This window comes from Ceratotherium simum, chromosome 3 (assembly GCF_057802395.1).
Source record: "Ceratotherium simum simum isolate JZ-2026a chromosome 3, ASM5780239v1, whole genome shotgun sequence".
NCBI lineage: Eukaryota > Metazoa > Chordata > Mammalia > Perissodactyla > Rhinocerotidae > Ceratotherium > Ceratotherium simum.
Genome location: NC_141902.1, coordinates 46,799,506 through 46,935,662, shown reverse-complemented (window position 1 = coordinate 46,935,662; position 136,157 = coordinate 46,799,506). Strand labels below are relative to the sequence as shown.

General features: G+C 45.0%; 1 protein-coding gene across 1 annotated transcript; it reads right to left on the bottom strand.

Annotated features, from left to right (window-relative positions):
* Nucleotides 1-15,543: 15,543 nt before the first annotated feature.
* Nucleotides 15,544-73,925, bottom strand: GLDN (gliomedin). Its single transcript, XM_004421578.3, has 10 exons — nucleotides 73,560-73,925; nucleotides 46,620-46,671; nucleotides 38,717-38,734; nucleotides 38,237-38,344; nucleotides 27,583-27,720; nucleotides 24,791-24,928; nucleotides 21,970-22,053; nucleotides 21,753-21,878; nucleotides 20,588-20,738; nucleotides 15,544-18,079 (listed from the first exon to the last, which is right to left on the bottom strand). The coding sequence occupies exons 1-10, from the start codon at nucleotides 73,908-73,910 to the stop codon at nucleotides 17,611-17,613; spliced, it is 1,635 nt and encodes a 544-aa protein (XP_004421635.2). The 5' UTR covers nucleotides 73,911-73,925; the 3' UTR covers nucleotides 15,544-17,610.
* Between the last annotated feature and the right edge of the window lie 62,232 nt (nucleotides 73,926-136,157).

Here is a 136,157-nt window from a genome sequence, read left to right as displayed (position 1 = left end):
TAAATTCAATGAACTCAAGCACAGGAACCATGGAGGAAATTACATCAAGTCACATCATAATTAAATGACAAAGCCAGTGATAAAGAGAAAATCTTAAGTGCAGCGAGAGAAAAGACACACATTACATACTGGGAACAAAAATAAGGAACATAGCAGATTTCCTCAAGAAACAAAACAAATCAAAAGATAGTTGAGCAACATTTTCAAAGTCCTAAAAGAAAAAACGATCAACCTAAGATTCTTCACCCAGTGAAAATATCTTTCAAAAATGAAGGTTAAATATCCTTCTCAAACTCTCCCAAAAAATAGAAGAGGAGGGAACACTTCCAAACTCATTTTATGAGGCCAGCATTACCCTGAGACCAAAGCCAGACAAGGACACTACAAGAAAAGAAAATGACAGACCAATATTTCTGATGAACACAGATGCAAAAATCCTCAACAGAATATTAGCAAATGGCATCCAACAATACAACAAAAGGATCATACACCATGATTAAATGAGATTTATTCCAGGGTGTGCAGGGATGGTTCAACACCCACAAAACAATGTCATATGCCACATTAACAAAATGAAGGATAAAATTATATGACCATCTCAATAGATGTAGAAAAAGCATTTGACAAAATTAAACATTGATTTCTGATAAAAACTCTCAATAAACTGGGTATAAAGGGAATGTACCCCAACATAATAAAGGCCATGTATGACAAGCCCACAGCTAACATCATACTCAATGGTGAAAAGCTGAAAGTATTTTCTTTAAGATCAGGAACAAAAGAAGGAAGCTCATTCTCACCACTTTTATTCAACATAGTACTGGAAGTCCTAGCCAGAGCAATTAGGCAGGAAAAAAAAGTCATCTGAATCAGAAAGGAAGAAGTAAAATTATCACTATTTGCAGCTGACATATTATATATAGAAAACCCTAAAGACTCCACCAAAAAACTGTTAGAACTAAAAAATTAAGTAAAGTTTCAGGATACAAAATCAATATACAAAAACCTGTTACATTTCTGTACAGTAATAAAGAACTATCAGAAAGAGAAATTAAGAAAACAATCCCATCTACAATTGCGTCAAAAAGAATAAATACTTAGTAATAAATTGAACCAAGGAGGTGAAAGATCTGTACACTGAAAACTATAAAACAATGATGAAAGAAATTGAAGATACAAATATATTTTGTGCTTATGGATTGGAAGAATTAATATTGTTAAAATGTCCATACTACCCAAAGCAATCTATAGATTCAATGCAATGCCTATAAAAATTCCAATTGCATTTTTCATAGAAATGGAACAATCCTAAAATTTTTATGGAACCAAAAAAGACCTCGAATAGCCAAAGCAATCTTAAGAAAGAAGAACAAAGCTTCAGGCGTCGTGATCCCTGATTTCAAACTATATTACAAAGCTACAGTAATCAAAACAGTATGGTATTGGCATAACACAGACATATAGATCAATGGAACAGAATAGAGAGCCCAGAAATAAACCCATGCATATATGGTCAATTAATTTGTGACAAAGGAGCCAAGAATATGCAATAGGAAAAGGATAGTCTCTTCAATAAATGGTACTGGGAAAACTCAAAAGCCACATGCAAAAGAATGATACTGGATAAGGTCATCATCATGGCAGCATGAGAGGATCCTTTTATCTCTCCTTTTCAATTTAAAGTGAGTAAAACATCCGTAACCCAACAAAGCCTACATTGCACAACACACCAGGACACCAGAAACATCCACATACCGGTACATACAAAGGTCAGTGAATTGGAGCACACAGAGGAGGCTAAGAGAGGGAACAGCAGAGGCAGAGCCCAGGACCCTGGATCCCCAGCCATGGTGGCTGAGCAGCTGCTCCTAGCCCCAGAGAAGTGGGTGGGTGGCAGCAGAGGTGCAGGCGTGAGTCCAGCCAGCAAGCTGCGGTGGCATCTGTGGCCATGGGAAGCGGGGCAGCAACGGAGCCAGAGGCCCATAATCCCGGGCCCCCTGGCCTCAGATGAGAGCCTAGTAGCAGTGGCAAATCTGTGCACAGTGCTCCTATAACCAAACTGCAGCGGTGTCTGTGGCCATGAAGTAACAAGCAACAGCTGAGATGGTGTCCCACATACCAGGCTCCTGCCCCAACCTCCTCCTCCCACCACTGCAGTTGCAGAACTTCACCCAGGTGATCCTGGGCACAGCTGAGTCATTAGTCATCCCTACGTCCCCAGTGGCAAAGCCAGTGACCATACCAGCAACAGCAAGGCATTAGTGACCCCCAGAAGCACAGGCAGTGATGATGAGAGTACTGGTGATGCTCCAAATAGAGACATGGAGGGTGCAATGTGCAGATCCTCAAATATAGCCAGAGGCAGCTCGGGTAAGAAACCAAAAACTGGTGCTATAGCGCCACCTACTGAAAAACAAAAGAAAGTCTTCTAATCTCCAAGCAGTTGAAAAATTTGAATCATAGCAAAGCTATACCCAAATAAAAAAGGTGTTTGCTACAACAAATGTGCTGGCAGAGGAATAACTCAGCAAGCACCACAAAAAGCCATGGTACCATGGCATTATAAAAAGAAAACAATTCTCCAGAAACCAAACATAAAGTCATGGAAAATTGTGATCTAACTGATAAAGAATTCAAAATAGCTGTCATAAAGTAGTTCAACAAGCCACAAGAAAATTCAGAAAAGCAGTTCAATGAGCTTAGGAATAAAATCAATGAACAGAAGGAATACTTTATGAAAGAGATTGAAACTCTAAAACAGAACCAAACAGAAATTCGGGAGCTGAAGAACTCAATAAATGAGATGAAGAATGCATTAGAAAGCATTGGAAATAGAGCAGATCATACAGAAGAGAAAATTAGTGAGCTCAAAGATAAAAACCTAGAAATGATGCAGGTAGAAGAAGAGAGAGAACTAAGACTTTTAAAAAAGGCAGAAATTCTATGAGAAATATTTGACTCCATTAGATAGGGCAACATAAAGGTAATGGGTATCCCAGAAGGAGAAGGGAGAAAGAAGGGAGCAGAGAGTTTATTTACAGAAATAATAGTTGAGAACTCTCCAAATGTGGGGAAGGAACTTGATATACAAATCCATGAAGCTAATAGAACATAAAAAGACCTTCTCCAAGACAGCTGATAATAAAACTGTCAAAAACAAGGACAAAGAAAGGATACTAAGGCAGCCAGGGAGAAAAAGGAAGAAACCTACAAGGGAATCCCCAGTAGGCTATCAGCAGATTTCTCAGCAGAAACCCTACAGGCCAGGAGAGAGTGGAAAGATATATTCAAAATATTGAAAGATAAAAACTTTCAGCCAAGAATACTCTATATAGCAAAGTTATCTTTCAGATATGAAGGAAAAATAAAGGCTTTCCCAGACAAACAAAAGCTAAGGGAGTTCACCACCACGAGACCTGCCTTACAAGAAATGTTGAAAGGAGCCCTTCTACCTGAAACAAAAAGGCAAAGGTCTACAAAGCTCTGAGCAAGGTAATAAACAGAATCAGAAAATTGCAAATCTGTTTCTGAGTAGGTTAGTATACACTTAATTATAACATAAAGGTTAAAGGGAAAAGAAACATTATAAATAACTATAACCAATTCAATTTGGTAACCAACTGACAATACAAAAAGGGATAATTTGTGACAACAAACACATAGAAAGGGAAGAGGAAAAGGATGGAAGCTGCATAGGTGAAAGAAGAGAAGAGGCTATCAGCAGAAAAAGGACTATCTTATCTATGAGACCTTTTATACAAACCACATGGTAACCATAAAACAAAAATTCACAACAAAGTCACAAAACATGAAAAAAGAGAAAACAGAAACACATCACAGAAAACCACCAAACAGAAATTGCAGACAGAAAATGAGGAAAAACAAACAGCGGAAATATAGAGCAACCAGAAAACAAAAGATAAAATGGCAGTATTCAGTCCTTGTATATCAATAATCACCCTAAATGTAAATGGATTAAATTCACCAAAAGACACAGAGTTGTTGGATACATTAAAAAACAAGACCCTTGGGGCCAGCCCCGTGGCCTAGTGGTTAAGTTCAGTGTGCTCTGCTTCAGCAACCTGGGTTCAGATCCCAGGTGTGGACCTATACCACTCAGCCATGCTGTGGCAGTGACCCACATACAAAATAGAGGAATATTGGCACAGATGTTAGTTCAGGGTTATGTTTCCTCAAGCAAAAAAAAAAACAAAAACAGAAGACTGGCAACAGATGTTAGCTCACAGAAAATCTTCCCCACCAAAAAAAAAAAAGACAACATACCAAAAAATGCAGTAAAAGCAGTACTAAGAGGGAAATTTATAGCAATACAGGCCTACATTAAGAAACAAGAAAAATCTAAAATAAATATTGTAACATTACACATAAAGGAACTAGAAAAAAAAGAACAAATGAAGGCCAAATCAGTAGAAGGAAGGAAATAATAAAAACCAGAGTGGAAATAAATGAAATAGAGACTAAAAAAATAATAGAAAGAATCAATGAAACTAAGAGCTGATTCTTTTAAAAGATAAACCTTTAGCTAGACTCGCTAAGAAAAAAATAAAATCAGAAACGAAAGAGGAGAAATTACAATAGATACCACAGAAATACAAAGGATTAAGAGAATACTAAGAAAAGCTACATACCAACAAATTGGATAACATAGAAGAAACGGATAAATTCTTAGAACCATGCAACCTTCCAAAGCTGAATCAAGAAGAGATAAAGTCTAAATACACCAACCACTTGTAAGGATATCAAACAGTAATGAATAACCTCCCCAAAAGCAAAAGTCCAGGACCAGATGGCTTCTCTGGTGAATTCTATCAAACACTCAAAGAAGATTTAATACCTATCCTTCTCAAACTCTTCCAAAAAAGTGAAGAGAAGGGGACATTTCTTAATTCATTTTTGAGGCCATTTTAATACCATCAGGTATTACCCTGATACCAAAACCAAACAAGGATGACACAAAAAAAGAAATTTACAGGCCAATATCACTGATGAACATAGATGCAAAAATTCTCAACAAAATATTAGCAAATCAAATACAGCATAACAGTAAAAGGATCATACACCACAATCAATTAGGATTTATTCCAGGGATGCAAGGATGGTTCAATTTCTGCAAATCAATCAACATGATACACCACAACAAAATGAATAAAAATCACATGATCATCCCAATAGATGCAGAGAAGGCATTTAATAAGATTCAGTATCCATTTATGATAAAAACTCCGAATAAAATGGGTATAGAAGGAAAATACTTCAACATAATAAAGACCATATATGAGAAACCCACAGCTAACACCATACTCAATGGTGAAAAACTGAAATCTATCCCTCTAAGAACAGGATCAAGACAAGGATGCCCACTCTCACCACTCTTATTCAACATAGTATTGGAAGTCCTAGCCAGAGAAATTAAGCAAGAAAAAGAAATAAAAGGGACACAAATTGGAAAAGAAGAAGTAAAATTGTCACTATTTGTAGATGACATGATTTTATATATAGAAAACCATAAAGAATCCACCAAAAAACTATTAGAATAAACAAATGAAGTAAAGTTGCAGGGTACAAAATCCACATACAAAAGTCAGTGGCCTTTCTATACATCAACAACAAACTAACAGGAAGAGAAATCAAGGATACCATCCCCTTTACAATTGCAGCAAAAAGAATAAAATACCTAGAAATAAACTTTTAACCAAGGAGGTAAAAGACCTGTACACTGAAAACTATAAAAGACATTGTTGAAAGAAATTGAAGAAGATAAAAATAAATGGAAAGATATTCTATGCTCATGGATTGGAAGAATTAATATAGTTAAAATGTCCATATTACCTAAAGAAATCTACAGATTCAATGCAATCCCTATCAAAATCCCAAAAATGACATTTTTCATGGAAATAGAACAAAGAATCCAAAAACTTATATGGAAAAATAGAAGACCCCCAAAGCCAAAGCAATCCTGAGAAAAAAGAACAAGGCTGGAGGTATCACACTCCCTGATTTCGAAATATACTACAAAGCTATAATAATCAAAACAGCATGGTGCTGGCAGCAAGACAGACACACAGATTAATGGAACAGAATTGAAAGCCCAGAAATTAACCCACACATTTATGGATAGCTAGTTTTCAACAAAGGAGCTAAGAACATACAAAGGAGAAAGGAAAGTCTCTTAATAAATGGTGTTGGAAAACTGGACAGCCACATGCAAAAGGATAAAAGTAGACCACTGTCTTACACCATACACAAAAATTAGCTCAAAATGGATTAAAGACTTGAATGCAAGAACTGAGACCATAAAATTTCTAGAAGAAAACATAGGCAGTATGCTTTTTGACATTGGTCTTAGCAGTATCTTTTTGAATATGTCTCCTCAAGTAAGGGAAACAAAAGAAAAAATAAACGAGACTGTATCAAACTAAAAAGCTTCTGTACAGCAAAGAAAACCATCAACAAAATGAAAAAAAGATAACCTACTGATTGGGAGAAGATATTTGCAAATCATATATCTGATAAGGGGTTAATATCCAAAATATATAAAGAACTCATATAACTCAACAACAGCAAAAACAAAAAACAACCCAATTAAAAAAGGGCAGAGGATCTGAACAGACATTTTTCCAAAGAAGATATACAGATGGCCAATAGGAACATGAAAAGATGTTCAACATCATTAATTATTAGGGAAATGCAAATCAAAACTGCGAGGAGATATCACCCCATGCCCATCAGAATGGCTATTAAAAAGATAAGAAATAGCAAGTGTTGGAGAGGATGGGGAGGAAAGGGAAGCCTCATACACAGCTGGTGGGAATGTAAACTGGTGCAGCCACTATGGAAAACAGTATGGAGATTCCTCAAAAAATTAAAAATAGAATTACCATATGATCCAGCTATTCCACTTCCAAGTATTTATCCAAAGAACACGTAAACACTAATTTGAAAAGATATATGCACCCTTATGTTCATTGCAGCATTATTCACAATAGCCAAGACTTGGAAACAATTTAAGTGCCCATCAATGGATGAACTGATAAAGAAGATGTGGTGTATATAAATAACGGAATACTATTTAGCCATAAAAAGATGAAATATTGCCATTTGCAACAACATGGGTATTACACTAAGTGAAATAAGTCATGTGGAGAAAAAAATACCGTATGATTTCACTCATATGTGGAAGGTAAAACAGCAACAACAATAACAACAACAACCAAACATATAGAAACAGAGAGTAGATTTGTGGTTGCCAGCGGTGTGTGTCGGGGGGTGAGTTGCAGGTAGCAGGTGGGTGAATTGGTGACGGAGGTCAAAAGGAACAAACTTCCAGCTATAAAATAAATAAGTGGTGGGAATGTAATGTACAGCATGGTGGTTAAAGTTATCATACTGTATTGCATATTTGAAAGTTGCTAAGAGAGTAGATCTTAAAAGTTTTCATCACACAAAAAACCACTTTTTTGTAACTAAACACGGTGACAGATGTTAACTAGACTTATTGTGGTGATCATTTAGCAACATATACAAATACTGAATCATTACGTTGTACACCTGAAACTAATATGTTATATGTCACTTACACCTCAATTTTTTTTTTTTTTGTAAGGAAGGTCAGCCCTGAGCTAACATCCCTGCTAATCTTCCTCTTTTTGCTGGGGAAGACCGGCTCTGAGCTAACATCTTCTAGTTGCTGTATGTGGGACACGGCCTCAGCACGGCCTGAGAAGCGGTGCGTCGGTGCGTGCCAAGGATCCGAACCCAGGCCGCCAGCAGCGGAGCACACGCATTTAACCGCTAAGCCACGGGGCCGGCCCGACACCTCAACTTTTAAAAAATTGGGGGAAACAAAATCCCAATGACACTTTTCACAGAAATAGAAAAACCAATACTAAAATTTATATGAAACCACAAAAGACCCCGAATAGCCAAACAATCTTGAGAAAGAAGAATAAAGCTGGAGGTATCACACTTCCTGATTTCAGACTATATTACAAAGCTAGAGTAATCAAAACATACGGTACTGGCATAAAAACAGACACATAGATCACCGGAACAGAATAGAGAGCCCAGATATAAACTCATGCATATATGGTCAACTTATGACAAAGGAGCCAAGAACATACAATGGGGAAAGGATAGTCTCTTCAACAAGTGGTGCTGGGAAAACTGGACAGCAACATGCAAAGAAATGAAACTGAACCTCTGTCTTACACAAAAAAGTCAACTCAAATTGGGTTAAAGACTTGAACATAAGACCTGAAACCATAAAACTTCTAGAAGAAAACACAGAGGGTAAGCTCCTCAGTCTTGTTAGTGGCAATGATTATTTTTGATTTGACACCTGACCCCAAAAGCAAAGACAACAAAAGCAAAAATAAATAAGTAGGACTATATTAAATTAAAAACTTCTGCACAGCAAAGGAAAGCATCAACAAAATGAAAAGACAACCTACAGAATAGGAAAAATATTTGCAAATCATATATCTGATAAGGGGTTAATATCCAAAATATATAAAGAACCCATACAACTAAATAGAAAGAAACCAAACCACCTGATTAAAAAATGGGCAGAGGATTTGGATAGACATTTTCCCAAAGAAGACATACAAATAGCAAGCAGGTAGATGAAAAGTGCTCAACATCACTGATCATGGGCCGGCCCTGTGGCTTAGCTTAGTAAGTGCGCGCGCACCGCTGCTGGCGGTCCGGGTTTGGATCCTGGGTGCGCACCGACGCACCGCTTCTCTGGCCATGCTGAGGCCACGTCCCACATACAGCAACTAGAAGGATGTGCAGCTATGACATACAATTATCTACTGGGGCTTTGGGGGAAAAAAATAAAATAAATAAAATTGAAAAGGACCATCTCTAATCATGAAATAAAAGGCTTGTTGCCTGTTAAAATCATTGCCAAAAAAAAATCACTGATCATTAGGGAAATGCAAATCTAAACCACAATGAGATATCACCTCATACCTGTTAGAATGGGTATCATCAAAAGACAAGAGATAGCAAGTGTTGGCAAAGATGTGGAGAAAAGGGAACTCTTGTGCAGTGTTGGTGAGAATGTAAATCAGTGCAGCCACTGTGTAAAACAGCATGGATGTTCCTCAAAAAATTAAAACTAGAACTACCATACGAACCAGCAATTCCACTTCAGGGTATATATCCAAAGGAAATGAAATCACTATGTCCAAAAGATATCTGTACCCCCATGTTCTTTGCAGCATTATTTACAATAGCCAAGACAATCTAAGCTGGAAACAATCCAAGTGTCCATCAATGGGTGCATGGATAAAGAAAATATCATTTCTATATACAATGGAATATCATTCAGCCATTTAAAAACAGCAAATCCCGCCATTTGTGACAACAGGGATGGACCATGAGGGTATTATACTAAGTGAAATAAGTTAGGAAAAGACAAATATTGTATGATATCACTTATATGTGGAATCTAAAGAAACCAAATTCACAGACACAGAAAACAAATTGGTGGTTGTCAGAGGCTGGGGCGTGGGGGTTGGGGGTGGGAGAAATGGGTGAAGGTAGTCAAAGGTAAAAACTTACAGTTATAAGGTAAAAAAGTCCTGGGAATGTAATGTACAGCATGGTGATTATAGTTAACAATACTGTATTGTATATTTGAAGGTTGCTAGGAGAGATCCTAAAGTCCTCATCACAAGAAAAAAAATATTTGTAACCATGTGAGGTGATGGATATTAACTAAACTTATTGTAGTAATCATTTTGCAATATATACATGTATCATTACATTGTACAGCTAAAACGAATTCAATGTTATATATCAATTACATCTCAAAACTGGAGGGAAAATAAACAACAAATAAACAACTGATTGCCTGACCAAAAAGAAAAAAAAGTGAAATAAAGACCTAAACATGCAAAAAGTGAAAGAATTCATCACCAGCAAATCTGCACTACAAGAAACGTGAAATGAATGTAAAGGAAGTCAGTCCTTCAAGCCACAGGAAAATGATACCGGATGGATGTCTGTATCTGCACAAAGGAAAGATGAGCAGAAGTAGTGGTAACTACATAGGCAAATTATATGAAGACTTTTTTCCTCATTTTTTAAGTCTCTTTAGAAGACAACCGACTGCTTGAATCAAAAATAATAAAAATGTATTGCTGGGTTTATAACATATGTACAGGTAAAATGTATGACAACAATAACACCAAGGCCTGGAGAGGAGAATGGAAGTATGTTTTTGTAAGGTTCTTACACTGTAAGTGAAGTGTATCACTTGAAGGTGGATTGTGATAAAGATACACACTAAAAACTCTAGAGTAAAATAACACAACAATAAGTTGTAACTAATAAGCCAAGAAAGGCAATAAGGTGAAATTATAAAAAATATTAAATTAGTCCAGAAGACAGCAGAAAAAGAGGAAAAAGGGAAGAAGGGTGAGACAATAGTAAGATGGTAGATTAAACCAACCATATCAATCATTACATTAAGTGTAAATGGTCTAAACCAAAGTTCAGCGTACCTTTTCTTAAAGGGCCGGATCATGAATATTTTATGTTTGTGGGCTATAAAGTTTCTGTTGCAAGTACATACCTGCTGTTATAGCACAAAATCAGCCACAGACAGTACATAAAGGGATAGATGTGGTCTCATTCCAATAAAACATTATTTACAAAAACAGGCAGCCCACCAGGCCATAGTTTACTAGTCTCTGATTTAAATATCTCAATTAAAAGGCAGAAATAGTCAGATTGGGGAAAAAAGCAAGACCCAAATACATGCTGTCTACAAATACTTTAATATGATACCCATAGATTAAAAGTAAAAGGATGAAAAAAATATATCATGCTCGTATGAACCAAAAGAAAGCTGGAGTGCATATGTTAATATTGGTCAATGTAGGTTCAAGGGGAGTTAATAAGGTCTTTTCTGCCTTCAGTTGTCAATTAATTGCTCTCAGCTTTTTCTTATCTTTTTTCGGAGGGGCATTCAAGCTGAGTGATAGCCACCTGATTTCATTATCTGTTTAGCCCCCATTTATCTGTAATTCTCAAACATCTGATACATAACATTAGCTAATGTATTCCTTTCCAATAGTATTCCATTCCAGTTTACCACCAATGAAAGTATTAACAATTGGACCACCTTGTTGTCCCACTGGCTATTGATGCTCAATCTATTACCAGTGGTGGGGTCCTCATTGCAAACAGGGTGGTGAATGATCCAGCTCCAAAACCCCATCTCAGTGGCTTCCTTCTTGGACCACATCTGGTTAGCTTTGCCAGATTTATCAAATATAAATACAGGACTCCCAGTTAAATTTGAATTTCAGATAAACAAATAATTTTTTTTTTTGGTGAGGAAGATTGGCCCTGAGCTAACATCTGTGCCCATCTTCCTCTATTTTGTATGTGGGACGCCTCCACAGCATGGCTTGATGGGTAGTGTGTAGGTCCCCACCTGGGATCCGACCCATTGAACCCCAGGCCGCCAAAGCGGAGAGCACGAACATAACCACCACGCCACCAGGCTGGTCCGAAATGATTTTTTTAATATAAGTATATCCAATGCCATATCTGGGATACACTTATACTAAAAAATGTTGTTGTTGTTCTTTATTTGACACTGAAATTTAGCTGGGCATCCTGTATTTTATCTGGCAACTCTACAATAGGTTGGGTTCTGCAGGAAGCAGACTCTGAGATGGAGTTCAGCCAGCAGGATGTCATTAAAATTGCCCTTGGAAGGAAGGAGAAAGAGGCAGCAAGGGCAGAAAGAAAAGTCAGTCTGTAATGCAGGCCTGGTGACAGAATTGGCTGAACTGTGGGGAGCTGTGGCACTAGAATGTACCAAGTTGGGCTGAGCTGTCCACGCCTATATACTCATGCATTGATCAGTTGTTGGATGAGCGAGTGTGTCCTGGGTGAAGCGGGTCTCTGCAGTCGAGGCAAGGCCTGAAGGGGCTGACAGCTGAAGGCTATTTGCTGACAGCACTCCCAGCACCAGGAGCAAAAAGTCTTTCCTGAAGTGGAATCCAAGTAGTGAGTGCATCACAGTGTCCACTACATTTATAGAGAGGATGAAAACATTGACCAGAGAGAATAGATGATATTTAAGGACTTTTCCACTTGAGCATCTGTGATTAAGAGAAATAACGTGTACAAATTGCCTTGAAGAGACTATGACAAATAGACGGTAAGCGCCAAGTAGCAGCTACTTTGATGTCTTCAAAACTTTGGGCCAGTAAGAGTTGTCCAGTGGTGGTGGTAGTTTTTAGAGTAACAAGTGGTGCTGGACTTTGGCATGTGTATCCACTGCCCAGAAGGTGATGACTGCCATCACTGGGTTGAGAACTTCTTTGCTGGGGAGAATTCTCTGCCTGACTAAGCTGAGTTTGGCATATTCCTCTAGATAAAGTTTTATAAAAAGGAATGCCTTTTTAAAAAAATGTCCAAAGTTAATTATTTTCATTTTCCAATTATAAAGACCAGATCCTTCCTTTGGAAGTGACAGAGTGAGGTGGAAAACATGATCATAAAGTCAGGAAACAGTGTCTCCTCTTGACTCAGGCACTTAAGCTGTGATGTTGGGTGAGTTATCTTCTCCGGCCTCACTTTCCTAGACTTTAACTTTTATTTATTTTTATTTTTTTCCCCCAAAGCCCCAGTAGATAGTTGTATGTCATAGCTGCACGTCCTTCTAGTTGCTGTATGTGGGACGCGGCCTCGGCATGACCAGAGAAGCAGTGCGTCGGTGCGCGCCCGGGATCTGAACCCGGTCCGCCAGCAGTGGAGCGCGCGCACTTCACCGCTAAGCCACGGGGCCGGCCCTCCTAGACTTTAAAATGAGAGAGTTGGACTGGGTGGTCTGTAAAGGTCCCATCTAGTGTTTTATAATCCTGTGATCGTGTATGTGGCCCTTTGGCAAATGAGTTTGGGACACTGACAATGCCAGATTGCTAGACACAAGAATCTGGCAATTTTAGAATTAGTTTGTTAGATTTTTAGAAGTAGTTTAACCACCACTTCTTAACTAGCTCAGTTTTTGAGGCTGATTATAGCAGATTGCTTGGAGGGAAAAGTAGTGAGATAGATTGTTTATTCTTATTTTAAATCTTACAGTGAATGGCTATAAGATTAGATATCTTAAAATCACATGCCAATGTCTGAATGATCCAGTTAAAGGGCAAGACGACTTTTTTCTTCATGGACTTTTCTTTTTGCTTTGTAATATTTTAATTACAGAAGTCATCAGCAGTACATGCCTGGGCCGCCCAGTAACAGAGACACTTCTAGGGAAGTTTATAAAGAAGCTGTATTGGGCAAGGCAACAGGTTCTTGAACTATTTCTCATTATTTTCATTATTGGGGGCAGTTTTATTGTAAATGTGTGGTATAACTAAGGGACCGTTTTTTGGTAGTGTGAAGTGTTACCTACCTAATTAGACAGACCAGCAGACAGAAACTGTTGACGCTGTGTCCCTAAAGGCTATCAGAACAACAGGGTCACTCTAGTTCCCTGAAGGGATGAACTATAAAGGTAACAGCAATAATGTATCAAGAATCATACCATTTCCAGAGCATTTCTCGTTTAATATAGAAAAGTCAAAGGAAGTCAGTAATCCTATTATCCACATTTTACAGATGAAACAGAGGCTCTGAGGGATGAAGAAGATACTTGCCCAAATTCTCACAAATCTAGTTTTTAAAATTTGTTCTTTTTTGGGCTGGCTCGGTGGTATAGTGGTTAAGTTCAGCGCACTCAGCTTCAGCAGCTTGGGTTCGTGTGTTCAGATCCTGGGCGTGGACCCGTACCACTCATCAAGCCATGCTGTGGTGGCATCCCACATACAAAATAGAGGAAGATGGGCACAGATGTTAGCTCAGGGCGACTCTTCCTCAATCAAAAAGAGGAAGACTGGCAACAAGTGTTAGCTCAGGGGCAATCTTCCTCACCAAAAAAAAAAAAAAAAAAAAATTCTTCTTTTTTGTTTTTAGTCCAAAATGTTATGTCCTTTTCAGTTACCTTGCCTATGCCAATACATTTGCAGATCTTCACTACACTTATGTTGTGTATATCTAATTCTATGTACTAGTTTTACATTTTTCATGATTTCCTATAGAGAAAACATGATCCACACCAATGATTTTTCAGTATTCAGAAGGCACGAGCAAATTGTGAAAGTTTCAACAGAGGAGCAACCAGTATAATTCTACCACAATATTGTTCTCAGTTGTTTTTTTTTCTTTTAGATGTTACATGTAAATTAACAAGAGGTAAAAATAACAATACACTTGCTTCAATATGTGATTGTGTTCAGCAACGATTATTTTATTGACTAATTAGATTAAAGTTAAATAAATTACAACCAAAAAAGAGACATTCACCATTATTCATCTGTAGTTCAGAATTGTTCAGAATCTGTGGTTACAGATTGGAAATGATGGTTTTTTTTTTTTTTTTTAAAGATTTTATTTATTTATTTTTTCCCCCCAAAGCCCCAGTAGATAGTTGTGTGTCGTAGCTGCACATCCTTCCAGTTGCTGTATGTGGGACGCGGCCTCAGCGTGGCCGGAGAAGCAGCGCGTCGGTGCGAGCCCGGGATCCGAACCCGGGTCTCCAGCAGTGGAGCGCGCTCACTTAACCACCAAGCCACGGGGCCGGCCCGAAATGATGGTTTTTAATGATGTGATACACCAGGTCCCAGCAGCTGGATGAAAACTGAAAAGCTCAATCATGCCCTTCTCCTTCAGATGGCTGGACCTTGAGTAGTCATAGCCCAGGCATACTCTATGCAGGTGGAAAGGACCCCTGGCTCTTGAAGACTCATGGTGTCTCATCTGACTTTTCACCCTGCACCTTGAAGGTCATGAGACTGGGAGGGTGCCTACGATCAGAACTCCTCATTTTAAAACTTTCACCCCAGAACTCGTCCTCTGTCATCACACCCGTGCCTGGTGACACTTTGAGACCATAACCACCTGCACAGCTGCAACAGGACACATTATCAGTCTGAAAGAAAATGCTTTGAAATAGGGTCCAGCCCACCTTTGAGGTTGGGAGGGATGGTTTTATTTACTTTCCAGCGGGAAGCTATCTACTTTAGATTAAAGAAGAATTAGAGAATTATCTGCTTTGATTCTGACATCAGAAGTGCAGATATTTGGAAAGTGCTTTGAAGCAACTTTGGTTCTAAGTGAGACTGTAAACTGCTCAAGTGATATCGCGACTAAAAACATTCTATTTTAGCAGTGAGCCCAAACCTATTTTTTTTAATAAAGTCCTATTTGCAGGAAAGAATGAGTAAAATCTTAATCATTTTCACTCTGTAAAGACAAACTTGCAACCGTATTATAAAATTACCCATTAAGCCTTGGTCAAACTCGGTTGTCCTTTTATTATTCTGCCATAGCAAAAAAAAAAAAAAAAAAAAAAAAAAAAAAATCCCAGTATGAGCTTCTCTAGTACTGAGTTCATGCTTTCTTACCTGTAATTAAAGGAGCCAAGATAACTCAGCTCTCAAGACTGGGGTTTCTAAAACTTTTTTCTAAAAGGAATACATGCTAATTCAATAACTAACCTCTTTTGGTTGCTACCATATATATATATAATTAGTATTGTACATATTACTATTACTAATATGACTATTACTATGAAATTATATTCATATCCAGGTCCCCTGTGTCCAGAAACAGCAACACATAAAATACTTTAAAAGAAGCCTAGTGTTCATTAGACATGTTGATCTTGAACATGAAACTCTATTTTACTTTGTTATAAAACATGAATCTGAAAAGAGTATTTTTCAAAAGCTGTGATGACATGACACAACCAATCTCATTAAAAAGTGGGGAAAAACTTTCAAATACTCATTATTTTGAGAACACAAAAACAAAAAATCTGTAATAGCTGCCTAGGTATTTTCAGGGGGTGGGGAGATTTAAATATTTAAATCTCTATATCCCCTAGGTTTTAAAATGCTTCTATTAATAAGGTATAAAACCAAGACTAAGGGCCACTGAGAATGGATTTGGGCACAGTGAAAATGTTTCAGAAGCTTCCCTTCAACACACACATGAATTCAATGAGGGTGAATTGATGAAAAATCTTTCCATAACATTTTCCCCTAGGTCGCCTTCCTGGCTGCAGGACCCCAAGAAATTTCCAGATTCTTTTCTCCTCTCAGGGGCCCTGCTTGGACCTCAGTGCCTGGCTGAAGATGTTTGAAGAACTGAGTTGGCAAAAAATATATGTATTTAAGGGCATTTAGGAGCAAGTTAAACTGGATTTTCTCCTGGCATCCAAGGGGACCAGAGCACGTCCTTCCACACTATATTAGGGGAAGAACAGTTCACTAACTGCTTTTTGGGAGGGCCACTTAATTTTATGCTATCACCCTTCCCATTTACCAAAAACTCAAACCATCTAAATGATCACTTATTAGTCTAGAACAAAACAAAACATAAGAAGCAGGTTCTGGTGAATAAGCCCTTCCAAGAATCCAGCTCACTTTATGTTCTAGATCAGCGGTCGGCAAACTTTTGCTGAAAAGGGCCAGAGGGTAACTGTTTTAGGCTTTGCGGGCCACTGCTCAACTTTCTTGCAATGACTCAACTCTGCCATTGTTGAGCAAAAGTAGGCACAAACTATAATACATAAACAAATGCATGTGACTGTGTTCCAATAAAACTTTATTTACAAAAACTGGTGATGGGCTGGCTTTGGACCAAGGGCCATAATTTGCCCATCCCTGTTCTAGACAATAACCACAAATGGTGAGTCTTTTCTGAAAACTTCCAGATTAACGCCCACTCACACAATATTTAGCACTCTGACCCATAGCTGTGGTAGAAGAAGCCAGTGTGACCTGAGGATCCGATGTTTATGACCCACAGCTGCATATCAGCATGATCAGAAATTAATAGGAACCTGGAAGGGCCTGTTTCTGTTTCATTAGGAAACTTGAGCAGGTAGCTGTTCCTGGATTTTGCTAATCTCTGGCAGCAGTCAGGAGCTGAGGATAACGGCTCTTCTGGCACTGTGGCAGCAGGTGCGGGTACAGGCGCAGATGCAGAGAAAGGTAATATATTATGGGTAATATGGTACCTCAGTGGCCTAAGGCACCAAATATAAGTCAGCACTAAGGAATTCATTGCTTGAGCAATTAGGCTTCTCAACTCAGAGGTGAATTTGTTCAGCACGTGGCTAAAAACCATAAACATAAAAGTTGTGGGAGTAGCCACAGCCAAGAATCACAGAATTCCCTACAGGGAGAAGAAAGCTTACCATCCTCTCAGCCAGCCTTTCCATATCACCAGCGGGGAAAACAAGGCCCAAAGAGGAAGAGGTAACTTGCTCCGCTAGTTTGTGGAGGAATTACCAAATCTCAGCCATTTTGACTTCCAATCTGTTGCTCTTTTCCCCTAAGGAATCTGAATTTAAAGGGGATTCACTGACCATATAAACATTCATGTCATGAGATACGACAGCTGAGTACCTGGCTACCCTGAAAGACAAGTTTTCTGTTGGGATATAAACGGTGCTGGAGAACATCTGAAACTTACTGAGGGGAAGGAAAAGAAAGCACTCCATCACTGGTTTTATGTAGCTGACAAAAACTGCACAGGATAAAGCATTAAATGGCCATCTTCCCACGAATACAAATGCTGGTCTCTCATATTGTATGATAACATGGCAAGAACAGACTGGGAAGTTCTTAAATCAAAGTTTGCATTGATCTGTTTCCCTCCTAATAAATCAAAGGCAAAGGTTATCCTCATATCTTTGGTGTCTGTGACATAGAGAATCCCTCGGGCAATGAAGGCGTTCCCAGCCTTGGATTTGGGGTACGTGGTATTGATGTGTTGCATCACAGAGAATGTCCTCTCGTCCAGTTGTGCTACAAGAATGCTCGAGCCATCTATACTTGAAGCATAGATAATCCAAAGACCCTTCTCATCTACAGCTAAATTGAAGTAGGTCTTGGAATTTGCAAAGAGGTATTTTCGATCAAAATACAAGGCATCTTCAAGCTTCAGGGTTTGGGACGTTTCTTTGCCAAATTCAAATCTGAAATGTGAAAAAAAGTAGATATGAGTCACCATTTTTGTGAACAAGGGTGGTTTTTTGGGCTCCTCTGTTAATCTGGGGTGGGGCCTGGGATTCTGTATTTCTAGTAAGTTCCCAGGTGATGCCCATTCTATTGGTCTGCCCACAATGTTTTGAGTAGCAAGGATGTAAAGGAAGGTGACTACATCTAAGTGTCTTCCTAGCCATGTGACCCAGGAAAATTTGTCAACCTCACGAATCCTCAGGTGTTGGGTGACCTCCTGAAATGCCCTCTCAAAGATTCTTAGAGCTGCAAGGGGCCTTAAAAGACGATCTAGCCCAGTCCTTTCATTTTACAAATAAAAAAGAAGTGACTGGCCCAGGAATAAGAGTAAGTAGCAGAGCCAGAGTTTGAATTTAGGTTTTCTAACTTCAAGTTTGGAGGTTCTTCCTCTACTTCACACTGAGGTTTTAAGACAAACATTTCATGCATTCTAAAGGAAGAAGAAAGTCACGAGCTGATAAGAGATGTAGCAAAGTCATGGCTGTGAAGTCAATTTTCTCGTCAGGTAAGTGACTGGATAGACTAAGTTACGGTATGGAACCCCATGCCTCTGAGCTCCTGGAGGCTGTCTGATTTGGCAGACTCCAATCTAGACCGTATCAAAAAGTGGATTACAATTCAAAGGTACCTAACTCCAGGAATGAAAATTCAGGGACATTAGGCTCAAAGAGAAGAAAGACACTAGAGGGTGCCATTGAGCAGCAGAAGAAATGCGAAATGTGTGAGTCGGTGGATACGCGTTGGAGCATAGCCAAACTTGAAGCCGATTAAGAAACCCTGAGGTAAGTTTGAAAAGAAACCCGAGGAGTGAGGGCTTGGGAAGGCCCTGCCTGCCCATCTCAGCTCACAGGGTTCTCCTTCCTCTGAATGCCTGGGATTCAGTCCTGCCGTTTGGTTCCTGTCTGGTACTGGCACCTAGCAGCTGCATCCTTGATGAGGCTTGTCTCTCCCAGCAAGAAAGGGTCTAATTCCAGCCTGCCTCTCCCTGCACTCCCAGCATGTGCCCTGGCATAGAGCAGGGCCTCAGCACAGGTCTCCTAACCAGTGCATCACGCAAGCTTAGCTTCATTAGAAGACACTCTTTCTTAGAGTGGCCATCTGGGGCTGTCCTCGAGTCTCCTTCTGGGGCTCATTCACCCCAGAATTCCCCCAAACCCCCACCCTGAGGTAACAACAGCCCTATGTAAATGGCAGCAGGAAGCTACAGGATTAATGAGGAGGAATGTCAGAGGAAGGAGCGTATCTGGGAAGGGATGACTTCTGAACAGGAGGGGGGACAGTTGTCCTCTTCTATGAGCACAAGGCTCTGCCCAAATGAGGTGGCTGGGGAGATGGTGAGATGATGGGGGAGTCCATAGAGAGGGAGGAGAGGCAAAGGAGGGGACACTTCCAGCCATGGCCGCCATATGTGTCTCATGTGGCTGGTTTAATTGCACGTTATACTAGGAAAGCTGTCCCCATCCTAACCCAGCACTCCAGTGCTAATAAGGTTGTTGAGGCTGTCCTCACTGAGGGGAGGAGGAGGGTGAGGGAGAGAGAGAAGAGACCCAGGCCTCCCTCCAGGTCCTTGTCTCCAGTTTTGAATGACTAGGATCATGGCTTTCATACAACTGGACTTGTTTTTCAGATAGGGGTACAGCTGGAGGGCTGCGGAGTCTCTCGTCCATCTTTTCATTTTTATTGAGGACATGGAGACCACAGGATGTGGTGTCTCTTCTCCAAGGCCATGGAGGGAGTAGGCAGAAGAGTTGGAACCTGACTGAGTTCACCGCTCTCTTGATTTGCCCAAGATGACCTGCTTCTGCCTCTAAAGCCAGAACTTGATTTCTTTTTGAGCTATGAAGACAAAACTTCAGCAATTCTTGTGAGGAGCCAAGAAGACTTGACTGCTGCCCTGGGCACAGTCTACACAGGTGACCACCTCCCTTCCCCTTGGGAAAACAGAGAGGGGAGGAGAGGTGGCCTGGCGGGGGCTCCATCAGGGTGACAGATTAATCTGAAGGCAGAGCCCCCTGACTTTGCATTGCAGTCGCTCGTCTTCAATGATCTCAGCTGTGACGGGAAATTCTTCACACTCAAAGTTTTTCAGAACAAAACCGATTTCAGGGTGTGACACCTGCTAGAGGAAGCTCTGGGTTCCAGCTCCTTCCTTTCTCAAAGGATGAGAGAGCTGCAGCCCTTGGCACTCCAGGTCTACTTCTCTCTGGCTCTGACCTTACCCTTGGCATCCAGACCAGCAATAAATGCAGACCCCCAGGGGCTGGCCATGGGGCTCACTCGTTGTGTCCTGTGGTTCATACAGTCAGCAAACCCTGACTGACTTCTGACTGCGTGCCAGGCCCTGGGGACATAAAGATGATGAACCACAGTCCCTACCCTTAAGCAGCTCATGGATAACTAAGCGTCACACAGTAGATGCAGTCTGGGATGCATGAGAAGGTGCTGCGGGGCCCCGGGGGACTCACCTCACTATGGTTTTGGAGCCTCCTTTGTGGTAGTAGAGAGAGTTGTTGTAAACGGCATGCCCACAGCCATGGAAAAAATACGGGAGTTGGATAAGCGAGTAACTGCCGTTCAGCAGTGAGGGCTGGTCTTTGAACTCCTTCACCCTGATGCCTGCAGGAGAGAAGCCAGGGACAGGCTGTTACCTGCCCTCAGGACTGGCAATCATAGCTTGGGAGTGAGTCGGGGGAGGAAGTAAAGGAGGGCTGTTGAGAGTGAGGTTCTGTAAGGGTCCTTGTCCAGTTCTTCAAACTCAGACTCCCAAATTCAAAGTCCAGTTCTCTTCTATGGATTCCTGAATTGTCTTTTGAATGTAGTAGCCACAGAGTCTGCTTTGCTCCTCCTGGGAAAACTGTATCACCCCCTCCCCACACCACTCTAGATTGTTCATAAAATTCTCTACCAGGCTGACATCGGTCTATACCAGGAATAGCAAATATATGGGAATTGTTCAGACACCTCCTGCCTCCCCCTGCACCCACAGCAGCCATGAATTCACATTATTCCTCTTTCCTTTTGAGCCACAAAATCCTTCTCAGCTGGTAGTCTGTGCAGTCATCACCAGCTGATCAGTTAGCCTTGATGAGATGAAGAAGCATATCTCAGTTACTGCTCTGACCAGTGGGTATGCCCAGACCCCTTCTGGAAGAAGGCTACTGCTAATGACTAGGGGCATACTCAGATGCAGTGTACCTGCAAGATGGCACTTCACCTTCTCCCCTGGGCTCTCTGTCTAACAGATATCTGAGAAAGATAAGAGGGTGCCAACCTCAGAGACAGATGGACAGTGCAAAAGACTGTCTCTGACATTGCTTTCACACTATGGTTTTGGGGTTTATGAGGCCATCAGTCATCATGCTATTTATTTCCTTCTGGATACTTTGCCTAAAATTGGATAAGCTACTTGGGGGTGCCCTGGTCATGTCCCTGTGACCTGAACTGCAAGGCTTGTCATCAGTGTGCTCAAACACACTCTGCCCACTCATTTGTGCTTCCTAAAATAAAGGGCAGTTCTGTTACACCAATTAGCAGGGATTTCAGACACAGAATAGAATAAGCCTGAAGGTAGGCAACAGATGAAAGATACAATTACAACACAGATATAGATCACCTGCCAAGTGACAGTACCTGAGAAATGTTCAGTCACCCAGATCCGTTCATCACTCTTGTTAGCAGACTCTCGTATCCAAGTCCCAAATGTCTCTGTCACTTTTAATACTTGTGTTGGATTTCCAATGGAAGCAATCATGGATTCTACCAGAAGAGGAGAAAGTTACTGCCTGCCAGTTATGACTTTAAGACATCCAATTTCTGAATTTCAAAATAGGATGTTTGGTTTCTCTACCTGCTTGTGGGGAATGGTGTTCACTGACTTGCTCGTCAGCTTTTCCAACCAAGGTATCATCATTTGGTATAGCACATGTCTCCCCTGAAACAACAGCAATAATCAGAGCAAGTGTAGTTGGCACAGCGGGATTTGTATAACTCGACAAGTGGTGGTCCCCCACCTTGTTCCAGACTCTAGTCCCATAAGCATCCCTTATAATAGGCCCACCAAAGTTTTTGGTGGCTTGCTTTTAAGCAACATCAACTCATTCACTTCAAATTTCTTCCCCTGCTTGGTGAGCTCCCAATAAGCTTTCCATGACCACAGTTGCTCACATAATACAATCCAAAGAGGATGTCAGTACGAGGGAAAAGATGGTCTGAGCCAGTCCGTTCCAAGCCCTTGGCAATCTGAGGGAAAGAGAGGCTTCCTGACACCTTCTTGGCGTCTCGGGGCAGGCGGTATCACTACCACAGCTGCATTTTTCAGGAAGGATTTTCACTTCCAGGGAAGCTGATGGGGAGGAGTGAGGGAGCAGCCTCGTGATGGGACAGCTCACTTTACCCTGTCTTCCTGGGCTGCCAGAGGAGGAATCACCGAGGAAGAGGGAGCCTGGAGGCAGCCTGGCCCGAGACGTTGGGCTCCCCGCCACCGTTTCCCACCTGTCTCTGCTTGAAGGCCTATGGGACACAGGGCGCCTGATCCACCGTTGTTTGAGGCTACACCTGAGCTGGAATTCATCCTCCTCAGCTTGTCATTGTTCCCCTTAACAAATGGGCTTAATTCAGACCTTTGGTGAAGAGGTGGCTCAGGGTGGCAGCAAGAGGACAGGAGGAGGGAAGGAACATGGCAGTGTGAAGATGAGAAGGAGTGGATGGCTGGGGTAAGGACCCTGGTCTGGGGCAGTTTGGGGCAAATCGAGCTTTCTGCAAAGGCCAGGCCAGGCCCACTTGCCTAGACAAATTCTGAGGGGTTTGAATCACCCTGTGGTTGCTAGATAGAAAGGAGCACCTCGCTTGTCACTAAGGAAGCTCACAGAACAATCTGGAGAGGTTTCTTTATCAGTGAAATAAGGGGGTGGGACGCTTCATGATCGCTAAGCTTCTTTCTAGCTGGGTGAACCTGTGTTTCTCTGAAGTCCTTCTGTCACCCATGAGAGCCGTCTCAGGGACCTGTTTTGATTCCCTCACAAGCAATCTTGCTACCTCTGAGTTTCATATGGAGTTTCCCCTTAGGAACTTGGGCTTTGCAAAGAAAGGGACAGAGAGACCCTCCTGTTCTTAGTCTGAAGAAAGGCTCTCACTCTCTTTAATTCCTGTTGCACCCACCTGCTTCTAAAGCTATGGGGGTGGGAGAGGGTTAAAGAAATGGAATTGGAGCAGGAGAGAGGGCCAAGTTCAGATGCAGGATGCCTGGCAAGCGAGGCAGACTGGAAGATAATGGCATCTTGTTTAGAGCAGTTTTCACAGCTCTGGGGCCCAAGCCGTGCTGACCAGCCTCTTGGTGGATAGGCGAGGCGGAGGAGAGGGCTTCTCCAGGCGCACACTGTCACTGGCTGACAGATCCTCTGGCAAGCTAGAATTCTGCAAAAGCTAGGGTCAGCTCTCCCCTCTTCTCAGGTGAGGGTTCCCGCTCAGCTCGCTCTCCAAGGAAGCGGAGCAAAGGGCTGATGCTAATGGAGGGGGCGGCGCTGATCGCCATCGAGGGAGCCACTCTGCTGTGACTTAGCATCGGTGCTAACCGCTGGGCAGAATTATAATCGGGCTCCTTTATGGGGCGGGGTGACATCTTTGAAAGTACAGATTTGCCCACTCTGAAAGCTGTGTGCCCCTCAAATGTCCTCCAGAAAGAACAGAGCACCAGCCAGAACTAAAGTCTGTTTGGGAAGGTGGCAGAGAATCCACAGCAAGTGTGAGTGAAACTCCAGTCAGGCCCCTCCTCTCTGTTGCCACTGCAGCCACGGCATCAAGTTGTACCTCTTCGTGGCCCAAGTAGGTGAGTGGGTCCACTCCTTTTGGGAAGAAGTTCCAGCCTTACTGTAGTTTTTTCCATTAATATGGCTCTTGATTTCTGATTAGCTTTCAATCCTGCGGCCACCCCTGTCACAAACTGGCCAAGAACAAGCCCTCTTGGCCTGCCAGAGATCAGGTGTTCCTCGCGCTCGGTTGGCTTAGTCTCAAGTGTGAATTTCCACCTCCAAAAGGAAGATGCTCTAAGAGCAGGGCCTTTACGGTCAAGCACATCTGGACATCTGGGTTTGAATCCCAGCTCTGTCACTTATTAACTGAGTGACCTTGGGCAAGCTACTTAGCAACTTGGGGTTTAGTTTTGTATCTGTAAATTGGTGACAATAACGATTCCTGTATCATAGGATTGTTGTGAGAATTAAATGAATTAAGCACTTAGCACTGTGCCTGGCATGTTGTTAGCACTCAAACTTAGTGGTGGTGATGGTAGTACTGTAGTATTTGTGCGGAGTTAACCAATCTGAACTTCCCCATCGTCTCCTCGAGCATCAGTCAAGCCCTCACACTCCAAAAGTGAACAGCTTAGCCCTTGAGACTATTTTAGGGGAGAGGGATGGTGGATTTGGCAAAGAAGAGGAATCGTCGGGTGATAAATGAGAGAGTTGAGGGAAGGGGGAGGGAACCTGCCTCCAGTCCTCATCCCCGGGGCAGCCTGCTCAGGCCTCCTGTGAACATGTTGCAAGTGGGAACTCGCCCTTTGGACAAAACCTCTTCCCTCTGTTTAAAAAATCTGATCATAAAGCTTGGGTGAAGTCCTAGAGTTTGGAATTATTAGCAAAAGAGGCGGTTTCCCTGAGGCAGGGGTTGGTGACCTGGGCACTGGCCATTGAAGATGTTTGGCTGCCGAGGGCCTTTGGATCTTCTGCTTCCAGGGGGTCCTGGGGGACCTGGAGGGCCCGGGGGCCCAGATGGGCCGGGTGGGCCAGGTGGGCCTTGGTCACCTTTGGCACCTGGAGAGAGAGAGAGAGAAAGAAGGGTGGGGGAAGAGCTTGATTAAGCAGCCATGATCAGAGACTGGGTGTCACACGGGGAAAAGGAGAATGAGCAGCCCCAGGGAGGCTTGCTGGGCGCCCCCTCCCAGAGCTCACTGTGCTCCAGCACTTGTCCACGCAAGGAAGCAGCCATAGTAGGTGTTGAGTTCCAACTATGTGCCAGGAACTGCGCTAAGAATTTTAAGAATCTCCTCCCAGTCGTTCTTCCCAACCACTCTGTGAGGTAGTAGCAGCCTCAGTGGCCTGAGTCTTAGGGAAGTTCAGTGCTTTGCCCAAGGTCACAACCTGAATAGGGTTGGAACTCAACCTCAGGGGTGTCTCACTCCAAAGCTCACCCTTTCTTCATTGGCCAATGTTGGAGGATCTCAGCCCCGACTGCTTATGAGAATCCCCTAAGGAGGTTTATTACAATTCTAGTGCCTGGGCCCCATCCCAGACCAACTAGATCAGCATGGTGGGGAAGTGGGTCATTGTATTTTTCTAAAGCCTCCTAATATGCAGCCAGGTATGAGAAGCGCTGCTCTGTGTGGTAGAAGAAATCAGGAGCTCCTGACCAGCTTTGTGACCTGGAGCAGGCAGCTTAACCCTTCTGAACCTGTTGCTTCATCTCCAAAGCCAGTCTCATACTCCCTGCCCTGCCCTGTGAGAATCCTCTGAGTCACCGGGGTGAGCATGCCGACAGCTGGAATCCCTACACACCTGTGGGTAGCCATTCCTCTAACTTCAGGTGGCCAATGTGGGTGCAGCCCTTTGCAGGGGCCATTGTTTCTGGAGCTTTCATAAAGATGCCACCAGGCTAGGCTCTTCAGCCCTTTGGTTCTACTCTCCAGTCCAGGGCTGAGACTGGTGATCTAAGGTCTCTTTAGCTGCCTTTTCCCAGTTAGAACAAATAAACAGTTTCAGTCTCTCTAGAGTGGACAAGCAGGGGACACAGAGGCTAGAGGTGAGTCTATGCCCACTCTGGAAGAGGCAGAGATCTGTAGGCAGGGCAGACATGATCCAACACTCCTTTGCCTTCTCTGCTGTCTGACAAAGGACACATTCAGCTCTGGCCTGATCTCCTGAACTGGAGTGCACTCAGGGATGTTGCTTTTCTCTCTCTCTCTCTTTTTTTTTTTTTTTTTTGCTGAGGAAGATTGGCCCTGGGCTAATATCCGTGCCCACCTTCCCCTACTTTATATGTGGGACACTGCCACAGCATGGCTTGACAAGTGGTGCATAGGTCCGTGCCCGGGATCCAAAACCATGAACCCCGGGCTGCCAAAGTGGAGTGTGCGAACTTAACTGCTACGCCACCAGGCTGACCCCCAAGGGATGTTGCTTTTCTGAACGGTCTGTCATCACCTCTTGCTTGTTGAGCAGTATAGAGGAATGCAGTATTCTGGATGTATAGATTTCCCATATAACAGGAGTGTAACATGATCTTAAAAATTTTCAAAGTATATTCACATGTATTACCCTGTCTAAACACTACTTTCATCTTATGTATCTTGCATAGCAACCTCCCCTGTTTACGAAATGAAGCATGCTAAACATAATTTGATCTTTCCTTGATGCTTTGGTCTTAGCACAGTGGCTGGCAAATAGCAGTGCTCAGTAAATTTTGATTTACTGAGTCGATTTGGGGTCCTTAATCAGACCGTCTACCATCTTAGCTTCTTGAGGACAGATGTCATGTCTTACTCATTTTCATATTCATATTCTCAGCTATTAGCAAAGTCCCTAATTCATAAATGGTGCTCCCCGATATTCAATAAATGTTTATTGAATACATTAATAGGATAGTTATGTTTTTATGGTATAAGTGTTCTCCCAAGTACTGTGCTTTTAAAATTCTTCTACCTCATCCTCCTCCATGACCATCAGATGTCACCTATTGTGTCTTTCCACCATGTGATTGTCTTTCTGTGGTTCACTGTGCAGCCACCTCCTCCGCCCAAGACACTAAGTTCAGCAACCATGTTTGCCCCAATTCTTTATGTCAAAAGGCTTAGGATAAGGGCCTGAGTGTGGCCCTACCTTGACTGTGAAGAAAATGGCTGTGCTTTCTCTCAGTTGTCCTCTAAGGTATCTTTTTTTTTTTTTGCGGAGGATGATTCACCCTGAGCTAACATCTGTGCCAATCTTCCTCTATTTTGTATGTGGGTCACCACCAGAGCACGGCTGCCGATGAGTGGTGTAGGTCCACGCCCGGGAACTGAACCTGGGCCACCGAAGTGGAGCACTCTGAACTTAACCACTAGGCCACGGGGCCAGCCCCGCTCTGAGGTATCTTAAATTGCTTGCTTACTTGTCTTGTTCTAGATTGTGCTGGATTGAATAGCTATTTGGAAAAAGGAAGCTGCCTTCATCCTAATTCAATCCAACCATGACGTTTAGACCTGAATTATCTAAACTACTTCTGCTTGGATCCCAGATCTGGTCTTGCCAACACTGGGGTAACATGCACAGTTTTCTCCTTTTCGAAAGCACGGATCTCTAGAACATGCTGTAAAACATATGGACACATAAGGCAAATGAGGAGAGAAGACCCAGAGCAGCCCTTGTGCGAAGATCCAGGCAGGTCTCTGGGCCCATTCACCCTGGGAGAGGCCAGAGCACCAGCCTCTTACCTGCGGGGAGCACATCGTTGGACACGTCCCCTTTGTCCCCCTTTTCACCCTTCTGTCCTGCAGGACCTTCGTTTCCAGTCAAGCCCAGTTCACCAGGGTCTCCCTTTTCCCCTGGATTTCCTGTGGCTCCAGGTAGCCCTGAGAAAAAAACGATTTATTAGCCTATTGTGCAAGAAATTCTGGTACACTACTTTGTAATATCATACTTTTAACTTTTAAAGCGAAGCAGCTTCAAAAACCAAATACGTAACACTTTATAACCATTTTAGGATAGCAGTGTGGCCATAAATTCCTTAAGGAATAGTATTTCCAGGTTGCTCTGCTGGAATATTTTTAGAAACATTTGGCTGGGACAACAGGTTGGAGAAAGGAGTAAACCACAAGAGGGACAGTCACAGGAAAAACAGAAAGAAGGTAAGGCCTGAGAGAAGTCTGGCCCCACCCCCACGCAGGATGGATGGAGCACTCAGAGGAGTCGGCTTGGTGCTGTAACGGGGGGTGTTGGCATCTGCATTATTTGGTTTTGTTTTTTCCTTGCATCACATTGGAGTGGAGGCTGGGCGGTTATCCTTATTTTCTAGAAGTTGGAACTAAGGCCTACAGTGGTTATAACTGATGCTGCTAAGTGAGCAAGCAGAAAACATCTTCTGATTCCATCGCCAATGCCCTGCTGTGTGACACTCCAAGGCAAAATGCTTTTAATCAAAATAGCAAAACAGGTCAAGTTGATTTAGGAGAGGCATTAAGAAGGATGGTGATAGTGTGAACAAATCGCGGTGGGTAAGATTTCTGCCTTTGCTCATGGGGAGCCATCACTACAGGAATTGCAGTCCTGTCACACACAGCTAGAAATAGTCAACATCTATGCAATGACCCATCTCAGCACTGGACTATGAGCAGCACAGGATTCTGATCCCTGGGAGAAAGGAAGCAAACTAGGCTCATAATATGATTGCCCCAGCTTACTGCTGGCAGGTAGTTGGGACTGGAGAGGCGGGGATCCGAAGGACGGTTTTTCCTCCCGCTGCTAACGGAACTGCTTAGGCAGAGCTTGGAGGGGGAGCGAGCCCTCGCCCCGGAGGCGGGGCTTGGGAACGCGTCGCGCACCCTGGCGGCTAGGGTTTAGTAATCCGGGCGCGCCAGGTGGGTGGAGCCGAGTGGGACGGGGTGGGACTAACGGGGTGGGACAGCAGTACAGGGAAGGAGAACCCAACAGAGCCTGGCAATTTTGCTGAGGTGAGGAGAAAAAAACCAGAGTTTGGGGAGATGGAGGTAGCCAGAATTTGGGAGACAGAATGTGAGAGAGGAGATGGTTGTGTAGAAAGAGCTCTGGAGAACTTCAGGGGGGTTTCCTTGAGTTTTTGGCCAAAGAATGACCTGTACTGGGTGAAACTCTACAAGGCAGGGAAAAGAATGAACAGAAAGCAGTTTACTACACAACTCTCAGAGCTTGCACAGGGAAAGTTCTCATTCCAGGACACCAGTCCAGGCAGAGAGATCTGAGAAAATGATGGGATACTGGGTAGAGTCCTTGGAAAAGTCTTGTCTTAGCCGTGGGGCTAAATTAGCCCAAGAGTCAAGTCTGCTGTGGATCCATCGTAACAAGGCTTAAAAAAAGCTAAGGGATTAAACTGATCTGCAAGTAGTTTAAGTGCATGCCAGAATAGAGTCCAAAACTTGAACCATTCAGTCAATGTAATGTAGCAAATTAACAATTTAAGCAAGAAAAAAATCATACGATCATCTCAATAGATGCAGAAAAGGCATTTGATTAAATTCAACACCCATTCTTAATGAAATTTCTCATCAAACTAGGAGTAGAAGGAAACTTCCTCAATTTGAAAAAGGGCATCTATGAAAAACCTACAGCTAACATCATCATTAATGGTGCAAGACTAAAAGCAGGATCCTCTAAGATCAGGAACAAGACAAGGTATCTACTCCCATCACTTTTATTGCACACTCTACTGGAGGTCCTAGCCAGTGCAAAAAAAGCAAGGAAAAAGAAATAAAAGGAATACAGATAGGAAAGGATGAATTAAAATTGTCTTTATTTGCAGATGACAGGATTGTTTATGTAGAAACATCTCAAGGAATCTGTAAAAGAGCTACTAGCACTCATGAGCACCTTGGGGCCCTGAGAGGGAAAGTGATTGCCTAATATTGTACAAAGGAATTGCCAGATATGCATCAACTAACATGATACTCTATCACAGGGATCACTTACTCATTTTGACAACAGCCTCCTGGAGATATTACTCAATAGAAATATTGCTCAAGATGGCAGAGATTTCAGGCAACAGGGAAGAGCCAGAGGCATGTTTTAGTGTAAGCAAACCTTTAGTTCCTCTCAGTGTCTACAACCAAGAGGGCTTAGGATCCATTGCCTTTTCTAATTACCTTGCCAGTCCCATGCCCTTCTTATAGGCTCCGGCTAAGTCACTGCCCATTCACCCCACTCTATGTCCCATCAACTTGACCAACCCTCATTCTGCAGTTGTCATCCTTCTGGCATTGCCATTGTCCTCTCTCCAGATTTAAAACCAAATCTGGACTGCCCCCACCCTCACTTCCTGCCAGCACCATAGGATTCAATTTAACCATCCCAAGAGAATCGTAGAATTCTGGATTAGATGGTACCTTAGAGGTCATTTAGATCAACCTCTCACCCAACCCGAAAAGCCTCTCTACACCACCCGATTGGCTCTTCTCAAGCCCTTCTCGCAATGGGGAGGTTATTACATCGCATCATACCAGATGGTACTCGAATACTCTGCCTCAAAGGCAATTATTCCCTCAAACACAAATCTGGGTCTCTTAGTACCTTTTCCTTTATGCCGGAGGAGTGATAAATACTCAAAATGGTTTCTACTCTTCCATTTTCAAGGGACCCTACACACACCATTCCAAGGAAGACAGCGGTGTACGAAAGAATCTTCAAGTGTTGATCACTGTTAGAAAACGCAGTGAACAATTTGCTAGATTTCAGCCAACCATTAAAAAACACTTCAGTGAAAACCATGAAATTCAACTGTAGCTGGGAGTCAGAGGCCCCAGGTTCCCTGCCTCTGCCAGTGGTGACCTGGGGCAGGCACATACACTGATAGAGGAGCAGGGACACAGGGAAGAGGATGTGAAGGAGAGCAGGGAGGCCCCTCCACTTTTGGCACTGGCTCTGCCGTGGATTCAGTAACATGGGGGCAAATCATGCTGGGGCTGGGTGGGCGTGGGCGTGGGGGTCATGGCTCATAATGCCTCTCTCACAGCAGCACCGAAAACTCATCGGTCTGGGTCATCCCTGCCCATAGTCATCAGGATATCTTGCTGGAAAATGGTTCACTTAAGAGAAGCCCTTAATCGGGGACCTCTATATGAGAAGACACTCTTTTGTCAGTATTTAAATAGGCAATTTGTCACATTATCTGCAGGACACAAAAGACGAGAACGTTGCCATGGCGTCCAGCTGGCACAATGCACCAGGCATAACTGACACCTTTGCTAAATGCCCCGATTTAGCAAAGCTTAGGGAAATGGTATCTTCTAGTTACTTCAGGGTTTTCTTTTTCAGGCATTTATTCTAGTCACAAAGAGCCTTTCTGCATCATCATCCTATTTCCCCTTCTTTTCTTTTATTCCTTCCTCTTATGTCTTTTATTTTCTTTCCCAGAAAGGCCATGTGTGAAATAGGAAAATGTTCACACTGTAATGCAGCTGATGAAGGCAGCCCCCACAGGGACGGGTGTGTAAAACTCAAGATATTACAGACCTTTGCTTAAGAGTGTATTTTGACTCCTAGCTGGGTGTGTATGATCATTTTTAAGCTTTCATTAAGAAAGGGTGGGGACGTTTTGTCTATGTACAGTCTGTCTTTGCCCTATTGTAGCCATCACCTCCGATAACTCCCCTCTTCTTTGTTGGTGAAATCGCCTTGGCCATGCACTGCTGTTGAGTACAGCGCCACCTAAGCGCGTTCACCATCGGAGGACCCGTGTGTGGCACTTTCTACCCTGCCCTGACTCAGCCATGCCCAGTGACCCTATTACACTTTGTGGCCTAGACCCTGGCATTGTTTGTCCAGTGACTCCTGGCAGGCTTTGAGTCAGCATTTTCTGCCAGAGAAGAAAGGCCTGATTCTGCTCGCTTAACTTGTGTGCTAGAAGTGGCTCTCTGCTATTTTTCTTCCCTGGTAGCGCCCACTCAAAACAAACCATTTTACCAGCGTTAGAGTTTGAGGTTGTGTGATGTTGCTGGGGTCAATTCTATCAACTTCTCAGCAGGGGGTGAAGGAGGACGTCTTATTTTTGGCAGGACCATCTGTCACAGGCTCAGGCAGGGAGAAAGGGGACAGGAGGGTGTTGCACAAAACCCAGTCCCAAGACTAGGATGAATAAGGAGGGGGGCGTTTATTTCTGTTTTTATGGGGATTTGGTTTTTAGAGAAGACGACGCAGCATTAACTCTTCAGTGAGAGACAGATGGAGGGAAAGAAAATGCTTGGTTTTGAGGCAATAGAATGTCAAACTTCATAGAAGATGCTCGTTCTGACATCATTTCCACCCATTTTAAGTCCGATTCTTCTCTCCAAATTTAAGTCAGTGTTTTCAGATGAACACAGGTGTTTCCACTTAGATTTCCTTTTGGTCTAAAACCAAGCTTCTCCTTCCCCATTTTTGGAAGCTAACACTAATAGAGCGCTTCCTAGGTGTCAGGATCTATTCCAAGCGCTTTATATATATTACCTCATTTCATCCTCCTAACAAAACTATGAGGTGATATTTTATTGTCCCCATTATACAGATGAGGAAAGGTGACACAGAGCGGTTAAGTGACTTGCCCAAGGGCTCACATCTAGTAAGTGGAGGAGCCAGGACTCAACCCAAGCCTTCAGGCTTTGGCTCCATGCGATGATTCCACCATGGTTCTTAGCATTCCTCAGGTCAGAAACTGAGGCTTATCTTTCATACTTCAAACTCCTGTTAGGCTAGAGCTCTTCAACTCTCATTTTATCAGGTTAGTCTTCTTCTCAAGAGCCCACAGGGGGTCCGGCTGCTCGTGCAGACATGGAGCTGAAGCCGCTGGCGCCACCCTTGTCTAGCCTGGGCAGCCTCACTAACAGTTCCCTCAGGCGAGTCCTTTCCGTCCTCCCCCTGCAATGCCCTCCCCACTTCCCCTCTACTTGTTTCCAAGATGTCCATCATACTTCTCTCTCCTGTCCTTTACACTTAGCTCTATTGCACAGTCCATCCTCTACGCAGGGCCCTCCTGTTCATTATCTGCACAGCAAAGTCTAGCTTTTTCTTCTGGCAGTATTACCTACTGGGCACTGTAAAGCAGTCTTCAAAGCAGAATAACCAATTATTGAGTACATGCTGTGTGTAAGATCACCCTCCCTTTCAACTGGACCGTAAGCCTTAGGGACAGAAACTGTGTTCTATTCTTCCCGTTCATGCACGCATTCATGCATTCATTCTTCATTCTTCAAGCATTTATTGGGCCTCAACTGGGGCCTGGCTGAGAGCTGTGCCAAATAATAGAATATAGAAGACATGGTCTCTCCTTCATAGACAAACACTGCAGAACACTATTTAAAAACTAGAACCATGTTAGAATTGTTGGAACCCAGCCTGTGCAGTCTGCAGATGAGGACCGAGGCCCAATGGTGGAGTGACTAGCCCAAGGCCTCAGAGTGGTTGGGGATGGAGGCAGGTGCTCCCCTCTGCCTCGAATATAGGGAAAAAGAGGCACAAAATCAACTCTGCCTGGCAGGTAATTACTCATTGAACTGTGGGTTCTTGCACACGTCCTGCAGGCCTCTGTGAAGGGCTGCCACCCTCCCAGCCCTCCCAGTAAGACCTAACGTCAGCTCAGGTTGCAGGGCGTCTGCAGCCCCACACCCTTCAACAGTTAACGGTACCAGCTCCGGAGGCCCAGGCTTCTTTCCCGCCTGCACCTGCTCTGCGGCACCTCCAATAACATGCTCTCACAACTCGGGCCCAATCTCCTCAAGCCTGGAAGTTCAGTGCAGTCGTGGTTAAGAGCAGGGATCTAGGAGTCAGAACCTGGATTCAAGTCCTCCACTTATTAGCTTTTTGACATCAGTAAAGCTATGTCCATTTGTTCTACAATGACGTTATTGCCCTCCTTCACTGGGTGTTCCAGGCACTGGAGTGCAAGACACACGGCCTGGCTCTCATGGCCCTCATATTCTCCCTACGGAGTCAGACCATCAGCATATCAACAAGCAAACACAAGGAGAGAATTTCAGGGTGGGATACGTGTTTTGAAAGAGAGCAAGAAATGTGACTGAATGGGCGAGGCAGGGGCCAGACACAGAGGTCAGGGACAATCGAAGAGGAGATGACATGTGACCTGAGACCTGCCCCATGGGAAGGACCAGCTGCAGGAAGGGCAGGGAGAAGGCATTCCAGGCAGTGGGCACAGCAGTGCAAAGGCCCTGGGGCAAGGATGGGCTTGGCCTGTTTAAGAAACAGAAAGATAAGGCTTCTTCATGTGGAAAAAATATGGCTAATAAAAATATCCATCTCCTTAGGGTTGTTATGAAGTCTACATGAGATGGGTAGGGCCTGACAATAAACGTTAGCTATTTACTGCTAGAGTGCACAGTCCTATCTCTGTGGAACACAGTTGTTTTTCCTGTGTTTGGAAATGGCTCTTCTTGTTCCCTCTTTCTGGAATGCACTCCTACTCCTCCCCTCTCCTACTTCTGCCCTGCAAACCACTCGTGATCCTTGAACTCTCAGCTTCAATAAAGACTGGTCAATCTCTACAGTCATGACCCTGACTCAGCAGGTCATGTCCCGTGTGAGACCCTGCAGTGCCTTCCTGGGAGCAGACACGGAGACCCAGAGCACTAATCTGAAGGCTCTGGAAGGGCCTGGCCCCTGCCTCCAGCCTCATCTTGCTGTACACCCCACCTCCCCCAGCTGCACTGCCACAGCCTTTGCAGGTGTCCTGCATTCCACCTGGGCCACTCTGTCCCTCGCTGCCATCCTTTAGGTCTGACCTCAGACGTTACCTCCCTAACCCTCCCTCTCTGTACTGTATCTCATAACACCCTGTTCTTTCCTTCAAATGTGCATCTCACATTGTGATTACAGATGTATTTGATTATTGACTTAATGTCTGCCTTCCTACCACAGATGGAAAGTTCCAGAATAGGGGCTGCATCTGTTTTGTTTCCCCACTAGAACCTGGAACCCACCCAATAAATGTTTGCTGACTAACATCCCCGACATCCCCACCCTGTCTGGTGTCCCTCCCGCTGCTCAGTCCCATGCTCAGCCTCCTTTGCCAGCTCATCCTCTCCTATTTGGCCACTAGATGTTGTTGCTTCTCAGGGCTTGACCCAGGCTGTCCTCTCCCAGTAGCTCCCTCCCTAAGTGACCACACCCCTGCCCACATGCCCATGGCCTCAGATGACGCCCTAATATATACCTCTAGCCCCATGGTCTCCTCTGACCTCAGACCCGCATGCCCAAGGCCCCATGATGTCTGCTCCTGGACGTCTCAAGGCATCTGAATCTCAGCATATCCCACCTGAGCCCGTGACTGTCCCCTCGAACCTGAGTCAGTGCGGGGCTCCCCAGCTCACGGAAGAGCAGGCCGGCAGGACAGAGCCTCGTAGTGGGTCTCGGTGCCTCCCTCCACCTTTCTGCTTATATCCACCCACCACCAAGTACTGCTGACTTCACCCCCAAACATCACTCAGCTCCGTCGGTCTTTCCACACCCCTCCTGCCATCCCTGCTGCCTGCACACTGAGTAGCTTCTGAACTGTCTCCTTGCCTCCACTGGCCACTCTTGCTCCACTTGTGAGCTCATTCCAACGTGTTCTCCACGCAGCAGCCGCAGTGGCATTTTAGAAAGGCAGATATGATCATGTCACTGTCTCCTCCTTGAAACCCCTCAGCAGCTTCTCGTTGCTCTCAGAATAAAGCCATTTCCCCTCTGTGGCCTGGCAGCTCTGGTCCCCCCTCCCACTCCCTGCAATAAGGTTGAGTGCTGGGTAGGGTAGGAATCCATCCTAGGGTTCTGGAAGGGGGTAGGGAGGGAAAGCACAGCCCCAGGGCCTTTGGCAGGGTGACCGGGGACACCACAGGCCTTGCTCTAGGGTCTGATGGGTGCAGGCCAGAGTCTGAGCTGGCCCAGGGCTGAGCAATGCTTCCAACAAGCTCTTTCCACAGAGCCAGGCTCTTCAAATAGCCTTTGTCTTTATCTATCTAGAATGGTGGTTAGTCTTCCCTTCCCCTGGCCTTGGGGCAAGAACTCTCTGCTGGGGCCCTTGGTGACTCAAGTTCTATCCTCAACCTCAGTGGAAGCTTCTGGTTCTGACACCGCTGACCCCAGGAGGCCTCCCTCACTGAAAGACTGCCACAGAGGAGGGTCTGCATCTTTGCTGCAGTTCCCATGGGATCTCCAGGAAACCGAGGATTTGGTCAACCTCCATGGACAAACAGAATCTGGCAACTTCTCACCTGTCCACTGCTGTCTCCTGCTGCAAGCCCCCTCCTTTCCCTCCCGCAGCCTCCCTCAGCACAGCTGCTGGGTGATCCTTTCGCCGATGTAGCAGGGCAGGTCTCTGCTCTGCTGCAAATCCTCCCCATCACACTCTGTGTAAGAACCACAGTTCTTCAAACGCCCAGGGCCAACCTGAGTTGGCCTTCTTCCTTCTCTGGTCTCAGCTCCACCATGCTCACCTCTCATCCTCTCTGTCTGGCCGCCCTGGCCTCCTTGGGGATCCTCAGACTCTGCAGGCATGCCGGACTCACACGCTCTGCTGGAACCCCCTGCCCCAGAGCCCCAGGACTCCTTCTCCATCTCCTCCAGGCGTTTGCCTCCAGGTCCCTGGCCTCCCGATCTGCAATCACACCCCCACCCACAACCACTTCCCAGCCCCCTCCTTGCTCTATTTTTTTCTTTCGCACTTAGCACCATGTAACAGACGATATATTCTACTTATTTATCTGCTTATTGTCCACCTGCCCAGACTAGAATGTAAGCTGCATGAAGGCAGGCGTTTTGTCGGCTTTTTCGTTTCTGGATCTCCAGTATCTAGAACAGTACCCTCCAAGTAAATATGTGTTATATAAATGAATGAACTCTTTCTTTTCTGCCCTCACTGGGTTGTGGGCTGCATGCTAAGCACATCTCTTCAAAGCCAGGTTTCTGTCTCAAAAATCTTTTTGAAAATCACCCCCTTCCCACCTGCCCCATGCCCGGTGCTAGTATGGCGGCCCCCTCCCCCTCACAGTTGGCCCTCAAAATACTCATTGCTGAATGCTGAGGACTGGATCATATTTTTGGGGTCTTCCCAGGTTAAACCAAATGCCTGCACACTGATGGTCATCATTATTCGACACTGATGTTCATTTATAATTATAATTATTATCCGACAAGTAACGATCCACGACTGCTCTGTAATTCTGGCTGTGATTGCTGGCCTCCCGAGGGCTGAGCTGACTTGGGCCGTGTGTGCCTATTTTCAGAGGTTGCCCCCTGGGAACAGGAGTATGTAGGCTTTGCCAAGTGGCCGAGGCCCTCAACAATTTTCTCCCTCTCCACCGGTCTTCACTTAAATTGCTTATGGGAATAAGAGCAGAGGTGCTGGAAGGGGTTACTGTGCTGTCTGGAAGAATCTTCGAGTAGTTCTTCTAGCCCAGGGCCTGTCCAAGTGAGTTGGGGTGAGTAGAGCCAAGAGGGTGAAAATCAACAAGAGAATATGGTGCAGCCTCCAGCCCCCACAGTGTCTAAGAGCCGGGCCTCCCTGGCAGCTTCTTGAGCAGACTTGACCCCTGCACTCGAGCCTCCACCATGCCACGCGCCAGCTTTCTTCAGTGAATCTGCCCAGTCCTTCTCCACGGACCCCCAGGATTGGCGCTCAGAGCCCTCCAGAACTTGCCCCACCATGTGCCCAGCCTCCTGCCAGGCCCTGCATGCGCCCCTGCTTCTCACTGCTCCCTGGACACATCTGACACCGTAGTGCTTCTGGGCCTTTGCCTGGCTGATGGCAAGGCTGCCACTCACAGCAGGGCAGAGCAAGTCCCTCGGAGATGCCAGCCACATCTTTGCAACTGTCCTATGACCCCTGGACAGGACACCGTGACAGCTGGGGCCATATGACCTGAGTGCCCTGATGCCTGGATGCTGCCATTTTATGCAAATTGTTCTAGTTATTCCTCTAGCCAGGAAAACCAGGGGCCAACATGGTTAATTGATTTCAATCAAACACAAAGATTTTCTGGGGAGGAGGAGGCAGTGAGAGGGCAAGACAGGAACTGACCCTCGAAAGAACTTGGGGCATTACACATACAGCCACCACACAGCCCATGGAGTGCCCCTCCCCAGGGCTGCCCTCTCCTGCCCCTTCCATCTGTGGGTCTGCATCAGAGCAAGGAGAAGGGTGGGAATCAGCTCCCACGGAGACTGCTTCTCTAGTTGGAGATAAACCTTTGTCAGAGCTGAACCAAAAAGAATGCCCTTGGCACGGCAGAGCACAGGCGCTTCCAGGCAGGAGTTAAGCCAGCCTTCCACGCAGAGACACAATACTTCATGTCCAGTGCACACAGCTTTAGCCCAGCCAAAATGCAGTAGGGACACAAGCAACAAGAAAATTAATTAGAAGAGTTGCCAAAATACCCATTTTTCCTCTTTTTCCATTTGCTCCTTTTTCGCCTTTCGGGCCCTGGGGACCAGGCTGTCCATCTGACCCGTTGTGTCCTGGTAACCCGCCAATTCCCGGAGGTCCTGTGTGAAAACACAGAAATAGGTACATTTAAAAAAATCTTCACTGAAGTTAACGTGATTTCTTTTAGCCAATGAAACTGGGTAGGCATCAATGCATTTTCCAGATTCCCTCCTGCTTCTTCCCTTCCTTCTCCACCTTTACTGCCTGCACCTGAAGCAGTGACAGGTGGGAGGGGAATGGTGATGGCAGGTTCTCAGGTGGGAGGAGGCAGGAGAGCTCGTCACTGGGATAGAGGGAAGGACAGGCAAATAGTCGTAATTGGGCTGCCTCCAGACTCTTCCCCCTTCCCCACCTCAGTCCCTTCTGAGGGATCCTGGGGAGCCAGCCACCCATATCCTCCCTGCGAACTAAGAAAGTCCATGCGCTCTTACCTGGTGGGCCAGGTGGTCCTACAACAGAAAAAGAAATTTAGATGATAAACCCCGGGTGGAAGAAAACAAAGCCAGCACCCCAAAAGCCAAGAGCACCTTCCCCTCTCAAAATGTACTAACCATCTACTGGCCCTAAGAAGCCACCCCATGCCTTTTATTTATAACTTGGTATATCTGCCCCAAAGATCCTTTTGCAAATCAAAGAGCCATCTGCCAATCAAAACCACTTTTGCTTAAGTTTCAACGGACCAAGAATAATTTATGAGCTGCCTTCACTATAGATTCATAAATCAGTCAGCTCTCAAGCAATCAACTTAATTAAATGAGGCTTGGTGACAATGAGGGTGGGCACCAGTGCAGCCCTGGCACAGGGAACTCTCGGCAAATGGTAAGCACTGTCATTACGGGGCTGAGATCTGGCTGTCACAAGAGCAGTCCCAAGAGATCTCATCCAGCTGGCTTGTCTTCTCTAGGACACTGAGGAGAATTGAGAGCAGAAGCTGGGTCTCTGTTTTGTTGCATGAAATAGCCTGAGAAAAACTGAGGGCCCAGATCAGGTAACAAATACCTTCCTTACTGTGTAATTACCCAAGGATTTCAGGGGTTCAGATGAACCATTTACACATAATCCAACAAAACAATTTTGCTTCTGCAAATAGGAGAGTCTTATCATCAACGATTCTATTTCAGCACTCAGACAAGCCACTGAGGTTGTAATATGAGCAGATGAGTTGCTTTTGTTTTTCCAGACCACATATAATGATTGTCCATATAGAGTGGAAAGGTCTTTCCATAAATCCAAGCTTGTGACCTTTGATAAAAATCATCATTTACTAAGCAACTAAGTGCACCAAAATCTACCAAGAAGCAGAAATCTTGGCCCCTGTGTCTGTTGTGTTTACAACCTACCTGGGAAAGGTAGACACTTTGAAACCACAATGAAATGTGAGGGAGCTACAGAGAAGCCACCCCCAAAGCGGTGCTGGGGCAGTGTGGGCACACAGCAGTCTAAGGCCTCCAGAGACGGTGTGCCGTGAGCTGGGGCACTAAGGAAACAAGGGCCTGAGGTGGCTGCGGGGGTGAGGGCTGGGCATCCCAGGAGGGCACCAGCGGGAGCAAAGGCGAGCACATGCACGATTCAGGGTGAGAGAAAGGAAGAAGACCGGCCAAGCCGGTGTGCATAGAGATAAGACTGAGAAAGCACTTGATGCGGTGGATGTGGGGCAGAAGCACTGGAATGCCAAGCAGAGAGGTGTAGACGGTATCTGCGAGGCAGTAGGGAGCTATGGTAGATTCTTAAGCAGGGGGATGACACCGTGAAATCAGTGTGCATCTGAGATCCTCTCTGTAGATGGAAGTTGAACAGAACTAGGAAATGAGATGGGAGAGAGACAGAGGGTGCGGGAGAGGGGCCGTGGGGAGAAAATACCCAGAGAATCTTTGTAGTTAAAATTAGGGACAAGTTTGTGGATAAGTGTGGTTGGTGACTGTAGAGTTGTAGAGACAGCTAGAATTTCAAGAGGTATTTCAGCTGAAGAATGAGCAGACTCCACATCTGATTGGGTAGGAGGCGAAGAAGGAGGCCTCTCAGGTGGCTGGGAGCCTAGGATACTGACAGAGAGAGGCTACTTGACAGACACGGGGACTCTCAGGAGAACGTGTATTTGGGGATATGCTTTCAGTACATACAGTCCTACTTTGGGCAAACATGATTTGCTGAAAATGGCACCATATTTTCTAGGGTTGGTGTAGCCTGTAGCAACATGACTTCATTACCGGATGGCACGCATGCGTGCACACACACACACACACTGGTCAGGGGGTGATGTGGACAGTTGACAGAAGTCAGAAGAAATCAATCAATCATCATCCCCAACTCCAGATGGAGCCAAATTCAGATGTGCTGATTGGCCGATAAAAAGGCAAACGAGCAAGACTCACTGTATATGGAAGGTTTTGAGCGTTCTCAAGACAGTCCAATAACCATTTCTGTGCAGCAGGACTATTGGAGAGAGGTCCTGGCTGGCACTGTATATTTGGGACACATTAGCCATGGCCAAGGGTGTCCCTATAGTGAGGTGTGTAGATGAGAGTTTCCTGGCATTGACCTGAGGTCCACAGACAGGCTATGGCTACAGTTCTTAGTCACTTGATTCCATAGAATTATCTGGAATGCTTGTTAAAATGCAGATACCTGGGCCCCATCTGGAGATTCTAATTCAGTTTGGATTTAGAGTGAGGCCCAGGAACCTGCATTTTTACCAAACACCACAGATGATTGGGATGTAGATGGTCCTGGGTTCCCCTGACCTGATGTGAAAATTTTCTGGGGAAAGAATAAGTCACTATCAGCAGATCTTTAAAGGGGACCCTAAGAATGTTGAGAACTCCTAGTCTTGAGGCAAGAGTAAAATGTCTGGGCCAAATTTTGGGATGGAGAGAGAGAAGGGATATACCCCATTTGGAGGGAGGCACGCGATAGAAGAGGCACCAGGAAAGAGAGAGTGATCCGAAGACGTAGGAGGGAAGCCAGCAGGCCCTGCGTCCTGAAGCTAATGGAAAAGAGAATTTCAGAAGAGTTGACAGATGACAAAGGGTTTCAAAGAGCTCTAGAGTAATATAGCGATGCCAAGCCTCTGTTCCAATGTCCTCTCAGGATGCCAACTGAGCTGCCCAAGGGCCCCTTGTACTCGGAAGAAGCCTCAAATATGCATCATTGTAATAATGTCAAAGGTCAAATAGTATGTGCCAACGAGGTGTTTAGAAAACCGTATTTCAGCATATTTTCTCAGCTCCTGACCTTTCTTCTCTTCTTGAATAACAGACCCTCTAGGAATACGCATGGACTGTCATGTTCTTAGTAACACTGCATGCAGGGCTGCTTTCCTGGGCCTGCCACCAGTGCAGCTGACAGGACCCCACACTCAGAAATGGCTCCACACTTGGGTTTAATGCTCTGGGGTTACCTTCTAGAATTTCTTAATAATATTATGGTTGAATCTGTGTTTTGTAAATGAAGTCCAATGGGATGATGGAGCATGTTCCAGGAGGCTTGGAGCCTTGGTTCCTATGTGGTCCCGCCTCCAGTGCCTCCACTGCCTCCCCAGGACAGGTTTTCTGCCACCTGCTCCCTGCCCCCTGATGTGTCCTCCCCACCCCCTACCCCATCAGTGACCGCCGCCACCTTCCACCCCAGTGGGGGCCCAGGCGCAAGTGCAGGGAAGGCTATGGTTGGGTGCGTGCCCTGCGTGCCTGAGTCACAGGGTGAGGCCCCCTGTGCCTGAGAGGGTCTGTACTTGCTGGGTTAGTATCCCACACCTCGGGGAGTATGACATTAAATAGCAAACAAGAAGCCCACCATAGCAGGTGAAGAGCGAGACCTTGGAGGAAAGGAAAAAGCATTTTTCCTGCATTTTCATTGTGCACTGGGCCCTGCAAATGATGTTAGCTGGTTCTGTCTATCCCCACCCCACACTCCTAGCCAGAGTCGATTACAATTAGCTGGATGCTTGATAGGAGCTGAGCCACTTAGACTTTTTTCTTCTCCTTGAAATCTAAAATTGACCCACGATGCCCTAGTTATGTAAACTAGAGGTCTGCGGACGGCCATGCACAGTTAACAAACGCCAGCCTGCAGAGAGAAGGGAACAAAGTTGAGAGAAGCAGAGATGAGAGACAGGGTGTCCTCAGAGGGTCAGAAAGTCTCGGAGGGGAGGCGTGTGGGTTCCTGGGGGCTTTCCAGTTCCCGGTTCCAGCCCCCTGGGGTCCAGCTGCTGTCCCTGCCCTCTTGGTCTGTCTTGAGATACCCTTATGGTGAGGCAAGCTTTGTGTTCACCAAAGCCAGTTTTGTTGTCCCCTTCCTGGACTGACAGAAAGACTACATTTCCTAGCCTTCCTTGTGGTTAGGTCGGCTTCCTTGTGGTTAGGTTAGGGCAGTGTGAATGTCTGGGTTCTGCCAGTGGGATCCGCTGGGGAGATGGGAGATATTTCCAGGCCTGGCCTTTTAAAGCACCCCGTGCCATCCTTTGGACCTCTTTTCCCCTTGGGGGCAGCCTTGGTGCCTGGTGTTGAGATGATGGAGCCACAAGATGGCAGTAGCTTGGATCTTTTAGGCATCTATACTTCACTGGAATTTGTGGAGTGAGAAACAAGCCTTTGCTGTGTTAAGCCACTGAGATTTTATGGTTTAATTATTATCAGAGCATAAGCTTAACCTATGTTGACAAATACCTTCCTCTATCCTCATAATAATTTGTAACCCCCCGCTTCCCTTTTTTTTCTCAAATAGCTCTAGTGGGTTCCTGCTACCAGCAAACAGAAGAACCTTAAATGAGACAGGAAATACAGGCACTACAGTCACGGGAAATGAATAATAAAGAAGTATAAGGCTCACCTCCTGTCTTCAAGGGTGGGCACTGGCCAGTGGCTAACACTACAGGCCTCTGGAAAGCCTGGCTCCTCCCACCACCATTCTAGATCACAGGGGAAGACCATGTCTCTAATTTCCCTTTAGTCACCTCCCTTTTCACTCTGGGCTGGTGTCAGAACTGGTGTTGCCTGACCCAAGGCACCTGCTTAGAAGAGCAATGACTACACGGGAAGTGGCCATACATTTCCCAAAGTCTTGCTGATAGAGGGAAAAAAGAAGCCAAAAAACCCAAACAGAAACATTTCAGAAAGTGAAGTCTGGTTCTGCTGCATTAGAAAGAGCTAGTGAAAGATGAAACTTCATAAAGCCCATACTGCCATGCCTGAAGCACCTCCGAGGTCTGTAGTCCTGGATTCGCTCCCACTCCTACCCCTGCAAGGACTGCCTGGGGCTCTGGACTCATGCCCCCGGCCTCAGCTTCAGTGCCAGGCAGGAGCCCTGGCCAAAGAGGGTGTGGTCTCCCTTTCCCCTGGGAGTCAGGCATGCCTGGCTCTCCTTCAGGGATGGCCTGAGAGGGCCCAAGCTCTCAAACTTGGAGCCGGAATCTACCAGCACTAAAACAACTGGCTAGTTTGCTCAGCGACGCGAGTTGAGTGAAAACTGAAGAGCGGCCCTAGCTGTTTCTGAGAAGGGCCTGTCCATTGGTTTACCAAAGCTTGCACTGGCTATAGCTTTGAGGCCCCAGTTCCCACCCTATGTTTGCTGGTACATCCTCTGCAGCCGCCCCTGCCACTGAGCTATTGGGCCCGACCCAGGGCACCTGACTTGGAAAGGTATCTTTCCTCACATGGCCCCATTAAACTGCAGCTTTGGTCCAATCCCATTTATTTGGTGCATTTCAACTTTGGACTATGGCCATGGCAATCTTAAAAAAAGAGAGTAGGGATGGCAAATAGGTTTTATTTCAACTGCCAATTCTAATGAATTAGGACAGCTTTCTGGAACACCAGAAAAGAATGACATGAGGCCATGCTCAGCAGCAACTGTGATTCATTACTGATGTCTGCCTGGGTTTGAGATAAGGAGCAGTGACAAGTGCCCTCACTGGGTTGGAGTCACTGGGCTGCAAGGAGAGTGGGCACTGTGGCTTTGAAGTGCGTCTGCCGGAAAGCAGTTCAGCAACGTGATGCTTTAGAGATTTTCCAACAAGCCTGTATGCGGAGGCCTCTGGAAGTGAATACCCCAAGAACCTACCTTCTTCAAGACACCTGCTCTTCCAGAAGATATGCTTTTGGGGTCCCAAGGAAATCTGGGCTCAGGGGTAAGATGCATCCAGAAAACCATATGTTATTTGACAAACTCTGCACGAGCAAAACCTCCTACCTACTCTGGCTGGTGAATTGCCTTCACTATTTGCCTGAGATGTCACAGCCTGCACAAAACTACACAGCATCTGTCCTTGTCTCCATAGCAACCACAACTGAGTCCCGGAAAAGGAACGGGAATGGAGTCTCATGGTCACAGCTGGACTAGCCTCAAGTAACAAGTGCCAGCTTTTTCAAAGTGTGAAGCTAGATCTTGTTCTCAGGCCCCAAGCCCAGGGTCTGCCCTGGCAGCCCCTCCTGCAGGCATCTTCTTGGGGCTCTGGACCAAGGCTCTCTGTACCTCCCTCTGAAGTTGCTAATTCAGTCCCTGTCCTGTGCCCTCCCCTTCCCCAATACAGGCAGCCTGGTCTATCCCAAGGCACCACCTCACTTTGCAACTTGTACTTTTCCCACCTAAGTTTTAATTGAAGAGCTTTCTGTGTAAAAGGAGGCCCAATTTCAAGCTAGCATGAGAAGGTGCTGGCTTTTAAAAAGCATTTTGAGGTGCCAAAGAATAACCTCTTCAACCCATTTCCAGCTTGGATGCAATCCCCCGCCCCCCGTCAATCTCCCCTAAGTTGTCTCAATAGCTCCATCCTGCATTCACTGAACAGCCTGGCTCTCTTCCTATTACTATAAAAATCAAAAAGGAAGAGGTTTTTCCTGTGCCTCTCAACAGGGCTTTTGTGCCTCTAATTCCATCCATCTGAGCATTTCTCTAGCACTTATTACTGTCACATGCGGGAACTCTGAAAAGGGACCTCCAGAGATGGAAGAAAGATGCTTAAGCCACAAGAGTTTCAGAATAAAAGACTAAGCTGATCTGAAGATATTTAATTTCTCGTGAAGGCCGAAATGTGACTTGAGTAATTCAATCAGCATTTCCCAAGAAGCCACAGAATTACAGCTTTTCTCTCTGAGGCCAAATAAAGTGAACAAGAGTCAGACTTGGACTCAGGGTTCCTCAGGGAAGTGTCTTCCTTACCAGCCCAGCAGCCCTGTTTAATCACTTACATAAACCACAAGTTTAGTCATTCAACAAACTCACATTGTGCTCCTAATGCACAGCAGATAACGAGAGGCAGAGAAGGGTGAGGTTTCCTAGACTCGATACACACTGTGCAGGTTTCTCAACCTCCACCAGGGCAGCCCTGTCAAGCGAGACCTGGACCTCTCCAGAACCTGGGGCATAGACTGAGGAGGCCCAGCAAAAGCTTCAGATGGCTTCCAAGTCTGTGGTTATTTTTTAAAGCCCATGAGAGCTGTGTATTTACTCTATAATAAACTTTTAATGTAAAAATAATTTCTCCCCGTTTCCTCAGAACGCTACGCCCTTTTTGGAGAGGCAGGAAATGCAGTGTCTGAAATCAGGCTGTGTAGGCCCATCCTTGGGCCTGACTAGAGCCTGGGTGGTTGGGGGGAGCAATGAATTGGGAGACTGCTCTGGGGTCTGTGTTTTCCCTTGCCCCAGCTTCCGAAGGCTGGCCCCCCTTTCCTCAGGCGAGAGGCGGGACTCTGTCAGACTCAGGTATAGATAATCATATCAAAACCACTCCCCTCCTTCCCTGCCCCATCCATCAGCCCGCCTTGTCCCAAGGCTTCATGTGCCTCCTGGTTGATCCCCTCCCTCCTGTCATTTGTCCTCCATTCATTGTGTGGACGGGGGCAGAGTGTGACCAACCTCCATTCCCCCCCCAGCACATAGTAGGCACCACACAGAGCACTCTTCATAAAAAGTGTTTTCTTGACTAATTAGTGGTCTGCTTCTAGAGTTTCCCATTCATGCTGTATGCATGATGTAGGGAAATAATTACTTCTGGTAAGAGAACTCTACCACTTAGCAAGGTCTTTTTCCTTTCTTTGTTTTCCTTTTTAAAAACTAAAGGGAATAAGGAAAACATGTATGGCCCTGGTTCAAGGAACCACACGGTTCTACTTACCCAAGACCTAGTCATTTTCCATGGCTATATTTCTATGGCAATACTGAAAATACTATTTTTCATAATTATATTACAATTTATTTTTAGCCCATTAAAAACATCTGGTAAAAGTAAACCAACATGCATTTTTATAACCTAAAGTGTTCCTAAGTGTTCATTCTGCTCTGGCTCTTGGGCCAGCACACGTGTTGGGGCTGTGAGCAGCCCTTGGTCAGTGCAGGACAGCCTACCTGTCAGGCAGATACCCTTGGTGCTGTTGCACAGGTCCACCATCACTCGGATCTGCGTGGAGAGAGGATGGTTAATAGCTACACAATAGGCAGAGGGCCCTGAACTTGCCCTTTATTCAGACAAACAGAAAGCCAGTGTGAAAATTCACAAAGTAACTTCAGGAGAATATGCAAAAGTCCCAGGAAAAGTTTACGTAAAACTGAAAAGAAACTCTTAAAAGATCTAAAGATATATGTGTGTGTGTGTGTGTGTGTGTGTGCGCGCGCGTTTGTGTGAGGAAGATTGGCCCTGAGCTAACATCTGTTGCCAATCTTCCTCTTTTTGCTTTAGGAAGACTGTCCCTGAGCTAACATCCAAGCAAATCTTCCTCCACTTTGTATGTGGGACGCTGCCCCAGCATGGCTTGGTGAGCAATGTGTAGGTCCGTGCCAGGGATCCGAACCCACAAACACCGGGCCACCGAAGCGGAACACGTGAACTTAACCACTGTGCCACCAGGCCAACCCCCTAAGGATTTTTGATATTAGCAGCTCATCGATCAACCTCATCAGCAGAATCTCCTTGATTGCTATCAAACTCTGAGGAGGCAGAGGATGGGGGAGGAATCGCCAAATCCAAATTACAAGGTTGTAATGAGCCGGCCCCCCAGTGTCTGAAGGGCTCAATCTGTGGGTCTGAATAAAGAGGGTCGGTGCACTTAGTGGTCAGGAGCAAGCACTTACTAGCTGGGTGAGCGCAGGCAAGCTACTTAACCACTCAACACTTTGGTTTCCTCTGAAAATGGAGATATAGGCACCTGCCTGAGGGTTGAGCCAGCTTCATGTCTGGCACATGGAAACTGCCCCTAGAGGGTAGTGATTCTCATGCCGTCTGGACACTGCCTACTCACCACCGGATGGCCACCTGCAGTGGGTGGTCACTGCACCATGCTAGCAGCCTGATACCTGCTTCCCACACACCTACTTTACACCCTTCTCCCATCCATTCTCCACCCTGCTCCTAATGAGCTTCACAAAGACCAAGTCTGATGGGGTCAGCCCTGATTCAAACATTCTTGTGATTTCTTGTTGGTCTAAAGATAGAGCAAAATTCCTCCTTCTCTGGCCTCATTTCGTACCACTCTCCCCTCACTTTCTGTCCTCCACTTACACTCTGCCTCGGTTTGCTCATCTGTAAAATGGAGATATCAATAGTGCTTACTTTTGGGGATTGTTGTAAAGGGTAAGTGAAATTATTATATGTGAAGTTCTTAGAACAGTGCCTGGCATGGAGGAAGCAAGCACACACAACAGTGTTTTCCATTTTGTGGAGGCAGCAGAGAGTGTGGATGGAAGCATGGATTCTGAAGTCAAACTGCCCGTGTTCAAATCCTGGCTTTGCCATTCACAAGCAGTGTGACCTTGGGGGAATTACTGAACTTCTCTGTGCTTCAGTGTCCTCGTCTGTAGATGGAGCTAATAGCACCTACCTAATAGCGTGGGTATGTGGATTAAATGAGCAAATACATGCAACACACCTAGAATGGGGCCTGGCACATGATAAGCATGCTCTATTTATGCTATTGTTTTGATGGTTCCTTGAATGCTTCAGGAATGCCTTAGTTAATTTACTGATTTACCATCCAAGAAGCAGTTTTTAGACCCAAATAATATGGCATTTCAAAAGTGTGGAAGGAAAACATTATTGAGACAGCTGGAAGACATCTGGGGAAAAAACAAAAATCTGGAGCCCTACTTCACTCCTTACAGTAAACAAGTTAATAGTGACAGGGATCAACAATTTAAAAGTTAAAAACAAACTAGTACAAGTACTAGAGGAAAACTTGGGAAAAATGTTTATAATGGCATTAGAGCAGGAAAGATTTTTCTAAGAAAGAAACAGCCCCTATACTATAAATAAGAAGAATGTGATAAATTCGACTATCTAATAATTTAAAATTTCTGCAAGAGGTAAAATGCTACAAGCAATAACAAGGGAGAAACACAAACTTAGGAAAATAATTGCAAAGGGCTAGTATTTTAAGAGCTGTTATGAAGCACTAAGTAAAGGAACAAGAAGCCAAAAAGAAAAAAAAAAAACAAACAGGAAAAAAGGGCAATGGACCCAAACAGAAAGTTCAGAGAAAGACAAGAGTGACTCATCTTCACTTCTTGTTAAAGAAATAAACTCAAATGATGAAATACTGTTTTCACCTCTTGGGTTTGTCAGTAAAAAGGCTAACAGTCCATTTCACAAGGGTGTCAGGAAAGCAGCACGTTCATATCCTGTCCATGGAAGTGTATAGGGATACTGTCTCTTAGGAATGCATTTTGGCAATATCTACTAAAATTTAAATAGATCTACCTTTTGAGCCACCAATTACACTTTGGGTTTTATGCTACAGATACACTCATATATGTGTGAGAAGACATAAGTACAAAGATGTTTGTTGCAGAAGTGTGGGTGATGGGTTTCAGGGCAGGCCCCCCCAAGATGTGCCACTCTGGTGTGTGGATTATTTCAAGCTGAAGACAATAAAGGCTCAGAAGACTCTGAAAGAAACCTTGACCTCCCCCTCAACTAACTCCCTAAAAGGATTTAAGACAGAAGGCCTGTCCCCAGGACAGGCCATCACCATAGATAATTCTGGGTATCGATAGACTGGGAGGGTCCTTGCTAAGCCTATTGTTATCAAAGTTCTGTTTACCAAACATTTACATTTGTAAGGGAAATCTCCATTTGCAAAGATATCTCCCTCTCTGTACTGGGAAGAAGGGGGGATGACTTCATCTCTAGAAAATTATCAGTGCAGAAGGCGAGGCCTTAAATCTGCATAATAACCTTACTCTTGTTTACTGAGCTTTTCTGGTAATCTCCCACAACTGACTCCCCCTACCCCCAACATCCTCCTTTGTCTTTAGCTGAAGATAGTACTTAAGATGAGAACCTCTGCCATTTTGTCAAGTTACCCAGTTTTTCTAGGTCTGTCACTTGTATACATGTTATAAAGCTTTGTTTGATTTTCTCCTGCTATTCAATCTCATGTCAATTTAATTTGCAGCCCAGCCAGAAAGGACCCAGAGTGGGTAGAGGATAGTCTTACTCCCCTTCACGGGCAAGAGCAAAAACGAGAAACAACCTAAATATTTATCAGTGAGGTCTGGTTAGATAAAGTGTAGCATAGCCATACAATGAAATACTACAAAAAAGAATGAATTTAAATCCCTAAGGCTGACATTGAAAGATCTCCAGAATAAATGAAAAAAGACAAAGTACAGAGCAGCATGTATAAGGTACTTCCATTTAGGTATAAGGTACTTCCATTTATGTAAAAAAGCCGTGCACACACAAATGCTTCCATAGGCTTCTCTCTTGCTCCTTTCAAGATTCTCTCTTTGTCTTTGGCTCTATGGAATGTTTCTGGAGAGAAACCTAAAAAACCTCAAGTAAGGGGGAGTGGAGGGCCAGGGTGGGAGGGAGCGTACTAAGCACGATACGCCCTTTTGTTTTATTCAAAAATTGCACCAATTACTCTTTCAATTAAACTCTTTTTGAAAAGGACGTGTTTTGATTTGAGGGGAAAAATTGTTTTGTCTTCTATCTAGGTTTATTCTGTTTGCTAGGAGATCCAGAGGAAAACTTACACTGTATTTAGTTTTTGTCAAGTCTGTCAACAGGTAATTATTAACTGCTTTAGAAATTTATTGTGAAATATATCATATAGATCACAAATATATAAGATGTGTACAGACAATTAAAGATGAATGATAAAACAAACACGTATATACCACTCCCCAGTCAAAGAACTGGAAACTCAGCAACGCCTTGGAACATCCCAGGTGCCCCTCCCCATAACACACCGGTCCCTCCCCGCCCCAACAACTCTGAGCCTAAGGGTATTGGACAGCCGTGCCCTCCACTTCATAGAGATAAGAACTTAGAGGCTTAGGGTGGTGACGTCATTTACTGAAGATCACACGCTTGCTCATAGAAGAGCCAGGCTCGACTCCAGGATCCTAGATTCCAGGTCTACTGCACTTTCTATTATGGCTCTGGTGATGATCTTAATGTAACCAGACAGAAAAAATTTTGATTTACTGTTTTTAGTCATTTTCTTAAATGAATGTAATCAGCTTCACTACAGACAAAATTTATTGTCTTAAGAAATGTATAATTGCCCATTGAGAGGACCATTACGGACTTGACAATACTTCATTTGTTGCCTGGGGAATCACAGCAGAAAGCGTAGTTTGAAACAACAGAAGCATCAATAGGAAAATTAGCCTTTCTCTTTCATACTCATCACTGGTCTGGGGTAGGCACAGATTCTGTAGAAAACAGTGAAGAAGGAGTTTTCATTTCCTGATCTTTTGGCTGCAGTTATAGGCTAAAAGTCAATTTAGATATTTACCAGTAAGTTGTATTGATCTTCACTTGGCAATATTCTTTTAACAAACTTGGGCTATATAAGATTGTTATCAAGGTGAAACATACGGTATGAAAAGGTGTGGCCATAACAAAGTCAGAAACTTTTTTTTTCCTAATAATAATGATTAAGAATTTGGATGAAAAGAAGAAAATTCAAAATTGAAAATCACAAAATCGAGATTGTTAAATTAAGGAGTCACATTTGGCATAGAGGGCTTTCTAAATCTTGATTTAAGATGTGAGAACGTTGAAGACGCTTTAGAGCTCATTGTCCTGGGGGTGTCAGGATGGATCCATCCATGACGTGGCCTTTCCCCCTCAAGGCCACCTTCCACCCCTCTCTCCCGTCACTCTGCTCCAGTCATGCTGGCCGTCATCACAGGTCTTTGCTGAGCATTTTTGGTGTACCTACATCTTCACTGAGGCCTCAGCTCAAATGTCACCTCATCAGGAAGGCTTTCTGACTCCCCAGCTGAAAGTAGTCACCTCACCTGGCATTTTTGTCTTTGTGACACTTATCATTATCCAATGTTATCTTGCTTATGTATGCATTTATTTATTACCTGCCCCCGCTTCCCAAAGAATGGAAGCATTTTGAGAGCAGAACTTGCTCTCTATTTTGTCTGTATCCACCGTGCATAGAACAGTGCCTGGTTCCAGGCCTGGAACTTCTGCACCGGGAGATAGGGTTCAAGCCAGAAAGCATATCAATGCTCTCCATCGGAGAGCTGGGCTCAAGAGAAGGAGACAACAAATTGCTAACCTGGGTTTATGATACGAGAACCCAATGGTGTTGAGAAGACAGTGGGTGAGGCACAGGAAGAAGTCTTCAGCTGTGGTGGGAAGTCCCTCCCAACGCAGCCACACTAGCTTGGAGGACACATTTCGTGGCAAAAATGACCTGAGAGCAACATAAATAATGGTGCCCCCGAGAGCTCAGATTTAGTGCACCCTTGGTCAACATGTCACGGGGGAGGCGGAGTCATCTCCCCAGAAGAAACACTAATCTCCCCAGGGAGCAGGTCAATGCAGCAATGGACAGGGACACAGCACATTGCATGGGGAGTTGTTTTCACATTGACAATACACAGTAGAGAGGGGAGAAAAGCCGGCCAAAATGGGTCCTGCTCTAGTGGCCTGCCCAGACATTCCAGTTTTCTCTTTGGACAGAGACTGCGTCTCACTGAATTAGTATAACTCGTGGATCTTGGGCAATTCAGGTACAAGGACAGGACCCCTGGAGAAAAATAACAGACTTTTTGCTAACCTGGCATCAGACGGCGTGAGCCGGTTTTAAATTCAACTAAAAGAGATGGGACATAATTTGGCAGTATCCATTAGAAAATGCAGTGAATTAGGAATCTTACTTGTAGGAGGAGTATACAAAGATCTCTGGACAAGAATGGTCATTGCAACATTGTTTGTGATGGCAAAAGCATGCAAGCAACCTAAACATCCATTAAGAAGGCACATGTTAGACAGATGAAAAAGAATGAGGTAGATCTATATCTAATTTAGATCTAATCTGGAAAGACGGCCAAGGTGCAGCCCAAGCCACGTAACACAATGCAGCTTTTTGGTTGAAAAACAAAATCTAGATAAGTCTGGATAAGCACAAAGAAAAGTTGGGAGGGTCATAAACCAAACAATTTTTTTTTCTCCTGGAGATGGAGACTAAGGGATGAAAAGGGGATTTTCACTTCTTAGTTTATATAGTTTTAAGAGATATGTTGAGATAAGGGGTGATTTTTACTTTGCTGTGATTTTAGTAATTCAGAGAGAGAGAGAGAAATGAGCGTGCAAGCATTATGTGAACCCAAAAGATGGGTCTAATTTGGGAATCCAAATATCGTGCCTTCACTTACCCCCATCACTTGGAATAACTGGGACATATCTCTGTTGCTTCTAGACAAATGAACATAGAATGAACTAGAACAGTTGTCTAGTCCAGTGATTTCCAAATTGTTCATTAGCCATAAGATCTTTCTTCTTCCCACATAAATTGCCAAACCCCAATATATAAAACAAATAAAAATGGAGCTGCTCTGGGTAAACTGGGGTGGGGTTGGCCTTAGTTACTTATCTGTAAAAGGAGAGGGCTGGACTAGACAGATTGATACCTTCTCAAGACAAGGTTGACATAAGGGAAGCCATATTGTAGAAAGAAACCCTACTGTAACTTTGAATGACCTCTGATAAACTAACCTAGCTGGATATGCACCCTCCAGGACATCTAACTGCTCTGTAGATTTTACAACCCCTGCTTGTGTGTGTACCTCCTAGCTGCGATAAGATGAGAACTTTGTTCTTTTGAGTTCCTTAGAAATGTGATGACTCCCGAACAGAGAGTCTATGCTGATAGCTGTTATCAATGAAAAGTGAAAGATCTGGTCTGGTACTCCCAGTCTGTAACATCAGAAGGTCAACATTCCTAACCATCTCCCCTATAGCCCACTGGCCTATATAACTGCTGTAAGATTTTGTGCCCCTTAAGATGGTTCTTTGAGACATTAGTCGGCCATCTTCCCCCTTGCTAGCAAGCTATAATAAACCGTCCTTTCTTTTCCACCATCTTGCCCCTTCACGACTGGCTTTTGTCTCGCAGCGAGCAGATCATGCCCTTGGTGCAGTAACAAGATGATTTCAAACTCTGCTCCCACCAGGGGAATGAGGGCAGGGGTAGGAGGTGGGGAGGGACACCCAGAGACCTGGAGTCAGGGGAGGAGGGATGAGAAAGCTGAGGTCCAGAGGAAGCCAGTGGAGTAGCTGGACCCAGGCTCACCCAGCCGGCTTCCAGAGCTGAGTACTGTTTTCCCCCACAACTACTTTTTCATGCTATTTTAGCCTTCGCAAAAGGAATGGTCTGAATTCAACTCGAAATGCAAATTTTTGCTTTAGTTTACTTTGAATATGAACAGGATATTAGATTTCTACTCATTAAAAATGCATCAATTCAAGAAATCTTTTCTGTGCAAAAGTGAAAGGTTTAATCAAAAGAGTTCTTTTCTAATCAGAATGAATAGAGCTGAATGCGGCGATCTGCCCCTGCTCATCTGAACACAAAACTCTCGGTGGTTGGCTGGCTGCCCTCCTAAACTCCCTTCCTCTCACCTTTCACTCTCAGGACTGATTCGTGAGAAAGGAAAAGAGCAAACCTGCCCGTCAGCACCAGCTGCTCTGGTTTGCATGATGCTGAAACAATATGTCCTGTCATGGCTTCTCTGAAGTTCCCCAAGTACAGGCTCCCGTTTGCTAGCTGGAACACTGTGTAAATTCTAAGGCACCTTTCAGATCTGACCTATTTTACAACTTAAATTCCTTTTTTCTTAGACAATTGAATACTCTTCACGACTCTCCCTAATTATGCAAATTGATGTTATTATGTTCATTTGAATGATCCCTTAGAAACAGCTCCAGGGAGCTGATAATCAGCCTGCCATTGACTGAGATTCCTTAGACTACAGAGACACAGCCAGCTGCTTGTACTTGAAGGTTAAACTACAGGTGTTGGAAGAATCCCTCATGGGGGGGTCTGAAGATGAGGTCAGCCACCCTGGACTCATCCCTGTGAAAGGCAGGAATTCACATTGGGGCCAAGATGCGGTGGTGACAATCTGCAAACCCCAATGGGAAGATGGGGTTTGTCCTGTACCAGAGTGGGGTGGTGGTGGGGAATTCTGGGGCATGACCTTCTTCCTGCAGCCCCACAGGAAGATCAGCCAAAGGTCTAGGCACTCGTCAGTTGAAGGGAGCAAGCCCTGGCCAACCCACATCAGTGGCCTAGGGGCTGAGTGCTCCTGTCTGTTCATCCTGCCTGGGATCCTCAGAGCCCAGCTGAATCTTGCCCAGCCTTCCCCAAAGACCCCAATTCCCATGGACGGCCCTTCCTGAGCCCGCAGCATCACCATGTGGCTGCCTGTTGGCACGCTTTTTTGTGTTACTCTAGCTTCTAACCAGATAGGCTCTTATCATAGAGACTGTTTCATCCTCTTTCTGTTTGCCCCATTCACTCATCCATTCCCTATCCAGCGTTAGAATTCGGTACATGCGTGTGGTGATGGGTTGTAATTAGTATTTTGGTGGTGAACATGATGTAATCTATGCAGAAATAGAAGTACAATGATGTACACCTGAAATTTTTACAATGTTATAAACCAATGTCACTGCAATAAACAAAAAATTAAAAAAAAAAAAAAAAGAATGGCATCGAGCACATGGTAGGTACCTCATAACTACTTCATTATAATTACTTGCTCAACTGGGAGGGGAATAAGCTCCTCAACCAATGATATTATTCCTTTCTGACCGGCGGGAACATTGTGTATGGGAGCTGAGCATCTAGCACGTGATTACCTGTTTCTCTGTGCCTGCTTGCTTAGGATAACTTTATTTTGGCAGACATTCCACTAATCTTAGAAAACAGGAGCTTGGAGATGCTAGGGTTATCCTATTAGGGTCCCTGAGCCGTGGCTGTCCCCCTCCAGCCCACATCAACATCACTGCAAAACCAGAAACAACTGATGTGCCCTGGTCCATAGGGAAATGACATAAACCTTCCAGGCTCTCGGGAGTAGAGGCACCTGCATGAGCTCTGCTCCCAGGGCTGGTTAGGGCTGGGTCAGCCAGGCAGAGACTGGGGTGCTGGCGTGTAAGGGAGTCTCAGACATCAATGAAGATGAAATGCCATGGGGAAAACATGGTGGTATTCACTAGCTCCTCTTGCTTTCCTAAGTGGATCCGGATGGTGATGGAGGCCTGCCTGCCCTCCAGGGAACTGGGGTTGGACTACTTATCCCTAAGGCATTTCTTTTGCTGAGTACGTTCTGCTGGGCTGCACTGAATTCCTGGAGACAGTGCAGCCTCCTGCAGCCCTCCTCACCCTGCCTCAGTCATTGCCGGGAATGCTGAACAGATAATTAACGAGGGTTGGTCTGGAGGCCACCCACAGTCTTGGCCAGTCCTCTTGCATGCAAAAGCTGGGGAATCACAGAAGCTGAAGTAGCTGGGGCTGGGCCCAGGACTCCTCAACAATCCCAGTTGGAAGGGGGTGATTCCAGCAAACACCCTGACCCAATGTCTCTGGCAAAATTACTTTCAGCTGGGATCAGGTCGTTGGGGAACACCCCAGTGTAACATTTGTTACCACTGGGGACATCTGAAAATGCATGACAGAAGTCCTCAAAGGATGGGCCGGCCCTGTGGCTTAGTGGTTAAGTGCGCATGCTCCGCTGCTGGCGGCCCAGGTTCGGATCCTGGGTGCGCACCGATGCACCGCTTCTCCGGCCATGCTGAGGCCACGTCCCACCTACAGCAACTAGAAGGATGTGCAACTATGACATACAACTATCTACTGGGGCTTTGGGGGGGAAAAAAATAAAATTAAATTAAAAAAAAAAAAGAAGTCCTCAAAGGAGCATTTCCTCCTCCACGTGTGCTTGGAGACCTTCTTCAGGCTCTGACCCAGGTCAAACAGGGGTTGTGGGGGGTGCGTGGATGGCTGTTTCTTGTTAACTGCACAGGACCCTGCACAAGCTCTCAGCCCCTTAACAAATAGAACCCATGACCATACTTAGCCCAGGGAATGGCTGTGAGGAGTAAATGAAGGAGTCCTTATGAAAACAACTGTGCATGTTCATGCCGGTGTTATACAAACACATTTGGTCATGACTGGAACGTAAGTCAGCTGATTCTGCTTTTGAAAAGTCATCAATTCATACTATTTTAACAAAAGCATTTAACTAAAGTCTAATTACTAGCTTGGTTTATCAACTGAATTCAAAATGTAGTACAGAATAGGATTTACAGAAATAGCCAGATACAAATCAATAAGTGATACAATCAATAAGTCGCCATTCATCATTATAACCCCCTTCCTAAACCTTTCCCTTCTCCCACCAGGAGCCCCTCAGGGGTCAACAACCCCCAGGTTCTCAGCCTTATCCTGTCTGCAGTTCAAGCAGCTGCCTGTCAAGAATGGCCAGTTCTTTTGCTTTTCCTCCTGTTGACGGGTTGGGTGAAGAGTTGCCGGCAGCAAGGACACTTGTGGTACCAACTGGGTGACCCAGCTCTGGAACCAGAAATGCTGGGCCACTCTCAGAGGAGGCTCAGAACATGTTCTCCCAGTATCTTCTGGGCTCAGATCTTTCTTCCTCCAGGTTGGAAATAACACAAACAGAGACAACGTGATGTTCTATCTACTTGATACTGCATCTCATCCTACAGCTCTCCCCTAGTCATATAGAAAAAAAAGTAGCAGCTAAAAATCAAGTTTCTCATCTCAAATCCTTCTCTGTACTTTATTTTTAAAAAGCGTTTTTGTAGTAAATTGCCTATTTTTGAGTCCAGCAATTTTACAAGTTATTCTGATCAATTGTTTCTTAAAGGGGGAAGGCTCTTTTTATCTCTATTTTAAACACATGCAAATGTAATGGAATAGTTTTCAAGCAAAATTATATGTAACTATGAGAAAATACATAGGTGACAATTTGATCTTGAGATCTTGAGGTAAGGAATAACATTCTAAAGATAAATCAAAAAAAGAATCCGTAAATGGGTTACAGATTTGACTACATGACAATGAAAATTTTTCAGTACCCCTCGAAAAAAAACTATAAACGAAATGAAAAGGCAGATAACACCCAAGGTCAAAAAGTGCGATATAAAGAACACAGGCTTTGGAGTCAGACACAGCTCTGTCTGATCCAAATTCCAATTCCATTACTCACTGGCTCTGTGATCTCAAACAGGATGATTAACCTCTCTAAGCCTCAGTGACCTGTCTGTAAAATTGGAATAATAATGACAATAATCATAGTAACTACCTCATTGGATTGTTATCAGGCTAAGGACGTTTTTGACATACATACCTAAAGCCCTTTGCGTAGCGCCTGGCAGGTTGTATGTTCTCAATAAACGTTATAATCACTATCGAGGGAAAACTATTGCAGTGTGTATAATACACAAAAAGCTAATAACTTTCCTATGTAAAGGGTATTTGTAAATTAATAAGAAAAAGATTAAAAAACAATTGAAAAATGAACTAAAGCATGAATGAACAAATCTCACACAATGAAAAACTGTCAGATCACCAATAAACATATGAAAAAATTATTCACTCTCACCATAATTGAACACCTGCAGCCCCCTCCCTGGTGTTAGGGATCCAACCTGTCCTGGGTCAGGCCCTCCTCTTTTAAACCTCAAACTACCAAGCCTCTAATCCCTTCTCCCACCCAATCTGGCTTAATTCTAGGCTCGTGATTCACCAGTTTAGGGTGTATTAGAATCACCTGGAGAGCAATTTACATACAGATTCCCAGGCTCAACCTCCATCAATTCTGACTCAGGAGATCCAGTGTGGAGCCCAGACATCAACATTTTAAACAGATGCTCCCAGGTCCTTTTGATGCAGATGGTCTCTACCACACTTTGAGAAGTTCTACCCTGTACCATCAAAAACAAGGGCTTGGGGCCGGCCCGGTAGTGTAGTGGTTAAGGTCACATGCTCTGCTTCGGTGGTCTGGGGTTTGCAGGTTCGGATCCCAGGTGTGGACCTATGCACTCCTTATTAAGCCATGCTGTGGCAGGCGTCCTGCATATAAAGTATAGGAAGATGGGCACGGATGTTAGCCCAAGGCCGATCATCCTCAGCAAAAAGAGGAGGATTGGCATTGGATGTTAGTTCAGGGCTAATCTTCCTCACCAAAAAAAAAAAAAAAAACACCAAAAAAACCCACCAAAGGTTTATGCCAGCGTCTTCCAGGTTCTGCAATTTCTCTCTCTCTCTCTTTTTCCCTTTCCCAGAAAACTCCCTGTGAGCTCTTGAAACCACAGCAATAGAGCCCTGACTAAAGAAGTAAAGATCTTTTTGTTCTTTTAGTGATGATTCTTTAGCAGTTTAAAAAAAAAAACAACAAAACAAAAAGGATCACAGGGTAACTTCTCCATAAATCACTAAGCTACATTAAACTCGCAAAATAAAGCAATTTCAAAGTTACAGTCTTTATATCTTTCTGTATTTCCCAACTTACTATAATGGACACATTAACAATCAGCAAAAAGTTACAAAACTCCTAGTCATTCTCTTCCATCACATATCATCCTGGTTGTAGCTTAGGTATCACTTTCCCAGAAAGTCTTTCCTCCCATCTCAGGTCGGAGATGTTCCTATGTGGTCCCACAGCATCCCACACTTCTCCCGTCAGGGCACATACAACATTGCCTGGTTACTTGTTTGTTCCCCACTAACTGTAAGCACCTGAGGGCAGGAGAAGTACATATCTTGTTTATTTTTTTATTTTTTATTTTTGATGAGGAAGATTGGCCCTGAGCTAACATCTGTTGCCAATCTTCCTCTTTTTGCTTGAGGAAGATTGTCCCTAAGCTAACACCTGTGCCAATCTTCCTCCACTTTGTATGTGGGATGCTGCCACAGCATGGCTTGATGAGCCACGTAGGTCCACACCTGGGATCCAAACCCACAAACCCTGGGCCACTGAAGAGCACATGAACTCAACCACTATGCCACCAGGCCAGCCCCTCTTATTTATTTTTATAACCCCAACACATAGCCCAGAGCTTTCCAAATCGTAATCTGTGAATGAGTGCATTCTTCACCCCTCAGCAGAAAAGAGAAATGGCCACTTTCCCTTCCTGAGCATCCTGGTTTCAAACTGGATTTATCTTTTGTTCTTTTTGTGTTTTCTTTAATTTCAATTTAATTATTTGAGTGCTAAACAGACAGTAGGACCTTTTTGGTATGAGGTTGGAATGTATAGTTCCTGGGATGGTCGGCTATGTGGAACTTATCCAAGGCTGTGTGTTTCTTCCCCTTGATAATTAAAGAGTGCCTAATTGAGCTATAGCATCAAACAAGGTAAAATTCATAATGTCTAGCATCCAATAAAAAATTACCAGGCCTGCAAAGAAGCAGGAAAACACAACCCATAATGAGGAAAAAAAATCAATAAATTGAATCTCACCTGGAAATGACATAAATGAAGGAATTAGTAAAGACAATAAAACAGTTATCTTAACTGTATTCCAAATGTTCAAGAAGCTAGAGGCAAGACTGAACATGTTAAATGGAAACACAAAATAAAAAAATAAAGAACACCCAATTCAAATTTCTGGAAATGAAAATGACAACACCTGAGATGAAAACACACTGAATGGGACTAAGAGCAGATTAGCTACAGCAGAAGAAGGATTAGTGAACTTGAAGACACAGCAATAGAAACTGGCCCAAACGAAACACATGGGGAAAAAAGGCTTAAAAAGTGAACAGATCATCAGTGAGCCGTGGAACAACTTCAAGTAGCCCAATCGTGTGTAATCAGAGTCCCTGGCTGGCAGACGGGGCAGAAAAATATTTGAAGAAATAACGGCAGGTAATTTTCCAAATTTTAATTAGAGCTCTAAATCCATATTTCCAACAAGCTCAATGAAATGCAAGCAAAAGAAACACGAAGAAAACGAAACTAAGGCATATCATAATCAAACTGCTTAAAACACGCAATAAAGAGAAAGTCTTAGGAGCAGCCAGAGGAAGAAAAGACACAATCCCTGCAGAGAAACAAAGACAGGGATAACAGTAGGCTTCTCATTGGAAACAATGCAAGTGAGAAGACAGTGGGGTAACATCTTTAAAGTACTGAAAGGAAAACATCTTCAATTCTATACCCAAAATAATTTTCAAGAACGAAGGCAAAGACTTTTCAGATATTTTTACATCTACCTATATCATGCTCAAACCAAAACGAACAATCTGCTGTTCAAGGGCCTTCTTCCCTTCCCTCTCCTTCTGAAGTCTTGCCCATACCTCAAGTCTTGGCTCAAATGCCACCTCCTTCTTGAAACCTTTCCTGATCGCCCACTGGATTTTATTCTTACTTCTCTTAGGGCTCTATTATCCCTCGCTTTGTGTTATCACTGTTTGAGGACTTGTCTTTTCCCTCCCACTAGCCAGTAAATTCCTTGGGGGCTCCTTTCTTGTTCTTCCTCATCGCCCACAGTGTGCACCCACACTGCCCAGAACAGGCACCTAGTTAGCATTTGTTATACTGACTTACATATTACTCAGTTGCTAAAAGGTTTCTTTAAAACTTCCCCCCAACATATTTCTGGCTGACTTAGAAGTACCTATCTATTTATCAGGAAACACTTGATAAGCTGGGTCCCGTGCTCATAAAAGTAAGACAAGATCTCTGGGTGCAAAAGGCTCACAATACAGTTCATTGATTTAATTTGATTGCTTATAAAAGAGCTTCATTTTATTTATTTATTTTTTTTGGTGAGGAAGATTTGCCCTGAACTAACATCTGTGCCCATCTTCCTCTATTTTGTATGTGAGATGCCTGCCTGCCACAGCATGGCTTGATGAGTGGTGTAGGTCCACACCCGGGATCCGAACTTGTGAACCCCAGGCTGCCGATGTGGAGCATGCCGAACTTAGCCACTACACCACCAGGCTGGTCCTAAAAAAGCTTTAAAAAAAAGTCTGGATTTACTAAGGAGTAGATTGACTCTTGGTTAGAGCCTTCCTGTGTCCAGATAATGAATATTCTCATGCTCAGTATCTCCACTATTTACTGAGCACACCTTCCACTGGGACCCACTCCCAGACTCTGGCACACAGCTGCCTCCTCGACATCATCACCTCGACATCTAATGGAAATCTCATGTTAACATACCCCAAACAGAACTCCTGAATTTCCCTCAGACCTGTTCTGTCTGCAGTTCTGCCATCTCAGTTAATGGCAATTCTGTCTTTCCATTGCTTGGCCACTAATCTTGAAATCATTTAACTCCTTTTTTTCCCCTCACATCTCATACTCAAGCTGTCAGCAAATTCCATCAGCTCGACCACCAGACATATCTAGACACCATCCACTTCTTGTCAGCTCTACTGCTACCACGCTGGCCCAAGCCACTCTCTTCTTTCTCTTGGGTTATTGCAATAGCTGTATAAATGGCCTTACTGCTCTCACTGCCCACTCTGCCCACAGAGTCTCATCATAGTGATTCTTTGAAAAGGCAGGTCAGATCATGTCACTCCTCTGCCTAAAACCCTCCAAAGACTCCCCATAAAGGCCATTGTCCTTACAACAGCCTGCAAGGCCCTACATCAACTGGTCCCCTTGTTCCTCCTCCCCCCAGTTATCTTTCTGACCTCCTTTCTTCCTACTCCCCCCCACTCACTCTGCTGCAGTCTCCTTGCTGGTCCTTGAGCTCTCCAGACACTCTCCCACCTCAGGGCCTTTGCACTTGCTGTTCCCTCTGCCTGAACAGCCCTTCCCCAGATATCCACATAGCTCACTTCCTCCTCCTTCAAGTTTTTGCTCAAATGTCCCCTTCTCAGTGAGGCCTTCCCCACCCACATGACTTATAATTGCATCTTCTCCTCCCCTCTCCCTAATCCTCACCCCTGCTTTATTGTTCTCCATAGCATTTATCACCTTCTAATCTTTTAGATAATTTACTTTGGGTTGTGTCTGCCTCTCCCCAACAGAACAAAGTCGAAGAGGACAGAGATTTTATGTTTTGTTTATACTGATTCTTGCATCCCCGCAATAAGCCTGGGACACAGTAGGAGCTCAGTAACTACCTGTCGAATGAATGAATGAATCTCTGACAGGTAGAGCAGGTCTCTAAGTCAGTCTTAGGAATACCTGACACCATCTCCTATTTGGTGGGTAGCATGAGTTCTGAAGAAGGAATTTAAAAAATACTCTAAGGCTCATCTTCCAAACTCTTAGCTTGGCAAGAAACCAGATTCAGAAACTGGCAGACGTCTTAGTTTATATTTGTACTTGTTGAGTTGTGGATGAATTCATCAGGGAAGAGGTATTCAGCAAACACCTCACTAGAGGCTTAGCAAAGAACAGTGAGATATATTTAAAGAGACAAGGTGACTAAAGGTGACGAATTAGAGACCAAGACTATAAACAAGCAAAGTTTTAGTTGTGTGATACAGACAAATAAGTGCAGAAGAAGTGAGGGGAGGAAGAGATGAGTGTTTTGAAGTGAGCTGAAAATCACTTGTCTCTCCCAGGCCTCTAATGGAGTTTTCTGAAGCAGGAGTGCTGTGGGAATAATCCTTCACTAACTGTTAATAACATTATTTTGTGCTCACGTTGTTTCCTTCAACAAGCATCTTCAGATAATTTCTGATTTTTACCTAAGCATTCTTATCCCCACCTTATAGTCAGAAAAGTATACAGAAACCATAGTGAAGTAACTTGTCAGATGTTAGGGGAATGGACAAAGAATTAAACTATTATCCCCAAACTCTGCCCTGTGGCATTCTTTGTACAAAACAAAAACATTTGTGAAGATGTTTTGTCAATCTACTCCTTGCTCTGCCCCCTCCTCCCCAGGCACAGGGAATAGCTACAAGTGGATTCTCCGGAAAACATTTAGAGGAGGTCCTTAGGGGTCCAGTGAGATGCTCACCCACAAAACAATTGTTGATGCTGTTAGCATCAGAACACTGGCTAGATGGGACCGTTGATCTCACAAATGTGCCATTCCTATGTGATTCTTAAAGATTTGGTTACTGAAAGAATCAATGCATGGGTTCACATTGAACATGAATAAAAATATTTGCAAATTATGCTTAGTATAATTAACTTCCCTAAATCCAATACCCAAAATATATTTTTCCTTTTGGATCCGTTAACTAGAAAAAACACTATTTGGGAAAGAGGATTCTTTCTAGAGATCTGTGTGTTGTCCTAATCACCAGGATTCCAAATTTTACAGTCAACCTAGAATCTGCCCTGCCCTTTCTCTGGCAAGTTCTGTTGATTCTATTGCCATTCTTCTTATCATAAGGCTTCAAAATTCCCTGAAGCACAGAAAGAAAGCATTTGAGAAATGCTAAAATATCAGTAACAATAAGCTAACACATATTGAGTTCTAGGCACCATGCTAAGGACTTTACATGGATTATTGAATGGAATCCTTGTGATAACACCTAAGGAGGATACTGCTATCATCGCCTTCTTAAGGATGAGAGAACTGAGACACTGAGAGGTTGAGTGGCCTGTCAAAGCTCACACTGCTAATAGGGGAGCCAGGAGTAAACATACAGTATGATTCTATTGCTCATTATAAAGGCTTTGGGGTCTGTCTTCTACTTTAGACTTGTAAAGACCTCTCTCATGGAGAAGACAGAGTTCTTCTTGGAAGCAAGATGCTCTCCTTTCCTTGAATACTTTTTCAGTTTTCCTTCTCTCTTTTTTTCTCTTTTCATCTCATATTTGGTCTCAAAACAAATTCAACATCTCACTTCTAAACTAACCCACTTCAGCGTTTCCTCATTTCTGTCCACAATGCCAACACCATTCATGGTGTCACACAGATCTGGACCACATGGCTTCTTTCTCTTTCTTATATCCAATTAGTCATCAAGTTCAATTCATTCCTCTCTCTTGATATTTCTAGGCTATATAGCTTCTTCTCCGTTTCTGATGCCATCACCTTAGCCAGACATGAATCATTTCTCGCCTTGGCTAGTGCAATAATTTCCTAACTTTCTTCTTGCCTCTGGTCTCTTCCCTATCCAGTCTTGCCTGCATTGCACCACTAGATCAGTCCTATAAAACCACTTTCTTCATGACTCTCCCCAGTAGAGAGCTTACAATGGCTCCCAATTGCCCATCAGATTCAGTCTCAACTTATTGAAAGTCGAAATGCAAGGCTCTCTCTCACCTAGCCAACCTTAGTTCCCCTCCCGCCAGCCCAAACGCCTCAGTGCAGGAAGGTCTGCTTGGCTTCTGGCTCTTCCAGCCTTGTGCCATTTTCATTCCAGTCCCTAGACCTTGGCTCAAGTTTATTACCTACACTTGGAATGATTCGCCCTCCTTGCCTGCCCAAATCTCACCAACCCTAAATTGCCCATTTCAAGTTCTATCTCCTCCATGAAACCTTCCTTCATCACTTTAGTGAAGCTTGATTTTCTCTCTTTTTGACTGCCCTGATGCTCATCACACAACTCACCGTAAAGATTTTCCTCTAAAGGTCTTCCTGTTCAGAGGGATTGATTCCACGGTCCTCAAGTGTTGCCTAGAGAGAGAGGGCACTTCCCACCCTCTAGTGAAAAGGATTCCAGACTCCAGTGCTCATCCACTAAGTTCCTGAAAAACTGGGGAATTATTTTGCAGTTGCCAGCTCATCATTTTACCTTTACAGTTATCCTCAACACATTTCCAAGTACTTCATAGTTTTTACATACAGCCCAGGCAGGGCTTCCAAAGTTCCCAGCACTTTGGTAAGCATGAGAAACTTGTTTCCGAGTGACAGATGAAGCGGTTACTCTATCTATTGCATTCAGAACAAACTCCACAAATTGCATTTTAAATGATCTTTAGTTGGCCTTGTTGTTTTAATTCTACCTTTCAGTAAAGAAAATTGTGTCTTGAACTTTAAACTAGAAATAAATTATATCTACTTAAAATATAGAGTTGTTAAAACTCAAAGAGCTACATAAAAGCAACTGATGGGCTGAAAAATGCTCCCTTTGTAGCAGAATCACAATCTAAAAGCTTCAGTTTGTTTCACACAACATGACCTTTAGTCTGTAGATAAAATGCATGTAAATTAAGCTTGAATGTCAACTAGATTTGGCCAAGGATTTCTTTTTTTGGTAGGAAGGGGAGGGGAGTTTGAGGAATGTAGAGAACAAAAAGAATGTCTTTTTTTTTTCAGATAAGTGTGTTTTATCAGATCTGAAAGCTGTTCTGATAGTTCTCACATAGGTAACCATATGCTGGAGATCATGAGACTCCTAAGAAGTAAATGTTCTCCTTCCTTATAAGTTTTTGCTCTACCTTCCACTCACATTTTCTCAATTTTCCCAATGAAAGCATCCAAAAGTTTTTCAGGACCATCACCAACAGGAATCAACAGACGTTAATAATAGCTGAGCCAGTCAGAAAGGGGGTGAAGATGATTCCTCTTAGTGGGTGTCAAACCTCATCAGTGGCCATGCAGGAGGGCTGGGGACCTAGGAGATCCTGAACCACTGCAGAAGTCCTGTTGCCGTATCAAGGCTGACTCTATTTTGTTGTCAATGACAAGATGATTTAGGTTGGTGTGATGCCAATCTAGGCTTCAAGAGGCCAAATATCGTCCTGAAGCAGTAGCTGATCAAAGCACTGATGAACAGAATTGGCAATTCCAAAGGAAGTAGAGATAAAGAGTAAACACAGAAACAAGATGCCGGGGGCATGGGGAGGAAGGGCTAACGATAAAGTCACAGTGATTAATCTTAATAACAGCAACAATGAACACTCACTGGGAACCTGACTATACCAGGCACTGCACTTTACCTGTATCATCTCCATTAAACCTCCTAACAACCCCATGAGGTAGGTACTATTATCTCAGTCTTACAGACAAGGAAACTGAGGCTTGGAGAAGTTAAAAGACTTGCCCAAGGTCACTCAGCTACCGAGCTGTGGGCCCAGGATGTGAATCCATCTGACTCCCAGGTCCACACTGCTTACCACCACCACATACCTCAGGGAAGCATCAGGGAGAGAGAATTTGGCTGGAAACCTAACAGGGAAGAAGGAATTCAGGTTGCTCAAGTTAAGGGCAGGCACACAAGGGCTGAAGGCAGCAGGAGCACCATGGGAGGTGACCCAGGAAAGCCACAGAGAGATTCTGGAACAAGAGCACAGGGGAGGATGAACCACCTCTTGGCAGCGGAGGATTTGTGATCTGAAAAGTTTTTCTGGAACTCACCCAGATAGGGCCCTCTACCTGAGGATCTCCCAGCCTGTGGTCCAGTGGGCAGTCTGGGGGCTTCTGCTGTCTCCCCAGAGTGGAGTGGCACTTTTCCAGGGGGGCACATGGCTTTGAGTTCCAAAGGGAAAAATCCATTTTATCCCTGGCATACTGGCAGTGAAGGTTGAAGGAAAGGCAGAGAAACAGCAGACAAAGATGACAGTGGACAATTCCCCAGGCCCCAGAAGGTCCATTCTGCTCAGGCCATAAAGGCTCAGCAGGCTTGTTCCTGCAGCCCTCAGCTCTGCTGCTTTGGCTAGAAAGAGCCTAGGGGCTTTTTAGTAGCTCCAGGATCTGAGAACAGGACCAAATGGTTTACCGCCCTTCATGTGGTCAACACAACTGCCCTGTTCTCATGGGTCCAGATGCTCTGTCTTGACCCACTAGTTTCTTACATATGTCCTTAGAGAATCATGACAGCTCTATACCGACATTGAATGGTCTATTTGCATGTATGCAAAATATGTGTTGATGAAGAAAGTATCTAAAGGATGTAGCTAAGAGGCCAGCTCTCCCCTGTTTTCCTCAACGTACCATTATGACCTGATATATGTGTTAGGTCTATGCATGTGTTCACAGTACAAATATCAGACACAGTCTTAGCAGAGATGTAGCTTCAAGTTCTCTCCCATTCTTAACTGACATCTGGAAATGGCTTCTGACATGCAAACCAACAACACAGGGTCAGGTGTGACATCCCAAGTGCCCATGTGCACACGCTGCTGTGAGGAAGGCCACGGAAACCCACCTCCCAGGCTCTGTAGGTGGGTTTATGACTTCGGCTGCCCTGTCTTTTTTTGTCCTGCTGTATCAGGCCTCAGATCTCTCAGTAGAGCCCACTCCACATGTCAGGACCTAACCGAGTATAAGTCTCTCCCCTTCAACTGAAGAGAATAGATGGGGTTTGAAACAGGCTTAGATATAAGGTAAATGTTGTCCAAACATTGGCTGCTCTTGACATGGGAAGCCAGCCCAGAGAGAGCAAGCCTTGAGGGCCTGGCCCAGCCCTGCATATACCTTCTCTCTCGAGTGGAACCACACTATCACGTTGGCTCTGTCCTGGATTCAGTCTCCTTGGGTAAGGTCTTCTAATCCAGAGTTAACCCAATGCTAGAACAATCCTGATTTAGTACCCTGGGTTCTCCAAAGGAACAACCCTAGTGCCCCTTTGCTCCAGTGGACCACCGACTATTTGAGGGGTTGGCAAGCCTTTTCTATAAAGGACCAGGCAGAAAGCATTTTAGGCCATATGGTCTCTGTTACAGTTGCTCAACCTATAGTTGTAGCGCAAAAGTAGCCACAAACAATATGGAAAAAATGGGCATGTTTGTATTCTAGTAAAACTTTATTTACAGTTATTGAAATTCAAATTTCATATAATGTTCATGTGCCATGAAATATTATTCTTCATTTGATTTATTTCCTAACCATTTATCAATGTAAAAATCATCCTTACTTCGTGGGCTGTACAAAACAAGTAGCAGGCTGGATTTGGCCCATAGGCCATAGTTGGCCAACCCTGGTCTAAAACCTCAACTTTTACATCATCTGGAAGTACTCAGTCTAAGGGGTGGGAAATAAAAGTAAATCCTGGCACAGCCAACTTGGGGCCTTCAAGGAAATATAGCATCCATGCAAACAGGAGCTGTGACTATAGCTAATATAATTTTTTCCCCTATAAACAAGACAATTTATAGATCCATATAAGAGTACCCCATAGCAGTGCTCATGAAAAGCTCTATGATTCTTACAACGATGCATTACTGCTTAACACAGTTGGAGAACTACCCTTGGGAACTACCCTCAGAATTGGAGCACATGCTTTTGAAAAGCCACAGTGATGGAAATCTCCATCAACCAAAAGTGGAGTTTTTAGAAACAGCCAAAAAACAAAACAAAACAAAACCCAAACCAAACCAAATGCAAAAAACATCTCCACTCAACCAACAATAACAATAACCATGGCACAATTACTACTATCCTTTCAGAATCAGACTGGGAAATAACTGGCTGGGGAGGGGGGCGGGCGGTTGTGGTTGAGCTAAATAAAACCATTTTTGTTTAAAACCACTCATGATTATATGATGAGACTGCTGTAAACCAAGCTTGGAATTCATAACACAGCCCCTAACAACGTGAGTGTTGTTTGGCCAACACACTGTCAGCCAATTAAAAAAAATTTTTGGAATTTTTGTCAATATTTAAAAGCCAAGCGACTTCACATAAAAAGTCAGATTTTTACTTCTCTTGAAAAAAAATCATAAGATGAGGCACACTGGGCTCTGGTTCTTGTACAGCAACAAATCAGCAAGAGCATCTCCTTGAGACAGAGTACATGAACCTCAGGCTGGCACAGTCCCTACCATGCCTTATCACCCCCCATCCTGATGGCAGCTGCCATGTAACCTTATGGCCTTTTCACGCACAACAAAAGTAACACAATCACCTGGTTCAAAAGTCAAAATAATATACAAAGCTACACAGTGAAAGGCTCATTCCCACCTTATCCCCACCCTCCCTAAGTAAGCACTTTTATTAGTTTCTTCGTTTGTTTTTCCCCTTCTTCCTTACACAAGGCAATACAGTATATATTTTCCTCTGCCTTGCTCTCTTCACTTAAAATATCTTCTGGGGATTGTTTCAATAGCAATACATACAGAATTTCCTCATTCTTTTTTTTACAGCTACCTAGTATCCCAGCGGATGTATAGGTCAGTTTATTTAACTAATCCTGTATTGATGGACATGTGCTGTTAATAATCTTTTGCTTTTACAAATATTCTGTAATAAACGACTACGTGCATATGTCATTTCATATGTGATCAAGTCTGTTGAGCAGGATAACTTCCCACAAGTGAGATTGCTGGGTCAGAGGGGAAATGTATTTGTAATCTTTTTAGGTATTGCCAAATTGCCTTCCACATGGGTTGTCATTTTGCACTCCAAACAGCAAACAGTGATGCAAGAGCATGTCTGTTTCCTTCAGCTACCCCAACGGAATATATGGTCAAACCTGCAGTTTTGGCATTCTGACAGATGAAAATTTCAGAGCAGCTGTAATTTGTGTTTTTAAATCAAGGGATCTTTTCTCACACGTTTAAGAGATATTTGCGTTTCTTTTCCTGAGAACTGTCCATTCCATTTTTCTATTGGATTCCTATTGCTGTCGCTGATTTTCCTATTAAATTCTTGTTTTTTCTCTTATTGACTTCTAGGAATGCTATATATATTCAGATTAACCCTGTATCTATGATATGAGCCAAACGTTTTTTTCCAGTTTGGCATTTATCTTTTGCCTTTGTTTATGGTGCGTGTGTTTGTTTTTATCATTGTTTGTCATGCAGAAGTTTTGTTGCTGTTGTGTGTGCTTTTTAAATGTAGTTAAATTTATTTATTTATTATTTGCTTCTGGCTTTTGAGTTATAGTTTGAAAGAAAGGTCTTTCTCATTCCAAGGTTAAAAATGTATTTACTCATATTTTCTTCTAGTAATTTTAGAGTTTCATTTTTTAAAAATGTAAACCTTTGATCCATTTAGAGCTTGTTAAGGTGCACATTATGAGAATTAAAAGTTTTTCCTACTGGGTGCTCGACGCTAGATTTCGGGCAGGACAAGGAAGCTACCAGAACATCAATAAAGGGGAGACCTGAAGAATGGGATGAGAGAGAACAGCTCTCATCCCATCTGGTGGGAGATGGAAGAAGAGGGGTGGGGCAGCGGCAGAGACTAAACAGAAGTAGCATTTCCCGTAGGAGTTCCTGGCAGATGAGTTCCCATTCCTGGTCTAGCTCCGTGGTCTCCGTGGTACCCAGGGCCCTTTTTATTACTTTTCTTCCAAGTACCCACTTACTTTTAAAGATTTAATGTGTTTGACTGTACCAAACTAACAGTACTTAATAATTAGGTATGTTGCCCTTTTTAACAAAGTCATTTACAGCTGCCCACCAGTTTCTGGTCAGAATGTGCTAACCAGAATTACCATGCTGAGTTGATGTACTTTCAGCCAAAAGCACAGAACTTTGAAGTGTCAGCTTGAGGAGGCTCATCTTGGATAAATGAGCCATTTCACAAGACTTTTTGAAATGCTGACATTAGTTTGCATACAGTTCATGTCTTTGTTCCTAGATCTCTAAGGACATGGGACCTCAGTGGGGGAACCTCTGATCTCACCCTCATTCAAGACCTACTGGTGTTGTAGAAAAGGTCGAGGGGAGGCGAAGACTGCAACCGTGAGAAGTGGGCATGCTGACCTCCATGCTCTATACTAAATAGTTCCCCCAGCAACTTTTCTACTAGGGGTGCCCCGTGAAAGTTCTTTTTTAAAAATTGTTTCCTCATGTGAATAATTCTCTGTTCTGAGAAAAAACAGAGTAAAGATGAGAAAAACTTGCAAAGGCGAATGGTGAGAATAATTGCTAATATATAATATAATATAAAGTAAAAGGCTTTTCAGCAATAAAGTTGGTACCTCTGCCCGAAGCAAAGGCCTCAAGGGTTGACAGTGAGATGCTTAACCCAGCTGACAGTCATCAGGAAGGCATGCCATTGTCCTTCCAGCTGGTGAGTGGGTGCCCACCCCCAGGCTGCACCCCTAACAATTAATTCAGAATCTCTGGGGGTGGGACCTAGGCATCAGTCATGTTTAGAACTCCCCATACGATTTCACTGTGCAACCACTGCTGTGGAACTGTGCTACTCAAACTGTGGTCCCCAGACCAGCAGCATTGGTATCAGTGGGAGCTTGTTAGAAATGCAGACTCTCAGGCCCCAAATTAGACCTTCTGAATCAGAATCTGCATTTTAACAAGATCCGCAAGATGTTCATATGCACATTAAAGTTAGAGAAGTAGTGGTCTAGAGTAGCGTTTCTCAAAGTGTGGCCACGGGACCACCTGCATCAAACTCACCAAGGGGGTGGGAGGGTGGGGGAATGCGGGTCAGAGGACTTCTTAAGAAAGTCGATTCTGGAGATTATATATGATTGTACAAGTCTGAGGGTGGGGCCCTGGAATCTGCATTTTTAATGTGTTCCCAGGCGATCTCTAAGTCTACTGTTTGAGAACTGCTCCTAAGAGGAAAGCCAGCAATGTGATGGTTACTTTCTCCTGGCCTGCATGGAAATTCCCACAGTGACTCTAGAAGGTCAAACATCGCCATTGCAAGTGAGGGAGGAGTTGGTGATAATTTACAAATGCTTCTCAGCCTGACAAATGTGATGTTTCTGCTCTCCAACCTGTGAGAGAGCAGGTGGTGGCAGTTAAATCTAGCTTTCAGATTGACACAGAAATGAGTCTCTCCACTCTGTTGGGTTAGTGACTGAAGAGGCTGTAATTTAGATATATAAGCCTCTACCTTAAAAGCAGGATTAAAAATATAAAACGTTGATGCTCAGATGCATCCGTTCTTGGAGGGTTTCAAAAAACCCTCAAAATGCACAGTAGAGCCAAGAGAAAGAGCGAATTCCCCTAAGATGATTTCTTCATTACAGAGGGTTTTTGAAATTTTTGCTTGGGCCCAAGTTTTTAAATAATATGAGTGAAAAATGAAGCCAGGAATGGAAAATTTATCTCTATCAAAAGATGTGTTTGAAGTGGATAGTACTTCCATATAGTTTTTAAAGTACTTAAGCTATTTGAAAGCTTCTATGAAAACAGAAGCTTTAAGTGGTTTTATCTTCTAATACCTAGGATTCCAAAGCATGGCTCACACTCGACTGGAGGTGATACAACTGAAATCCTTGTAACTACGGAGTGAAATAAGACCACAGCCGTTGAAATGGATAGTGAAATGGAATGGAGAACTGCAATGTGATCTACAGGTTTTTTAATAGTTAGATAATTACTGAGTTAAAATCAGCAAAAGCAAGGAAACTTAAAACTGGAAAAAAAGATATTTGAGGCTGTGCTTTAAAGATTTTCTTCAGAGCAGTGTTTCTTCAGCTTTTCCGGAGCAGGGCAATGGAGCCCCTTTGAAAATCTCAGGAAAAGCTATGGACTCTTTCTAGATGCACTCGCCGCCAGCACACAACCTGGCGATTTCTGGAATCCCACCGACTCGCTGGAGCCTGTATTAAGAACCTCAGCTTTGACACTGCATTTTAAGCAAGTCGCTCTGTATTGATTTCTCCCGTTTGGAACGGCTTTAGACCCAAGAGCAGCTTTTGCCGCATTAGGGCCGCAGGCGGTTGGTAAAATTAGGGCTGATTGTCTTCATTTAAAGCAAGATTATTAGGCAATCTGGTGGGGATGGGCCGAGGCCAGGTGAAAAGCCAGATCACTAGATTATGCCAGGGAAGGAGTCCGGCGCTCTTTCAGAAATGCCGCCTCCGTGCTCTCTGGGGGTCCCGACGAGTTGCACAGGCAGAGCCCGGAGGCCGCTGTGGCTCCCTTCACACTGGAAAGTGAAAGCTTTGGTCCAAAGTTAAGAGGGAAAGTAGGCTCTTAAAAACACTGCCTACACACCTCATTTGCCCGCAGACTCAATGACGTCAGTGGTGGAAGATGTACAGTGGTGAAGACTTACCCCTTCACCCCCTCCCCCACTTAACAGATGGAGAAACTGACCCCAGAGGGCTAGGGTGCTGGCCAAGGTGACATCCCCAGCCAGGCTCACACCCAAGGCCCTCTCTGCACAGCACCTCGCCATCTGGCCAGGGGAGGAGAGGGCGTTCGGGGCTCTCTCCCCACACTGCCCGCCGCCCACCCGGCGGGGGCGCCATGGGGAGCCGAGCCCCCGCCTACCGGCACCATGGAGTAGGTCATCATCATCAGCATGTCGTGGCTCTCGGCGCGGATGTGCGGCGCCTGTTCCCCGCCGTGGCTGCGCTTGTTGCGCGCGGCGCTCCCGGGGTCGGGGGACAGCGGGGGCGCCGGGCTCAGCTCGGCCAGGAAGGCGCGCAGGGCGCTGTCCTCGCGCTGCTCCCGGCCCCGCTGCGCCTCCAGCGCCCGCAGCGCCGCGCTCAGCCCGCGCCACTGGCACAGCGCGAACACCGTGCCCGCAGCATTGAGCGCCGAGAGCAGCGCCACCGCGGCCAGGGCGCCGCGCAGCCCCCAGCCCGCGCCCCCGCGGCCTCGCTCCGTGCCTCGGGCCATGCTCTGTGCGCCTCGGGCCGGGCCGGGCAGGGCTCGGCCGCCTCCCGCCCGGGCATCCTTTATACGCTGCGGGCAAGCCGTGGGCTGGTGGCAGGGCCGTGAGTCACGCTGCCATTTGGCACGGCTTGTGGGGCGGGTTGGGGACAGTAGCAGTGGCGCTCGAGCAGCCCGGAGGGACAGAGGGGGGGAGAGGAGTGAGTGGAGACAGCCCGCGCAGGAGGGGCGGGCAGGGCTCAGGCTCCCCGTGCCCGGCCAAGCAAACCAGCAAACTCGCCTCTGCCTCCTTTTCTCGCCGCTCTGCCCGTGGGTATTGCTGTGGCCCAGACAGGCAGAGGGAGGGTCAGACTGAGGGGGAGGGCAGGAATTCTTATGGCTTGAGAAGTCACCGGATTCCACCCCCTACTTCCCCCACACGGCCCTCTGGAAAATAGGATCAGCATGCCTAGATGCCAAGGCTGGTGCCCACTGTCCCTGGGAGGTCTACTGCTGGGCTGGCTCCCAGGCTGCCTGTCACTCCTTCCCACATCACCGGGCCCCACGTGGCCACCTAACACCCCACTCCATCTTTCCCGGGAAGGGGATGGATAGAGACAGGGAGACAGTTGGCATTGGAGAGTTAAAAAGGCCTCCGGTCAGAAGCAGAAAAGCCCAGCCCTGCCGGGCAAGCAGGAGTCATCTGTGAAGGGAGATTTCTAGGATTCGACAGGCAAAGAACTCTCTCATGAGATCCATCCTTGGGAGGCAGCAGGTGATGAGAAAAAAAAACTCCAGAGCGGAAACCAGGAGACCTGGTTCTTTTTTTTTCTTTTTTTCTTTTTTTGTGAGGAAGATCAGCCTTCAGCTAACATCCATGCTAATCCTCCTCTTTTTGCTGAGGAAGACCAGCTCTGAGCTAACATCTGTTGCCAATCCTCCTCCTTTTTTCCCCCAAAGCCCCAGTAGATAGTTGTATGTAGTAGTTGCACATCCTTCTAGTTGCTGCATGTGGGACGTGGCCTCAGCATGGCGGGAGAAGCGGTGTGTCGTGTCGTGTGCGCCTGAGAAACAGACGCCGGCCGCCAGCAACAGAACGTGCGCACTTAACCGCTAAGCCATGGGGCTGGCCCAGGAGACCTGGTTCTAACCCCACTCTGCCACTACCCTGCTGGGGGACTTTGAGCAAGCGCCAAGACAAGTCTGGACTGATTCTGAGGTGCTTTCCAGCTGAAGTGTTGGGACTCTGGCCAGGCCCCTCTGGACTTTACTTAGCCTGCCTTTCTTGAGAGGGCCTCATGTCTCCTAGTTACCCATTCACAGCACCCTCCCATTCCAGTCAGCTCAGATGCCTGCTGTGCCTCAAGGGCCACTGTCCTCCAAATGCAAAGTCACTTCTCAGTCTCCTCAGAGGTCCTCTTCACTTTCTTTCTCAGCTTTCCCCAGAATAGTTCTACGTCTCCAGGACCCCAGGGCCTACAGAAGGCCCTAGTGGTGTGGGAAGACCCAGAACCAGAAGCCAAGATGGCTGTTTCTACAGCCCATTGTCTCAGAAGAGGAGGTGGCTCCCTGACATGGAGCCAGCTGGAGCTGTCAAGGAGAAAGGACTTCCTCTATCACAGGGAGTCACAGCTGTTTCAGCACTGGAGAAAGAAGTAGGATGATGGAGGAGCAAGCACCTTATGACTTAATAGTAGGAGTTCTGTAACCATCTCGTCCCCAAAGATTTACATTCCAATTCTTGTAGGTAGGTTTTTGGCACAGAAGAGAAAGCCTGGGGGAGTATCAGACTTCTTGCCACTACTTACCAGCCCAGCCAGGGTAGAACCTCTGAGGAAGCACATGAAAACCGAAGTTATATCTCAGTCAGAAGTTCTGTGTCAAGATCTGGATTCCTGAGTTTTAATAGGGCTGTTGACCAATTTAAGTATTCTTAGAAAAGCATCCAGAAGGAGGAGGAATTAAGAAAGCATGAAGGTCCAAGTGGTTCATGAAGGACTCCAACTGTGAGGACTTGATGGTTGGGAGGGGAGGGAGGTGATACAGACACCTTTGTCCAGTTCCTCTCAACTCTAACATACTGCGACCTATTTGAAGAACTGCCATGTATCCTTATCTTTTTTCATCCAGGCTTAGGATGCCAGTTGTCGGGCTGAGACCAATGAGGAGAAGCTGCAGAGAGACAGAGTTGGGGCTCAGCTCCAGCAGGATCTTCATTTAATTCACTAAAAATTCACTGAGTACCTACTGTGTGTTGGGCACAGTAGTGGGCATTGGAGGTACAGAAATGAACAAGACACGCAGCTTGCCGTGTGAACAGTTGGAATGCTGTGGAGCCTCCTGAGCTCCTCTTTATCCTAACATTCATTGCAGTTACTGTCTCCTGACCATCTGTCACCTGTGCCCATCATCAACAGAGGATACAGCTATTGAGGTTAGGGACCACATCTTGTTTGAGGCTGTCTCCCCCAATGCCTAGCTCAGTCCCTTGCTTGAAATGGTCAGTCAATAGTTACCTGTTGAATGAGTGAATGAACAAATGAATGAATGAAAGGCTGTGCAGTGAGGGTATTTCTATGTGAAATGATGTGTGTGTAGTGGTGGTAGAGCTTAAGAATGAAACTCTGCTTATGCCACAGCACTGGCCCCACCTTCCTTGGAAGGTTGCCTGTCTACTGATCGGGAGAGTGAGTGTAGCCTGACACACACACACCCCTCTGGTTCAGAGCCCACAGCCAGTGGAAGGAGTGGAGTTCCAGTTCCATTTGGAACCAACCAGGCTCTATCTGGCAACCTCAGGCCAAGATGCTGCCCCTCTTGGAGGGTAGGACTCAAAAGGTGTGGCATGGACTGTGGGCTGGATGGGTGGAGTGCACTGGGGCTAAGAGAGGAGCAGAAAGAGGGCAAAGGAAAAGCCAGATTCTTTTTCCACCTGACCCTTCTCCCAGTTTCCTCTCCAAGCCTTTCTGCATAGGAATATGGTATTTTACAAGAAAGGAGAAGGCTGGGGCATGTTGATACAGCCTACAAGGCAGGTATCTCCACTCACCCCTCACCCCAAGATGGCTGAATCCAAGCTGCTGGCCTTGATCTGTTCTCTTTCCCCTTTCTCATCCGTCCTCTCTCTCCCCCATCTCTCCACCACAGCTCCATGCCTCAACCTTTCTCCTTCTCTGTCCTATCTCAGAATTGCCCCTGTTTAAGGCCTAGCCCAGAGCCCCCTTCCTCATCAAGCCTTGCCTTCTGTGCCAGCCTTAAGCTCTCCCTGAACTCTGCAAGCCCCAGGGACTCAGAGGTTATGAGCATGGGCTTCGGAATCAGATAGACCTGAGCTTGACATCACTTTTTAACTTTGTGACTTTGGGTACGTTACTCAACTTTTCTAAGGAGACTGTAATCATATCTGTCTCAAAGGTTGTGAAGATTTAATGAGAAAATGCATGTAATGCACTTGGCATAGAGTAAATACTCGATGGACATTAGTGTTGTTGGCTGTGGGCTGTCTGAACTTGCTGACACCCAGTCTGTGCCTTGTGCTGTTGACTGACGTCTTAGTTCTTCCAGATCTCAGTTCTTTAGTTGGGTTATAGTATGCTTAAGGAAGGGACCTCTCTTTACTGTGTCTCTCACAGCAGGGGCTTGTGCCAAGTAGGAATATTTGATTAATTGATTGATTACCTAATTACACTTTGTTGATGCCTTTTGAGGAACAGAACTTTTGCAAGCGTGGTAAATTTGGCCTCTTGTCTGAATACAGTGGCTTTGAGATTGCTTATGTGGGCCCTTCAATCTGTGGCTTCCTAAGCCTTCCACGACTTCTTGAGGGACAGATACATCTATGTAGACGGCCCTGCCTAGTAGTTCTCAAAATTGGCTGGTACTTTCTACTTATTATCAAAAAAAAAAGTTAGCTATTAATCTGGACTATTTTGTTGACATAGGGGGTTCAAGATACAGTGGGAACACAAGAGATATCTGACTTTTCTTTTCTGGAGACCAAAGAAGCAAGAACATAGTGTGCTGCTACCTTTACGAGAAGTAGTTTTTCCATTAAAAGGCAGATGCTTCATTTCCAAAGGTTAAATAGAATGGTCCTTAAAAAATGATTCCAGTTGGTTAACCTCAGGGCCTTGGAGAATAAAATCCAGTTCAAGCATATACTCCAACTTTAATTCCACAACATTTCTTCCTGATTGTGAAGTGAATAATTGTCATTTACTCTAAGGCCTGGCACTTAGGTATTTTGGTCCTCTGTGGTGAGGTTGGCAGCTATGCTGTGACTGCTGATGCTGCTTTGCTGCCTTCCCCCCCACTCCCCTTGCCAGTGGTTAGGGAGAAAGTCTTTCTATTAGTTGCCACCATGTACATCTTCTACCCAACTGTGTCTGGTTTTGACTCCCTATTTATACATTTTAACCCCAAGAAACTTCAAGCCACCCAACCAAAGTCAGCAATTCTCTCTTTTTTCTCGTTCATTCACTCGTTCATCCATCCATCCATTCATCTATCCATTTATTCAGCAAATTGGGTGACTACTATCTGCCAGGAACTGTGTTAGGAGCTGGGAGAAGGATGAAGAGCAAAACCAGACATCATTTCTGCCTTCCTGAAGCCTATGGTCTGAGTGGGGAGACAGATTAACCAGGAATCACAGACATGAGGGGATAATTCTAAATGAGACGATGTGATAGATGCTCTGAGGAAAGGAGCATATTCTGTGAGATCATGTCACTGAAGTACCTGTCCCAGACGTGGGGTGTGTGGTGAGGGAAGGCTTCCCTGAGGAACTGATGGTGCTTAGTCTGGAATCTGAAGAGCTGCTGTTAACTGGATGCAGGTGTGGCTAGGAGAGTTGCAGTCAGAGAGGAAAACATGTGCGTGTGAGGCCCTATGGCAGGAGGTACCATGGCTTATTTGAGGAACCCTGAAAAGGCTGCAGCATAGAGAGCATCAGGAGCAGAGAGGAGAAGGGCGTGAAGTGAGGCTGGAGACCGAGTTAGGGGCCAGACTGTGGGTGGGACCTTGTAGGGTTGGGGTCTTTATTGTAAGAGCAATAAGAAGCCAGGGAGAGGTTTTCAGTGTGTGTGTGGGGGAGGGGGTGTCGGGTTGGCGGATGACAGATTTTCATTTTCAAAGATTACTTTTTATTGCCAGGATTGGCAGTGGCTTCTGTCACTACAGAAACTATGTATGATCTCTGACCTCCAGCAGGCTAAATCTCAGCCTTTAAACCCACCTTTCCAAATGAAATAAGAAAAGATTGAGTTCTAGAAATTGCCACTTTCTCTTTCACTGCACACTTAAAGGTAGTTGAAAAATAAAACCGTGACTTAACATGTAGATGATTTGGCTAATCTTGATACTAGCTGGGGTTTTGGTATAATACCCAGCAGGTATTTGCATTTTCTGAGAAGTCAGCCTTTGATGCTTCAAGGTGAGACCGCCAAACCAGGTTATCTCTAGCGTTGGGAGTGAGAATAGATGATATTTCTTCCCGTACGAGATTTTGGTCTAAGTTGGGCAGGTAACGGCAGATTTCCACCCATCATAGTTGCCATATCTTAGATCCTCAGTCACCCAATCATTGTTAGACACAGAGCTGTCTGACGTCGTGCAGTTATACTGTTTCAAATCCCTCCTGTACCTTTTCTGTGCTTTCTTTGCTGTTTTGTTTCAATAAACAGACCCCTTCCTACTGCACCCCATCCTGCCGTCCTAGCACATCGTAGCCAATTGTCACAGGTTGGGTTCTCTGGAACAGATGCTGAGATGGAATTTGGGATGCAAGATGTTTATTAGGGATCAGCATCTGTGAAGGAAAGAGAGGAAGCTGGATTGGGTAGAGGGAGAAGTCCAACTCAGTGCAGTCCTGCAAAGCCTCCGCTAGTCCCCTGGGGAGCTCCAAATCGAGTATTGCCCATCAGAGCATCCCATGTCAGGGCGGAATGGCTGGGCTTTCACCCCTATCTCACTTGGTCATGGGGCAGATGTGTGCCGCCCCAGGAAGGGTATGACCTGGGGCGAGGTGGCTCTCAAAGCTGAAGCATACCCTGACCTCACTCCCTGTAGCCAGGCAGCAAGTCCTTCCTTGAAGCGGGGACATGGGGCACGTCTCCATGTCTACCACATCAACCACCTGATTAGTGTCAGAGACAGGTCTGCAAATTCCAATATTAGTAGACTTTACATTGTAACTATGTCAGACTGTGGAGAGAAGCCTTCTTTTTCCCCTGGAGTTGTGGCCTTTTAGTAAATAAAAAGTGATTTTTTCAGAAACTGGATGAAAATATGAAGAAAAGCTCTATGAGTAGCTTTGAAATGGTTAAATCCGTGGAAGTAAGTTAATACTGCAAAGCCCCACGTAAGAAACTTGAACCACTGTTTTTGAAAGGAAAAAATAAAGCCTTACATGTGTAGAGCACTTCAGTTTTGAAAGTACTTTCTCATGTCATTTGACCCCTATAATAAGCCTGTAAAGTGAGCAGGGCAGGTATTATAACCATTTTACAGATGGGAAAGCAAGGCTTGTAGAAGTTAAGTGACTTGCCCGAGGTCATACTTTTGAAAACCCCTCAGCATTCATCCGTGCCCTCTTCAATGAAGGTGGGAAACTTCTTGGCCCAAATCTTGGGCCAGCTGGGAATGCTCAAGATGGTGGACAACAAGAGGAAAAATAGGGCAAGGAAAAGGGAAAGTCTGAATTGATGAAATAGAAAAGGGCTTGGAGCATCACTTGGCCCAAAGACTTAAAAACACAGGCAGGGCAAGCACTGAACGCTAAGGTGTAAACTACACAAGAGAGAGGAAGCCAGTCCCCGGTTAGCATTTTTTGGAGGATTCAGAAGAGAACAACGCTGTCACAACATGGTTTCCTGGAGACCAGGTAGGGGAACTGTCATCTCTGCATCTCAGAGATGAGTGTCGAACCTGAAAGAAAGGTGAATTTGGGGCCTGAGAGATCAAGACTTTTCCTCCCTGGGGTCAGAAGCCAGAGTGACAAGCAAGTTGAGGTATGCCTCACCTCTCCAGAGGCTAAGTGGGAGGGACCAAAAGAGATTCCTGCCAATATCAAGTCTGGAGAGATGGCACCTCGTCTGCAGAGCCAGGGGACTGGAGGACCGTCCCCAGCCAGGGGGAACGCAGGTCAGACTACAGACCGTGAACTGGCATAACCTCTTCTTCCTCTTTTTTTTTTTAAGAGATGTGCACAACTGTGATATTGGACTGTCTCTCTCCTACCTTTTTCCCTTTCTTCCTTCCTTTCTTCCGTCCTTCCTCTTTCTTTTTTCTTTCATTTTACAATCTCACAAAACTATTAGGAATGAATTATCTTTGTATGTCATTTTACCTTCTTTCTTCTTTTTTAAATTTTATTTTATTGCGGTAAAAACACTTAACATGAGATCTACCCTCTTAATGAAATTTTAAGTATATGGTATAGTATTGTTGACTATAGGTACAATATTGTACAGCAGATCTTCAGAACTTATTCATCTTGCTTAACTAAAACATTATGTCCTTTGATTAGTAACTCCCCATTTCCCTCTTACTCCTGACTCTGGCAACCACTATTCTAGTCTTTGAGTCTATGAATTTGACTATTCTAGATACCTCATATAAGTGAAATCATACAGTATTTGTCTTTCTATGACTGACTTAATTCACTTAGCATAATGTCCTCAAGGTTCATCCATGTTGTCTGACATTACAGAATTTCTTTCTTTTTTAAGGCTAAATAATACTCCATTGTATGTATATACCACATTATCTTTTTCTATTCATCTGTCAATGGACATTTATTTATTTATTTATTATTTAATTTTTGAGAACCAGGTTTTCTTTTTTCAGGTGTACATCATTATATTTTGATTTCTGTGTAGATTATATCATGTTCACCACCCAAAGACTAATTACTATCCATCACCATACACCTGTGCCTAGTCGCCTGTTTTCTCCCTCCTCCCTCCCCCCTTGCCCTCTGGTAACCAGCAATCTAATCTCTGTATCTATGTGTTTGTTGTTGTTTTTATCTTCTAGTTATGAGGAAATCATACTGTATTTTGACTTTCTCCCTCTGACTTCCTTCGCTTAGCATAATAGCCTCAAAGACCATCCATGTTGCCATGAATGGCAAGATTTCATCTTTTTTTTATGGCTAATATTCACTTGTGTATATATACCACATCTTCTTTATCCATTTGTCCCTTGATTGGTACCTAGGTTGCTTCCAAGTCTTGGCTATTGTGAATAATGCCTCAATGAACATAAGGGTGCATGTATCTTTACGCATTCATGTTTTCATATTCTTTGGACAAATACCTAGCAGTGGAATAGCTGGATTGTATGGTAGTTGTATTCTTAATTTTTTGAGGAATCTCCATACTGTTTTCCATAGTGGCTGCACCAGTTAGCACTCCCACCAGCAGTGTATGAGGGTTCCCTTTCTCCACATTCTCTCCAACATTGTTATTTCCTGTCTTGTTAATTATAGCAATTCTGACAGGTGTGAGGTGATATCTTATTGTAGTTTTTTTTTTTTTGAAGGAAGATCAGCCCTGAGCTAACATCCATGCCAATCCTCTTCTTTTTGCTGAGGAAGACTGGCCCTGAGCTAACATCCATGCCCATCTTCCTCCACTTTATATGGGACGCCGCCACAGCATGGCTTGCCAAGCAGTTCGTCGGTGCACGCCCGGGATCTGAACTGGCGAACCCCGGGCTGCCACAGCGGAGTGCGCGCACTTAACCGCTTGTGCCACCGGCCCGGCCCCTCCATCCCTTCACTTTTAGTTTGTGAGTGTCTTTAGGTCTGAAGTATGTCTCTTGAATACAGCATATATATGGGTCTTGTTTTTTTATCCAATCAGCCACCCTATGGCTTTTGATTGGAGCATTTAGTCCATTGACATTTAAAGTAGCTATTGATAAGTATGTACTTATTGCCATTTTGTTACTTTTTTTCTGAGTGTTTAGTAGTTCTTTGTTTCTTTCTTCTTCTCTTACTCTCTTCCCTTGTGGTTTGATGGCTTTCTTTATAATTATTTTGGGGTTCCTTTCTCTTAATTTTTTTGTGTATTTATTATAGGTTTCTGGTTTGTGATTACCATGAGGTTCATATATAATAACCTACGTATATAGCAATCTATATTAAGTCAATGGTCTCTTTAGTTTGACCTCTTGCTAAAAGCTCTACTTTTTTACTCCCCTCCTCCCACGTTTTGTGTTTTTGATATCATGTTTAACCTCTTTTTCGTGCGTGTGTATCCGTTACTGTCTTATCATGGAAATAGATGATTTTAGTACTTTAGTCTTTTGACCTAATATTAGCTTCATAGGTGGTTGATCTGCTACCTTTACTACATATTTGCCTTTACCAGTGATAAGTCCCTTTAGCATTTCTTGTAAGGCTGGTTTATTGGTGATAAACTCCTTTAGTTTTTGCTTGTCTGGAAAACTCTTTATCACTCCTTCCATTCTGAATGATACCCTTGCCAGGTAGAATATTCTTGGCTGTAGGTTTTTTCCTTTCAGCACTTTAAATATATTGTGCCACTCCCTTCTAGCCTGTAAGGTTTCTGCTGAGAAATCAGCTGATAGCCTTATGGGGTTTCCTTTGTATGTAACTTATTGCCTTTCTCTTGCAGCTTTTAGGATTCTCTATTTTTAGTTCTTGACATTTTAATTATAATGTGTCTTGCTGTGGGCCTTTCTGAGTTCATCTTGTTTGGTACTCTCTGTGCTTCCTATACCTGGATGTCTGTTTTCTTCTCCAGGTTAGGGAAGTTTTCAGCTATTATTGTTTCAAATAAGTTCTCTGCTCCTTTGTCTCTCTCTTCTCCTTCTGGGACTCCTATAATGCAGATGTTAGTATGCTTGATGTTGTCCCAGAAGTTCCTTAGACTGTCCTTGTTCTTTTTAATTCTTTTTTCTGTTCAGCTTGGGTGATTTCCTCTACTCTTTCATCCAGATCACTGATCTTTTCTTCTGTGTCATCTACTCTGCTGTTGATTTCCTCTAGTGAATTTTTCATTTCCGTTATTGTATTTCTTCAGTTCCGATTTATTTTTTATATTTTCCAATTCTTTGTTGAAGTTCTCACTGTGTTCATCTGTTCTTCTCCCAAGATGAGTGAGCATCCCTATGACTATTAGTTTATACTCTTTTTCAGGTAGATTGTTTATCTCTGTTTTGGTTAGTTCTTTTTCTGAGCATTTGTCCTCTCCCCTTATTTGGAACATATTCCTTTGTCACCTCATTTTGCCTACTTCTCTGTGCTTATATCTATGAATTAGGTAAATCAGCTATGACTCCCAGTCTTGGAAATGTGGCCTTGTGTAAGAGATGCCTTATGGGGCCCAGCAACATGCTCCTCTCTCGTCAGTGGTGCCAAATGCTCCAGGGGTATTCCCTGTGGTGGCTGCTTGTGCCCTTCTGTTGTGGTGGGATTGCTCTTGCTGCTGGTGCATGGGTAAGCTAGGCTGGTCCACAGGCTGGCTGGTTGTAAGGCTTGGCTGTGTGCTGTTGCTACTGACACTTTATTGGTTGGAGCAAGCCCCCTTGACCTGCATGGCTGACTGCAAGGTCTAATAGCACAGAACTACTGCTGTTTTGCTGTAAAGGGAGTCAGACCCCAGTGTGGCTGGTTGCTAGGCTCAGGGGCTTACAATTGCTTCAGGCCTCTGGTGGGGCTCCCTGCAGGTGTGCACTCTTATCAGCTCATTTTTGGGTGGGGCAGGACTCTGGCCAGATGTAGCTATGCTGCCCTGTGGCATACAGCTGCCTCAGGAGCTCATGTGTATGGAGCTGGCCCCAGGCAGGGAAGTACACAATTGTTTCAGGTATTGGAATGTGGGGCAGATCCCCTGTGTGGCTATTTGGGATGGCCAGTGGCACAAGGCTGCTGTGAGCCTACATATCCCACAGCCCTGCCATTGCGGGCCCACATATGCCCTGCTGACACAGGCCCACGTGCACCCTACCAAAGTGGACCCACTTGCCCCACCACTGAGGTCCCACATGCCTTGCCAATGCAGGCCCACAAGTTTGCTGCAGGCTTGCTGGTGGGTGGAGCTAGTCCCTTGGGAAGGCTGCTTGCTGCCTGGCTGTGCTTGATTGTGTCAGGAGTTCTATTGGGTGGGGCAGACCCCTGTGCTAAAAGGCTGAAGGCAGAAGTACAAAGGTGATTGTCGGTATCTATGTCAGGTTATAATAACAGCTGCCAATGTCTCAGTTGCCTCCTGCTGCTCCAAGATATACTCCAATCTTAGTAAGTAAGTCTCTTTTACCAATGAACTATGTACTTTTCTATCTGGTGTTTTTGTGCTGGTTTGCTAGTCTGGTGAATCTGGTGTGGGCCCTATAAGAGCAGGTTTTTCTTTCTCTGAAGTTCTACAGTTTTCTTGGGTGTATTCCCATTGGTTTTCAAAGCCAGGTATTATGAGATCTCATCTCTGTTGTGCAGAATCTAAGGGTTGGGCTGCCTAATGTGGAGCTCAGATCCCTGCTCCTCCAGGAAAATCTCCATACCTTTGGGATAGCTCCCAGCCATGAAGCACTGTGTCTAGAGTGTGGTTTTTTCCTCAGCAGGGCTGTATCTCTGCCTCTTTCATCCCTGTCTGTGACGTCCCTTGTGGAGGTTCTTTTTATCCAGTTTCCAGGTCTCTCTCAGAAGAAATTTTTCCACACATAGTTGTAGACGTGTGTCCATTGGAGGAGGCAAGTTCAGGATCTTCCTACTTTGCCATCTTCCAAACTCCAAATAAAATGTCAGTGTGGATTTTTGGGAGGTTCATCTTATTTGATGTGTTTTGGGCTTCTTGGATTTGGAGGTCCATTTCCTTCATCAGACTTAGGAAGTATTCAGCCATTATTTCTTCCAATAAGCTTTCTGGCCCTCTCTTTCTTTCCTCCTTTTGGGATTCCCACAACATGTATTGGTCTGCGTAATGATTTCCCATAAGTCCCTTAAGCTTTCTATACTCTTTTTCAGTCTTTTTTTCTTTTTGTTCCTCTGACTGAATTATTTCCAATGACTTATCTTCAAGTTCACTGATCTTTCTTCTACTTGATCTGGTCGGTTGTTGAACCCCTCTAGTGAATTTTTCAGTTCAGCTATTGTGTTCTTTAGCTCCATGATTTCTGTTTGGCCCATTTTTATATTTCCTATCTCTTTATTGAAATTATCATTTTGTTCATGCATTATTCTCTTGACCTCAGTAAGCATCTTTATGGCAGTTATTTTGAATTCTCTGTGAGGTAGATCATGTAACTTCATTCCATTAGGGTCATTTTCTGGAGATTTATCTTGTTCCTTTGTTTGTTATATCTTTGCCTGACTCTTCATTTTCCTTGACTCTGTGTTGGGGTCTATGTGTTAGACAAAGCAGCTGCCGTTCCCAGTCTTCACAACTTCCCTTGTACAGGAGACCCCCACCAATCAGCCTGACCAAAGATTCTGTGAGCCTCTCAATCTTTTGTGCTAATCCAACTCACTTTCTCTGTTTTTCACAGCCCCCAGGGGTCTAGGGTAGACCAGGTCCTGTCAGTGCACCAAGACAAGTGAGATTGAAGCCAGTTCCTTGGGCAGTCCCCAGAAAAGTTGGATCATTGGACCTTCTGTCCAACTCTTTCCTTCCCCAGGGAGAATGTGGAAATGTGTTTTTTTGTCTGCTTGCTCTGTCCTGAATCAGGAAGAGCTACTACGGTGACTGCCCAAATCTCTGTCTCTGTTCTCACTAGGCCCCAGGTGGCTAGATTATACCATGTCTCATCAACACTCCAAGACAGGTAAGTCAGAAGCCAGTCCTTTTAGAAGCCCCTGCAAAAGCTGTGGTTTTGGAAGCCTAGATAAACTCTTTCCCTCACCAGGGACAAGCAGACAGCTGTGGTTTTTGCCCACTCACTCTGTGCTGAGCAGAGAAGAGGAGCACTTACCAGTCCAAGTCACTGTCTCTGTTCTCCCCTGGGTGGCTAGACTGTGCTGGACCCATCAGAGCTCCAAGAGTGGCAAGACATAAGCCAAATCTCTGGGGATCCCTCTCAAAAAAGTTGGGCCACTGCATGTGTGAACCAACTCTTTTCCTAACCTGGGAGAATCTGGGAGCTAGGAGGTCTTTTCCTGATCATATGATGTTGTGCTGGGGTAGAAATTATGGCAAAAGGGTGTTCTGAATTTCCCTACTGGCTTTAGTAAGTCTGGTTTCATGTTTGCCTGGGGGGCTCAAACATTTCAATTAGTTTCTGGATTTCTCACAAAGGGAATTTCTCCATGAATTGTAGCTGAATCAGTGTATTTTTGAGGGGAAAGAGGGTCCAGGTCTTCCTACTCTGCCATCTTGCTGATGTCACCCTGGGATGACTTCTTGAATGGGACCTCTGCTGCTTTCTTAAAGCTGTGAATGTAAGCACCTGGTCTCAAAAACTGCCCTTTCTTCTGTGATCTTAAGAAGGCACCAGTATGTGGACACGAGTAGGTATCCTGGCAAAGAGACCCAGCTGGATGAGAGGGAGGGGAGTTGTGTAGGTGCACTGAGTTCTATCTCTACTCCCGAGACTGGGAGATGTGAGAAAACTACAGAATGAGAGTATTCTTCCTGGGGCCTTGATAGGGGTCCTAATACCACTTGTGGGTCTGCCCCCTCTTACGGTACCCCAGTGGCTGTCACTAACCCCAGAGAGCAGACAAAAGAAAACACTAGCATAATACCTAAGGGGCACAGTAATACTCTTAGAAGAGGCTTCTATGAAACCAAGCCACTAGGGAACAATGAAAACTTTAAAAATAATAAGAACATTAGGATGTAAAGATTCCAGTAGAGCATAAAAAGACTTTCTGGAACCAAACGACTAAACCTGCAGGCAAATTAAGTAGAGTGAAAAGAGAGGGGTAATACTTAAGGAATAGGAAATAAATTTCCCAAGCTAAAGAAAAGGGCTGAGTCTGCTGATTGGAAGGTTCTGGCAAGTTCTGGGCAAGAAAAATGAGTCATAAGCTTGGTAAATTCCTGAAGTCTAAGGATAAACAAGAAAATCATACAATCTTCCAGAAGGAAAGTACAAGTTACAGAGGAAGAAGGATCATGAGGACATCAACTTTCTCTTCTATAACACTTGAAGCAGAGATGATTGAGGTGAATCATGTGAAGATTACTGAGAAAAAAATACTGCATACCAAGTATCCTGTAACAAGACCTTACTCCCTTGTCAGAGTGAATGTAACATATTTGAGAATATGCAACGCATTCAAAGGACATGTCACCCACATCTTCCATCAGAGAAAAGGATGTTAAGAAAAGATCTAACCAAACAATAAATGAATCAGCTTAAAGGCTTCAGGATGGAGCGAGGATAAAAAGGAAAAAAAATAGTGATGAGCAAGGATCCTTACAATATATTAGTTACATTGGGATGGATAATAATAGACTGTTTAGGAATGTGTAATCGAGTCGTTTAAAATAGAAGAGACATATATTTCAAGGGAAATGTTAATAATAGCCTGGAACTAAATGTACTAAAGGAGGAAGGGGGGAAGTAAAAGTTTTCCACAGGTCTCATGTTGGTGTGTGAGAGTGGGAAGTGAAAGTATTCGAAAGGTTTCATCCTGCAGAGGAGGAAGAACAGCAGAAGAATAGAGAATTTGGGGGAAATAGTCGGACTCCCCTTCATATAATGGAAAAATAGCATGGGTCTGACTATGAGGGACAAAAAGGAGGAGGCAGCTGGTAGAGTGGAAAAGGAGAGAAGAGCTCCCAAGTTAAGAAGGAACATAAAAGAATTGAAGAGCAGCTTGAGCTAACTAATTAATACAAAGGAAATGGGGGATGGGGGGATGAAATAGGTAATAAATAAGTAAAACCAAAGAAACAAGTCACTGATGACTTGTTTATTAAATGCAATTCACGTTCTTCAGTCTAAATCTCAATCTTATTTGACCTCTCTGCAACCTTTGGCCCACTCTCTTGCGTGTTTCTCACCATTCCACACTGTGTCCCCGATTCCTTCTTCCAGCTTCTGGGAGGTGCCTGCTCTTTCCTCGCTCCATGCCATTGCAGGACCCATCTCTCTGCTTTTTCTGCCCTTTTTACCTTCTTTATCTTGCTAACTTTAATTCATTCTTCAAAACTCACCTCTGGTGTTCTCTCTGGGGAGCCTCCTCACCACTGACCCCACCTCCCTGGGAGGCTTAGCTGCCCCAACTACCTGCTCCCACTGCAATTGTGTTTACCCATCCTGGTGTCCATCCCATCATTTTGTTATTGCCCTTTTCCCTGTCTATCTCCCTGCCAGTCTGTGAGCTCCTTGAGGACAGGCCTACATCTTGCTCATCATTACATTCCCAGAACTTAATGCATGCCTGGCATGTAGCAGGCATTCAATACATTTTTGAATGACTGAGTGACTGTGTGATAAAATGAAATACCCTGGCTATAGTTTCTTTCTGAGACCTCCTTTCCTGACCATGAGATTCACTCACTACAGGAGGACTAATCCAAGTTTCACACCCCCAGGACCTCTGCCCAGTGAGAGAGGGCACTCCTTGAGAAATTTTCTCCAACCCAGGTGGTGTTTGAAGGGGGTTCTATCTGCTTACCTTGTAGAATTTCCATGTCTTTGGCCTTAGCCTTGTTGACCTTCCTGTTACATTTCTTGGGGAGAACTACTAATACCCATGTCTTCCCCAAAAGGCCCTCCCTGTTTCACAACAGGCCCCAAGCCTGAATGTCTAAAAAGTCACTGAAAAAGCGCCAAAGTCTCAGGGCCAGTCAGCTCTAGAGCGTGCCTTGTTGGCATCCCTTCCCCTTCCTGTTTGCCATTGCCTGGGTCATGCTGAGTTTGGGGTGGGGTCCTGTGTGCTGAAGCTGGAGCCTCCTGATATAGTGCTGCAGGGTGTCTCAGGGTGGGCTAAGGCTATGATGGCCCCAAGAGCCCAGCACCCTGGCCTGGGGGACTAGAAGGCAGAAGGCAGGCCAGGGCGAGGACTTGGCTCAGACTGGTGTGGGAGTGTATTAGTCAGGGCTCTTCAGAGAAGCAGAACCAATATGATGTATATGCAGATAAGTATGGATAATATATAGAGGTTATATATATATATGAATTTATTATAAGGAACTGCATCATATGGTTATGAAGGCTGATGTGATGTGCAGGGTGAGTTGGCAAGCTGGAGACCCAGGAGATTTTATGCTGTGGTTCCAGTCTGAATGCCGGCAGCCTTGAGACCCAGGAAGAGCCAGTATTTCAGTTCAAGTCCTAAGGCAGGAAAAAGCCCATGTACCAGTCTAAGGCAGTCAGGCAGGAGGAATTCTGTCTTACTCCAGGGAGGGTCAGCCTTTTTGTTCTATTTAGGCCTTCAACTGATTGGATGAAGCCTACTCACATTAGGGAGGGCAATCCACTTTACTCAGTCTACCAATTTACTCAGTCATCCAAAAACACACAGAAACACCCAGAATAATATTTGACCAAATATGGGCTCACCTTGTGGCCCAGTCAATTTGACACATAAAATTAACCATCTCAGGGGGCAATAGAGTGAGCAGGTGATGCCTAACTCCACCTGTTGGAAGACATATAACCTACACACACACACACGCACTCACCCCTGCCCTCTAACTTAGGCTTCCGGGAAAGGGTGGTTCCAGTCCCTAAGAGGCATTTTTGGAAATTTAGGGAGGCATTTGTCACAATCACAATTTGTCACAATGATGGGAGCGGGGGTGCCACTGGCATTTAGTGGACAGGGGCAGAGATGTCAGATGTTCATTGGTGGTCAGGACAGTCTATACCACAAGTTACTGTCACGCATGACTTTTAAACATCCCACTGAATGTTCGTCTCCATGAAAACCCTGTTCATAATTATCTGGGTCCAGCATCCAACTGTGTTTTACATATAAACACAAAGAATTTTTGCAGTTTTAACATAAACTGAATTTTTCAGGAATGCAAAATTGATTGAAGGTGGTACATTTTGTGTAGGACTTTACAAAGTTGTTCATCGTTCTGGAAAATCAGATTATCAATGCCAATTGCAGTATTTGAGCGGCCCTTAAAATACTTGTGAGTCTGTGCGCATTTGTGCCTATCGCATTCATGGTGATTCTGCACAGAGGTGCAGACATCTACCGACTCATTGTGTACACATTTTTTCAGGTATTGAAATACTTACTAAGTATTGAAATACTTACTATGAAATTACTTTTCTTTGTTCCTTGATTATAACTCAGTGAGTGCATTATTTTTATTGAAATTATGGATTTTGGAGGGGAAATTTTATATGTAGGCAGATTCTAAAATTTTCATTTGAGCATAACAAAGAGAGAGTTGCAAACTATTTGTTATAAAGAGGGACATTGGGTCTAATATGGCTGAGAGCCACTATTCTAAGTGAGCCGGTGCCTATGAAGAAACGCTCATCTGTCTGTTGGGCCCAAGCCTGGCCCCCAAGGGCCTGTGTGCAGCAAGGAGACTGGTCCCCCAAAACCTTATCTCCCACTTTGGGGAAACTTTAGAAATTAACAAGTTCCTAAGCAACTGGCTGAAGTGTCCTACTCCTCAGGGTCACTGAGATATTTCTTCCTTCAACCAAGGGATGGAAGGATCAAGAGGCTTCATGCCTAGTTCCTCCTAGGAGCTTACAGGCTCTGCCTCCTCCATGAAGGCCACCTGGATCAGCTCCACCTAGAGGAAACTCTTGTCACCCACCTCCAAGCTGCCTACACTCGCTCCACCTTAACTTCTTTTTTTTTTTAAATTTATTTATTTTTCCCCCAAAGCCCCAGTAGATAGTTGTATGTCATAGCTGCACATCCTTCTAGTTGCTGCATGTGGGACGTGGCCTCAGCATGGCCGGAGAAGCAGTGCGTCGGTGCGCGCCTGGGATCCGAACCCCAGGCTGCCAGTAGCGGAGCGCGCGCACTCAACCGCCAAGCCACGGGGCCGGCCCCACCTTAACTTCTTTTTATGAGTTCATTTCTTATCTCCTCAGAGGAACTGTAAATTGCTTGAGGGGAGAGATTGATGTGTCCTGTGTCCTATGTCCTAAGGCATTTGTTAAGAATGCCGAATGAATGAGTGAATAAATGGATGAATGAATGAATGCATGACTTGGGGGGGATAATAGACGGCTCTACTAATTTAATCCCAGTGTCTGGATATCAAATAGAGGAGACTGGTTGGTGCTTTCCACCCAGCTATCTCGCCAGCTGAACCCCTAGTGGTGCCTTGGGCTTTAATCAGGAATTTAATTAGCCCTGGCACCTGCTTCTGGAAGAAATGGAGAATAGCGATGAGCACAAGCAGGAGAGATCTGGGCTGTCACCAGCCTGACATATGGCGCCATGTAGCACACACCAGCTTCCGCTTCAGGCTGGAATGAGTCCTAGGTTACTTTACTTCTAAATGTTAGAAGTGTTTATTCTTTTGAGATGCTAGATGATAAAGACCTTTTATTGACTGCCTGAAACCAAACATATGAGCTACTTTTGGATGATTAGGGGTATATACAAAGTAGTTGAAGATGTAGTGGGTGTAGGGAACACAGTTCTGGATTTGAATTCAAAAGACTGGGCTTGATCCCTGACTTTTCCCCCAACTAGTTGTACAGCCATGACCAAGCCAGTTCATATTTCCAGGTTGAAAAGTTTACAAGTCAATGAAATGCAGTAAACAACTATTTAAAGGAATTACACAATGATGCATTGGCTGAGGTGGATATACCATGAAGTTAAAGATGCTTAAGCTTTAAGGCCCTTCATTGCACTGGCCCCTTTCCAAGGCCCTGTGCCTCAGTGTGTCAGATGGTATTATTATCTTACATCTGGGTCTCCTATTAGGTTTCTTCCAGGTTCAAAATTCTATGTTTCTGGCCAATGGGCTCGAGAAACGACATTTTCTGTTATGCAATTCTATCCAGTTTTATAACTCACTATTTTTGAGTTTCAAGGACGACACTGTGTCATAGGTACGTTGTTCCTTTCTTTAGGTACTTAGCATGATTTTGGACAACTCTGATAAAAAACAAAACCTGAGTAAAAGTCTAGATCCATGGGATTTACTGGTATAATATTTAAACTTGAGCCACATTCTACATTTTATCGTAGTTGAGAATTCTACCAGCAAAAATTCTTTTATTGTAAGGTCCATGTCATGTTTCTACTAGTTTCGCTCATCTCATTTCTTGTTGTCCAGGAATTCCAGACATTTGACCTCAATATTGCTGATGCACTTCTCTTCCTTCATGTTCCTAGAAGAGCTTTGCTTCTTGGAAGCTGTGGCTGGGAGATACTGGGTAAACTATGCACTGAGCTGACAGTGTTCAGTAAAACAGGTCCTTGCCCTGTAGCAACCTGATTGAGACACTGTCACGCATGACCCTAAGCAAACTGGGGAAATTTGAGGGGCTCAGGAATTCTCTTAATTACTTGTTGGATACGTATGAGGCACAAGCACCATGGTTTAGCGTCATGCTACTAGCCCAAGGAGATAGAGCAGAGAAAGCAGACGGTGGAGGAGGTGAATATCTTTAGGCTGGAAGTCCTTGCAATGCAACCTTTCTTCCCAGCCTTCTGAGTCCTCACAACCTCTTCACCCTGCCAGCAACAAGCATTCCAGATCGGTGGACAGCTTAAATGAACTTCCAGTTGACATTTCCACTGCCTGTCTGAAATTTGCGTTTTCCATTTATGTTTTTTCTCATTTAAATTTAATTTCCATATGTTTGTTTGTTAGTTGGATTTAAATCAGTGTTTAGTTTTGAACCAGCTTTGAATTTGCCTTTTGTTTTTTTGGCTTATAATTATTTTTTAGTTTATATTATTTTACTGCTGTTATGTTCTTAACCATCCATGAAAACGGATTAGAAGAACTGGGTTTGAACTTAGTTCTGATCAGTGTATGACCTTGTCACCTAACATGTGTTACTTAATTTCATCAGACTGGGGTTTAATAAACATGATAGTTCTTTACAATGTTCTACTATATCCTATAATTTATATCCTATAAGTTGGCTTTATTTGCGTTTATTTCTGTGTTAGCATTTTTAGAACAATTCCCAAACTTATTTGGGAACACACTGTTATCAAATGAGCCTAGTGGTAAATAGGAATAGCTAGAATAATTCCCAACAAATTATGACTTTATAAATATTAATCTTCAGAAATGGTGAGAAATGTCTACATTTAAATAAGGAAAGTGTCCACTCTGCTGGGGGCTGGAGCGCTGTCCTCTGACTGAGAGGAATATGTGGGAATAGTCCCATTCCACGTGCTGCCTGATTTTAAAATAGCACCAAGACTGTCATCGTGCTGCCCAGTCTTCAAGGGGGCTGAGAGATGCTGTGAATAGTGTCAGAAGGGACACATTTTTGTGTAGGCTTACAAAAAAAACAGCGAGGACCCCCTCCCCCCGCCGTGTCTCTCAGTTTTATTCACAGCACAGAAACGTTCCACACAGACCTTCCTCCCTTCTGCCCTGCACGCCAGTCTCCTGTTGTCACGTTACAGACAGTGTCAGAAACGCTGTGGTGAAATTCAGCCTGTGGGTTTCAGAGATTTGGAGTGTTTTCTTGGGGGGAGGGATCCATACACAAAAACAGCATTCGGAATCCCTGTGGTGATCAGGAGGAGGGGAGAAGATGAAGCCTAGGGAAGGTTGGAAGGGAAAATGCAGGCATCTTTCTCTCCCTCCCTCTTCTTCTCCACAGGGTTTCTGAGTGGTGTAGCTAAGATGGAGGTGACTTAAAGAGTGAGGTGGTTCCAGACACACACACGGCCAGAGGAGGTGAGAGGGGCATGGACATGGAGGTCTGTGCTGAACTTTACAGTGTGTAAGCACTTTCACATTATCTCATAGGGGTAGGTCAGAGTCACTTTATAGTCACAGAAATCGGATTTCAGAGTGGTTAAATAAATTTCCCCAAAGCACATAGTTTTAAAAGAAAGGGTAGAGCCACATCCAAACCCCAAAATTTGGCCTTGGAAGGCTCCCACGCCACAAAACATCTCCCTCTCTTGGTTCATCTTTGATGTCTCAAGTTCTACTCTTTAAAATTAATTTCTTTGGGAACTTAATGGACTTTTTTTCTTCTATAGGACATCTGCATTTTAATTCTTTAAATGGGTTAGTCAATTGACTTCTTTCCGTCTGGGAGCAGCTTCCTACAGAAGGAGCTTCTCAGCAGGCAGGGAAGGAGGGGGCTGGAGAAGACCAGGCATGGTAGGCAATTATAGGCCACCCAAAGGCCTGGGCTCTTGGGGTGGTGATGGCACGCCTGTAGGGCTGTGGGAAGGGGTCCAGAGAAGGTGGCCCAGGAGGCCACTGGAAGAGAAAGCAGGAGGAGGGCCGAAGGTCAATTTCCTTCCTTTTTACTGGGCCAGCTAAGGCTTGTCAGTTCCAGCCCTTGCGGTCCCAGCAGTCATTTGGTACAGAAGAAAACACTGAATTCCTGGGAGCCACTATTGAGGCTTGAAAGTTTGGAACCTCTGTGTTAGCAGCAGTTTAGAAGAATTCAGGCAGAAGTGGGATGTGTTCCCTGCAGACCTATAATTCTAGGGACTGCATTTTTTCCTGATGGGGTCACTGGTTATGGACTCAGGGAGCTGAAAGGGGGTCCACAGTGGGAGAGAAAGTTAGAGCTCGTGCAGTCAGCAGCTGAGACCTAGAGGGATGGGGACTTGCCCACGGCCACACGGCGAGTCAGCTTCCCTCACAGTTGTTGCAATCAAATGTACCTCCAAAACCCTAATGGGGCAGGCTGGGGAGGGAGAGGAGGTGGAAAACATTCTGTCAAGCATTAGGTTATGACAAGTTCTCCTCAGGAAGTTCTCTACTCTTCCAGAAATTTAAAAGCGTGATGACTGAACAAGGTCCAGGACATATTTTTAAGCAGTTTGGTGGTTACTGACATTTGAGTATCTCCAGTTTGCTTTTACTGTTTGATGGTTAACAGCAGCAGCAACAAACTCTTACATAAAACTTATTTCTAAACTGCCAAAGCAGTTCCTCTCTCTAAATATAGTATACAACAAGAGAGAGCCATTTGCACAAAGTAGCTCTCTATTAATTTTCCCTTTGTGCTTCCAAATCAGGCAAGGGGCCGCACAGTTCAGAGAAATCCTCTGCCTGTTCTCCGCTCCCTCAGCAGGTGATCAGGGGAAGGACACTGTGCCTGGCGATTAGGCCACCTTCCGCTGAAGAGGTCAGGGATGTGGTGATGTGGGAGGCACTCGTGGGTCTCCACTCAGTCCACTTCAAGTCCAGGAAGCAGCCCCTTTACCGCCGCAGCCCAGCCCTGCCAGTAGCAGGAAGGCCACTCCAGACAGGGACGTGAGAAGAGAGCTGCGGCTCCACTTTCCCGTCCTCTCACTCGAGATGAGCGTGCTCCCTGGCTTAGCTGCTGCTCTCAGGAATTTCATTTATCAGGTTTCTTTTCTGAAAAGCGTTTCTCTCAGTTTGGTTCACAGGATGTTGACAGGTTTCTCTCCCTTTCCTCCCTGGAGCTCCCCTGGGCTCCTCCCCTCTCCGTGAGGGCCTAGGCCTCCCCCTTTCCAGGACAGGGTCCGGCCTGCCTGGACACTCTCTCAGGGACCTCTGGGGCCCAAGGATGAGCCCCTAGTGCTGTCCGTCTGCTCCATTCAGTAGATGTTCACTGAGGACCGACACTGGGAAGGCTCCAGACCAGGCCTGAAGCACATGGCAATGGGAACCTCTGCTCTCTGACCTCATGGAGCCTGTAGATCACTGACGGAGCCAGTTTGGGGGATGGGAAGGGAAAGGACTGAGAGGGACCTCAGGAGTGGGGTTGAATAAAGAAGGAGGATGATGCAGATTCTGTGTCTCCCCAAACTGAAGTTCCTCTCAGGCTGGTTGGGGCCATATAGAGCTTCAGGAATTGCCAGTGTCCTCCAATGGAGCATCTAGGAATGTCCCTCTGGCCTTCCCACTCACCTGGCACCTGACCATGTGCTGTTTGGGGCTCAACTGTTGCTTTACCTGTGCCCCTGAGTTCTTGCCTCAGCCAGACGACAAGCCTCTTCAGGGCGACGCCATTGAATCCTATCTGCCTTCCCTGGCACTTACTCAGCACAGGGCAGGGGTGGAAGCAGGTGCCCCACAGGTACTTGGCAAACACACTCATGGGGGTGGGCAGCAGGGAGCTGGGGGCGGATCTAGGGCTCATGGCCAGTGGAGGCCTCAGAGGCTTGACTGGCTCCCCTCGGTGCCCCTCTCCCCAGTATGTGGCTCTTGACACCTGATTTGCTCCCAGACTTAAGGCCAATGGCTCAATTGTGTGCTGCTCGCAGCTTGCAGATGGCACAGCAGTGAGCGGGGACGAGGCCATGGACTGTGCCTTCACACAGAGAGGAAAGAGCATTGGACAGAGAGATCTGGGTTTGGACCTCAGGCTTTCCAGTGCTTCTTCACTTGAGTCTCCACATCTGCAATAGGGGAAGATGACGTCTACCTCCTAGTGTTCTGAAGATTATGTTAACATGTATGAAAAAAATGGCTAACGTTGAGTGTTGCTTCATGGCCTACAAAGAGATTTCCCATCCCTGATCTCATTTGAACCTCACAGTAGGCACGTGTCATTACTATTTTCACTTTACAGATGAAAAACTTGAGGTTCAGAGAGTGTAAATGACCTACTAGAGATCACACAGCTATTAAGAGGTAGAACTGAGCCTGGAGCCCAGCCTGACTTTGGCCGTTGCCGCCTATCTTAAAAGGATGGTCAGCACATGCACAGTGTACAGGGTTTCAAAGTCCTTTCATGTCCACTAGCTGCTTGCTCTTCCTAGAGGGATGTATAAATGCACAGTGTTGCTATATATGCAATGCTTAGGGCATGATTTTCATGAGATTGCTGCAGCCAGTGAAGCTGTGAGCCTTTGGTAACCACACGGATCCAACCGCTTAACTGGCTGTTTCTTATGAGGATCAAAACAATGTCTACAAGGTGTAATGATAAGCTCTGGTGAGATATTTTGACCATGCTACAATACATGAAAGTGTTTATAAGAATTGTATGTGCTTCTGCATCTGACAGAATCTGCTTATATCTTCAGAAAACGTTGTCATGAACAAATTTAAGTTATTCCTTCATGTCTGATTTCGGATGCTGTAAGTGGTACATCTGAGAATGGGAATGTTGATTACAGTGTTTATAAGGAAATGGATGAATATTCTATTAATAACTATTAAAATCTGCTAGATTTAGGCTAAGCCTAATATATCTAGTTTTAATAAAACAAGGTGAACACAATCTGTCTTCAGCCTGATTAGGGGAGAGGGTGTAGGAGTAAGAGTCTTAGGCTGAGCTTGGAAAGGAACAGGGACAATTTGGTCAATGGGAAGGGAAGTTGTGCAAGAGAGGAATGGGGTGGACCAGTGATGACCCAGACCAAAGCCTGGTAAAGTGCTTGGCCCCTTGTTGTTGGGCAATGAATCTAGAGGGACTGGGGTTCATCTATCACCTTTGGCTCTGTAGACTACATCTCAGGGCGTTTCCTGTGGAAGTTCCAGAAGAAAACCACTGTGGTCAGCTCAGGGGAATATGTGGTTCATGTTGGAACTCTGGACATACCACATACTGGAAAGATGCACACTGGATGACTGACAAAATGAAACTCAACTTTCCAAATGTTGGCAATGATAGGAGATTCAGTTCCAATGACCGGTTGTTTATTGAACAAATGTCAGCTCACATCATAACAAATGCGTTCTATCCCTGACAGCCACAGGAAGGATAGAAAGAATGGAGTGTCCATGATCCCATGAAACAGCTCACTGGAATCTGTGACTTCTAGAACTTAGAATGGGAGGACTCTGACACCCCTGCCCCAAGGTCAGCCAAGACTAAGAGCCCTGGGAGGTCTGAGATCACGGAGGTCTGGGCATCCGTGGGCCCACCCTTTCACCAGGAGATCCCTCACCCATGTGGGGTCATGTGCAGGGCATGGGTGATGTGATTCTTAGATGGGATGCTGGCTCCTGTCTGTAGATGGAATGTGCACAGCTGGACTCTGGCAGAAGGTCTTTGGCACTGGTCAACCCATCAAACTAGGTAGGTTCTTGGATTCTGACCAGGAACAGGAGACTGTTCCATGCTTTGTCAGGGAATTGGAAGATGTTAGAATGTGGGGCTAAGAACAGGTCTTTGGAATTGAACAAATATGTCTTTGTACTTCAACTTTGCCATTGACTGAGTGATTTTGGGTAGGTGGCTTTATGTCTTTAAGCCTCAGTTTCTTCATCTTCATCTGTAAAATAGGGGTAGTATATAACTTTCTTGTTAGGCTGTTGAGGGCAGTAAATTAGATAATGCTGTAGAGCACCCTGCACTGTGCCTGACACATGGGCACTTACTACATAGCAAAGTAGCACCCTGGCCACTGCAGTCTCATGTGGTGTATGAGCAGGAGGCCCAGGAAGGGTCCTCTAACTTAAAGGTAGGTCTGGATCCTGGACTTCTGGCAACCCTCAGACGTTCTTGTTGGAGGTTTAGGGGGATTTGGGAGCCACGGTCCAGTTCCCTGGCTGTGTCAAAGTGTAAAACCTCCATTCCTACTCTTTCTGCCCCAGATTCTCTCAAAAGCAGAACAGGACTGTGGGATGGCACTGGACCAAGTGTCAGGAGAATTGACATTGGCTCTGCCACTCCCTGGCTGGATGACCTTGGACAAGTTCTGTAACCTACTGAGGCCTGGGTTTCTTCATTTGCAAATTGGGGGCAAGGATATCTGCTCTGTTTGTCACAGGATCACATCCAACCTCATTAGCCTGGCATTCAAGCTCCTTCCATCATATTCCCTGGCCTCATCTCCCATAACTCCTCTTTGTGGTCACATTGTCCTTCCAATCCAAACATTTCTCAACATTTCCTTCATACCTAGACAGAACCTTCTTGCCCGAGACTTTGTGTGTCTAAATCCTATGTACCTTTGCATCCCCTGCAGCATCTAGCACAGAGTCTTGCATAAAATAGATGATTATTTTGTCAATTAGGATTGTTTGGTTACATGCGACAGCAAAATGAAAATAACAGTAGTTTAAACAAGATAGAAATGATTTCTCTCTCATGGCAAAGAGGTCCAAAAGAAGATAGCCCAGGGCTAGGATGGTGGCTCCAGGTGTCAGGGACCCACACTCCTTCTGTCTTGCTGCTCCACCATTCTTAGCACAGCGCCTCATGGTCCACTGTGGATGCCAAGTTTCAGACATCTTATTCTCACTCAGCCAGCAGAGAGGAGAGGAGAAAGAGGGCAAACGGTGTATTCTCTCCCTTTAGGGAGGCTTCCTGAATGCTACATCTGACATTCCTGTTCATATCGTATTGGCTAGAACTTAGTCACATGGTCATTCTAGCTGCAAGGGATGCTGAGGAATATAGTTTTTAACTAAGCATGTTGCCATTTCTAATAAAATTGATAGAGAAGAAGGGGAAAATGGATACTAACATATCCATATGGTTGTCTCTATCACAGTTATTAAAAGAAATAAATATGAATACTCGCTGCTGAGTTTAAAGCCCCATATAAGGGATGAGGTTATGATTAAAAAACATTTACTTCATTTGAAATGATATGGGTATCCTGATCTTTAGGTTGGAAACAGCCCAATTCTTCTTCACCTCTGGTAGGACTGTGGTGGCAGGTTTTTTTTCGTAGAATGATAACTCAGAGCTGTAAGTGAAGATAAATTATCGGTCCTTCCCCTTACCACATTTTACCAAAGAGGAAACTGAACTCCAGAAAGACTACGTGATTTGCCTGTGGTCACATAGCTGATTAGTGAAGGAGCCAGGACTAGAACTTGAGTTTCTGGACATCAAGTCTTTTCTCTGTTCCTCCTTGATGAATGGTCCATTCAGGTTCTGGAGGCCTTGCATTCTTTGGGCCTCCCAATCCTGGCTGGGGACCCTGCTCATCCAGCACCCTTGGAGGCAGATCTGGGTCACCATGTTGTCAACTGCATTCCTGTCAGCACACAGTTCAAAAAGCCTTCAGTGTGGAGAGAGGGAAACATAAAGAAGTAGATGAACATGACATTTAAATAATAAGGCCGTGTGTAAAAACAAAGAATTACCTCCTTTCCTTTGCACCTAGAATACATAGGACCCTGAATTAGGCACTGAAGGGAGGTACAGAGAAGCATAAGAAATGGTTGTTGCCCTTGGGGATTTGGATGTACAGATTCATTCTTCTTTTCATTCATTCATTCAAAAATTATTTCTTGAGCATCTACTAGAGGCAGACACTCTGCCTGCACTGGAAATACAACAGTAAACTGTGCAGATATGGTTCCTCCTCTGAAATTACTTATAGTCTAGCAGGGGACAGAGACCAGTAAACAGGCAACTACAAAGTGGAATTAAAAGTGCAGTGATGGAGAGATGACAAGGTATTCTGGGTATGTCACTTAGAATGGGGTGTGGGGGGTCAAGGTTTAGTGGGTGAGATAACATTGGAGACCTGAAGACTGAGTATGTGTAAGCCAAGCAGGCACTGTGTGAGGGGCATAGAAATTGGGAAGGAAGAGTATTCCAGATAGAATGTACAAGAGAGCATGTGTCTAAGGAGCTGAGAGGGCTTTATCATGACCAAGAGTGTGGCAGGCCTCAGTGGTGGTGAGGGAAGAGGGGGTGGGGAAATGTTGAGAAATGTGGCTGGAAAGGCAGTCAGGAACCAGTAAATGAAAGACTTCCAAAGGCCTGTTGGAGAGTCTATCTTTATCTTGATGCCAGTGGGATAAAGGGCTTGAAGCAGATTTGTAGTTTAGAAAGAGTCCTCTGGCCTCAGGGTGGAGAATGGATTGGAGGGGCAGGTCCAGATACAGGGACATCACTTAGGAGGCTGTTGCACCACAAAATGGAAGAGCTTGTTTTTGTGCCTTTGGTAGCAAGTAACGACAAGAAAGAAAGTTCTAGGAAACAACTAAATTTCAGAGAAGAACTTGTCAAGTTTCATGGGACAAAAGAGAAGGATTTACCTTTGAGTGAAACACATTGTTGATGCCTCCCCAGGGTGTCAATTTCCTCTCTGTCTGAGTTCGGTTCTCTCCACCAATCTCTTGTTGGGCAGAAGTCATGGAGCTGCAGCCAGCATCACTCACCTGAGCATTCCTCTTGAGAAGGAAAGACTTAGGGGTTTAATCTCTGCCGTGGGGATCCTTAGGAGGAGAGCACGGCTTCCTTGCTTGACTTTATATTTCAACACCTCTCACCGAAAGGCTGCGGCTGACCAGAATGGTTTCTTGCTTCCCAGCTTCTCATAGAGTTCCAGATCTTACCTCCTCCTCTGTTCTCAATATCTAGTCTCTTCTTTACTCACTGTATCAGTTTTCTATTGCTATGTAACAAATTCCCACAAACTTAGTGGCTTAAAATAACATAGATTTATTATTCTCATGTGCGTCTGGAGTCCAGGTATGGGCTAGCTGGGTCCTCTGCTCAGGGTCTCATCAAACTGAAATCCAGGTTCTGGCCAGGGCCGCAATCTCATCTGAGGTGTAGGGTTCTCTTTCAAGCTTGCTGCTTGTTGGCAAAATTCAGCTCCAGTTCCTAGAGGCAACCTGCCATTCCCTGTTCTGTGGCCCTCTCTACAACATGGCAGATTGCTTCTTCAAGACCAACACAAGAGCATCTCTGCTGCTTGCAATCACTCTGACTTCTGGGAAGGCCTGGACCCTTTTAAAGAGTTCGCCTGATTAGTTCAGGCCTACCCAGGATACCCTCTCTTTTAATTAACTTAATCAAATGATTCAGGACCTTGATTACATCTACAAAATCCCTTTTGCTATATAAGATAACAATCACAGGAGTGAAATTACATCATATTCACAAGTCCTCCTCACTCTCATGTCCTAGGTCACTGGGGCTCAGTCTTCCATTTAACCCTTTGGCAGAATAGGTCCCAGATGACTCCCTCCATCGCTCTGAGCCCTTCTCTTGAAGTGGCCTCCTGGCTTTCCTCTCTGGTTCCCTACCCCCAGCTCCCCTCTCCTTACCCTCTCCTCAGTGTACCTGGTGAATCAATGCAAGTGTCCTTGCTTTGTGACCCTTCAACCTCATTTCCTCCCCATCCCCTTCCCCCAAGCAGAATTAGGAACTCTCTGTGTTCCCTAACACCCCATACAGGCCTCTGTGCCAGCGGTCATCTGCTGTATTATGACCTTGGCACAGCTGCCTCTCCTCTTGGCTCATAAGTCTCTTCAGAGCAGGGATCTATCATGTCCATTTCTGTCATCTCAGAGCCAAGGCACATACTAGATGCTAAGTCAAGGCTGGACCAATGAATGGAAGGCCCAACAGCAGGCCCCAGAGAGTACGTGGGGCCATGGGGGAGTCATCAGCTGGCCCAGAGCATGCAGGTGTGAAGACAACAGTGGAGGGCAGTAAGCAGTACCATGTGCTTCATATGTTCATATGAAACACAATTAATAAGTTCATATTGTCTGAATTAGGTTTTGAGACAATCCTAACTATATGACTATTTTCTCCATTCTCCCCTGCTAGCTGAGTTTCTCCTAGTCACATGACATAGGCCATTCCCTTATCGTTCTATTCTCAGGAATCTTCCAAAATCACATTTCCCTATAATGCAACTTAAGAGTTGATTCTCATGGGTGACGCCCTACTTTGAAAGGAAGAGAAGCAGCCAATTTTGGGGGGTAGTAAACTATCTATTTTGGAATGCAATCCTAAAGCTCACCTTGTAGAGTGTCTCCTTATACATCTTCTAAAAAAATAAATGTAAAAGGCTTGAATATCGTGCTGAGAATTTTCTCTTGAAAGAGAAACAGAGGCATTGCCATGTCACTGGGAATTTCATGGCTCATGGAGATTCTCTTAGAAGACTTTCTAAGAGTAATAACTCCAATCATCTCTGATCTACTTTTCTTTCTTCAAAACAAATAAATGCAATTAACTATGGAAGTAATATTTGGAAAATGCAGAAAATGTGAAGAAAATAAACATTCCCCATAATCTCACCACCCACTGAAAACCACTGTTAACATGATTTGGGTTGAAAACAATAGGGAGAGAGTCTTACTGCTGGAAAGGACTGCTGTCTCCCTTCAAAACTTTGCAGCAGACGTTAGCTTAGTGACGCTGGGTGAAGGAGAAGCACGAGTCACGTAGAAGTGATTTTATTTGGCAAGGTTTACTTCCTGGTTGGCACCTAAAGGGAGACGACCAGGGAGAAGGTGATGGTTTCCACAACATCCCCAAGACAAGGGATGCACTTGTGCAAATCCAGCACCAGGGAGAGGGCCAGGTGGGAAGTTCAGCTCAATGTTTATCAAGCCCTCAATATACCTCCCAACCCAGAAAAACAATAAAATGTTAAGTTTTGAAATCATTAACTAAGTAAATACAACGTCAATATTTATTTTAAACAATGTTGCCATTAGAGCATACTTAAGGTTCTAATGACTTTTTCCTCCCCTGTCCTATATTTTTCTCCCTGGCCTTATATTTTTCTGGACATTCCTGCTGCAATTGGTGAGCTCAGAAGGGCTGAAAGCACTACCACCACTACCTTCATCACCCGTCCCCGCCTTTTTCGTTTGAACACTCCCTGCATCCTGCACACTGTCCTTTCCTTCTCACTTGCTGCTTTGAACCATCCATTTGTTCTCTGTGACCTTAGGCCTCACCTCTCCACTCTCAGCCTGGGATCTTCAGGCTCCTAGAGAACACTTCTTCTTGCTGACCTACTAACACATGCAAATGCAACTCAAAGCTGAAGTCGTCATCGTGTCTCCCTTCAACTTGGCCCCCTTCTTCCCTCCCAGTGCCTCCTGCCATCTAACCAACTCCACTTGCCAGCCCCTTAGAAAGGCCCTCTCTTTGGTCATTGGCCATTCCCTGTGCACACACGTCCCGCTGGTTTTCACCTCTTGTCTTTGCTCAGAGTGTTTCCACCACCAGAGAGGCAGATGATTCAAAACCCACATTGACACTCCTTTCAGAAACTCTACCTCACAAACCCCTCTACGTCTCCTACTTGGCACCTCCAAGCACTCATGTGTTTAGAGTGGGCTGTGTGTGTTTTCACATGTCTACATTGTTTGTGTTCTTGACTTATTAGTAACAACAATAGTAAGAATGATTGCCACTTATTTTTTATTATTTTTTTTGTGTGTGAGGAAGATCAGCCCTGTGTTAACATCTGCGAATCCTCCTCTTTTTTTGCTGAGGAAGACTGGCCCTGGCCTAACATCCATGCCCATCTTCCTCCACTTTATATGGGACGCCACCACAGCATGGCTTGCCAAGCAGTGCGTCGGTGTGTGCCCGGGATCCGAACCGCCGAACCCCAGGCCACCGCAGCGGAGCGCACGCACTTAACTGCTTGGGCCACCGGGCCAGCCCCTGATTGCCACTTATTTAAGGGCTACTACGTGCCAGGACATATATCTTTTTAAAAAGGGCACAGGCAGAAAGAGAAGGAAAGTAACTCAGAATACTAAGGGGCTATGATTGAAGGGGTGTCAAGAAACAGCCCTCCTTATCCCCTAAATTCCTCCCTTGCCCAGCCTGTCATGCCTAAATCCTCTAATAGGAGCACATGTCATTAGGGAGTGAAGGTTCTCACCCTCACCTCCTTCAACCCTCCCCCCAACCCCGTACTGTTCAGTGCAAAGACTTCTGGGAGCAGCAGTATTCTAAGCTGTTAACAGCTGAAGCCTTCCCAGAGAATTCTGTCCCACAGTGACAGTTGGCTGAAGACAGTGAAAGAGAGAGGTCCTGCAGGAATGGGTTGGGAGTGAGAAGGGGAATGACCAGCCTTAGGAAGATGTAGACTCCAGGCCTGAACTCCTCCCAGCCTACTGGCAGAGCATGTTGTGCTGTGTTTAGAGCCTCACTCCTTCCTCAGCCATTCCTGCATGCTTCCAAGAAGGTCCATCGGGCTCAGCCCTGCAGGGGACCCAGAGATGAATCAGACATGGATCCTGCCCTCGAGGAGCTTACTGTCTAGCGGTAGAAAGTGCCAAGTACTGTAGCGAAGGCAATTCCAAGGGCCATGGGGCTTCAGAAGAGAGAAAGATGCAGGCTAGACATCAGAAAGGCCTGCCAGAGGAGGTTGCATTTGAGCTGGTCTTCGGAAGGTGACAGGGAACTTCCTACAGGCAGAGATTGGAGGTGGTGCTAGTTATGGACGGACACTTTTAGTCCAAAATTGTGGTCTGTAGGGGATGGGTAGCTGGAGAAAAGTGAGAAAGAGGCCAAGGAGACTCTGGGCATGTTGTCTAGTGTGAGGACACCAAGGATGACAGTTGCTTGCTTTAGTATTTTGCCCAATGTTGCCCAGATGAAAATACACCATTGTATAGGGAGTAATGGCTAAAATTTGAGAACTCCGGGTTGAAATGACAAGTGCTCTCTGAGGGCAGTTAGGCTGACCCTCAGCCCCATTATCTGTGAGTCTGTGATTCAGAGGGGGAGCCAATGACATACCTCTGGACCTAGGCAAGGTCTCTCAGTCAGTGAATGCCCTCAAGTGAGCAACGATGTTTCACAGTAGAATGGGACCCCAAAGAGTGATATGCTTGGGGCTGTTCACTTGAATTTGCAAGAGTGTCAGGTCGATGTTTAGCTCACATCTGGGCACGTGTTTTGAACAGTATGCACATGTTTTGAAGAGTTTGTAGGCAGAAGTGAGAAAGAAGACTGGAGCTGATTGGGTGGCGAGGAGATGGCTGTGAGTCACCTGAAGAGAACCAAAAAAGCGGTCAAGAAGGGGCAACTGATAATGTAAAGATGAATGGGGAAACTTATTGAAGAAGTCTCCACTTTAAATATTGAATCCAGTTCTTTTTCCCTTTGTTGCTATTTTAGAATTGTAGCTCTGCTGTTTTGTGGAGCTTACAGAAGGGGTCTTGTGCAAATTTTTCTTTGGCACGGAAATCATTACCCAAATCTTACTCTTTTAAAAATGTTTGTACAACTTGCAAGCATAATTTTTGTTTAGTCTTTGGTGGCATCACACCGTTTGGACTTTTGTTTTTAAGCCCAAACATAACCAGTATTCCGCCAGGATTCGAGTCATTCCCAATGGTCTTGAATTGAGCCAGCAGTAACCCTAGCCTGGGAAAGATAAAGCAACACAATGACACTTTATGGAAAAGAAGCTGGCAGACAAATCAGGTCTAGTCAATCAAAGGATGAAGAGCAGAAGTCTCAGGCCTTGGGGGCTGGCCCACTGGTGTAGCGGTTAAGTGCGCGCGCTCCACTTTGGTGGCCGGCGTTCGCAGGTTCAGATCCCGGGCATGCACCAGTGCACCGCTTGTCAAGCCATGCTGTGGCGGTGTCCCATATAAAGTAGAGGAGGATGGGCACAGATGTTAGCCCAGGGCCAATCTTCCTCAGCAAAAAAAAAGATTGGCATCAGGATGTTAGCTCAGGGCTAATCTTCCTCACACACACACAAAAAAAGGTCTCAGGCCTGAGAGGGCAGGAGCATGCCTTGGAGGCCAGATAAGGAAGGACGATAGGCATGTGGGTCAGCCAGAGTAGGGTCAGCATGCAGGTCTGTGGCCTTTGGTCCTAAGAACCCTCAGGAGCAGGGAGGAGACATTCATTCTCTGCTTGACCTTTTATAGACCTAGCTCAGTGGGAGGAGCTTTGGCCCTGGAGGGGTGGCCCCTGCATCCAGATTGAGGTGAATCCCGCCTCTGGTCAACCCAGGACCTGAAAGGCTAAACTAACCTAATCTGTAAAGGAAGCTTTGTACCGACCTAATCTGTAAAGGAAGCTTTGTGCCCTCTCAGTTTTATGCTCAGTGTCTGCCCTTGTGGGGCGAGAACTACCATAGAATAGTGCAGATAATCTCAGAGTATCCATGTGGGGGAGGCAAACGACAGTGGCAACAAGTCCCCTGTGAGAAATTGCCTTTGGGGGTTTTCCCACCTCAGTATTCTTTCAGCCTCCAAACTCAGTCTCTCCAGCCTCTGTCCGCCTCCTTTACGTGGCTTCAGAAGTCCAGCTTTCCTATGCCTGTTCCAAGCCCAAGCAAAATGCCTGTTTAGCCCTTAATGTGGCAGGTCCCTTTGTGTCTGATTTCTCTTCTGACAGCTTCCTACACCCCTGGTCTGATGCGTTCTGTTCCCTAGGGGCAGGGTTTCCTTTCTTCAGCTTTTGCTTGCTTCTCTTCGCCTCTGTCTCCTTGCTGCTGTTTCTCCGATCAGACTTTGCCGGCCTTCAATCATATTGTGTCTAGTTCAGTTTGTCCGCTACTGTTGTTCTCTGTTTCTTTGAGAGAGAATTTTCTTTAGGCTATATTTTTAAACAAACAAAAATAGTTGCATTAACAGGGATCCCCGATCATTTGATACACTAAAAAGGCACAGAAGATGGATATAATTTGGGGGAAGTCTGTTCCTTGCGGGAGGGAAAAGCAGTGAGAGCTGGTTCCCAGTGCAGGGCTGGAGGAGGAGCTGGTGGTGGTACTGCTCAGACTCTGCAGGGCTCTGGCACAGGAGGTTCTAGATCTCCAGGCCTGGCAGGTATGGTGGAGCAGGTCCTTTGGGGTCTTATTTCTGAAAGTCTCTGCCCTATTGCCAGGAGAGCAGAGGGTCAGTTTCACCTAATGCTGTCAGAAGTGACTCAAACCTCTTTCTGTTGCACCCAACCATCTCCCCCGGGGATGATCTCCTATGAAAACAGTTGAAAAGCACCAAAGTGATTTCTAGGGAGTCTTAGCTCTCAATGACAAGCTAATAGGCTGTCTGTAGCCCTTCTTGTTAGTTATGGTTTGGGGTAAAAGCATAGAGCACTCAGCAACTTACGTAGAAAAATGTTGGAAGATTCCAAAGAAGCCTAGACAGGGAGTAAGTTGAGTTGAGATCATGGAGTTGCCTTTTAAGGACTCCCTAGGGGGTCATTTCCCCCTCAAAATCCTCTTGATGAATTTCTATGAAGAAAAGGCTCTAAAGAGTTTTACTTAAACTGAGCTCAGGACTCCTGGTGGCTCAGGACTCCCAAGTGGGTGGGCTCATTGACAAACTGGAGGAACATATTTGTGGTGGTGTGGTCTGTCCTGCCTCATCGGCCGCTTCTCCACCCTCCCTGCCGCTCAGATCAGCTGTGTATTCTGCTGCCTTCACACAGAGGCAGCTGCATGAACAAAAGCCCTCCCATCTCCAATTCTGAGCAGGGAAACTCTACCTCTCCTCTGACCCAGTTCAAATGTCACCTCCTCCATGTCCTGTTGGAAGTCAGTGTTCCCTCTTCTGGGCTCAATGACCATTTGGTTGGGCACTCCCCTAAACTCTAAAAACTGGAGAGCATGTGAGTGAAGGTTTTATCTTCCTTACTAGGCTGTAAACTATAAGTGAAAGGAAGATTGCTGAGCCCCAAGGTGATGATAAGCCAGAAAGCTGGCACTTGTTTTTTCAGCCATTACCCTAGAGAGGCTTCTCATTGCTCTCTCTCTCTGTGGGGAAGGGAGGCACAGTCAGGTCTGCAGATGTAGGATTTGAGCAGCTATGGTAAAGCAGCCCTGACCACATGGCCCATCTTTTCCATTCTCCAACTGACCTGAACAAAGGCCACTTTGGGAACAGCTCTGTCCTAAGAGCCACTAAGAGCTGTGGAGGCAGGAGTAGGGGAGGAAAGACAAATGTCAAAATTCTTGGATGATCTTGGGTAGCAACTGGCCAACTGGGATGAGAATGAGTGATAGAGCCTTTCACCTTTGGGGTCAGCATCATTCCTGGCTGCAGGGAAGGAGGCTAGAACATCTGTCAGCTGGGCAGCAGCTCCTGGGAATGAATTACTGTTGTCTTGGGGACTGGGACAAGTGTATGTTTATTTGCTCAACAGAAAGCCATGTAAACCAGGAATCAAAAGGAAACTTTGCTGATGGCAAGAAGCCCAGTCACCATCAGATAGAAGACACCCCCAACAATGGAAAGGATTACCTGGGTGGCTCAGGAGGAAGGGTCCTCTGTTTTGGTAGAAGGCCTCTCTCCTCTCTATGGAGCCTTCTGAGGCAGAGGATTGAGGGAGCCAGAAAAGGCCCTTGCTGGCTGCAAGGAACCTACAAGCAAATGGGGGCCTGGCCCCAGCCACCTCTCTTCCCAGCTTCCCGTTAGCCTGGGAGCAAGCTCACATTTGTAGTCAGCTCAGGCCTTGTTTTCTAATTTGAAGAAAAGCAGTGATTCGTTATCCCGGGGGTGATTCTTCGCCCCAGACCCAGCCCCCTTACTCGCTTCCCCCAGCCCTGTTGGCTCTGTCTCTCAGCAAGAGCTAAAGTGGGACAACGATCAATAGCAGTTGAGCAGTTTGTGAGTCAACACATTACCAATGCTAAGAGTTCCTGAGAAAGCAAGGATTCAGGGTTTCAGATGCAAATGATACACAAGATTGACAGGTACGGAAGGCAACATTCTGCACCACTGTTCAATAAAGGAATCCCTTGAATTCATCATAGAAATGGCAGAGCAGGAAGAGTCCTTGGAAACCATCTATTCCATTTTTCCTCTCCCTAGACAACTGCCTCCCTTCTGCAGATGAGAAAGTAAAGCGGATGGTAATTAGGAAGATGAGACACTTACTTAATGCCAGGAGCTGAAGTGCCTGGGGGAGAAACCAAGTCTTCCTGATTCCCATGTGAATGCTCTTTCCACAAAGATAAAATGTTTCTGGATTCCTTTAAGTTAATTTCAACAATAAACACAAACTCTTAAAACACAGGCTCATGACGTATCTCCAACTAAACACCTTATCCTAACGTGCACCATGAAGTGGCTATATCACTACTTTTGATCATCTCTCAAGGGCATAAATGGTAGTAAAATGTCAATATAACATTTAAAACATTAGTTTCTTACACTTTATGGGCATGGGCTCCGTAAAACTTTAAATTATTCTACAAACTCTAAAAAAAGATAAAGTCAAAAATACAGAGTAACTTAAGTGGCATTTGGGCATTAAATCTCAGTTTATAGTCAATGGACAGAAAAGCTTGTATTATCAGCTGGAGCATAGCCCAAATCAGTGAGGAAGGACCATTTGGTTCTAAACTACTCCAAATAGTAGCTACATCCCAGCTGGTGGGTCCTCCCTGGCTCTTAATGCGATTTTCCTCTCCAGCTCCTGCTTTGCTCTCTGGGGCTGGTTCTGTGATGAGGGGCAGGGAGCTGGATTTGGAAGGTCCTCTTTCTGCCTCTAACTCATTCTTCAAGGCCCAGCTCAAATGTCTTCTCTGTGAAGCTTTCCTGGGTCATCCCCCCATTTCTCAGAGTGGCCCAAACCCTCCACCCTATTCTAATGCCCCCACAGTGCCCTGTCCACAATGTCCCTTACACACAGTGGAAGGTGACTGTGCTAGAGGGGTTCTTGTTTGTAATTCCCAATCTTTCAGCCTCAAAGGCTACTATGAAAATTTTAGTGCCAATTTGGTAGAACTGGGACTCCCACAAAGTCTGGTTCACTAGAGAAAAGATGCTACTCCTCGGGGTGGGCATTGAACGTGGAGGTGAGGGACAGAGCAGAGCAGTAAAGGCGTTTGCAGGAAAGCCTTGTTGAAACTGTGGAGGCTGAGGTGGACTATGAGAGCCTGGGCCTTGGAACTGCCCTCTGGGTCACTGGAAGAGAAGCTCCTCTGGGAGGGGACTGAGAGGCTGCAGCAGCAGCTGAGTCATAAAATCAGGAAGGCATTAAACATTTGAGGCAAACAGCCATTATTATAAAGGAGAAAACCGTGTCTACTGTACCTTCTCCCATACTCCTAGTAGGCCTAGCACGCTGGGCCAAGGCCGCCATTCTGTTGTTTGGCTTGAGGCTTGCCTGCTGGGAAAGAGGGATTTGCCATAATCCTGAGCTAGGGACAAGTAGAGGTGGGAAAGGGCTGGTTGGGGGTTTGGAGACTGGGCCTCTCTTGTCTTGGCTCTGCTGCTAGTTGGTTGTGCGGCCTTGGGCAAATCTCCGCCCTTTGAAAGGCCTCAGAATAATCTGCACTAGATGACAAGACAAATTCTAAAGTTCCTTCCAGGCCTAAAGGTCTGGTATCCCAGGGCTGCATGAGCTCAATTTCTACCATAAATCTGTTCATTGGTGTCTCTGGAGGGAGGTGTACTCAAAAGTGGTCACTTGGTCCTTTTGGAAATAATTGAGTCAAAAAGACTTGGCTTCATGTTCATCTTTAAGGTGGGCCTCACAGGAAACAACTCACAATTCAACTGATACACTGGCATGAGTTTGTACTTCCTAACCAGGGAGACTAAACGAGAAACGTCTTTCCTTGGGTGCTCAAAAATCCTTCATTTAAAATAATTGTTTTTTAAAATGATTTTGGAGGTATATAAACATTAGTTTCTGAACAAGAGTTCCCAATAATTTGTTTTACAAACAGGAATATGAAAAATAAATCGTGGTAGTGGCACAGGGGGGACCCACAAGGAACAGCACTTTTTCTTTTGCTAAGTGAAGACGTTGAGGGAAAAACCCAAACTCTGATCTACTATTATTGTTTCAGGTTCAGCAAAGAACATTTTAATACCAAAAAGCAAAGAGGATGTAATCTCAGAATAAAGGACAGTCCTTTACATTGAATTTAGCTCTTTGAAAAAAGTACCTCATTGTCCGTGCTTCAGTGAAAAATTTACCGTGGTTGGACACTGGTCCCTGGATTGGCCCCGGGGATCACCAGTTTAGAGGTGACAGGGTCATCTGACGAAGGTCAGTGGAGCCACACCACTGCTCGTTTGTTCTTTTTAGCAACTAGCCCACGCTACAAAGAAGTGAGTGAAGGTCCCCGTCCCTGTCACAGCTGGAGTGCCATCTTGACTTGGAAGAGGGATATTCACAGACACATATCAAATCTACATCCATTCTTTTCTATTTCTCTCCCATCTCAGAGGAAGAATGTACTTTTCCTCTGCTCCTCAGATTCTTTCTCTCAAGGCCTCTTCTACCATTACCTCTGCCCAGAGGGTTGTTGCTGAGGTCAAACTTAGAGCCTGCCCCCTCCTCCCGCCCCAGTCTGACAGAGATTCCCCCCCACCCCCACCCCTTAGCCCTTATCCTACTTATCCTACTACTTTGGAAATGTGTGGTCTTTGAACTGCCCCCACCCCCACCCCAGCCCCTCTTATCTCCCTGCCACCAAGCTTCTAGCCTCACCTCTCTGGAAACAATTGAAAAATCAAGAAGCAACTTCCTGAAATTCAGGGGTGGGCCTTTCCTTGGTTGTCCTCAAACTCAACCTCTTGGTGATCTTTAAAATGCTCCCACTGGCTCCTTGAAACATCCTTCTTCCTGCCTTTGTTGGCCTGGCCACATTTTACTGTGTCGCTTCTCTCTTTTCTCACTCTTCTCTCCACTCCTCAAGCTCCAATGCAGGCGGAGCTTTGTAATTGACGGGTTTGGCCAGCTTTCCCAAAGCCAGCCAGAACTGGACAAGATGGCCCCAACTCGGCTGGCGCTTCATTTAATCTTCCTAGGGAATGTGAAGAACTTGCCGCTGCCTCAGTCATGTCCAGCAAGATGGAGGAAGCCTCAGTCTTTGAGTTTGGACTTGGTTCTTGCATTTCTATTCCACAGTCTCTCACTTAACTCTAGCTTCCTAGACCCAACATCAGCGCCTTCCTGAGAGCCTCCTAGGTGTGAAGTACCGGGTTGTGTGCTTTTGAGGACTGGGATGTTGATACAACATGGTCTCTGCCTTCTCCCCAGCTGGTGGGGGGAAATTGGTGTTTCAGTTACCTGGAGGCGAGGCAATTTGGTGGGAACTCCAGGAGAGAGGGGCAGTCAGTTAGGGGAGTATGAAGGAAGATCCTTGGTGGGAACTGAGAAGTGGCCAGAGTAAAGCTGGTCTGGGCTCCTGCGTAACGCTTTGGCTAACGTTTCACTTGTCCCTCTGAATCAGTTATCGACAAAGAATAATGTGTGATCCTTCTTGGAGTAAAAAGCATTTAGTAGCACGTCACAAAAAATTCTATTGTAAATATTGTGTCCTATCTCAAAATTATTTTTTTTTTAAAAAAGAGCGTTATTAATTCACTCCCAAGCCCACTCAGCTGCTGAAGAATTTAGAGTATTCAGCTAGAGAGCTCTGTGATGAACAAGTAGCTCAATTATTCTCATTTCATTATACAATGATGTATCAGACATTCTTTGGCATCAAGGAATTAGAGCACATTTTCTCTGGCAAACAGCAACAATATTTGATTTGAGGACATATCCTACACAAGTGGTTCTTGATTAAATGTAGTTCCATTTAAAAATAAGAGTTTTCACATGATTTAACGTCTTGTAGTCTGGTCTCAGCTGGCTCATTCCAGGGGAGGAGGTTAGCTCAGACTTGCTAATTTCGTGTTTAAAATAATTTGTGCAAATTCCACAGCTGACACTATTTTGCACCAGGCATTGAACTTGTTCCCACAACTCAACAGATCGTCTGGGCCCCTTCTTATTTTATCCAGTGCCCCCCCTCCCCCCGGAGGCAGACCTTTCTACCCAAGTCCACCATGGCCTATGGAGCGCTCAGTCCCAGCTCTCCTGCCATGCCCCTCAATGCTGGGCAGAGAACCAGAGAGCCTGGTCTTTGGCGACTAAGCCCATGACTACTAAGGGCCCCCATCAGAGAAAATGGCTTCTCTTGAGAGATCTGCTCTCCACCCAGGCAGAGGACCTTAGCCCTTCTCCCAACATAAATGCATGGTCAGGCCCCCACTAGCCCATGCTCCTTTGTGCAATTTAGAAAAAGTTGTCCCATCTGGACAGACATAAAGCTCGGTGAGGAAGCAGGGGCTGGATTTCACTCCCACTTGGTGCTTGCATCTGTGGCCCCAAGCAAGGGGGATTTCCCCTTGGCTTTGACCATTATTATCCACAGACAGCCCCTGTTCCTGATTCAAAGGTGGAAAAAATGGGCAGATGCCAAGGAATAGGCTAAATCTGTAAACATTAGATATGATTTGCCTGTTTACAAAAATTCCCAAAGCTTGTTATAGACTTTTGGATCTACAAGGTCCCTTGCCAGTCTGAACCATTCCCGCTGCTGCATGAGAGAGATGATCTCGAAGATTCCAGCATCGTTCGAGAGTAATTACTTTATAGGCCAGGTGGCCCAATTACGACCAGCAGGGAGCTGGAGTTGAAACGTGGTGCTATAAAACTGTTGCTACTAAAGTATGGTCTGTCTAGGGCCAGTAAATAATCTGGTTGGGCCTGACTTCTCTGAGCGTTGCAAGGATTAAGAGTGGAGTGATTAAGTCTGTGAAAGTCGATTGTTAGACTGGTCCCCCGCCCTTCACCCACCTTTTCCCGTTCTCTCTTCTTTTACTGCCGAATTTCTTGAAAGAAGAGTCTACACTTGCTGTTTGACTCTACACTTGCTGTTCCAACAGTTCCTCTCCCCATCATCTGACCGAATCTGATTGATAGGAGAGCACCAGTGCATTCCCAATTGCTGAAGCTGCTGGCCTTTTCTTGTTTTTTCAACCTATTTGTCAGCGTCAAGTGTTCTAAGCTGATGGCCTCTCATTCCTGTTTTTATACTGCCCTCCTTGGTCTCCAGTTAAATGACCCTCTCCTAGTTTTCCTTCTACTCTGATGGCTTCTTTTCTGCTCCTTCATTAGTTCCTAAGCCGAGGAAATCCCTCAGGGTTCTAGCCTGAGCTTTCTTCCCTGCTCTCCATCTTCTGTGTTGGAAATTTGATGTATCCTGGAGTTTCCATTAGAACGGCTATGTGACTGACTGCCCAGTTCGTGTCTTCTGGTCCTGATCTATTTCCAGATCTCCATGCCCACATTTCTAACTGCTGGCTAGACTGCTGCCTGTCCTGCTAGCCATTCAACATTGTTCAAAGCCATTGTCTTCCCCTTTGTTTTACTCCTCCCCCCGGCTTCTCTAGAGAAATGCTCTTCAGTGCAAAGGGCGAGGACTTTGGGGTCACACGCCTAGGTTAGAATCCTGGCTCTACACTTTTCTGTGTAGCCTTTGAAGCAAGATCCTTTTTTCTCGTGGTCCGTGAATGCTGCCAATGCTCGTTCTGCAATAAGCATGTGTTAAATACCAGTTCCTTGCCTATTTCTTATTAGCATGAACATTTTCCCTCTAAAGTGAGCTTGCCTCATTCCCAGGTGGCTCCTGGGAAAGTGAGCCGGAAACCTCAAGTAAATAGAAACTCTGAGGTGTTAGGAGAGTGTGGACTCTTAAGGGCCAAGACCGGCCAGGGAAGATGGACTTCAAAAGATGGTTTTGCAATCCTCTAGTTGTTTAATGTAATAATGTACATTTCCTTCCCCTACAGCTCCCCACATCCATGTCAATTTCTCTGAACCGTCTCCCACATTGGTCCCATCCTTTCCACCTTGAGGGGAAGTTATCTGGGTCCATGCAACCAGTGTCTCCGTCTTCAGGCTTTGCACACCAAACGTGCCCTGCCCACCACCACTACCTGAAGCGCAGTTCCGATCTTACAAATTCCCTGATTCAAAACCTTCAGTGTCTCCACTCTCAATTCCATACCTTCACTTTCAAGGATTTTTATAATCTGCCTCAAATCTAATTTTCTGCCAAATTTAGGCTGGCTCAATCACAAGGCATGCCGGGACCAAAGTGACACGGAATCGGGGGTTGGGGGAAGGTAGCCAGTGTCCTACCCCCTAGAGCTTGGGGGCAATGTTTTTGGGCCCTGGTGATGCTCAAAGTGAGGAGGGTCTTCACTTGCACCAAGATGCTGGGCTTCAGCCCTCAGGGTAAGGAGCATGGCAATTCCTAGGCAGAGGATCAAGGCCTGTGCCCCAGCTAAGCAGTCTAGAAGCAAGGCAGTGCTAGAGAACGAGTTGGAAATCCAGAGTCTCAGGAAATGGAGGTAAAATTCCAACCCCTATGTGCAGAGCAACATGACAGGAGGGGGGAGGGAAGAAAGCAATGCTGTGATCCTGGGCTTAAGGCAGCAAGATTAACTCTAGACTCTGAAGGCAGAAACTCAGCTGTTTATCTTTCTGCTCCCTGGTTTTAGGTGAGAATCTTGCAAATATTACTTGCTGAATTGGTTTAACACACATCACTAGCCTCACCTCCTGCCATAGAAGGTGCCAGGACCTGTGAAAGTTCCCTACGTCACATCACCTGGCCAATTGGAATTCTCACAGCCAAGACAGAAAACAGATGGCTAGTGTCTTGGTCATAAATCTCCATCATAGGCATTCAGCAGGATGTTTAGCCAGTGCATGGAAAACCTTTTTTCCACTCTCCTGGAGATTTAAGAATGATAAAGGACTCTTATCACTGTCATTTGGCCAAAAGGCATTCTTTTTGTACTTCAAAGAACTGAAACTCCCGCTAGTTCAGAAACATTAAATGAATAGTCCACTATGTGCTGAGAGTTTAGCTGCCCACCACCGTCCTGACTACTCCTAGCAGCTTCTATGCAAGCACCCCGTGGACCCCATTCTGGATTTGTTCTTTGTATTATTAATAGCTAACATTTACTGAGTGCTTATTATGTGCCAGGCGCTGTGCAAAGGGAAACACATTGCCTCATTCCCATGAGCTTCCTGGGAAAATGAGTAGGAATGTGAAGTAAATAGAAACTCTGAGGAGTGAGGGGAGGGTGGGCTCACGCAGACTGGAACCAACCAGGGAAGACGGTCTTCAAAAGATGGTTTTGCAACTCCACCTCAGTTTCACACCTGCTGTCTGCCATCCTGAAGTTCAGTGGTGGGGCAGCGGTGTGGTGGAGGAGTATGAGGGCTGTTCATGCTTGATTCTCACCAGCCTCTGCTGGGTATGGTAGCATGAGTGTTGTGTAGGATATTGGGGCTCTGAAAAGAACCTCTCCCCCAGCTCCTCCAGCCCCGTGAGGGTTAATGTTAAAATTCCTTCAATGAGGCAAGCTTTTATTCCTTGATTCACTAGGAAAAGGCTTAAAATGCAAATACCTCTAGAGAAAGTGACAGACGGGGTTGCTTCCCATTTACAAGAAGAGATGAATGATTTAGAGGAGTTTTCTGGCAAGAAGAGGGGAGGAGGATGCCCAGGGATCCTGGCTGTCTGAGCAGAGTGGGGAGAAGAGGGGGCACAGTGGGAGCTGAGAGCTCTGTGGGCAAACCTGTCATCGAAACATTGCAGAAGGCCCCAGAACACCCACGCAGCCAGGGCTAGGATAGTAGTTTGCAGCCTCTTGTGGGGAGGAGTCAAGACTGATGACAAGCAGAGCCAAGTTCACGTCCCTGTGGATGAGACTGTGACTCTTGGGACATGAAGCCTGGGGAAAGAGTCAGGTGCACGGGCACCCTAGGAGAGCTGCTCTGGGCCCAGAACTGTCCCAAGAATTGCACAAGCAGTGGCCCAGTCACCTACTCATCCAGGGGCCCCCTTTTCCAGAATTCGTGACTTGAGAAGGAATTCTTTTAAAATGTTTTTGTAAATGTGTATAAAGCCTAACAAGACATATGAAATGTAAAGATTTGTGTATTTGGTAAAGCAAAGTAAATGACTTTCATTGAAAAGAATAAACCACCACAGAAAGTGGGACTGTCCCAGACAGTTCAGCACATCTGATTGTCAGAGACTTGTGGCCCCCAACCCCTCCTCCCATGAGGAAGGAAACTAATCAAAACTCCTAGTACTGTAGCAACAAACCCATGTCAGAACAACCCCTCCCTGCTTAGTTCACCTGCCATTTTTCTTGACGGTGTAAGAAGGAAGCTGGAATACACGTGTGTATGTGTGTGTGTGTGTTGGGAGAGGGTGTCACCACCCCGTTGCAGATCCCTTTGTCAGATCCCTTTGTCGCCTTGAAGGTTGTCAAGAAAGGCTGGGAGTTGGTAGGGCCTTCTCATCAACCGTGGACCAGATGCTAAGTGGAGGGCCAGCTGGGAGAGCAAAGTGCACAGCAATCCCCTGTCTTAATTTAAACAAATAGTCGGTACCAGAGGTTCAGGAAGTGGAAGTGGGGGTGTGCCGTCAGGGGGGCAAAGCAGAGACCAGACCCAGGGCAGAGAGGTGGCTATCACTACTGAGAATAGTCTGAGTTTAACGGGGAGGGAGCTGTTGGGCCAGGAGTTCAGATCAGGGCTTCTGTTTCCAGGAAGGAGTGGGGATGGAGGGTGAGGGCAGGGAGTGGGGAGTAAGAGCAGAGGAGCAGGTGAAGGGGATAAGTGAACGCTGTCTATGTAGTGGGCTGCAGGTGCGTGCCAAAGGATGATGGGCATGGGGCTGGAGCACTTACTAGACAGCTCATCCAGAACAAGGAAACAAGGCCAGATGCACCTGGGGACCCAGTGGGGAAGCCTTAGGTGCAAGAGTCCAGGAGAATCCCAATGAGTATGGGATGGTGGAGAATCTGTGACTTGAGTAGCAACTGCAGAGCACTAGGGGTCAGCTCTGGGGTACCAGGGCCCACATTAGACTCCTGGGGCTGGGCAGTGAGTTGGTACCATGCTTTGGATAGTGGGCAGAGCTATGGCTGCTTGAATAAGAATTCTCATCTCAAGACACGATTGGTCTGGGAATGTGGCAGGACCGAGAGCTCAGACAACTCAGCTGTTAGGACTGAGGACACCAGGGGAGGTAGGGCCTGGGGAATGAGGCAAAGGGTAAGCAGTTTCATTCTTTCAAACATCATTGCCCAACTGCTGCGTGCTATGGGCACCTGCAACCCAGGGGTAGGAAGATGAGGAAGACATGGTCCTTACTCTCGAGAGGTTCGTGAACTTTTAGGGAAGATAGGCTGGAAAAAATAGAGGCTCTGGTGTCTGTAGATGATTTGTCAAATTCATGGTGCTTTTAAATTATACAAAAAGCAGTTTTCTACTACTTACATTTTATTCCAATAATACTCTTTAGCATGTATATATTGAATCTAGTTATCCATGGACTAGTTCACTGAGGCATTGAAGTTTTTAACATTCCACCTTCAATTCATGCCTCACCTCCAAGATGCACACAGTCGGAATCTCCTATTAGTTGCCAATAAAATCAGCTGGTGACCTGCACCCACTTGGGGTCGGATGTCAAGAAGGTGGTACTTCTGTTTCTTTTAATAGTTTTAGCCCTGAATCATTGAAGAGAATGAGGAGCCAGTTTAATAATTACTTTGGGGGTTTTAACTGAACAACTGGAGGAGGAGGGCCACTTGAGAGTAGGGTGAAGACCTGGCGAGGGTGGGGTCAGGGCAAAGGTGTCTAGGCCCAGGATCGGAGAAGGGGTCTGGGGAGCCTGTGTGGAAACAGGCACCTTCTGCAGAGCTGCAGTGCCAACGTCTGAGCTGCAGCTGCACGAGAACCTGAGGACGCTCACAACATCCTCAAGGAAGCGGCATGGGGAGAAGCCCCAAGTTCAAGTAGGCTCAGTTTCCTGGTCACTTCAAAACTGACCTGCCTTGAGACGCCAGAGAACAGGCCACATCAAGGTTCACACTGCTTTAGCAGTGCTTTGTTGAAACAATCGTGCTAACCCCATGGCAGTTGTCAGCTGCCTTCTCTCTTGGCTGTAGAGCCTAGGTGGCTTTTTCCTTCCTTAAAGGATACATCTTCCATTATTTTGATTGGTGTTTGTCTAGGGAATTGGGAAGGACAGGATAGGCAAGGAAGGAGAGACTGACAAATTTTCTAGCTCATTCCCAGAGATCTCTATTTTGTTTGGAGTGGGTGTCATTTGGATGAATTATGTGTGGGAGGAACATGTGGTGGGAAGCCCCACTCCTGTCAATCCTGGCCCTCTATTGGGGGGATGCCACCCCATGGATGGAAATGTTGGGTAGGATGAATCAAAGCTTTTGCTGCTGGAATCATCCTCAGCAAGACTGGAGCAGCACCTCCTGTCCCCTCTAGAGGCCTTCGAGAGGTGTATCCTGAATCTGCCAAGGCTTACCTCTCTCAAGATGTCACAAGCGTGAGGCATGGATTTCTTGCTTGTGTGTAAGCCATTGTATCTCCTGTGCATGGACCCCTCCCTTTTATTTCCCTCTGGGTGATTTTCATCAACCTTCCACTGGTTGCCTGCTCCATGCTTACAAATCAACAAATCTCCTGCAGAATGAAAACAGTTGAGAAACCCTGAATGCGGAGGAGGTGATGGTGTCTGCAGCATTCACAGAACATCTTTTCTTCTTGAGAAGGAGCCCCTTTAAGCTATCAAAGGACTAGGGAGAACATACAACAGGAGAACATTTTCTCTTCTAGAGGAGAATTCTCTTTAAGCTGTCGAAGGACTGGAGCCCTTACACAGTGGGCTTTGGACATGGCTGGTGGTCACAGCACACTTGGCTTCAAAATGCGACGTGCTGAGTGAAATAAGAAGCACTTTGTACCCTGTTGGTCGAAGATTGTGGTTCAGACAGGAATCAACCTTTGAGGGGAAAAAAAAAAAAACCCAACAAAACAAATGCCTGAAGACAGAGCACTTTAGTTTAGTGCTTCTTGGCCTTTATCTTAGTCCAACTCATTTAAAGATGTGTGTCTGTCCCAGGCTTGAGCAGTGGTGTACGGAGGGGTGGCAGGGAGAGGGTTTATCTGCAGATGAGAGGTGGCTGGTGGGATGTACAGGTAGAGAGAGGAGGGAGACAGGGAGAGATGGACTCAGAGGTGGGTCAGAGACGAGACAGAGAAGAGTGGAGACTAGTTTGATTTATGAGAATTTTGCTCAGTTTAATTGTACTTTGCTAAAACAACATTGTTAGCTTATAATTGTGTTGCAATTAGTAATTATACCCAATTTTTTCTCTTGAGGACTGGAAGGTTCCAGAGTTAGTAGGTTACTGTGGAATTCGTTCAGTGTGGATATTAATATGTGCACCTTGTGAGGACACGTCGCTACTTAAGTCCAAGAGGACACTTGGCTTCTGTTTGCTTCCCCATTTCCCCCACCACATCATATCCTTCTCTTGTTTCTCATCTCTCCCCAGTCTTTTCTCTCTCAGTAAACTACTTAAGGGATGGGTATAATTAATACCTGAAAGTTGTCAAAGGCAGTCACTAGAGGTAAATTACCAGCTGTGAAGTGGATCAACCTGGGCCAGACAATCTATGAGAAGAACATCATGGTTCTTTTTCAAGAAAAGCAGTGAAATTGGACTGTGTGGTGGTGCTTATGAGGCTGTGCTCTTTTGTTATGTTAATTATCACACAAATTGTAGTCTGAGAGCTCCCTGCCTTCAATGTCTGGTAACTAACAAGATGAATTGGACACATGTGCTTGCTCTGGAGCCCAGGGGTGGCTGGTGACCTCTTCGTTGTTGTCTTCATGTCAGAGCCAGGAGTCGCAGAGGCCTTCCTGGAAGGGGTTGTGGTAGCTCCCCCAATGGCTGGCTGGCTGCCAGTGTTGGTATGACTAGAGCTTTGGGACTTTGGTGTGGGTGGAAGCCATATTTTCTGTGGCACCAGTGGAGCAGGAAAGGGCAGGGAGAGAAGGGGTGTTCCAGCAGAAGAGACGGGCAGAGAGTTGTTACAGGTCAATTTTCCTGGATAGTGGGATCAGGCCCATTGTTGGTGACAGGGGCAAGGGCAAGTCTTTCTGGAGCACCCAAATGATACACTGTGCCTGGCCTTGCTTTTTAGGTAGTTATTGGAGAACTGGTGGGTGGGCATGTGGACAGACGTGCACCCCACAAACTTGAGATATAATCTGAATGTAGAGAAATGTGTTTAGAGGAATTTTTGCTGAGTCAGACTGTGGTGATGTCCAAAAGGGGAGGATGAAATGTGAAAGGGCTTCCTTCACTGCTAGGAGGAGGCGAGACCGGGAAGAGGGGGTGGGACCAGGGAGGGCAACTATAACCTAGTGTCTTGAGGTCTGCTTGCCCTTGTTCCAGGCCTCTGTGTCTCAGGTCTTAGCGACAAAGGTATTTGAGTCCAGAGAGGCAATCAGCACAAGGGCAAGCTTGGTTGCAGTACCTCTGGCTAGGATAGGCAGCTGCGCCCTAGGAAAGCAGACCCTCTGTCCCTTCACCTCATGCGTCCCAAAGTTGCCCTCGAGTTCGACTTGAGGCAGCTGTGCTTTGCTGTCCTCCACTGCCCAAATCCTACTCTTCAATAGGAGCCAGTGGGCTGGATGGCTGGAGGTGACTTTTCCAGGGCAGGCCCTCCTCTGCTGCCCCCTGGTGCTCTGGCTTCTAAGAGTAGCTTTCTGCCCAGCACATGGCATCTTGGAAAAAGCAACCTTGTTTGATACTGGTCAAGCTTCTACCAGCTGCTCTAGGCTGCATGCAGAGGTCCGTCTGGAAAGGACCTCAAACGCCTGAAGCAGCCTCCATTCTTATCTAGCAGGTCATGCTCTGCCCTAGGCCCTTTGCACTCTTCTGGGAACAGTTTCCTGGAGAAATAGGAGCAGAGTTGCAGGCCACTACACTGGAACCTTCCTAGGATAGAATTGGATCCTTCCTACCTCCAAGCTAAAAAGGAGGCTGTGTAAGCCTTTCTAGAAATGGTGTCTTGGGTTTTCAGCCTGGAGAGGCAAGTCCTGGGGGAATTACTGGCCGTTGGGCAGCTGGCAATAGACGGCATCAGGACCTTTGGGTGTTCACTCAGGAGTGGCATCAGGGGACACTGGTTTCTCCAACAAAAGGCACCTGCAGTGGCAGTCACTTCTGCAGAGGATGCCTTGGAGCTTGATGGCTCTCAGAGTGCCATCTCCTAATCTGGAGGCAGGAGCCCACTGTTCTGGGTTCCCAGCTACTCTCCCATCCCTGAGATTGGGAGATGGAGCTTGCATGGGCTGGGCAGCTTCCCAAGAGTGGTGGGGTCAGGGTGTGGGGGCTCTGTGGTCCAGGTATCTGTGGACAAGAGATCTGCTACACTGCAGGGCCCCAAATGACACCAGACCATATTCCCTGGGGCAAACAGTTACATCCATGCAAAAAATTTCCTTTCAAACCTTCAAGTTGGGCCGTTTGTAGGCAGAACCCTCATGGATCCAAGCCTATTTCTTTGCTTCAGCCACACAGTGTTGACAACTGGGTGAGTCCCTCATAGACCATTGTGTCTCCCCACCTCCACTCAGGCAGGTGGTATCCAGAATGGTGCCTGAGCCGCCTCCTGATAGGCAAGAGGTGGCCAAAAGGCAGGTGAGGGGCCTCATGTTCCAGAGGCAGAAACTAAGAATCCAAAGCAAATAGCCACAAGGCAGGGGAGAGCCAACTCAGAGCCAAAGGAGTAGAAAGACCATGATGAGTAGATAAGAAGGAGAGCAGGTTTTTATGTTTAGATCAAGGTTCAAAATACAAATGTCTGCAGAGCATGCGCCTTTGGAGGGAACCAGGTGCAAGGGGTATAGGGCCAAGTAATAGCTCAACCTTCTCCCGCCCATCCCTTCTGCTCTTTTTCTCCTTTGACTTAGAATTGAGTGAAAACATTTGATTGTGTTCTAAATGCAAAAGCCCTGTACAAGGTACTTGGAATTAGGGAAAGAAAAATATAAGGTGGTTTCTGCCTCAAGGAGCACACAGTCAAGTTCTTAGGCACCCTCAGCCACCTCTTTCTCTCTTTTATTCATTTAACTAGCATTTCCTGGGTTCCGACTACGGTCTTGAAAATTTTTACTTCTCTTGCTTTTTTACCTCTAACTCCTCTATCTTGGATCCCTTCCCTTTCTGCTTCTTAAAAATAGGCAACAAAGAGAAATTGGGGGGATTAGAAAGAAGAAAGAGACTTTAAGGGAAAATGTATGCTTAGGTGGCATACCTGGGTTTATTCTGTGACACTCAAATGCCATGTGTCCATATCACTTGCAGGTTGAATTGGGAAAGCCAGTGTCTCATTTCCTCTTGTAATGAATTTCTGCTGAGCGTTAGCCCCATCCCCATTTGCACAGGCTGTAGTTTTTTTTGTTTTACTGCTTTATGTCTCTAAATAAATTTAAACTGGTTGTGGGTCTTTCATCTACTTTGTAAATGAGTGTTAATCAGACAGTTAATCAGAGCAAAAGAGTGAATGAGAACCGGACCTCTCCACCCTCCCGCCTGACGCTTCCACCCTAGCCTCCTGCCCTCACCTCATCTGCTCCCGTACAAGCATCCATCATAAGACACTTTACCAATCAAGCCAAAGGCATGAGGTCTTCTATGATGGCAAGCACTTTGGAGGCTAATAAAGGAAAAAAGTCTCTGAGTTCCTAGGTACTCTTTCTATGTCTTATCTTGATTTTTAACTCCAAGTCTGTGATCCCTCATTTGTTTGCTTTCTTCTCACCTAAGATGAGACTAAAGAGACGTGTGAAGGATGGAGAGGGTAGAGAAAGGAGAGATGGAGGAGGGAGTTGTGTTACGGAGTTCCACAGTAAGGGTTGTGTCTAGCTATATTTTGTTCCCAAACATCTCCCCTCCTACCTGTTAGGAAGCTTAGAATTCCACCATCCCTTTGAATCTTAAAGGACTTTAAGAGTCTTTCATCTAAAAATATATTCCTAAAATGCAAATGTCCCTGGGAGGGGTAATACTTAGGTGACAGTTAATTTGAGGGGAGAGGGTCTCAATGGGCAGAGTCACCATGAAGGGGGAGAAAAAGAACCCCAAATCCAAACCTTACCTACTTAAGCAGTTGTATTGACTCCTGTCTCCTGGTTAATGCTATATGTGAGCACAGGGGAGAAGATAAAAGGCAGTTTTGTATCAAGCCCTCTCCTCCCAGCACATACACACCTGGACCTGAAGCAATGACAACAATAGTTCACACATGAAAACATCTGGCTGAAGGCTAGGATCACTTCAGATTTCCAACTTACCTTTTCCTAAGCGTAGCATTTTTCTCTTACTTTTCCTTTGGAAAAGACTAAAGTAGCTTTACAATTCCCTCATGTCTTTGTACTCTGAACTGCACTCAAGTATGTCCGGAACAGGTGTAAGTGTGTGCGTAAATCTATATTCCCAGCCCATGTCTAGGACCCCTATGCGGAGTCAAAGTTTCAGCGAGCCTCGCGACAATGTAATTCCTCCCAGGGAATCCGCGGCATTACTGTCTGTCCATGGGAGTGTACGCACAGAGCTTTTCTCCTCCTCACGGTCAGTTTTCTATTTGCGATTAGTAATTGGCTTCTCTTGGTACGTTACGATCTATTACAAAAGCCAAACGTTCAGAGGGCGAGCTGAAATGACAAAATTTGGTTATAATTTATGTTGGCCCCTGACATATATATTTTTTTAATGATTTGGTCTCTAAGCAACTGATCTCTTAGCAACAAGAAGCACCTTTATAAAAGATGGCACACACAGAGTGATTGCCAGAAAAGCCACCCGGTTCCTAAACAGCCGCGCATCATTAGCAAAACTCACCATCTTCAAGAGTCCAAAAAGTAGAAGTGACCAGCAGACCCAGGTAACCTTGATCTTTGCACATTTTCCTGAGGAAAAAGAAAAAAAGCTCATGCAACTATTGAAGAGAACAAAATTCTTTGAAATATGTTCATTTCTTGAGGTCTATTTGGTTGGTCTTGGCTAACTTTCCATAGAATGTATTCTCTTAAATAATTGCTTCCTGATTTTTTTTAAAAACACCTTGGACATGAATTTTGTGATCAGAAAATAATTCACTCAAAATATTTCATTGACCTGAGGATGGAAGGGGGAAACAATCTATCCTTTTCAGAGTTTATTTCTGCAGGTTTTCATTTGCAGGGAAAAAAATCCACAGTGGCAAAATAAGAATGTGCAGAATGTCACCCAGAGCGGTGTGCACTGCCAGGGGGAGAGGTGTATTTTAAACTGCTAAAATATTTAAAGAGCAGCAAAATTATTTTACTTCCAAACTTCAGCTTTTTAATTCAGTGTCAATTCCAGCAGCAAGCGATGGTCTTTTGTTGCACAAGTTTAAGGACTGATTTTTCTTATCTCTCTTTTATAGCACAAAAGCGTTTTTCTATTTGTTTTCACTGCTATAAGAAAAGATTCGTTCCGAAACTAAAAATAGGAGGAATTCCAGCCATCTGTACCTTGTTTGCTTTTTTCAGGCACCCAGGAGTTGAAGACTTAAATGTCTTTCCAGAAAATTGGAATTGGAGATGAGGAACAACAGTTTTTAATCCGTACCCCTTCAATTAAGACTGTGTAATTATAAACCCACTCGGGGTACTCAAAGTGCATAAAAAGGAGATGTCTTGTGAGAGGGAAATAAAAATCTCCCTAGTTGAGCTTGGAGACAACAGTATATAGAGATATCACAGATCTATGCAAACAAGACTTTAGAAAATTGCGGTTTCAATAAAGACAATTTGGGACGGTGATACTTAACTTTTGCTTTGTATAAGAATTGGGTGTGCCACTTATTTTTAAATTGAACTGCATGCTGACATCTTCTCGGAACCAGAAAATGGTATACTTCGTCTAAATACAGAGCTTGGCAACGGGTCAGGCAATTCAAAATCAGGACAATCCCAGAAAATTTGGGATTTGTGGTTGCTCTGCTAAGAAAAGGCTCCTTATCAGCAGAATATGATTATACTTGATTTAAAAAGCTGCTTGTGACTTGTATTTCTGTTACCACTACCAACTTCAAGCAGAAAGAATTCCTTCTTTTGATTGCTTTGCTTGGAAGTTAGCAACTTTGGTATTTTAAGTTGAATTGCAGAAACTTGTTTTTAAAGCAACGTACTATGAAAGCACAGAGAAATATACAGCCCTGTCCTTTAGGACCAAAGAATTTATGTACTTATATTGGTCATTATTGTAGAAAGATATTTTTGGCTTTAGGTTAAGGGACTTGGATAAATAACCATAAGGTATAACTTGTGTTGGCTGTGTCTGGCTGCATTTCCAGTTTTAAATATACCACAGTCTCCCAAATATGAAGGAGAATTAAAATAAGCAAAGACATGGTAACATTTGTATTGCAAGTGGCAGCTAAGTTTTTGCAGTGGTTCTTTAAGATTTTTCAAATCCAGTCACTATGTCCTTTGGGGTTCATGTCTTGTAAGTGTTGTCTATGCATAAAGAAACCAAGGGGTCTGACGGCACTGTAGAGCTTGTCATTTTGGCTGTCTTAATGAGCCATCTGACCACGATGGACAGACAATTGTAAGATTTGAGATATATAATGAAGTACTCCAAATAGACGGGCCACTGTAGACTAAGCCAACTCATTCTTCTGTTTTGGGATTGGTTACTTCTGAGACACACACACACACACACACACAAATGGCCTCAATGTAAATCATAAACTAGAAAATCAAAATGACCCTCTCCATTAGTGAGGGCTACCCGGGAAAAAGGATAGTTTGAATTTCATGAATGAGAGTTTCCATCATAATCCTTATTTGGTGTCTGAAAATCCTGGACAAAACTTGATGGCTCTTTTCCTTCAAACCTTAGGCTGGGATTGGGTTGGTGGGGGTGAGGGTGTGGAAGGGGGAGGAAATAGCTGGCAGATTCACTGCCAAACAGTCCTACTTTGTAGGCGATCTGTGCTGCAGACGGATCCATTTACTTTGGACACTTTAATACTTGAAATGATCAGGCAGAAACTTGATCAATTACTACCTGATTGGCCTTTTAACAGAAAAATTTTAACCCTCCTAAATAAGTCATGCTTAGGATTTTGTGTTTCTCTGGTGAGAGGGAAGCAAGAAAAAACTCCTCTGTCCCCACTATGGGCTAGACATTTTAAAATGTGCAGTTCTATGTAATCCTCACAACAGCTGTGCAAAGGCATCAGCATCTCCATTTTACACACGTGTAAACCAGGTTCAGCAGTTTGCCAAGATGTTACCTAAACAGTGAAGGGTAAAGTTGGGGTTTAAAGCCAGGGCCAGTCTGACTCCCCAGCCCATGTGCTTTCCTTGCATCACGATAGCACAAGCAACTATTTCAATCTGACATTCAAATAGTCCCTCTATTTGGATAAAAGCAAAAGCTCTGAGTAGTTGAGCTGGCTGTGGAGAGTCAGGCATCTTTTCACAGAAGAGACTCCTTAACTTCTGGTCCTATTGGCTAGAATGACTCAGATCCCACACTTTCAATGGCTGCCGCAGGCTATGAACTGGAGGTGGGCGCTTGGCTGGGCTGTGGCAGCAGTGGCCACAGGGCGTGTCGCCATTCCTCGCCATGATGCCCGTCCCAAGTGAAGTAGGGTAGGACTCTTTGAGGTACCCTTCCCGCGAGAACAGAGCCTGAGACAGGGCTCCCTGGGGGCATCCCCAGACCACAACAGTCAGAGACTGCACAGGTGAAGAGGAAGCCAAGCCAAGATCCGGAACAGGTCAAAGGACATGCTGCCAGGTTAAGGTGTCTGCGAAGAGAACCCAGGTGTGGCTGTAGCGGGGGTAGGTGGAATGATGCCACAGAAAGCATCCTTTCTCCCGAGGACGTCACTTCAAAGTTGCAGGACTGCAGCGCCCTGTCCCATCTGGTTCTAAAGCCTCTGGCTTGTGCTGTTGCCCCCTCTTCAAATATCCTTGACAAAGCGATCAGTCTTAGTTAATTTAACAAAACCTCCCTGAAACAGTATTCGAGTAGGAGAAGATTTGTAGGAGAGTGAGGGCCAGGGCTGCCATGACCAGCCCTGGAACAAAGCACTCTTCACATCCCCATTTTTCTTCATCCTTCCATCAATCGGCTCAGAGCCTTGAAGGGTCTTGCCCAAAGGCAGACAGTTTGTGTAAGTCGGACTCGAACTCAAGCCTTTTGACTGGAAACCCTGTGGCTCTTTCCAGCAACTGGAAAATATGATGGTATATAGGCACATACAGATACTAAGGTGTGATCTGGATCCAGAAACGTTCGGGGTTGGTGGTGATCTGCCTTGAACTTGGCATGATTATCAAGGGAATACCAGGGGCAGCTCTTTGTCTGCTACGCTTGAGTTGATCCCTGGAGGAAGGACTAACACTCCAACAGGTATAAGAGGCAACTTCCCATTTCTTTTTCCAGCCCTTCTCTGCTGAGGTATACCTATGGGTAATCCCTCCAACCATAAGTCAGAGAGCTGGAGGGCAGCTTCGGAAGCCTGAAAACAATGCATAGTAATAGGTTCTATTTTTGTACAAAAAATAATAATTATCTTTGTGCAAAAGTAACCAAGTGATCTGCATGGCTCTACTTCCCTAGGGTTCTTGTCACCAATCAGACATGCCCATCTTCTCTGAGTTCCTGCCTGGTGTGTGGGGCTAGGACATAGATGGTGAGTGCATAGATGCCACATACCTACCACGGCCAGCACAGACCAAGTCCCCCTTTCTATACAGTGCACAGAAAGTCTCCTCTCATCTGGCATCCCTGGGTAGAAGAAGAGGGCCACGTAACTCATTTCATTTCTTAAAAAGAATATCATTCTTAATTTGGGAGCTGACTTCGAGATTGCTTAGTTTAGACTTCTCATTTTGGAGGTGAGGGAACTGAGTGGAAGTGACTTGCCCAAGGTCTATGCAGCTAGTCAAGGCCAGGGATGGAGCTCAGTTCTTTTGACTCCCAGTCCAGTGCTCTTTCCGCTGTATCATAACAATTGTTAATACTAAGAAGAGGGTGACAGTGCAAACGATTACCCCTACTTTACAGATAGAAAAACTGAGGGCATAGTTCACTTTAGGGACAACCACCACTCCAAAAGTAGGAAAATTATTAAATCCTCTGAAAGTGATTTACCAGCTGCTCAGGATAATAATTTTCATTCTCCCTGCTGGATACAAATATGCAGAGTTCAGTGTGACAGTGAACACACTGGAGTGTCCAAAGGCTATGCAGGCTGTCGATGATATAATTTTTCCCCTGTATGAAAAGTAAGGAAGAGGAGGGAAAAATGGTCTTGACCATTATGAAGCCTAGTGTCCAAACAGATTATGCATTTATGGAATCCCTTAAAAAGATAAACCAGCGTATATCTGCATGTCAGAATTGTCACAGCCAAGCCCCATGCCAAAAATTGATAATAAAGGGTACTGAAAGCAGAAGTCCTTGTGGATTTTCCTCCTGTTGGACCAAGATTTTTTTTCTTTCAGATTATTACAACTCCTACACTTGAATTTGTTACTAGAAGAGGCTAGAAGAGGATCTAGCAAAAACACCCTGATATGCAGGAGCAATTAAGGGAACTCTATAATTCTGATGACAATTCTAAAAATGTAATGGGAAGGTGTGAATTCACATGGACTGGGCTCTCTGTGCCAAGCTCTGTGCTAGGACCTTTACATAGGTTTTCTTATTTAACGTTTATAACCTATGATGTCAGTATTCTGAGCACGATTTTCCAGATGAGGAAGTTGAAACTCTTCTGCATTTAAGGAACTTGCTCAAGGGGGCAATACCATAAAGTGGTGTTTATTTATTCAAAATACATTTACTGTACTCAAATAATACTGCCTGGCACTGGACTAGATGCTGGTGATATAAAGTTAAATAAGACATGGTCCTTGTCTTGAAGAAACTCACAGTCTAATGATATTCATTTTCAGTTAATGTGGGAACTTCTGGTCGCCAGAGCTGGTTTAATAGCAAGTACGATATTTACTAAGTAAATTCTAAAAGATTTACTCTAGAACACACACATCTTGAAGGTTGGAAAGGGTTAGAGAAGAAATCCTGGGATAGGAAAATACAGGACTAGGGTTTACAATGAGGGGGGAAATTGAAGATTGACAGAAAGTTGGCATTCACGGCATGTCGAATTAAATGGGCAAAAGCATAGAGGAGAGAATGACTAGGTCACACAAAAGGGCCGGCAAACCTTGGGTTTCTTCTCTCGGCTGAAGGAGTTCCATGCTGAGGAATAATATGAACAATGAACTTGGCAATACAGGACTCTGGTAGAAATCCTCAAAGAGCAGACAAAGGAGTTTGGATTTAGTGAATAGAAAATAGGGAGCCAATACAAAATCTGTTCATGTGGGCTCCTGGTTTTTAAATATCATTAAATTGTGGATACCTGTGACAAAAAGTGCCAGAGGAAAAGATTTTTGTCCATGTATCATTGACCTTGACAGAGGAATGCTACAGACTAGGAGATTAGTCTTTTGAAATGCGTGAACTAATCAAGAGTGAAGTGACTGAAGCCCTGGCCTGGGCAATAGCTGCAGAGGATAGAGCCCAACCCAAGACTCATTCAGAGCAAACAATGGGCTAGGCTTAGCGATTAGATAGGAGAAGGAAGGAGGAAAGAAAACAAAAAGGATGGTGGTGTCCCTAGAAGTAAGAGAAATTTAGAAATTAGCAACCTGTTTGGGTAGATTTGTGGTGAGCTTGTTTCTCAATAAGGTTTAGATACTGTAAATGTGCCCATATAAGTGGAGACACTCTTTGGAAATGTTAAATACGTCCCCCAAAGTACAAATCAAGACATAGTGGGTCTAAGAAAGGATTTGTGCTCTTCTGAGAATAGAGGAAGGTGGGGGGGGGGGCAATCTGGAAAGCATCATTTAGATACTAAACTATTTGAATTTCCAAGCTATTTTAATGGCTTTATGGGGACATTAGGGTTATCCTGGAAAACCCAGGAAGCCTGGGGACCATACCTTTAGGCAACTGACAGACCTGATGAGAGGTATCTTGCCCCTATAAGTGTTTGAAACAGTGTCTCCAAGAATGACTGTGGAGAGGGACAGAACAGAAGTCTGCAGACTGGGTGACTCTGGGTTATTAATAAGAAGAGGTCACAACAAGGAATCCGGACAGAAGACAGATAAAAGGTGACCAGAGACTTCAGAAGAAAACCAGAAGCAAACTGGGTCACACAGTTCCAAGAAGATGTTCTCTGCAAAGGCAGGAGAGAAGTAAAAAATGCTTAGACTTGCAAACAATTCATCAGATGGGTGAGAGAGAAGTCACTGCTTTTGGTACCCTCACAAAGCAGTGTGGGTGGAACAGGAAGTTGGGAAACCAGACTGGGTGGTAGGCACCGTGGGGGTGGAATACCAGAGCCCAGTCAGACCTCCTGACCTGCAAGCCCATGTGCTGGATGAATGCAAGATCAGCCAGCCTAAAGACTTGGCCTTCAGCAGACATCCATTTTGAAATCTAGCTGTCTGCCTGGGTCAGCTTGGGGATAACCAGGTTGAGGCAGGAGGAAAGAGCATGAACTTTGGAGTCAAACAGATGGATTTTAATCCTTCCTCAGACAGAAACCAACTGTGAGACAATGTCAAGGAGATTTAATCTCTCTTTCTTCATCTTTAAAATGGAACTACTTCTGCTCATCTCACAAGGTGGTGGGGTTTTTTTTCATTTAAAGACTAAAATGGTATAAAATGCCTATACAATATGGGGAGAGGTGCTCAGTAAATACCAACACCCCTAGAATAGTGGATTGGTTATCTGTGTTACTTGGAGTCTTGGAGTGCTTCAGAAATTTCCAGAAGCTGTTTTTGAAGGTAGCGGGGTTCTGGGGAGGGAGACAGAGCTGAAGTTCCACCGATCCATACCCCACTCTTACCATAGCACTGGGGTCCCATGAAAATATTTGTTTAAAAAGGTGAGGGGAGCAGAGACAAAAGTACTGGGACTACTAATGAATTTAGCAAGGTTTCAGGATACAAGGTTAATATACAAAATCCTGGTGTATTTTTATGCACTAGTACCAATCAATTGGAAAATAAAAATTTAAAACCAATTCCAATACAGTAGTGCCAAAAAACATAAAATACTTAGGAATAAACCTAACAAAAGATGGTTAAGATTGCTACACTGAAAAGTACAAAACATTGCCAAGAGAAATTGAAGCAGACCCAGTTAAGTGGCGAGATATATCATATGTGATATAAGATTCAATATTGTTAAGGTGGCAATTCTGCCCAAATTGTTTTGTAGAGTCAATGAACTACCAATTAAAATTCCAGCAGGCTTTTTTTGTTGTTTTTTGGTAGAATCTCACAAGCTGATTTCTAAAATTTATATAGAATGCAAAAGACCTAGAATAGCTGAAGTATGTCGGTTAGAGACCTTTGTGAAGCAGGCAGCAAGATTGGATTAGATACGCAAGAGATTTATAGGAGAAAATTGGGGAGAATACAAGGGGATGGAGCAGGAGTAGGCAAGGAAGCCATCAGATTCTACTGTGGGTCTGACACCTGTGAAAGGAAAGAGAGAAGGAAGAATTGTGTGGAAGGGACTTCAGACTACAGTGTAGTTCTGAGAGAGTTTTGGCCAGGAAATGGGGAGTCCCCAAGCAAAGATTGCCTATTGGAAGAGTCCTGCATTGGATGAAATGGGCTACCACAGTACCCTCACCATACGTAGTCATTGGTTAGGACCTACCTAGAAAAGTGTGGCCTTTCTGTGAACTTGGTAGCGAATCCATGGGGTGGAGCTGTCAACTATGTTTCCAATAGCAGGTTCTTTTGAAGGAGATCTGAGCAGCACACCTCCATGACCACCATATAAAGTAATTTTTAAAAGAACAAAGTTGGAGAGTTTATCTTCCAACTTACCAATCTTACCTTTATATTTCAAGACTTACAATAAAGCTACAGTAATCAAAAGAGTTTGGTATTGGCAAAAAATAAACATATAGATTAATGTAACAGAATAGTGAGTCCAGAAACAGTCCCACACATATATGGCCAATTTTTAACAAAGGTACCAAGGCTATTCAATGGGGAAAGGAAAATCTTTTCAACAAATGACACTGGATCAACTGGATATCCAGAAAGGGAGGTGGGGGCACCAACCGTTACCTCACACCATACACAAGAATTAACTCAAAATGGATCAGAGATCTAAATGCAAAACTTAGCCAGTGACACATGCCCAGTGTTGGTGAAAATGTGGATCAACTGGCACCCTCATATACTACTGGTGGGAACGCAGTGGTATATTGGAAGATAATTTGGCAGTTTCTTAGAAAGTTAAACATGTACCTACCATATGACACAGCCTTCTACTCATATACACTAGTGTTCATAGTAGCCTTATTTGAAACAGCCAAAACTATTGGCTAACAGCCCAAATGTTCATTATGAATTGAATAGATAAACAGTGGTTTAACTATACAATAGAATACTACTCAGCAATATTAAGCAGCAAATGGTTGATGTGAACAACAATATGAATGAATATCAAAATCAATATGCTGAGTGAAAGAAGCCAGACAAGAAAGAGTATAGACTGTGTGATCACACTGATATAACATAGAAAATGCAAACTACTCAGCAGTGACAGGAAGTAGGTCAGGGGTCGCCTGAGACCGGGTGGGGAAGGTGTGGATTACAAAATAGTGATGGAAACGTTATCTTGATTTGGGTCATGGTTTCACAAGTGTGTATACATATGTTAAAACTTATAAAATTGTACACTTTAAATATTTGAGATTTATTGTATATCAATTATGCCTCAGAAAAGTGGTTTTAAAGGAACGGAGGGAGATGGGGTCTGATGTAACTAATGCAACCCTGCCTATACAACAAAAAGGTTTGAACAGTGTCCTAGAAGAAACTGAGGAAGAAGTGAGTCTAGGACTTTTCTTTCCTATTTAGAGAGTTTCCCCTTATCCGCCAAGGATCCGTCCCAAGACCCCTAGTGGAAGCCTGAAATCGCGGATTACCCAACCCTATATATACTGTTTTTTCCTATACAGACATGTTTGAGGTGCGACAGCAAAACTAGCATGAATTACTTTCCTTCTTCACAATTTCATCGATAGAAGATTAGTTCTTACCGTAGGTCTTCTCAGCCTCAGCGTATGATTTTTGTTCTTATTTAGAACTTTCACCGTTTCACTTCAAGGAAGCGCTTGACTGCTTCTCCTCGGCGTCACTACCTTTGCGCTGTGGGGCCATCATGGAGTAAACTAAGCGTTGCTTGAACACAGGCACTGCAGATACCTCCACAGCGGATCTCGTAACTGATGTGGGTACCAAGCTGACTAACAGGCTGATGGCGTATACCGCGTGGATACGCTGGGCAAAGGGATGATTCACGTCCCGGTCGGGACCTGGCAAGCTTGCATCACGCTACTCGGAACAGTGCCCAATTTAAAACTTTCTTATTGTTTATTTCTGCAATTTTCCATTTGATATTTTCGGACTGCGAGTAACTGGATCCGCAGAAAGTGAAACCACGGATAAGGGGGGAACTCTGTATCTGTTTAGTATCTGCTTCTCCCCCGGGCTGGGGGGAAGAGAGGAGGCAGGGGCAAGTGCCTAGTGCCAACCAGCTGTGGCCTTAAGGCTCCCTTGAGCGCTCCTGCCTGCTGGGCTGAGCTCCACACCAGGAGGACCCTTCCCTCGGACAGGGAGCAGGCAGGCCAGCTGCAGGGGCGATGGGCCAAGGCAGTCACGTAGGGCCCAAGCTCAGAAGCGGGCTGGCTTGCGGCTTGATGCTCTGCAGTCACCACATTGAAATTCTTAATTTTGTCTTTGAATTTACGCTTTGTAAGCTAAGTCCAATGGCCCAACGTGCCTGGATT

Coding starts and splice junctions, on each gene's coding strand:
- GLDN (XM_004421578.3), bottom strand. CDS start 73,910: ATGGCCCGAGGCACGGAGCGAGGCCGCGGGGGCGCGGGCTGGGGGCTG. Junction 22,054..24,790: donor CTTCAATGGCCAGTGCCCAG/GTCACCAACCCC, acceptor CTGTTGTTTCAG/GGGAGACATGTGCTATACCA. Junction 21,879..21,969: donor ACACCATTCCCCACAAGCAG/GTAGAGAAACCA, acceptor CTCTTCTGGTAG/AATCCATGATTGCTTCCATT.